The 144,179-nt window shown below is 29.6% G+C and overlaps 11 protein-coding genes, 1 long non-coding RNA gene and 2 pseudogenes across 24 annotated transcripts in view; 5 read left to right on the top strand and 9 right to left on the bottom strand.

The window, feature by feature from the left end:
* Positions 1-313, bottom strand: part of LOC149877750 (uncharacterized) — a 2,734-nt gene extending 2,421 nt beyond the window's left edge. Inside the window, exon 1 of the mRNA XM_090073488.1 lies at positions 1-313. This exon is cut by the window's left edge and continues 140 nt beyond it. Within this exon, the coding sequence (XP_089929614.1) occupies positions 1-218 (218 nt within the window). The 5' untranslated portion in view covers positions 219-313.
* The window catches only part of LOC149877743 (uncharacterized), a 392,865-nt gene extending 349,534 nt beyond the window's left edge, over positions 1-43,331 (top strand). Inside the window, exons 4-9 of the mRNA XM_090073507.1 lie at positions 40,679-41,334; positions 41,946-42,109; positions 42,185-42,249; positions 42,563-42,660; positions 42,816-42,910; positions 42,999-43,331. Coding sequence (XP_089929633.1) covers positions 42,035-42,109; positions 42,185-42,249; positions 42,563-42,660; positions 42,816-42,910; positions 42,999-43,028 — 363 coding nt within the window. The 5' untranslated portion in view covers positions 40,679-41,334; positions 41,946-42,034 and the 3' untranslated portion in view covers positions 43,029-43,331. The remainder of the gene's footprint in view (positions 1-40,678; positions 41,335-41,945; positions 42,110-42,184; positions 42,250-42,562; positions 42,661-42,815; positions 42,911-42,998) is intronic.
* Positions 2,444-8,421, bottom strand: LOC149877748 (uncharacterized). 3 transcript variants are annotated; one of them, XM_090073995.1, is made up of 6 exons: positions 7,970-8,421; positions 7,154-7,533; positions 4,146-4,391; positions 3,804-3,989; positions 3,168-3,458; positions 2,444-2,743 (listed from the first exon to the last, which is right to left on the bottom strand). In XM_090073995.1, the coding sequence occupies exons 1-6, from the start codon at positions 8,046-8,048 to the stop codon at positions 2,459-2,461; spliced, it is 1,467 nt and encodes a 488-aa protein (XP_089930121.1). In that variant the 5' UTR covers positions 8,049-8,421; the 3' UTR covers positions 2,444-2,458. The 3 variants fall into 3 exon arrangements, with proteins under 3 accessions (XP_089930121.1, XP_089930122.1, XP_089930123.1); XM_090073996.1 differs by having other exon boundaries at positions 3,804-3,971; XM_090073997.1 differs by lacking the exons at positions 7,154-7,533; positions 7,970-8,421 and having other exon boundaries at positions 3,804-3,954; positions 4,146-4,228.
* Positions 4,400-6,527, bottom strand: LOC149877749 (uncharacterized). The gene has a single exon (XM_090073994.1). The coding sequence runs from the start codon at positions 6,510-6,512 to the stop codon at positions 5,007-5,009; it is 1,506 nt and encodes a 501-aa protein (XP_089930120.1). The 5' UTR covers positions 6,513-6,527; the 3' UTR covers positions 4,400-5,006.
* LOC149877747 (uncharacterized) lies at positions 11,625-12,571 on the bottom strand (annotated as a pseudogene).
* Positions 15,032-24,592, bottom strand: LOC149877746 (uncharacterized). Its single transcript, XM_090073602.1, has 3 exons — positions 24,539-24,592; positions 22,308-22,494; positions 15,032-16,362 (listed from the first exon to the last, which is right to left on the bottom strand). Exons 2-3 carry the CDS (start codon positions 22,471-22,473, stop codon positions 15,032-15,034), a joined length of 1,497 nt encoding a protein of 498 aa, XP_089929728.1. The 5' UTR covers positions 22,474-22,494; positions 24,539-24,592.
* On the bottom strand, positions 25,411-35,020 carry LOC149877745 (uncharacterized). Of its 2 annotated transcripts, XM_090073949.1 has the most exons (4): positions 34,977-35,020; positions 31,370-31,553; positions 25,714-25,793; positions 25,411-25,628 (listed from the first exon to the last, which is right to left on the bottom strand). In XM_090073949.1, the coding sequence occupies exons 1-4, from the start codon at positions 35,007-35,009 to the stop codon at positions 25,458-25,460; spliced, it is 468 nt and encodes a 155-aa protein (XP_089930075.1). In that variant the 5' UTR covers positions 35,010-35,020; the 3' UTR covers positions 25,411-25,457. The 2 variants fall into 2 exon arrangements, with proteins under 2 accessions (XP_089930075.1, XP_089930074.1); XM_090073948.1 differs by lacking the exons at positions 25,411-25,628; positions 25,714-25,793 and adding an exon at positions 27,311-28,740.
* LOC149877744 (uncharacterized) lies at positions 35,951-36,268 on the top strand. Its single transcript, XM_090073600.1, has one exon. The coding sequence runs from the start codon at positions 35,951-35,953 to the stop codon at positions 36,266-36,268; it is 318 nt and encodes a 105-aa protein (XP_089929726.1).
* Positions 43,332-55,229: 11,898 nt separating the features above from the next.
* Positions 55,230-64,407, bottom strand: LOC149877742 (neuronal cell adhesion molecule-like). 6 transcript variants are annotated; one of them, XM_090073482.1, is made up of 17 exons: positions 64,316-64,407; positions 63,046-63,104; positions 60,597-60,732; positions 60,168-60,310; positions 59,758-60,021; positions 59,177-59,455; positions 58,620-58,994; positions 58,236-58,306; positions 57,386-57,611; positions 57,142-57,239; positions 56,869-57,064; positions 56,470-56,760; positions 56,257-56,385; positions 55,777-56,091; positions 55,630-55,703; positions 55,487-55,593; positions 55,230-55,373 (listed from the first exon to the last, which is right to left on the bottom strand). In XM_090073482.1, the coding sequence occupies exons 2-17, from the start codon at positions 63,101-63,103 to the stop codon at positions 55,355-55,357; spliced, it is 2,781 nt and encodes a 926-aa protein (XP_089929608.1). In that variant the 5' UTR covers position 63,104; positions 64,316-64,407; the 3' UTR covers positions 55,230-55,354. The 6 variants fall into 6 exon arrangements, with proteins under 6 accessions (XP_089929608.1, XP_089929607.1, XP_089929606.1 ...); XM_090073481.1 differs by having other exon boundaries at positions 55,487-55,703; XM_090073480.1 differs by having other exon boundaries at positions 55,230-55,593.
* Positions 64,408-75,395: 10,988 nt separating this feature from the next.
* LOC145182228 (uncharacterized) lies at positions 75,396-80,863 on the bottom strand (annotated as a pseudogene). The gene is made up of 12 exons (XR_016447766.1): positions 80,844-80,863; positions 80,559-80,629; positions 80,390-80,473; positions 80,188-80,310; positions 79,920-80,080; positions 79,707-79,814; positions 79,380-79,526; positions 78,527-78,740; positions 77,790-78,410; positions 77,481-77,656; positions 75,778-77,354; positions 75,396-75,535 (listed from the first exon to the last, which is right to left on the bottom strand). The product of XR_016447766.1 is annotated as an uncharacterized LOC145182228 (transcript).
* On the top strand, positions 80,842-84,023 carry LOC149877741 (uncharacterized). Its single transcript, XR_016447767.1, has 2 exons — positions 80,842-81,254; positions 83,498-84,023. It is a non-coding gene; the product is annotated as an uncharacterized LOC149877741 (long non-coding RNA).
* A 4,157-nt stretch (positions 84,024-88,180) lies between these two features.
* On the bottom strand, positions 88,181-95,195 carry LOC149877740 (uncharacterized). 2 transcript variants are annotated; one of them, XM_090073503.1, is made up of 7 exons: positions 94,714-95,190; positions 94,440-94,576; positions 92,555-92,648; positions 89,851-89,994; positions 89,589-89,745; positions 88,849-89,005; positions 88,181-88,753 (listed from the first exon to the last, which is right to left on the bottom strand). In XM_090073503.1, exons 1-7 carry the CDS (start codon positions 94,823-94,825, stop codon positions 88,700-88,702), a joined length of 855 nt encoding a protein of 284 aa, XP_089929629.1. In that variant the 5' UTR covers positions 94,826-95,190; the 3' UTR covers positions 88,181-88,699. The 2 variants fall into 2 exon arrangements, 1 of the variants encoding a protein (XP_089929629.1); XR_016447760.1 differs by lacking the exon at positions 88,181-88,753 and having other exon boundaries at positions 88,866-89,005; positions 89,882-89,994; positions 94,714-95,195.
* Positions 95,196-99,590: 4,395 nt separating this feature from the next.
* Positions 99,591-119,453, top strand: LOC149877739 (uncharacterized). Of its 3 annotated transcripts, XM_090073489.1 has the most exons (13): positions 99,591-99,685; positions 100,424-100,581; positions 107,946-108,045; positions 108,178-108,372; positions 108,662-108,867; positions 110,345-110,595; positions 113,061-113,299; positions 114,728-114,769; positions 116,637-116,758; positions 117,643-117,673; positions 117,811-117,924; positions 118,313-118,476; positions 119,107-119,453. In XM_090073489.1, coding segments are annotated over exons 1-13 (1,836 nt in total). In that variant the 5' UTR covers positions 99,591-99,684; the 3' UTR covers positions 119,320-119,453. The 3 variants fall into 3 exon arrangements, with proteins under 3 accessions (XP_089929615.1, XP_089929616.1, XP_089929617.1); XM_090073490.1 differs by lacking the exons at positions 99,591-99,685; positions 100,424-100,581 and adding an exon at positions 105,767-107,308; XM_090073491.1 differs by lacking the exons at positions 99,591-99,685; positions 100,424-100,581 and adding an exon at positions 105,802-107,308 and having other exon boundaries at positions 108,662-108,859.
* Positions 119,454-138,128: 18,675 nt separating this feature from the next.
* LOC149877738 (uncharacterized) lies at positions 138,129-139,271 on the top strand. The gene has a single exon (XM_090073502.1). The coding sequence runs from the start codon at positions 138,129-138,131 to the stop codon at positions 139,218-139,220; it is 1,092 nt and encodes a 363-aa protein (XP_089929628.1). The 3' UTR covers positions 139,221-139,271.
* Positions 139,272-144,179: the final 4,908 nt, after the last annotated feature.

Raw genomic sequence — 144,179 nt, 5'->3', positions numbered from 1 at the left:
CCATGTCCAGGGGTTAGAGAGTAAGAAAATATTTCCAGTTCTGAATCTATTATTTTAGATACCATTTTTAGATAAAATTTGTTACGGAAGTTGCTACTGCGCAAGCGTGAACTTAAGTTTTTGCTATACTTTTTTCTAATGCTGGGACTTATGCCCTTTTGAAAAAACTTGGTGATTTTAATATTGAAAGTAAAGTGGATAAATAATTTTCTATCCATGTTATTATAGTTAGATTTGTTCCATTTACACTATAGAATCCAAAAGTAAAAAAAACTCGATTTCAGCAAAAATGGACTTATATCCCTTTTGAAAAAACGCTCTTCAATTGCAAGCTATCTAACAACAATAAACAATCGTGCTACTATAACAGCATTTAATTAGTTACATATAATGACAAACTACAACATGAATTAAATGCTTCAAGGTCATCATTCATTTAAAAAAATGTTTATAATGATGGCTTTGAAGTAGCGCTGAAAAAAGTTGACAAAGGTTACTTAGTCTGGATGGCTGACCCTGTTGGAAGTAAAGCTAAAACTGCGAATGTAATACTGGAAGCTAACATGCGGAGATTTGCCTGAGCTGGTGAGAAAATGGCTCAGGATGGCTTGCTGAGTCGAGTCCGTAGATTTACGAATCGCAAAGTATCTGCCATTCAGTGGGCATAAATGTTTCCCAATACCAATTAGTATAAAAGTTGTCACAAATGTAAATAATGATGATATGTCAATTGTTTGAGTGTCTTATCAGATTAATAATATTTTTTAAAGGACCGCCAATAGAATTCTTTGCGGATCAAAAACCACTTAATGTTACTTTTAATGGGGCATAGGCAACCCGTTGCAAAACTTTTGTATGCAACATGGATTTGTCAACAAACGCTCGAACTATCTGTCTGTAATTCATCTGAAATTACGTAATGGTCTATATACCCTACTATTTCGTTCCTCTACATTGCAAAAAATACCATATTTAGCAGAATTCATCAGATAGCCGATAATGGATGTATCATTAATAGAGTTTATTTAGAAGTTTTCATGCATGATTTCAGAAGTTTTTATTAATGCTAAAAATGCTCAATTAAGTTGTAAAACTAACGAACAGCTTTAGATCGGCATCATTTTACTTCATCGGCCTGATGTCGGTCCGAAAAATAAAATAACTTGTGTACCATCGGAAAACATAATCGGCTTAATGTCTGCGAACATATCATAAAGTGACTTGTTCTGTGAACGTTTACAATGCGCAGGCGTAATGATACTGAGCGTGTCGCAAATTGTCCTAAAGACAATTGCCATAAAGTTTTTATAACCAATATTTTGAAATTTTCAGCTGAAGCAAACTTTAGACTTTAGTAAACTTAGTATTTGAGACTTGAGTTCTCAACCAAAGTTTATCTTTATAATAAATTGAAAGGCAAAATTTTTTTAACTGTTGAATTTATTTTGTAGACTTACTTTTTAATACCAAAAGCGAAATAAAGCTATTGCTAGAAATTTACAAAACGTGTATTTTGTTATATATATATGTATTATATTATATATATTTATTTAAATAAAAATTTGATTTTATACTAATATATTTATAAAATACATTCAAAATATAGACTAGAAAAAGATATTATATTTTACAATGAAATTAGAAGTTTGAGATTTCATTAAATACCAGTCTAACTACACACTAAAAAATTATGCTGTTATATTTAACAAAAATATAACAGCATTGGGACACGATATAACAGCATTAATGGCGTTATCTTGTATTGTTATGGTGTTATTATGCTGTTTTTTTTTCACTTATGTTGTTATATTTTTATAAATAACAGCAAAAATAACAGTAAAATGCTGTTATTTAAATATAAATAACAGCAAAATGCTGTTATATCGTTATCCAATGGCGTTATATTTGGTGTTATATTCAAAAACCAAGCTAACGGCATAATATGCCGTTATATATTTTTTTACACGTTTTGTCTTTATCCATGGATAAAAACAAAGCGTGTAAAAAAATTACTTGCAAGTAAGATAAAAAACTAATCATTAATACATTATCTATATATAATATAATTAATAGCAGTTATTTGATCTATTAAACAATATGAGTTCTTTCAATGCAATTATTACTAGTAAGGCATAATATATATCTTATAAAATGTTTTTAATATATCCAATGACATTTTGATATAATTGTAAAAAAGACACCATAAATATTCCTTGTAAAAATAATTTTAGATCAATGAACTTCTAATAAATCTGTTTATTTTAAGTAACCGCTTAAACCAAGGATTAGGTGTCATATTTTTAATGACGTGTCAATTATCAAAAATTTATAAAATCAGTTTATTATTTTTGTAATTTCAAAAAAAAGCTTTATATCCCTTAATCGTTAGGCATAAAAAAGTTAAATATAAAATGAAATATTTTATAAAAAATTTAAAGAATTACTTAATTAAAAAAAGTTAACTGTTTATATATGTAATATAAGAGTAAGTCTTTTTTTCGAAACATTCATTTAGTAACATTTCTTGGAAAAGGCCCATTAGTTGTGAAAAAGAAGACGGATAAGAGAGGTCTAACAAGTAGTAAATGCAAACAATAACGCATAAAACTTCTTTAATCGTCCGTATATCTGTGTTGATCATTTCGCATCCTGATCTACTACGAACGCCATATTGTGTTGCGTTATAAAGCACTTGCGGACCATACTTTGCAGGTATCTTCAACTCATCGAGCAGATCGTCAGACTTAATGAAATATATTCAAACTTTAACTATAAAAATTTCTACAAATATAATTTAATAGGTATTTTCCAAATAGTTTAAAAGATTTCGTTGTAACAGATTAAAATTTATAAAATCTTTTCTTATAACACCAGATTTCATTTTAATTTTTTCAGCTACTATTTCATGAATTTTATACTTTCAGCTTTTAATCTATTTTTGCATTTTAATTAAGGTATTGTATAATTATTTTAATTTCTTTTATAATAAGTTTATACTGAAATGAAATAAATATTTATGCAAATATTATTCCCAAATAAATATTTGTAATAAACAAATAAATTCTACATTAAGTAGATTATTTAACACAAAAATAATGTAGACATTTTCATAAATTCATTATTTGAAATCATTAAACAGAATTCATAAAATATTTCATTTTACTTACTTCAGATTTCTTAAACAAGACATCCTTTGCTTTTTTTGAACCTATTTTACATTGTAAATCAAGCAAACTTTCAAGGTGATTCGAAGATCCTGCAAATGCTTTATTAACAAAAATTGTACATGCTTCTTCAATAAAACTATACTGTGGGTAAAGGCGCTTAAACTCAGCAATTATTAAACATGGAGCCAGTGACAATCGAAGCGGGAGTTTTTCATATATTTTTGGTTTAAAAAGATTTCTATTCAAAATTGCAAGAACATTGATAGATGGTTTTGTTTTTGTTATTTCATTCTAAAAAATATAAAAATAAAAATATTGTAAATTCAAAAATAAGCAATGGTGCACATAATCAATTAACCAACCAAAAATTGTTTATCATAAAATCGTTTAAAATAACATGATATGGCGCATGGTGCTAAGGTGGGTATAACACATGTTATAAAATTACTTGATATATTATACATTAAACAATTTTTTAAAGTATTTTTGATTGTGAAAAAGTATTAATTAGTAAAAAAAACTATATAATAGTTACTAATTATATAATATTTACTAATTCAGTAAAATATTTCAAGTATTGATTATCATATTGCTGTTCCAATTAAGTTAGCATAATAAATAAATTAAAAATATAACCTCAACTTCAAGAAGAAGCTGATCTTCTGAAAGTACTGGTTCAGCTGTGGATATTGAATCCATAATATATGGAGACTTTTTAGGTTTTGAAACCTGTTGAAATTGTCTAATTGCTTTTCCATTTGGATGACTTTTAGACCAACGTTGTTGCCTAATTATGTTTGATACCTGGGTTAGAAGTGAATCCTAGGAGAATTTATTTTTCAAAACTATATCATTTAAGGGTACATAAACAAATACTTATTTCATACAACAGCAAAAAAACATGTATGTGTCATAAACACACCTAAAAAAATATAGCAGTGCCATGAGATTGTAAATAATTTTTAAAACAATTCTTACCCAGTGTTCCAAGCAGTTTGGAAAATTAAAACGAAGTGTTGACTTAAGTTTAGAAAAAAACTCTCTCCGAACCCATGCATCATTGTCTGAAGGAAGGGCAACATGACAATACTGAAGAATGCTACTTTTTAACTCCTTTTTCAAAATATCATTTGTTGAGACATTGTTTAAGAAGTTCAAAGATGATGTACTAAAAAAAGTCCTCAGGTGAGCAACTTCATCTGAATCAAAAGGAACTGTTGAAATCTGAAAAAACATTAACACAATAAAATGTTTGACATAATAAATATTACAGCAAAGTGTGTGATATATTAGCTAAATCATAGTGGGGCGATTGTTTAAATGGTTTTTGAGACTTAGAATTTAGGGTGTTTCATGGTGGCATATTAAAAATCAGAGCTTATTATAAGCAACATACATTAAATAATATTACATTGTTTACAATAAGGTTTAGATAAATTTTTTAATATAAATTTTATATAATTTGTAATTAAATGTCACAACTATTTATATTGTGTATAAAAGAATCATGTTAGAAAATGTTCATATCTTTTTAAGAACATTATTTGTGATTTTTATTGCAACATATTTATTGTGTTGTTGTGTCATGTCAAAATGCCAACATTTATGAAAGTTTAATAGCCAAAAAATAAAATAAAATGCAAGAGTTATACAATAGATTTCAGTATTTCAAACCAAATTTTCTGAACATACAAAAAAGGATATAATATATGTTAAAATCTGAATTTCCTTTGAATCTTTATTCAAACAATATTTTCACATTTTAAATGTGTTTCTGCTGTAAAAATAAAAAATATAATAAAATTAACAAATTTTTATTATGTACTTTAAAATATAAACTTATAAACATATATTAAAAAAACTTAGATTTGGCACTGCTAAAGGAAAAATACTGATTCTGCCATTCACAGAACTTGAAGAATTAGAATATTGTATGACGCACCAAGGAAATATCAAAGTATCTGGATAAATAAGAACTTGTTCAGAAGATTCACAACATATCAAATATGCTGAGTGCGCTTGTACTATAAGTTTAGAGCATTTAAAAGCACGCTTGTCATTTTCTGATGATATTGAAAGGATTTTGTAGAATATCAACTTTTCTTCATGTAGGCATGAAATGATATCATTAATCTTGTAAATTATGCCATTTACTTTAGCAGAAATAATAGAGCCTTTTTTGAACTTCAACTCGTCCACTTGTCCATATACATCACCACGTCTTTCTCCAGCTGCATTAAAAAAATTGCTTGAGGTATTAACAACCATCATTTTACATGCTGAAAAGGGAATGTTCTTGAAATTAAAGTGTCGAAAATTCTTCACAACCTGATGTTTTCTTTCATAAGCCATACACATATGTTCCCGTAGAGCCCCAAACCGTTCAGCTTGAGCAGGGTAGTGAATAAGAAAGTGTAACTTCGGAATGAATTTATCAGGATACAAATACAAAAATAAGCAATGATGATCTTGAATTAACGCTTTTAAATCAGATAAAAAAAGGGGGGTAACAACAGGAGACAAGCACAGCTGAAGCACCTGAATAATTTTTGACAAACAAATGAAATGAACATCTGTTTGACCCATGCGTTCTAAGACAAAAAATGATATCACACGAGAAAGGGTCAATGTTTGGCCACTGCCAAAACTACCATGAATCTTTATTGAGGAATGAATCATATTAGGCTTTTCAATACCATTACCATAGCTAAACCGCTGCAGCCAATCATTTATTTCTTGCAAAGTAAAAAAATTGTTCTGAATGGCGTACAACAAAAATAACTCTAACTGAAGTGGAATGAGACCTTCTAACAAATCATGCATAGGATCAAATAAAAGCTGTTTTGTCACATCAAATCCTGGAATGTTTGACAGTATACTTTTTGAAACAACGCCGTAGTATTTGGACCATTTTAACTTATCAGCTTTGCTTAAACCAGAGTTTAGTTCATTTAAACGTATCATATGTTCAGGAGCATTGCGAATACTGCATTCTTCATGGTTAGAAAAATCTTTCATTTGTTGTCTGGTTGAGTTACAACTTCTGCAACAACGCAATGTCTTTTCACTAAAACCTTCTTTAAAACCTCCAATTGCATTTGCAGAAAGAGAGTCTCCTGAGAAGTATACTACTTCAACTGTAATTTTTTTGGGAACACCCTTAACTTTAATTACCATTCCATTTTTCAGCTGGCTTATCGAAGAAATAAAATCACTGAAAAGATTACTGTAAAAATTTTTATCTTTTACCCATTTAGTTAAAGTAAAAATTAACGGAAAGATAGTAGACATTCTACCGCGATACAATGAAGGGATATTTAAAATTTGAAAGTAAAATACAAACATTTTTTGCTTTTTACGCGCCTTTCCTAAAGATTTGTTATTCCAAGGTCATCACAATATATTCCAATTTTCATGTGGTTTGTGTCCCCATTCACTGCTGTAAAGTTACTAATTTCTTGAGATTGTAATAGGAAAGACAATATTTCAATGAAAGGAATAAAACAACCTTGGTTATTCAGAGCAATCACTTTTGCGGTTGGAATCTGTAAATAATTCTTGTAATACTTTTCCCGTAAATATTGTGTTGACAGTTTATCACAAGTTGCTTTTAAAGCCTCTATGTCAACATTCAATACAGAAAGCATTTCCTTTAAATTACTGAAAATTATGTTTAAAACATTTTGAGCACATCTGTGCTTTCCTTGTAAATGTAATGCCAAAGCTCCTAAATAACCTTCGTTAATTTTTGTAGTACCAATTTCAACCACAAACTCGTTTTCTACTTCATTTTCAGTAGTACAGGTATTGACCTGGTTAATGGAACATTTTTTGGAATGTTTCAGGAATCCTGAAAGACTTTTAAAATTTGACAAACAAATTTCACAAAAAACGGCTGCTTGGTTGCCATGCAGTTTTAAGTGATGAAGCATAAAACTATAAGTTGTAGTTTTACAATAACAAACAGAACAGTTATAGTTTATTACCTTTCGTGGTGTCGGGGGTGTTTTCAGATCTGATGAAGATAGTTGTCTCACTGGAGGCTGAACAACATTTACACTACATTCTTCAGCCATATATTGTTTTTCAGAAATCAGATTTATATTCTTTGATGGTACCACAAAATCTACATAATCATTTAAAATGGATGAAAATTGGCATAATGGTGATGATTGAGCTGTGTCAGTTTTATTTAAATTAGATAAAAGACCAACTTGTTGAGTGTTGGAAATATCAACAAGTTGTGGAGCTTGAATCGTAAGCTCTAAATTTTGTTCATTGAGAAGAGCAGCAAAACTACTAGCAGTTACTTTACAACCGTTCCACTTGATTTCTTCAATCATGGGCAAATTAAAGGTTTCACGAGCTAAAACATAAAATAGTGTAAATATAACTTGATATTATTGAAAATTGTCTTTTACATATCTACTAATTCAAATTATCATACTAAAAAAGGAGTGACAAATTTTTTGGTGCTATAATTTTATTTTAACAGTTTGAAAAAAGTAACAAAGTATTTTTAGATTTTGATTTGAGATGATACTACGATTAGGACATTTGACTTTATAATAACATGTTAACATGTTATTATAAAAGCAAGTAAAGTTTCCTAGTGCTACTATAAAATTATTTCGAATCAAAATTTAACATAACATATAATATAAAATTAGCATGTTATTTAGTTATATTAAGATGCATGAGCATTTTCTAATGATAATTTTCAATTTAAATTAAAAATCGTTAATGATACGGTGAATTAAAATGATAAAATTTTTAGTCTAAATAAAATAAAATATACCTACCAGATGCACAAAATTCTAAAAAATTACTGGCAATAACTATTTCAGCATTTTCTTTAAAATTAACTTTAATTGCTATCATTTTTATTTACTTTTTACTTTTATCAGCTCGTGCTAACGCTTTAGAAACTAATTTGGCAGTTTCAAAACATCTTATTTAAATATGCCAAAATGTGGCAGCATTGCAGTGATATTTTGCTGATATATTTGCTGTCACGTGTGTGACATTAAATATAACAGCAAGTATAAATGCAAAACTATCAGTAAAAATAACAGCAAAAATCTTTAAATATAACACCATAACATAACAGCATAATATAACAGCAAATATAACACCATTATAACGCCAAAATTGTTTGGTCTCCAATTATATCTTTGGATCCGTGAATATAACAGCATTAATAACGGCATTATAGAATCTGCGTACATAAATGCTGTTATAATGCCGTTAGTTTTTTTAGTGTGTACTGTAAAACTCCCGTGAAATCTAAGCGTTCTTGGTTTATGCCTGGATCGTGACGAATACGTGTCTATAAGGATTTTAATTCCGAAAGTGAGACTAGATGTGCCGACTTCGATACCTCATATGAAAAGTTTCTGTCTATTATCGACGTTTGTTACTAAAGCTTTTAAAGTGTTTGGTGAACTGCAAACATTTAATGGTATCTTTAAGTTGTATTCTAATCGTAATTTTTTTTCTGATGCTCTTCAGTGAACTTATGTTTTGTTTATTCAGGGATATCTTCATAATTAATTGAGATTTTTTACTTTTAATACTAATTAACCGATTCACTTTCCATTTACAATCAATCAAAATATTGAAAATAGTAATGCACCAACAAAAAGTAATAACCTAAATAAGATACACATACTAAAAGTGGAACTTTACAAAAATATGTAAGTAACATCAATGAAACAAATTTTTAATAGAGATCAAATATGGGTTAAATAGTTATTATAATGCATTTACATATACATGCACATATACGCATATACACAGGTAGAAATGATGGAATGACTTTAAAAATAAATTTTAGCCCTTTGAATAAAATTTATTTTTAGGGTGTACAGAATTGTGTTCCAAGAAAGGATACACGGGTTCGTAATAGAATTTATTCCATGTTTGATTTTCTGTTTTGGTGTATATTAAAAAAATGGATTAATTTTTTGTCGCTGTTCTCAGTTTAATAAGACATGATTTTTTTGTAAAGTTATTATTCTTCTTGAAATATAATTGTTTCTCCAGAAAAAGTGAAAATAATACTGAGTTTTAAAAGAAAAAAGACTTCTCATTTGGAAAAAATAAGTTTTATTATCAGTAAATGATAATTAATTTGACTATTTTTTACAACATGACGTAAAACTTTTTCATATGTCATCAAAAAAATTACATTTTTTCATTTTCTCGTCTAAATAAAATGTTCTTAAAAGTATCACTGGAAAAATTATAACAAAGTGTTTATTTTATACAGAGTAAAATTAAGAAAATTCATTGTTCACATACAAAAGGATCAATGGATTGACTAGACAAATAAATATTTTTGTGGGATTTCCTTTGTTTATTTAAACTGTACTTTATTTTTTGAAAGCTTTGAGACATGTTGTTAACCTATTTCGTCATGCTGACACCAGAATAGCATACCATGCAGTTTTTAAAAACTTGCACAGCTCTTTTTTACTGTGTGGAAGAAAAATTGCTGTAAAACCTCCAACACAAAAGGTAAGGTTTATATACACAGTTAAAAGGAGGTGTATGGACTAAGGGAGAAAAAAAAGTAGAAGATTTCTCCATATGCAAAGAGCTTTATCAACAGAAATTGGTTGTTTTATTAAAAATATACAAGGAAGTCACGGAAAGATCACTATTGATAGCAAATTTAGCAGACTAATGTGGAACATGGTATCAGTAGAATTGTGTTCTAACAAAAAGTATAGGAGCATAGTGTAGAAGACTTTCCTTACAGAAACATTCCTTATGTTATTATTATAGTGTTTTTAGTTCATTTAATGTTTCTTCAATTTTGGTAAGAAAAAAGTTCAGTTAACTATTACAGCCTTAGCAAGTAACATTGCTAGGTTCATTTGTGAAATTTAAAGTTTTCAGATGTGCACCTTTGTTGGTTTAGTCCTAACTACAAAAGTGCATGGTGAGCATAATCAGTTTTATGATTATCGTAATCTTTGACTAACTACCATTATAGCATTTAAAACAATACTGAATAAAAGCTCTTCTAAATTATAGCCTCATAAACCTTCTTGGGTGGTACTCCTTAAGCGACAGGTTTTGAGATAATGGCAAGTGAAATTTTACAATATTAGGAAGATGGCCTCATATGGATTTAATGAATTCAGAAAATCTACTAAAATATCAACTGAAACAAGTCAAGTTAACCCCTATTGTAGCCTTGATGATAGCTCAAAATTTTATTATCATAATACTAAAGGGTTGTTCCTTGTCAAATCATTCAGACCATAACACACTTTTGGCTCAATATTGATCTTTGTTTTTAATCCATAATAATAATAAATTGCAAATGTAAAAAAAAAGAAAAGCAACAAGGTCTTGAGATAATGGCAAGTGAAATTTTACAAAATTTTACAAAATTTTATAAGAATAGGAAGATACGTGACAATGGGAAAAGTCAACAGAGCAACTTCTAACAAGAAATAAATGTTAATCTTTGAACACTATTAGTAAAAAATAAAGATTTTAGTTGATTAAAGTTATAAATTTTAATTCATGAAAAAAAAAAGTTAAATAACAAAAGCAACATTTTACCATAAAAAAGTATTCTTGAATTATTGGAAATAATCTTGGACTCTAACTATATTAAATTTTAGCAGCTTGAAACAAAACTATATCAGAAACATAAAAAGCATTAAAGTATAAGAGCAATATCTTCTAATATTGGTCTGATCATTATATTTCAATCTATGGCCTGTGGGGCACCATTTCTGATTTTGTTGGTTTTTACACATCATCTACATTATGTAAATAGGTTGAATGGTAAAAACAGATAACTTTAAAGCCTTGTAACTTTTTTATAACTTTCAACAAGTGACTTATTTTTTCTAGAACTGTTTTCTGGATATTTCTGTCTTAAAAATAGTAATTTTTGTTAACATGTATCATATTAAAAAAATACTATAATCTCCTCAACTTTGGAAAAATGCTAAAAAATGGCAAAATGAAGTTAACCGTAGTATTTTTCTGTTCATCTACAAGTCCTTACATGTTAGCTTTCTTATTAGCTGCTATTGTCTACAACAAATAGGCAAAATATATGCAGTTTGTTACATTTTAGAAATCAAATATATCTAAAACTATAAAGTCTACTCCACTAAAAAGTCCCATTTTCAGCCATTTTGGGATAGCTCGTAAATTTTTCTAACACTTTGTATCGATCTAATACTAACAGCAAACAATACCATTAGACCTAACTATATCAAAATGTAAACATTAACTTGTCATGTTCACAACAAAAATGGAAGCATTTTTTGATAACCAATTTTGAATTATCAGGGTTGTATAATGTTATTGGAAATCAGTGTTTTACAAAATTTTATATAGTTGCTGTAAAAGCCTATTCTAGCGCAGCATTGCTGTTTATGTCAAAAACAAAATTACCTTTTTTTTTCAAAATTTTTGTATATTCCCTTAACAAGGATAATACGTAATAATGTAGATGATAACTGATAACAAAACAAAAAATTGTTTCATAAGATAAGAGTAAAACCCTCTTGAGCTCAGGCTCATGAAATTTGGCAGTAATGCCACTAACTGTATACCAATGCAAAAATATTGTTATTGGATAAGTAAAATAATTGCCAGATTTTTGTAAACAGCTATCACAAACCGTGTCACCTTTAAGATCAGTTTTCTTTCCAGGAAAGAATTCACCAAAATAATTCAGTAATGCCCAATCATCAATAATGATAACAGTGTTCATTAGTTGTTTTTTTTGTATTAATGGAAGTATCTTCCAGTATGTGAAAAATGGTAAATATACTGCTCATTGATGTTACATGAGCTTATAAACACTATGATTAAGGTGAGAAATAATGATATGAACAAGTTCTTTTGATAGCAGGAAAATTCTCAAATTGTTTACCAAGTACTAAATGTGTAATAGTAACGGTTTCAGAAATGAATAGAAATCTGAAAAAGTTTAACATGAATCGTAACTCTTTTTCCAAATATGAATTTAGTAAGGTCTTGTTTTAACATCTTTTTCTATAAACCTTACAAATTTCTATAAAATTTACAATTTTCTTTAAAAAAAAAATTTATAGCAAAACACACAATATTATAACTTTTAAATTGGAATTGACTTTTTATAACTAAACATAATTCATAATAATAACTCACTTTTATTCTTTTTGAGTAAAAGTCCATTACAAGAAATCATTGTTTGAAAAAAACCCATAACCCCAATGTAGATATATTTTGACAATCAAAGGCTACATACCAGATGTTTTTAAATTTTTCTTTAGAAACTAAAAACACGTCTCTCAGCATCAAAGTTTGATTTCCAATTTTGAAGGGATAGTTATAAATAACTCTTTTCACTGTACCACCTATTCCATCGCATGCACTTTTTTCATGTCCTTAAAAAATGCCTATCTGCTTTTAGTCCACAGTCTTTTTACATGAAATCACAGTTTTTTTAAATTAAAAAATACAATTTAAAAAAAGCATACCTATTAAGGTAATGATTATCAACTTTCACTCAAATTTTAAAAACATTTATGCATGGGCTGTAAACAGTTTGGTTATAATTTAAAAAGCGCTTTTATCCAAAATTGGAACAACGCATGCGCGGAAGATAAAACTTGTCAATGGTGGTTATTTATAAAGCTTATATTGACTATTAGTTTATTTTCCTCTGAAATTAAACTTCTAAATAGGGCAACGTTTTCTTTATCAACTGGAGGAAACCCGTTTGTTATAACTGTTGGATATTCTGCTAAAATAAGTATCTTTGGAACCCGTTGGTTGTAAATGTCACAAAAGGACAACACTTGATATTAACCGTTTCGCGGCGGTATAGAAATTGCATTAAGTGGATATCTAGCTTATCTTTACTGGAGATTTAAAAGTTATAAACAATTCTGTGGTTTACAACCTAAATTTTTCTTGTAAATCATAACAAATATTATTCAAGCTAAAAAAATTCCGTTATTCACTCATTATATAAACTAGCGCGATGTACTAAACTTTGTTTGATTTTTTTCAGTTGAGTTCTTTTTTTCATGTTTACTATCTTTTAATAAATAGACTGTGCTCAATCGTAAATTTAGTAAACTTTAGCACGCTTATTCTTAAGCATGCAGCAGTTAAGATTAGGTCAACAAAGAAATAAAGAATATGTGAAATGATATCCACTGCTTATATATAGACGCTTATTTAGTTTGTTCTTGTAAAGTGTCCATACTAAGTCATTTCATATGGCATTATACAAATAATTGCAGACACAATACTGCCAGGGTGCTTGCTGTTTGTTGATCGTAATAAAGATCAACAGGGACTATTCATACAAATTTGAAGAAATGAAGAGCGTTAATAGATTGTCTAAAAAAACCTGTACATTGATTATTTGGGTTATTCATTTTGGATATTTTCGGCTCTTCAACATATTGATCGAATAAAAAAGCATCTTTCTTTGGTTTTTTAAAAGACGCCCCTTAGCTTATTTTTGGGCTAATAACATTTCATTTTCGACGATATAAAATGGTTGCTGTTCTTGAAGAAAATGTCCTTTGCTGATGCTGTTGGGATTCAAGGAGCATTAGGGCAATATGCTTTAGAAATGTTAAAAAATGAATTCTGATTGAATTTAAAATAGGGGAACACTTTCTTTATCAACTGGTGGACATCCGTTGGTTGTAACAAATGGATGTCCTGCTAAAACAAGTATCCTAACAGGTTATAAAACCAACAGAAGGACAAGTTTTAACGTTTTGCGCAGCGGCACAGGAAGTCGTACAAGAACAAATTAAAACTTTCTTTATGAACTGTTTCATACACTTGTTTAATATGCTTTTACACAGATGGTTGTGTAAGTAATGTTTAGTTTCTTGTTTTGATAGGAATGACTGACACTTTTGATCAAAACGATGGTTACTTCTTAAATGTGTATTTTCCACAGAGGCTTTTTTTTGGTAGAAGTGCTTCAAGGAACGAACAGAAGAATAACTCAAGGAAATACGCATGGCTTATGTCAATTATTTTGAGAACGATTAAAGCTGATGCATGGTGATTTTTGGACAAACTAATTTTGTTAAAGCAACATTAGATTGGCTTCCTTGTTCATTTACAACAATTTGCCATTTAACCCTCTTTTAGTTTTATTTGATTTTAATTTTATTGCATCAAGTTACATTTTACTTAATTTGCAATTAAATTTAATGTGATTAAATTACATTTAGGTTTAATTCATGTTTTATAGTAAGTGTTAGAAGTGACAGTAATAATTAAACTATTGTAAAGGAGCATGAAAAAAAGTGACATTTATTATTTAATTATTGAGTGGGTTTTGTTAAATGTGCCATTTGAAGCCTAATTATTGTTATTATTGTTAATGGTTAGTTTATTGGTGAGTGCTCTTCACAGACCTCTTTTTTATTACATATTCTGTTGGTGGAGCAGCTTAGACACTCTTGTTTTTTGTACCAGTTTAAATACACAGTCTCTCCAAAGGATCAATTTTCAATCCTCGAGATTTTACAATAAGATTATAACAGAAATATTGCACAAAAAATTTGTTAAACATTACAATTGATTGAAAAATAATCAGCAAATCTTATTTTACAAATAAAAAAAATTATTTATACAAAATTGCTTACGTTTGCAAAAGAATTCATGCACCTGATATTTCTTTAAAGTTTTTTAACTTTAACGCACTCACAAACGTTTACTTAACATTTAAAGTTATCTGTAAACTTTGCATAATAAAATCAATTTATGTAATATGTTCAAAAAATATTGACAAACCAAATCTTTTTATGAAAATTTTTGGTGATAATGTGATAATAAGTCATTTCAACACTCTTACCAGTTGTTAATTAAAGAAAAAGATAGCACATATAACAAGTCTCTTCACAGAGTTTTTGTGATATATTATCAACTAAAGTTTCAGCTCTATTACATTCCAAGAATTCCATTTTACACTGCCTAGTTAATAAAAGAACTTTTTTCTGGTTTTTGGGCAAAAATCCAATCCAGATTAAAATTTCAAGGTAAAAGTCTTTTAGTTCCATCTCCTGATCTTCTTTACCAAGATACACTTCCAGTATGACTTTATTTTCATTCTTGCATAAGGTTATTGCAGGTTGTAAGATATAACCTTTGTACATTATCCACTTATTAGATATCCAGTTCTTCTTATCTTTGTTTAACTCGATTGTTAGATTGTGCTGATGATACACTGGTTTCTCATGACCTTTAACACTCGTAATCAGAGGCCCTCTTGCATCTGTGATAAAATCAAACGATATCTTAGTTCCAGTTTCTGGAAACCCTTTCAATGATTCCTCCTTACTTCTAAAAGGGTTAATAGTTTTTAAACATTTCCAAATGCTTTTATGAATATCAGGCTGTAATTTTGTTTTAGTTTTTAGTGATCTGTTCAATCTCCTGCATAATTGATTATTACGCTTTGAAGAAAAAGGATATGCAATTGCCTTAACATACCAGTTTAAAAAACCAGACCACTTGCCCAAGATAGGATTAGTATGAGACAGGCCAGTTGTTAGAAACGGTACATCCATATGTTCATACCGACATTCAGCAAGTAGTGCTTCGATATTTTGTTCTGTTTGTCTACTTTCATCGGCTTCTAACCAGTTCAATACAAACGTCATCACACTATTTTCATGATAAGCAAACCCATCGTTAGACTTCAGTAGCATTAACAAGCTTGAGAAGTGAAGCTTGTTTGGTAATTCATCAAATGCAACGCATTCTAGTGGGGTAAATAACTTGGTAAGGTATTGGCTGCAACAACTAACAAATAAGTTTTTTGATAGAACATATCCGAGAGAACTTTTAAAGAAAGTTAAGCGATCTAACACTGAATTGCATTCTTCGATTGTTGCAACGCTTACATATTCAACCATTGCAGATCCTTGTTTAAGAAGTGTATCACACATATATCGATCACCAATTTCTAAAACTTTAAGTAGTTTAGATAAACCAATATTGTTTAGTGAACCAAAGTCGTAAAAGGAATGAATAAGCAACTCCACATATTCGCTTTCACCGGGATTAACATTTAAAATAATTTCATTTTCATTTTTCTCGTTCAATAGTTTTGCAAAGAATTTACTGTTTAAGCACAATACCAACTTGTGAACTGGAAATGAAACTTGCTTATTGCAGCTATAAAACTTGTTACCTAAATGAAAATTTAAAAAGTTATATAAGTATATGTATATATATATACATATATATATATATATATTCAGTGTGTAGCAGTTCGTTGACTTTTTTATGACAATATGACGTTCTAGCATATTTTTTTTAATTTTATTTTATTGATTTTTTGTTCTTTAGTATTTTTTATTACAATTTAGTATCAGAAAACAATAAAAGTAAAGCAAAACACTGATTTTTATAGTAATCTTTTTTTAAACTCTGAATAAAACAACAACTACTCAACAATTTGAATGTAACTGTTGTTCTCAGAAGCTGTGCCTTCCTCTTTTTCTCCCTGATGTTATCATAAAACGTGGCTTCAACTGAAGTATTCACACAGTTTTTATGTTTCTTAATGTCATTAGCTCTAGCAGTTTTTACAGAAAAGTTCATGTTGCGTTTTTAGGTCGTAGATTAAAATATTGTTTGCTATTTCAGCAGCCTTTGTATCAGCTGTAAATCTCTCACAGAAATGTTAATAATAAAATGTTAATAATAAAATCTCTCACATCTAAATGTTAGAGAGAAAAGAAGTCCAATTTGATATTGAACTCAAATTTAAATTGAAATGATAAAACCAGTATTTTGCATTTCTCCTGTAGATCAGAGTTTATTCTATATAAACGAGCGATGCATATTAGACTTTGTACCATTAATGAGAGACCCACTGTCTTTTTTTTTGCCTCTACTTTTTTATGCCTCCAAATTCTTGATCATATTGCATTTAGCTTTGTCCTTGAAATTGACAGTTGACAGACTGTCATTTTCATGGATTGTCATTGTCAAAAAAGGATTTAACGTAATATAAAGTCCTGATATTAACAATCTTAATGATTAGGATAACTATGAAATGGTTTTGATTAAAGTAAATATTTGTTACGGTCCATTCTAGAACTTTCTAGATACAACAGAACATTCGAGAATCTTCCATAGAACCCTCTAGATATATAATAACGTTCCAGAATGTTCTGTATCTTTCTAGGAACTTTCTATTTTACTATAAATATTAAGTTTGTGATATTATTGTATTGTATTGGTATTACTGAATCAAAAATAAAAGCTTTACTGAAATCGAAATTTTCTTTGGATCTGTTAAGAAACATAACAGATTTTTGGCGACGAAGATCTCTCTATTTTCTAAAAACTACTCATGGAAGAAAAACACGGTGCTACTCTGGTAGCGATATTGGCAGAAATGCAGAAGCTGCAAGAAGCTAGTCAACGACAACTAGCCGAACAACAGCGACAAATCAAAGAGCAACAAGACGCCATTGTCAAACTGCTTGAAGCCAATGAATCAAAGGTCACTCAAGATTTTGCTGCTTTTGATTCAACAGCTGAATTATGGGTCGACTATCAGGAAAGATTCGAAACATTCGCTAAAGCTCGGGGTATAACAAGAAATAACAAAGCTGCTTATTTTCTCAGTTGTCAAACTCCAGTCATCTACAAACAGTTGTGCAATCTTGCAAGCCAACAAGAGACTCCTTTGACAGTCAACCATCTTTCGTATGATCAAATTGCTCAATTCATGAAAGAACAATACAATCCAACCAAATTCCATGTTCGTGAAAGATTCAAATTTTGGTCAAGCATTGGTCGAAATCAAGGTGAATCTATTCCACAACTGGTTGCTCGAATTCGACAATTGGCTGCAACATGCGACTTTGCTAACATCACAAATCCACTGGATGAAGCTCTTCGAACACATTTTATCTGCTCTATTAAAAATGAAGCAGTGCTCAAAGCTCTTTTCAAGTGCAAAAATGAAGATCTAACTTTCGCCAAGGCGGTAGAAATAGCAACCGAAACCGAGGAGGCCGCCAAGGTAGCCAAGGAAACTGCCGTTGGTCCCTCAAAGTCTCCGATGTCTCTCCCAATCAATAAGTTGGGGCAACATAAATCGGAATCCAAATCCTCAGCTCCTCGACAAAACAAATCTCAGACTGAGTCAACCGCTTGTAGAAGTTGTGGCAAATCGACCCATGAACGCAAAAATTGCCGTTTCAAGGACGCCGAATGTAATTTTTGTGGTAAAAATGGTCACATTGAAGCAGTTTGTTTCAAGAAAAAAGCTGAATCCCGAAAGACGGTCAAGCCTATATTCATTTATGGACAGACTAAAGCACTTCGCCAAGTCAACCAAATCAATGTTGATGATGAAATTACACAAAATCTCCAAATCAATGGGCATTCGATAAGATTCGAACTCGATACTGGAGCTCCCGCCAATTTCATCACCCATACTTTATGGCAAAGTTTGGGTAAACCACATCTTCAATCGTCGGATTTACAATTCGAGTCAGCAAGCAAGCATCAACTTCCGATACTAGGGAAAGTTGAATTATCAGTTAAAGCTCCAACAACCTGTTGCAAGATCTGGTTCCACGTAACTTCTGTTCCTGGACTAAATCTTATTGGCCGATCGGGTATTCGACTACTTGATCTTTCAGTTGATGAAAAGATTAAGAAATCATCCAAGAGTACTGTTGCTAAGGTCTTTGAGCATCTCAAACCTGACACAGATCTCCAACAAAGGTGCAGAATTCTATGTTCTGAGTTTCCAGACCTGTTTAAACCAGAATTGGGTTGTTTGAAAGACTTTGAACTTGAAATAAAATTCAAGCCTGACTACAAGCCTATCTTCTGCCGTCCAAGACCTGTACCTTTCGCTATTCAAGAAGATCTGGTTGACGCTTACGAAGCTGGTATCAAACATGGTGTTTGGAAACGTACTCAATTCAACGACGAAGGTACACCTGTGGTTCCTATTCAAAAGACCGCGCTTCCGGGACAAACAAAACGAAAGATTCGAATTTGTGGCGACTATTCAGTCTCCATTAATACTCAGCTAGAACCTCATCGCTACCCAATGCCGTTGCCAGAAGACCTGTTGCGTAAACTGCGTGGCGGTTATGGATACACAAAAATTGACCTGGCTGACGCTTATAATCAAATTCGTTTGGGTCCAATTTCTCAGAGACGACTGGCTCTCAGTACACATACTGGTGTACTTCTTCAGCTACGTCTTCCATTTGGAATCACTTCAGCACCGGGGTACTTTCAAGAGACAATGGATAAATTAACAAGTGATCTACCTGGTGTAGCTGTCTATCTCGATGATATTCTCGTCAGTGGCAACAACGCAGCCGATCACATTTCCAACTTGCGTGGTCTTCTACAACGACTAAGCAAAAACGGACTACGCTGTCGTCTAGAAAAATGTATTTTCGCTAGTCCTTCGATCGAATATCTTGGTCATATAATATCTTCGGAAGGTGTTGCTAAAGGTAACAAAGTTGATGCTGTTTTGGCTATGCCAGTTCCTAAGGACGTTAATACGCTGCGATCTTTTCTTGGTCAAGTACAGTTTTACGGCAAATTTCTTCCTCCAAATTTGTCTATGACATTAGACCCGCTCTATCGTCTAATTAAGAAAGATGTGCCATGGCAGTGGACATCCGAACAACAGTCAGCTTTTGAAGCTGTGAAACAGTTGTTATCATCTGATTCAGTTCTTACTCACTTCGATCCTTCGAAACCGTTAGGAATGGCAACAGACGCTTCAGAAGTTGGTATTGGTGCCATATTGTTTCATCGATTAGCAGATGGCTCTGAACGTCCAATTGCAAATGTATCGAAGATTTTGACTGATTGTCAACGTCGCTACAGTCAAATTCACAAAGAAGCATTGGCAATAATTTTTGGCCTAAAAAAGTTTCATCAATTTTTTTTTGGTCGTCGTTTTACCATCGTCACTGATCACAAACCACTACTGGCTCTATTTGGTCCAACAAAGGCTACTCCAGCTATGGCAGCAAATAGACTGGCTCGATGGGCTTTAATTCTTAGCCAATACAATTATGAAATCGAGTTTCGTAAGACAGCTGAACACGGCAACGCTGACGCGCTCAGTCGATTACCGGTTGACCATGATCGCATTTTCGATGGGGAGGAAAGTAGTGAAGAAAATTTAATGATTTGTGCGGTGAAAACCGTTAGTCGTCAAATCAATATGCATGATCCGAATATCTTGGTCCGCGAGTCGAGCAAAGATCCTGTCATCGCTGCAGTTATTCGCAATGTTCGAGATGGTTGGGTCGAATCCGACAATAATGACGAGATACGGGAATTCCAAAAACTTTCCGAAGCTCTCTCAGTTTCAGGCAAATGCTTGTTCTATGGTCCACGTGTTGTCGTCCCCAAAACTCTTCAAGATCAAGTCTTGAAGATACTGCACCTAGGTCATTTCGGCATTCAACGAATGAAACAACTCGCACGATCTGCCGTATATTGGCCAGGCATTGATTCAGCTATCACTAATCTAGCACACCAGTGTACTACCTGTGCGGAAAATCAGAACCTTCCATCAAAACCAGCAGTCCATCCATGGATGCTACCAGAACGCCCTTGGAGTCGTCTACATCTTGATCATGCAATCAATTTCATGGGTACTAATTGGCTTATCATGATTGATGCTCTATCTAAATATCCATGTATTCATCCTACGTCTTCTATTAGTGCCAAATCTACCATTGATTTACTGGAAGAAGATTTTGCACACTTCGGTTATCCACATGCTCTAGTTACCGATAACTATTCCTCATTCACTTCTCAGGAATTTCTAGAATGGTGTAATAGTCGAGGTATTGTCCTGCTCAAAGGTGCTCCATATCACCCCGCCACAAATGGTGCTGCCGAACGACTAGTTCAAACTTTCAAAAAAGCCATGAAGAAATCAAACCTACCTCCTAAGAATGCTCTTCAGGAATTTCTCATGGTCTACCGCCGAACTCCTTTAGCAAATGGATCGTCCCCTAGCGAATTACTCAATGGCAGACAAATTCGGGCGCAAATCGATCTGCTTTTGCCATCCCCTGTTCATTTACAACAATCAAAGCAATCTATGGACTCTTCCAAAGTTGTAAAGTATTCAGTGGGAGACTTGGTTTATGCCAGATATTTTAGCTCAAGTAATGATTACAACTCAAAATGGATTACGGCTATTGTCACTGAAGTATGCGGTCCTCGATCTGTCATAGTGAAGACAGAGCCTGATGGTCTAGTCTGGCATCGTCATATTGAACAACTCAGGCATCGCTACAACTCCGGGGAGGTGGAGGAGTCAATAATAGTACAGCCCGATTTGTTGTCGTGTGAGCCGACTGGTCAAGATAAAAAACAAGTCAAAACAAGACGATCTAGTAGATGCCTATCAAAGAATAATCAAAACACTTGCTCTCCGTAAAACCAAGCTGGCGAGGAGATGTTACGGTCCATTCTAGAACTTTCTAGATACAACAGAACATTCAAGAATCTTCCATAGAACCCTCTAGATATATAATAACGTTCCAGAATGTTCTGTATCTTTCTAGGAACTTTCTATTTTACTATAAATATTAAGTTTGTGATATTATTGTATTGTATTGGTATTACTGAATCAAAAATAAAAGCACCTCATCTCCGTCTGTCATTGTTTTAGGTTAAGAAAATAAAACTAGGTGACCATATTGAACAAAGGCATTGGATTAGTTAAGTTAGGAACTTATAGTACCGAAGCACAGGGCAAAATTACCTTTTGCTCGCAAACTGTTATTTCTATTTAATTGTTTGATTAGAAAAGGGACTTAGGTACATAATTAAGCTTCGATAATCTTACAGCACATACAGCTTAACGTAAAGAAAAGTTGCAAAGACCGTTTGGTTTGATATTGACAAAATGGAGGCTTAAGTAATTTTAGCTTTTAAGGTCTTTGTTTAGATCTCCATTTTCTAAAGTGGGAACTGAGTTTCAAACAACCTTTAATGGCCATCTCTTTTTAACTGCTCAACTAGGTTTTTAATCTATTAGTTTGATAATGTTAAATTGATATTTGTATGTTTTACTTTAATGAGAGAAAAAGTAGAAAAACTAGAAATGGTTACCATTAAATTCACTTTCATTAAGTTTATCCGTTTCGTCTGCTGTGCCCTCGATAATACGCAGCGTTATGTCGCTTAAAAAATTGTTCTTGTAAATGTTGCTTAGGGACTTAATAAACTCTCTCCTCATTCCATTATTTTTACGAACTGTTTTGGTACCACACTCCATTTATTTACTTCTTGGTTTTAACTAAAACAAAAAACACTAACATCATTTTAAAATATTTCTAAATATTTTAGTTGCATTCGCTTCTAACAAAAGCCATGATACTTCATTTTCATATTCAGAAACTTATCCCATATTATTCAAAATTATATATTCAGAATGAATAGTAAAATGAAAGATAGAGGAACTTCTAGTATTAATATTTGTTTAGGTATGAGACTTGCATACTATTTGTTTAGCACTATTAGTTGCATTTGCTTTCAAAATTTCTTCAGCTTTTATAATAATTCAATATTTTTGACGTAACTTTTTTTTTGAGGCAACTTTTAAATAGTGAATGTTTCCAAAAAAGTTTCAAGTACGTTTGTGAAATTGTGTTGCTATTTTTTTTTTATTAGTATTATTCTTTTTGTTATTTCATTGATTTTTGTTATTATTATTATTATTATTTATTTTATCATTATTATTATTATTCTTATTATTATTATTCTTATTATTATTATTATTATTATTATTATTATTATTATTATTATTATTATTATTATTATTATTATTATTATTATTATTATTATTATTTTTATTATTATTATTATTATTATTATCATTATTATTATTATTATTATTATTATTATTATCATTCTTATTATTATTATTATTATTACTATTATTATTATTATTATTATTATTGTTATTATTATTATTAGTATTATTATTATTATTATTATTATTATTATTATTATTATTATTATTATTATTATTATTATTATTTTTATTATTATTATTATTATTATTATTATTATTGTTATTATTATTATTATTATTATTATTATCATTATTATTATTATTATTATTATTATTATTATTATCATTATTATTATTATTATTATTATTATTATTATTATTATTATTATTATTATTATTATTATTATTATTATTATTATTATTATTATTATTATTATTATTATTATTATTATTATTATTGTTATTATTATTCATATTAGTTATTCTTTTGTGTTATTATTTTTATTGTTTTGTTATTATTTTTGCTATTGTTGTTGTTGGTGTTGTTGTTGATGTTATTTTCATTATTATTATTAATGTAATTTTTTACTATTGTTTTTATTATTCGCATTATTTTTTATTACTTTAATTATTATTGTTATTATTGTTATTGTTATTTTTATTATTTTTCTTAATATAACTTTTTAATATTTTCATCATTTATGCTAATTTTTAATTTTTCTTAATAATGTCATTATTATTTGTTACTATTAATGTTATTATTTTTGTCATTTTTTTTCTTTGTTTATATTTTTAATCTTTTTGTTGTTTTATTAATTTTTATTCTTATTAATTTTTTTGTTATTATTTTTATTATCATTGTTTATTTTATTACTATTATCATGATTATTATCATTTTTCTTTATTACTAAAATTTTTTTTTTAATTTAATATTTTGATTTTTATAGTTTTTGTAATTGTTTTTGGTTATATGACTTTTAAATAGTTAACTTTTTTATATTATTCTTTTTATTATTATTTTCATTTTTCTTATTTTTTTTTGTTACTATTATTTTTACAACATTCATCTGTATTTTTTTTTTTTTTATTGTTTCTCTCATTATTATTGTTTTTATTATGGTTATCATTTGTAATTTTATTGTTGTTGTTATTATTACTATTATTCTATATTTTTTATTTTTATTGTTATTACTTATGTTGTTGTTCTTATTATCGTTATTGTTCTTATTACTATTGTTACTATTATTATTTTTCTCACTATTACTATTATTATTGTTATTTTTTTAATCATTATTACTAATATTGTTATTATTAATATTATTTTACGTTTTTTTTATTACTAGTTTGATAATTTTTGCTGTTATTAATGCTAACGCCTTTTATGATAAGTTAGTGGATTTTTTATTTTAATCTTCGGATTAAGAGAGCACCCAAAAACATAAGAATTAGGCAAAAATGGTATAATAATTTTTTAGCGCAATGAAATCATAAAATAATTATAAAAAGGATTTTCACAAGTTTGAAAATCAGAAAAAAGTTTACTCACTTTTCCCTCTTCTCTTTCCTCCTCTTTCGCTTCGTTTTATTTAAGAATCCTGAAAGAAGATGGAAAACATTTTGTTTTAAATAATTCTAGGAATTTATATAATTTATATAGCAAAATTGATTGGCTGATATGAAAAAGTTAAAATTTAATTCCATGACAAAATCTTACTATATGTGAATATTAAGTGAATTTATGATCTAAATAAATAATGCGAATATCTATTCGAGGAGATGATTCTTAGAAATCGATTATTATTAATGAATTCCTTATTTTTTTCGCTTTTAACTCTTTAATTAATAAAACCAATTGTAAATATTGCATTTGTAGTGAAATGAAAGATGGTTTTAGTTTAAGTTTACAAATTTTTAAAATCATCTGCTTAGCACGTAAAAAAGGCAACAAGAGTCTTGTACAATTATTTACAATTCGTTAATTACATTTTCTGGTAAATACACGGTAAAATAAAAAGATGCGTCAAAAAACCAAAATCGGTTTTTCAGACTGAAGCCAGATTGAAACCTTTTTCGGTTTTTTAAAAAACCGTAATAAACCGGTTTTTCAAAAATCCGAAATATTTCGTTTTTCAAAAAACTCAAATCGGTTTTTTGAAAAACCAATATTTTTTTTGTTTAGTCGGAATTTCAACAAACCAATATTTGCTTTTTAATAAACCCAACTACCGGTTAACATATATCCCATTTATAAAGAATGTTGAATGTTAAGAAAAACAAAATCTAAATGCTGAAAATATTCTGGAAAAAGATCATTACAATTTTTGCAATTACAGTTGTCAATTTTGTACAATACATGTACAATCAATTTTTACAATTACTTTGAAATTTGTTTAGCAGTTTTTCAAAGTTTAACTTTATTAGAAATAACATGGTGTTCGATAAAATTTAGTGTTTGTTCCAACGGCTTAGGATAAGCAATATCGAATAAAAGAAATTGCTGCCATAACCATACTGACGCCACAAGAAAAATCTGGGATGTCTTTCGCAACAAGTATTTTATCAACAAAAAGATCTATTGATATTGGTCTTAGAACTGGGCCTCTAATCCGGAGAATAGGAGTGAGACAAGCCGGATCCTAAATCAAAGTAAAACATCAAGTTGTAATTAAATTATAATGAACAAAATATTTTCACTAGTCATACTTATGACAAGACCCTTACCGCGTCAAAGACATATAAAAGACTTCTCTCCTCTGAGAACAGATGAACAACCATAGTAGCCCTTAAATTCTTCGAGATGCCTAAAAATATACCATCTTAATACCAACTTACCATATAATATACCATCTTTCAGAGTGATTTAGCAGATAAGATATGCACAGAAAAATAGGAGTTCCATCATCTTGAACTAATTGAAAAACTTTAAAAAAAGCTCACGGCGAATGCAACAATTGGTTTTTTGAAAAACCGCGACACATTTAATACTTGCGCATAAAGCCGATTGTATTTTTAAAAAACCAAAAAACAGGTTTTGGTTTTTTAAAAAACGAATGAGTTTTTCAAAAAACCAATGAAAAACCGATTCGTTTTACAGTGTAGTTACAACCAACGTAGAAGTATTGAAAGGCTATACCATAAGTATTTAATCGGTTCCCAGAATCCGCTTTAATGACAAAGACTATATTTAGAAAATCTTTTGGGAAATTATGCAAAACAAATGGTCACACTAATTCACTTATGATTTCCATGCATAAAAGCTATTGAATACATTATGAACCACATAAAGAAGGAGACGTAACGCAGTGACTACATGCAGCCTATTTCAGCCCCTTTAAAAAGTCGTCGCTCAAACGGTTTTAAATAAACACGTTAAATTAATTGGCTATAAGTAACATTCAATTTTTAAATAAGTTTTTACGCATTTTAGCAGCGGGGTATATTAAAGGCTAATGCAAAGATAGGCTTAAAAACGAGTTTGAAATCTATAAATAATCTGATGTTGTTTATACATCGGTATCAACATCGGTATATAACCTAACTTCAATAACAAGTCCAAGTAAATATTCGTAATGAGATTGAGTCGGATTTCAGTAAATACCTGAATAGGAAGAAGCTAATACCATCTGTTACTATCCCTTGAGCTCTCTCAATATTTTTACCGAATATTTATTGATTTGAAGCAGCAATTACAATGGCAGCCTCATTTACTGTTTGTGCATTAAAGCGGCCAGGGTACTTGTCAACAGGCACTTTGTCAGTTCTAATTATGAGTTAGTGATTATCAGTAGGCATCATGTCAACCTTGAACAAGCCCATACATGGATTGAGTGTTTCGATGAGAAATTCAACGGTTTTGATGGGAAATTTAAAAAACTTTTAACTTTTAAGAAAGTTCAAAAATCTTTAATTTTATATACTAAAATGGGACATTTTATCTGTTTGTTTAAACATTTCCTTTCTTTTTAAAGATATTTGGTCCTACAGGATGGTTCACTGACTTAGGGATGTTTATGGTCAGGGAAGGGTGTCACCAATTAATTCAGTGATTGAAGTTACCCTTAGGTGCAAAATTTCGGCAAACTTGATCAATCCCCACAGAGGTGCTGCACTTCACTTCGCCTCCTCGCCAGGGACAAGGAAAGGTTGGAGGGGCCTGGAACTTGGTTTCATAAGCACCCTAAATATGGAGCCCGAGTTGGTCCAAACCTGGCCTAAAACATTTTCTGGCAAAAACTAGACCTATGTGCAAAATTTTAGTGAAGATTGGATCAAAAACTTGGATTTGTATAAAGAACAAACCCACATACACATACAAACTTTGAGCTTTGTAAATTAGATGTTCAATAAAAATCAACAAACCAAATTTTTTTAAAATAATAGTTATGATATATAATAATTTAATTATAAGTAACTCATTTTCAACATCTAATATTGTTGTTAGTTAATAATTAAAATTAAGAAAGCATTCATAACAAGAATAGCAGAGTTCTTTTAATTTGTCATCAATTGAAATTTCAGCCCTGTTAGATTCCAAGAATACCATTTTACGGTGCGAAACGGAAGCAGGATTTTTCTGGTTTTCGGCCAAATGTCCAAACTGGAAGGTAATTTCAAGGGTAAAGTTTTTTAGCTCCCTCTCCTGATCTTCTTTACCAAGATACATTTCCAGCATGACATTATTTTTATTCTTGCCAAAGAAAATTGCAGGCTGTAAGATATAACCTTTGTACATTATCCACCTATCAGATGTCCATTTTTTCTTCGCTTCGTTAAACTCCATTTTTAAATCATACTTATGAAACTCTGTTTTTACATTACCTTCATAGCAAAGAACATCAGTTTTGATAGCGGTATTCTTTAAGACAATATTTTGAGCAAAAAGTCCAGGTGAAAAACATGGTGTTGTCGATATTTTACTAAAAGGATCTGATTGGATTTTATTTTCAGTTTTTAAAGATCTGTTCAATCTCTTGCAAGATTGATTAAAAAGTATTGTAGAAGAAGGATATGTAATTGCCTCGATAAACCAGCTTAAGAAACCAGACCACTTGCATAAGATAGGATTAGTATGAGATAAGACAGTTTTTAGAAACTGTACTTCCATGTGTTCATATCGACATTCAGCCAGCAGAGCTTCGATGTTTTGTTCTGTTTGTCTACTTTCATCGGCTTCTAGCCAATTCAGTACAAACGTCATCACACTATTTTCATGAAAAGCAAAACCAGCATTAGACTTCAATAGCATTAGCAGGCTTGAGAAGTGAAGCTTGTTTTGTAATTCACCAAATGCAACAAATTCTAGCGGGGTAAATGTTCTGGTGAGGAATTGGCTGCAGCAATTGTCGAAAAAATCTTCTTTTAGAACATGACTAAGAGAACTTTCGTAGAAATTTAAACGATCCAAAACTGAATTGCATTCATCAACTGTTTCAACGCTTTCATGATTAATCATTAAGGATCCTTGTTTAAGAAGCGCATCACACATATATCGATCACCATATTCTAAAACTTTAAGTAGTTTAAAAAGACCAATATTGTTTAGCAAATCAAAGTCGTAAAAGGAATGAATGAGCAACTCCACATATTTACTATCACCAGGGTTTACTCTCAAAGTGATTTCTTTTTCATTTTTTTCTTTCATAGAAGTGTCATGAAGAAGTTTTTCAAAGAATTTACTGTTTAGGCACAATACCAACTTGTGAACTGGAAAACAAACTTCGTCATTGCATCGTCTCTCAATGTTGTTATCTAATTGAAATTGAAGTGTGTTTCATATATATGTATGTGTCATATATAAAATATATATATATATATATATATATATATATATATATATATATATATATATATATATATATATATATATATATATATATATATATATATAATTATTGGGTGTGTAGCAGTTAATTGGTTTTTCTGTTGCAGAATGAGGTTCTTTCATTTTATTTTTTTTTATTTTCTTTTTGTTAATTTTTTATTTGATTACATATATATATAAAAAAATGTTAAATATGAAAACTATTACTTTTTTTTAAATTTTGAATACAAATTTAAAAAAACAACAACTATTCAACAGCTTCAGTATCACTGCTATTCTCAGAAGCTGTGTTATTTTCCCTTATGTAACCATACTATTTGGCTTCAGCTGAAGTATTTACAAAATTTATATGTTCCCCTATGTCTTAAACTTTCCAGTGTTTGCGGATAGAAAGTTGGTATAGATAATATGATGGTTAGATGATAAACAGATTTTTCTCCTATTTAAATGTTTGCATTAAATATGAACAGTTTGTCAAACAGATGTCATTCTTCCCTGAATTTATAAGTTTCAGATATGGGTTTTAAGAGGAGGCAAAATGCTTTTTTTGAGTCAAGAACATTAACAACAAGAGTCCTATCATCCATCATGTTGTTTTTAGATAACATCAACAGGGCTTGCTCCTACAGGATGGTTCACTGACTTAGGGATGTTTGTGGTCAGGGAAGGGTGAAATTAAAAAGGGATCTGTCTCCTCAATGAGAGATCTGTCTTTTATTTGTTCTCCCGCTGCGTGGGGGAGAACAATTCTTTTTTTTTTTTTTTTCGCTTCTGCTTTACAATTACCTCCATTGTCTGGATCACATGGCACTTTTCTATTTATATTTACATATACTATTATATTTTCATTATATTTAGCCAATTTGATTTCATTTCCATTCATTTTGATGGTTTTAGCCTTTTTTTTTTATGCTTTAGGTTTATTTTCATCAATGTTAATGTTTTTTCTGTCGACCATTGTTTTAAGTTTAGAAAATAAAACGAGCTCACAAAATTGAGCAAAGTAATGGGGTTTGCAAATGTTATATTTTTTTACACAAAACACTGGACTTAACTTCTTTTTGTTCAACGAAAGTTGGTGTTATTGTTTTTTGGTTTGCTAAGAAAGCGAGTTTATGTAGAAAATCAAACCAAACAGCCATTGCTACTTTTCCGATTAAGCTGCGTGTTAAGTCAAAATGTTAAACTATATTTTGACTGAACACGCAGCTTAATCGGAAAAGTAGCAATGGCTGTTTGGTTTGATTTTGTCACAAAGGTGATTTGAGTACTGCCTTCAATTATAATTTCATTTCAGTAGAATTGAATTTTAAGCAAAAATTATTGACAATCATCTGCTAATTGCTAACTGCTCAACTATAGCGGTGGTTACCGATTAACGATTAATCGATTAAAAAAACTTTATCGTTAATCGATTAATTTCCAAACTATTAATCGAATAATTTTAAAAATCGTTTTAAGCGTTTTAATTTTTAAAATCGTTTTAAAAATCAAAAAAATTTGGCGTTTTTTGACAAAAACTTTTATCTTGTACCGCTGTGAAATGTAAACAAATAATATGCAGTAAAATCTCTAAAATTCGAATCTCCATAATTCCAAAACCTCCGTAATTCGATTAAATGTAAAGTCACCGTGAAATGCGCTTAAGAAGAGTCAACATTCTGTAATTCGAAAATCTTTCTAATTCTATCTTTTATTTTTCCCATAAAATTCGAATTAGAGAGATTGTACAGTATTTTTAGTGCGGTAGTACAAATAGCCTGGTCGAAAGAATTCGGATTGAATTTGATCATTGATATCTTCGGATGTATCACTGATGGTGCTTCAATTATGAAGAAAATGGGATGAGAAATGGAGATTATTCACCAACTTTGCCATTGCCATGGGATTCATCTTGCAGTATGTGATATTCTTTATAAGAAAAAAAGTTCAGCAATGGAAACAACTCAAGAAGAACTAATCAATAATAAGGATGATGAAAATGAAAAGCTGAATCTGATCCTGATTATGATAGTGACAATGAAGAATGCTGGATTGAAGAAAATAATAGTTTTGTTGATGAGGGAACCCAGTTTAATTAGGACTATGGTATTCTTATATCAAAGGTTCGTAAAACAGTCAAGATGTTTAAAAAATCACCACCTAAAAATGATATTTTTCAAAACATTTGTAAAGCTGATTTAGGAAAAGAGCTTAAGCTTATTCTTATATTAAAACAGGATGGAATTCTGAAATTAGTTTAAATTATGATACTAATAATAAATTATGTTTTTTAAGATTATATCTGACGAAAAAAAGAGAAATAAAACCTTAATGAGTAGCAATATACTTTTTGTAACTCATAAAAACTCATTTTTAAGAATTAATCGAAAATTAATCGATTAATTTAGCTAAAATTAATCGTTAATTGCTTAATTCAAAATACCGACATACTTACCACCTCTACTCAACTAGGTTTTTAAGTTAGTAGTTATAATATGTTAAATTAATATTTGAATGTTTAACTTTATTGATGTAAAAAGTAAAAAAACTAAAAATAGTAACTACAAGATTTACCTTCATTATGTTTATCTGTTTCGTCTGCTGTGTCCTCAATAATACGCAGCGTTAAGTCGCTTAAAAACTCTTTCTTGTAAATGTTGGTGAGGGACTCAATAAAGTTATTCTTTATATTGGAATGTTTAAGAACTATATCACTACTCTGTTTTTGACCAGTTTGTAACAAACTCATTTTTTGATCCTATGAAAGAAATAGCTCATTCATGGTTTGCGTGTTATGTAATGAACGAATTGTAATAGTTTTTTAATCTTCGAATAGTTAAACTTTTTATAAGAAACTAGTTAAATGCTACTTGGTTTTAAATGGGATGAGAAACATTAATGCTAGTTTAAATTTTTTCAAACAATTTATTTGCTTTTTGCTTGTAATAAATATCGTGCAACTTCATTTTGATATACAGAAACTGACATCCAAAGTTATTTTATCAAAAAGGTGAAGAATAAAATGACATTTAGTATTAATATTTATAAGGTATGAAACTTATTTGAAAGCAAATACAACACAATTAGTTGTATTTGCTTTCAAAAACTCTGCAGCTTTTGTAACAATTCAATTATTTCTTATTATTATTTTTTTTTTTTTTTGACGCAACTTTTACTTAGTGACACAAATTCGTTTGTGAAAATGAGAAAAACAATTACACATGCAAAACAAATGTTATAAAATTTACTGCAAATACAAATCAAAATACTCAGAATTTAGTTGCAAAACAAGACGTTAGAATCATGGTTTGTCAGTGATGGAGACTTAGGAATTGAAAAGTTCATCAAACAAGATCAGAACATTGTTTCATCCTCATCATCATAAACGAAACGTTGGCAACCTTTAAAACCATTTTGTGATCTAACTAAAAAAGAAAAATGCTGTACCATTGATAATAAAGTTGTTGATGAAAAATTGGTTCTTTAAGCCATTGATCCTTTAGTTCATTAAAGAGAGAAAGGAGATAATTCTTGCTAAAAAATATGATGTAGAGAAAGAAAGGAGCGAATTAATATCAATCAAAGTTGAACTTTTGACAGCAAGTTCATACTTAATGGGGTCGATTTTGTACTAAGTGTGATAGATGAAAAGGTTCTCACCTACATTACTGGAAACTTGTCAATGCAGTTTGTCTGGGACTAGAAATTTGCAATCTGTAGTGCAACAGGAAACATGATAAATGGTACACAAACATTTTAAGAAGAAATTTTAAATAAGTAAAAAAACATCGAACCTATGATGCTAGAAATCAATCAAGAGTAGATCACTTACAGTATGACTTTTTTCATTCTATGAATGAATCAGGTGCGCCGGTCAGTTCTATTTGGATGCAAAAAAGTCAAAAGAAAAAAGTGGTTTTGGGTAATTCTGACACTCGGAAAAGTTTTATGGTATTCAAAAATATGTAAATTGTTAAATAACCATACCAGTAATGATTCTCCTTTAGAGGAACTTATGGAAGATGTTAATAAAATTGATGAATTCTTTGTTGGTGATTTGAAATAGACTAATGTATCGGCAATTATCTAATTAATATCATTATCTATTCTTATATTTTGTAAATTTTCCATTTATATTTATATTTGTACTATTTAAACAAACATTTTTCAAAGTTACATAATAAAAGTGTTTAAACATAAAAAAATATTTTATATCAGTATTTTTACAGTGTTGTCTATGAGAAAACAAGTTTTATCATTTCTGTTATAAAGTTCAAATTGTCTTCAAGGTTTTTTCTTTGAAATCACAGTCTTAGCTGTTGTTGTTTTCATGATGTTATCATGTCTTTTAATCAACGAAAGGTGAAGCCCTTATTAACAGTGGTTACTGAATTATTGAATAAAAAGTAGTTGAACAACAGTAGTGGACATTTTAAGAATGCTCATTAACAACATATAACAATTATATCAATCACAAAACACTCCAAAAGTTGTGAAAAACTTATGAAAATATTTTTGTTCTAGTTTTAGACAAAGAATATGTTAAAACACATGCATGTTTTTGTCAATTTTATTATTCAAAATCAATACATTTGCCATTTTCAAATGAAACAGCAACTCCAATGTTTGAAGCGTAATCATATATTTGGCTTAACACATCAAACCCACATACAATGCCTATAGATGTTTCACTTCTTGAGATTATTAGCAGCATTTTTCATGCTTTGGTTAACTAGATTTTGATAACTATGTACTATTACTGTAATTGTTCTTGTTGTTGTCATTATTATTATCATGATTACATTTATCTTTTTTTTTATCATTATAATTATCATTTTTATTACTATTGTTATTATTGTTATAATTGTTACTGTTAATTATTATTATTATTATCATTATTTTCATTGATAATATTAATAGTTTTAGTATTAATATTATTTATGTTTACTGTTGTTGTTGTTACTGTTATAATTGTTATTATTACTTTTATCATTATTATCAAAATTTTTAATTGTTAATTTTTTTGTTAACATTTTTGTTATTGTTATTATTATTTGTATTACTATTGTTATTTATATTGTTATTATTATTATTATTATTATATTATTATAATTATTATAATAATGATAATAATAATAATAATAATAATAATAATAATAATAATTATTATTATTATTATTATTATTATTATTATTATTATTATTATTATTATTATTATTATTATTATTATTATTATTATTATTATTATTATTATTATTATTATTATTATTATTATTATTATTATTATTATTATTATTGTTATTATTATTATTATTATTATTATTATTATTATTATTATTATTATTATTATTATTATTATTATTATTATTATTATTATTATTATTATCATTATTATTATTATTATTATTATTATTATTATCATTATTATTATTATTATTATTATTAATATTATTATTATTATTATTATTATTATTATTATTATTATTATTATTATTATTATTATTATTATTATTATTATTATTATTATTATTGTTATTATTATTATTATTATTATTATTATTATTATTATTATTATTATTATTATTATTATTATTATTATTATTATTATTATTATTATCATTATTATTATTATTATTATTATTATTATTATCATTATTATTATTACTATTATTATTATTATTATCATTATTATTATTATTATTATTATTATTATTATTATTATTATTATTATTATTATTATTATTATTATTATTATTATTATTATTATTATTATTATTATTATTATTATTATTATTATTATCATTATTATTATTATTATTATTATTATTATTATCATTATTATTATTACTATTATTATTATTATTATCATTATTATTATTATTATTATTATTATTATTATTATCATTATTATTATTACTATTATTATTATTATTATTATTATTATTATTATTATTATTATTATTATTATTATTATTATTATTATTATTATTATTATTATCATTATTATTATTATTATTATTATTATTATTATTATTATTATTATTATTATTATTATTATTATTATTATTATTATTGATAATAGGAACATCATTTCTATGGTTTTTATTATTATTTTTACTTTTGTTGTTATTATTATTATTAGAATTTTGCAAGTTTGAAGTTCAAACAAACGTTTACTCACTTGACCTTTCTTTTTGACCTCTTTCCTCTTCATTCGCTTCGTTTTATTTGAAAATCTTAAGAAAAGATGGGAAATATTTCCTTCTAGATAATTCTCGGAATTGCATATATAAAGCAAATTCGATTGGACGACATGAAAGTGTTAAAAATTCTTAGAAATCTATTATCACTAGTAAAGCTGTTATTTTTTCGAATTAAAGTCTTAACATTGTTGTAAATATTGCATGTGCATACAAAAGTGTATTAGTTAAAGATTAACCAGCTTGTGAATTTACTTTATCGTGAAACAAAGACCAAGCATGTCCCACCAGGCAAAAGACGTCTATAGATCATCTAAAACTACTCTAACTTGCATCTTTCGTAGATGCGTATATTTTAGACGTATATTATTCATCGAAAAAAGGTCTAATTTCAGTGATTCTATATTTTTCCAATTGTAGACGCATATTAGATGTATAAACGAGATTAAAACATAGATATCTCTTTTCGGTTACATATACACTGCCGCTCATGGAAGTTAGGACAAAAAATATTTTTTCAAAAGAACAATATTAAAATGTAATAGCGTTATAAAATTATTAACTTATATTAGTAAAATTTATGTTTATATAAAAATAAAAAAAAAGTTAAATAAAATTTGCATAAAAAAATTTTAAATTAAGTTATTATAATGTAAATACATTAAAATAACATAAATTGTACACGCATGTAAAAGTCAGTAAAAAAGTAAAAAAATTTTAAATTAATAAACAAAGAACCCAGAAACATATTAAATTCACGTATGAACCTGTATTTTACATTATCGATTCATTTCTTTTAAGCTTGTCATTTAACAAGTATTTCTATTGTTTACTGTGTTTTTATATGCAGATATTTTGTGTATTTTGTGTTAGTGTTTTAAAAATTTTAAGTGCAGAAGTTCAAAGGTATAATTAATTTTTTTTTTTAGTGTAAATTCAAAATATTGAAAAAAATATGCCTAAAGGTAAGCCAATAAGTGTAGAAAAAAGGGTAGCAATACTCAATTTGCTTCAAGAAGACTATATAGTTAGAAAAATAGCTGAAAAATTAAATCTGAGTAAATCAACAGTTAGCTATACATTTCGTCGATATCGAGAATCTGGAAGTTTGGAAGACAGAAATCGTCCAGGTCCTTCTCGCATAACAACAAAAACTGATGACTGTCGTATAAAAGTTATCAGTAAACGTAATCGAATGTTAACTGCTCCACAAATAACAGCTATTTTCAACTGTGATCTAGAAAAAAAAGTTTCTGTCAGTACAATCAAATGAAGTTTGCAAAAAGCTAATTTGCGTGGCCGTGTTGCTATCCGAAAACCATATCTACGAAAATGTAATCGACAGAAGAGATTCCATTTGGGCACAGTTCCACAAAAATCGGACGATGGATGAATGGAAACAAGTATTCTGGACCGATGAGTCAAAATTTGAAGTTTTCGGAAATAAGCGAAGAGTTTACGTCAGAAGATCTGTCGAAGAAAAAATGCTAACTCAATGTCTGGTTCTAACAGTAAAACATGGTGAAGGCTCTATAGTTTGTGGTTGTTTCTCTCTGGATGGAGTAAGAAATTTGCGTAAAATCGATGGTATAATGAGAAAAGAACATTATAGAGATATCCTGGAAACAAGTGCGAACCCTTCGGGACTTCGATTAATCGGAGATAATTTTATTCTGATGCATGATAATGACCCTAAACATAGTGCATTGTTATGTAGAAATTATTTAGAATCAAAAAAGCTGAAAATGTATTACGTGTAATGACCTGGCCTCCCCAAAGCCCAGACCTCAACCCCATTGAGTTACTATGGGATGAACTGGATAGAAAAATTAGAACTGTATGTCCAACATCAAAATCTCATTTATGGAACATTATAGAACAGGAATGGATTAATATTCAGAAAGAAACAATTAGAAAATTAATTGAAAGAATGCCGAGATTAGTTAAAGCAGTTATTAAATCAAAGGGTGGTTTTTTGAGGAAAAGAAAATTTAATTATTATAATGGTTTTTGTAAATTTTTATTACATAAAACTGACTAATAATATATTTTTTATTTAAAATGTATAAAAAATGTAATCTTTATTAATACAAATCAAAAATTCTATAACCTAATTACATACTAATATTGCTTTTTTGAAAAAATCTCCATCGTCCTAACTTCCGTGAGCGGCAGTGTAGATGCATTTAAAATGTCTTCTATAGATCAGTTGAAGAGAAAGAAGAAATTTTGACTAAAGACAGTCGATTTTACAGAACGATTATTATAAATGACCGCCATCACAGAAACGTGCACGGCGGAAACTTGTTTTTAGCAATGATATATTATATATACTTGATGTCTAACTTTGATCCGAAAAGTGAAGCCGTGGCAGCCATCTCTAATTCGGGCAAAAACATGCATTTCGATGGCTCCGCGCAAAATCGGACTATCTGCAATCTCCGCGGAAAACAAATTTGGCATATCTGCAATCTCCGCGTAAAACAAAATTGGACTATCTGCATTTTTGCCAGATACATTTTTGGACTATCTGCGTTTTTCGGGTGCATAATATTTTGGTGGTGTTTCTTTAAATATTTGAAGTTTATATATATATAGCATATGTAACAAAACATTGTTATGCTACATACTAATTGCTAAATTCATCATACATACTTTGTCAATTTTATTTAGCCTTGTTGTTGTGACTAATAAGTTTAGATCAAATTAAATTCTTGTTATGTTATGTTGCAATGTTGCTAAGTGGTCTTTATACACAAGATCTGCATATAAATATATACAGGATGTCTGCGAAATCAGGGAAATGCCAGGGAATTCGGATATCTTCAAAAAAATCAGGGGATTATCAGAGAAATTAGGTTAAATTTTAAAAAAATCAGGAAAGATGAGTCTTTATCAAACTTATATAACTTAAATAAGTTGTATATAGTTCACGTAATCTAAAAGTTTATTTGGCAGATAGTTTTATGAACTTCTCTTGATATATTTAATGTGGGTTGTATTATTGTTTATATTTTTGCAGTTGAAGAGCATTTTTCTAAACAAGAAATAGGTAAATATCAGGGAAAAGCTAGGGAAATCCAACTTATAATATTGGCAGACACCCTGTGTATATATATATATATATATATACATATATATATATATATATATATATATATATATATATATATATATATATATATATATATATATATACACATATCACAATAATTTTGTGTATATATAAATATATGTATGTATATATATATATATATATATATATATATATATATATATATATATATATATATATATATATATATATACTATACGTGTATATATAAATATATGTATGTATAGATATATGTTATATATATATATACATACATATATTTATATATTCACATATATATACACACACGCATTTATAAATATGTATATATATACATATATATATATATATATATATATATATATATATATATATATATATATATATAATATATATATATATATATATATATATATATATATATATATATATATATATATATATATATATATATATATATTGTAACCTAGATCGTAACTAACAAAATTATTGTAATTAACCTATTTTTGTTCATTAAGCAATCAAACTATGTGGAGTTTTCTTTGTTGTCTACTTAAAACCATTCTTTTTTGGAGATGCCACTTAACTGAACACAAACTAGTTAGAAACTCATGCATGAGTATTAAACGTTATGGTTTCCAACTTTTCTTAAACTTGGTTTATCAATAATTAGGATCAAAATCAAACTGAACCTTAGGTTCAGTTGGATTTGAGCTCTTAACCATTAAACATTGGTTTAATCAGATGTCACCTCAACTGCAGTGATGATCAAACAATTTTGGTCCAATTATATTTGATAATTTTTACATATCCAAGACTTTGGGATGTAATGATATATAAAAAAGGGTTGTAATTTTTTTACTATGATAGTAATAACTAATACAATCAAAAATAGCTGTATTTTTTCTATAAAAGAATAATTACAAAATAACAAAAAACTGCTGTTTTAAATAAACATATCCTTAACTTGCACATTGATCTGAATATCAGGCTTTTATTACTTTTACAGTATACCCAATATAATAAATTATCACATTTGTAATAGACAATATTAATTACTTGAATTTAAATTATAGTCACATTTAGGTAATTTTTAACTTTAGAAATTATAATTTAACATACAAACACAACTTATCTAAAAACATCTATAATTTTGTAGTCCTAACATATTTTTAAGATCTAACATATTTTATTTGACGATAGCAATAATACACTTGAATTAATTAATTTTGTAAGCTAAACAAACCAACTTGTTATTTTCACATTTAACCAAAATATGACTGACTGCTATATGCTATATAGTATACCTATATAATATAGATAACACAGTAACACTACTTTCTTTTTTTTCTGTTGAAAATAGACAAACTTGAAAAACACCAAACAATGTTTCGAATAAGCCTCGTAAAACTGTAAAACGTTTTCTTAATCCAGCAGCATTTTAATTTCAAATTAAATTTGAATACATAAAATTGGTTTTGCGATCAGCTACACTTTGATCAATTCATGATGTGTATACGCTTACTAAGTTCAGACTTGAGATTAAAGTAGATGCAGACTGTTCTTATTTTAGCTGCTAAAATGATGTTCTAAAAATATTGTAAATTTTTCATTTGCATTAACATACCATATGTCATATAACTATTTAAAATAATTACTTCTAAACAAAATCAAATGTGGCAAGTGAAACTTTGTGTTAAAACTTAAACAGGTTTATATCTCAGGAATAGATGGAAAATAATGCAATTACTGTCTTCTTATTAACAACTTATTTCATGAGATCTGCCATTTGTAGTGAAATCACATTTTGACAAGGCGCATAATTTCATGCAATAAAACCTTGAACGCCCGGAGAATACAGATAGTTCAAAAATAAAGCTGGCGGAAAATGCAGATAGTCCAATTTTGTTTTACGCGGAGATTGCAGATATGCCAATTTTGTTTTTGGCGGAGATTGCAGATAGTCCGATTTTGCGCGGAGCCATCGATTTTTAACTTTTATTTCGCACGTCGGATATAGCTTTTGCCCTTATTGCAAATGGCGGATTCAATTGTAAACAAAAAAAGCGGCTTCACTTTTCGTCTAATAAAATCCCGCAAGTTAGACATCTAGTATATATAATATATCATTGGTTTTTAGAAAGGAATAAAAATTTATACGTAGCTAAGTTTATACTAACCTATGAAGAACATAAATCATAATGATAATAATTTTGAATGAGTTTTAAATAAATAAATTACATGCTATTACAAATTACTTGCTAATATAACGACGTAATATTTTCATGGTTTCAGTGCATAACATTTTACTAAAATCACTTCATGATCTGAAAGATAAGAATGTTATTCTTAAGTTGATATTTTTACTTGTAGATTAAAATGTAATTTTAATATAAATGTGTGTTTTTATAAAAATATATGGTGTTTTTAATAACGCCAAAAACTGCTTTAGTGGTTGGTTGTGCACATAACGTTTCCATTGAGAAAAATAGTTAAAAACAACAGTGAGAGGAAGGAGTTTTTAGAAGTTTGACTGATGTGGTTTATTTGCCTTTTTTTTTGTCTTGAAATAAAAATATTTTTATCTAGATACAATTATGCCCTTTACGAAAAGTTCATACCAACAGTGACGTCGCAGATTCAAAAGGAATACAAGAAATTACTAGAATCCTCATTTGTATCTTTAGACATTATACTTAATGTTGGAATCTTAGGAGGAGATAGTATGAGAATGAAAGGAAATTTGAGGAATATTCTAACTATGTTTATTTGTTTTCTGACTATGAATACTCTGATAACCATGAGCTTAATGAGTATGAACATAGCTCAACTTTGAAGAAAAGTTTGTCTGGATGTTTTAGCATTTGACCAGGTTTAAGTATTGTATAATAGTTAAACAAATCTCTTTGATAGCCAAACTTTTTACAGGAGGAAAGATCAAGAATTGCTCTTAAGCCACACTCTAAGAAAAGTAAGAGGAAGTTATCAATAATTGTATGTAATAAAGCAGAGTAGTATGTGACTTTTTAGTTTTTTATCTGTCAAAGTAAGGTTCTCTTTTGCACCTGAATTTTTATTTTCATTTTAGCCTTTTTAACTGATAATTTGCATGTATTAAGTTTTTTTGTAAATATAATATTGCAAAGTAGTTTATTTACAGTCCAGACTGTTTTTATTTGGATTCCAGTCTGCATCTTTTGCCGCTGTGATTGATTCTTTGCAAGAAGTTACCACTGATATAAAAAGTAAGTTTTTTAAAAATGTTATGCCAACTACTGGGAGTGAATAAAATAACAAATGATGTTTTTTGGGGATTTGATTTTATTCATTCCTTTCTTTTGCATTTGTATAATGTTGGTGGTCAGTGATGTATCTAGAGGTTATTTAGGGACACAGGTAAAAAGAATTTCAGCTTATATTTTGAGGACCTTTTTTTTTTTAAAAAAAAAAAACAGTCAGCGCACAGCTGTATGGATATTTGTAAAAAAATCATTTTCCCAAAAAACAATATTTGCAGAAAAAAAAGGTCCTTAATTTCTGAATTTGAGAATCAGTGCCCAAATACATTGAATGCTGTCAGAACAGTCTACATTATCCTCTAAATAGAACTTATATATGAATTATATTTATTTTAACTAATTTAATCTGGAGTTATGGCAGAATATTTTGGGTACCCAAACCGGTATACCAGTGTCAAAATCAGCCTGGATATGTCACTAGGGGGTATGTACCCAAACATTGTTAGGATCAATTAATAAACAACTAATAGGATATTTTTGCTATTTGGTTTCATGAGCTAAATAATTACTTTGAGGTAACTACTGACCTTTATTCACAAATACACAATTATTTATAGAGGTGGAACATCTTATTCTCAAAGAGCTGGCTGAAATAAAACTTATTTTAAAGAAGCTTGTTGAAGTAAAGTTTCATGCAACTGGGGTGATGTTGCTAGAATCAGTTGACCAATTGGTAGCATCTAAAAATAATCAAAAGGACAAATCAGAATATAATAACTTGGTATGATCTAATTATCTTGTTTTTATCTGGGTTATTTGAAGGTTCAGGATTAACTCTATATGTTGTATATTTTAGCTTGATAGTTTGAAAATAGTTGGTGGCAGAAAGCCAAGAGAGCATGTTTTCATGATCATAAGAAGGTAAATGACAATTCCAATCTTATTTCAGTTAATCAGAAATTTAATTAAATAGCAGTAAAAAACAAATAATTTTGACCATTTGACTAATAATTACTTTTAACTTGAAAAAAATAAAATTTCTGAGTAATTTACTGTAGGTATTTAAACTAGTATCTACATGCAAAAGTAATTTTGTTCGATGTTTAAATTTAATGGTTACAAAATTTTACAATTTATAGTTCATTCAAATAGTTTATTTCATGTATTCAAATTTGTCATTTCATTTACATATTCAAATATATATATATCAGTTTATTGTAAAAATATCTATCAGGTCATTTTCCAATCAGCTACAATCTAAATTAAATCAAAAAGGTGATGGGGAAAAAATAAGTCTTGAAAACCTTGTAAATATCTGGAGTGTTTTACAAGGTATAGTTTTAATGTGTATATAACTGCTCTTTGAATTAAAAATGTACTCTTTAGCTCATTTTTGTGCCATACTAGTATTTTTGTCTCAATCACCTTTCTTTATCTATACCAAAGTAAATTATGTTGAATATTTTAAAATTTTTTCGTTTTGACAGATTCCTGTGAATACAATGTTGAATCAATAAAAGATCTAGAAAAATGTTTTTGCAAAATGCTTCTGCTCGCAATCAGAAAAAAAAATACTTTACAGGTAAATTGGTGATACATAATTGTTAAAATCAATAAAATTATATTTTCAAATTAACTATTATTATTATTATATATTATATCTTCTTCAGATAATTGAAAATGAAGAGGTTAATAAATAGAAAAAAACAGCTTAATAAGGTTACTTTGTACCAGAAAGACGTGTTATATCTCATATCTTTGATGTTTTTATGAAATTTGGCAACAAGTCGAGTGAAAGTTTATATATGTTTCATGTAAACAGATTTTTTTAATCATTCTACATGTCTTTTAAAGCATTAGTGCATTTTTTTACATGCTATTATATTATATTTTAGATACCGATGCCGAGGAACAGCGAGTTGGCGGACTCAGTAAAGAATTATAGTTTTCTTATTGTAAACATTTGTTTTATAATCTTGGTAAATAAATTTCAACAACTTGCACCTAATTGTTTCTTTACTTGTGTAATTTTTTAAAGACTTTTTAATCTTAACTCAGTCGGCAAAAGATATCTAAACTGCATCTAATATGCATCTGAAAACTAGTCTAAAAGATGTCTGAAATCACGTCGTGAATGAACGCTAAATAGATGTCTATCTTATAGATGTCTTTTAGATGCATTTTATTTGATAAAAGTGCATCTTTTAGATGCATAAAAGATGTGCAATATACGTCTACTTGATTAATTTTTTTATCGAATAAAATGCATCTAAAAGATGTCTATAAGATAGACGTCTATTTAGCGTTCATTCACGACGTGATTTCAGACATCTTTTAGACCAGTTCTTAGATGCATTTTAGACATCTTTTTGCCTGCTGGGGTATAACTAAAAGAGTGTGTCGAGCCTCTGTTTCCATTTATAAAGAAATCGAAGTGCGATGTTATTTTCATCCAAATATTGTTTGTTATAAGTTTGATAAATATTTTTGTGTTCATGGTATTGTAAAAAGACTATTTATAGTTTTTGTTTAACTTCGAACATTACCCAATTAGACTTTGACCTTGCTTTATTTGGTTCTCGAATCAAATTATACCGCATTAAAACATAATCATCGATAAACATTTGGGATCACCGCACAGTGAATCGTCTAATACAAGTTAGCTGGACAAAATGAATCGTCTAATACAAGTTAGCTGCATTTTCTTCACCAATTCGATTGTTCTGGTCATGAATGGTTGAAATGAATAATACTTTGTTGTTTTATTGATTTATTACTTAGGGTTTAATATCTTAGGGTCAGATGTTATTAAGAACATATTCAGCAAATCTATATTTGTAGAAATACATGAATTTTTCCTAGTATGATGCTCTCGAAATCTTCTGCAATCTTTATTTCGTGCTTCTTGAGATTCTTCTGAGAGCTGGCCAATTGGAAGAATACACGACTTAATAACTTCAATGCTGTGCATTAAAATTTTGTTTACTGTAACAGGCATGTAATACCATGAATACAAATCTAAATATAAAATTCTAGTTTCAGAACAAAGTTTTTCAGATTTGACGCAATTTATTTCATGGCCAGAAGATAGCTTTCTTAATAAAATACTACATTTTTTAATTAGTTCGGCGTCTAATCCTGTAATCTCTCCGCTCTTTTCTGGATTTAGAAACAACCTGCGAGCTGTGTTCCCATCATTTGTATTGCCATTTTGAGGTTTTGGTTTGTCTACAATAAGTCCCATTTGTTTTTTAAACTTTTGTTTGATTTCTTCCGAACGTTGTTTGATACGACACTTATCCTCATTGCTTCTAGCTTACCACTTTTTTATGTCCGAGCGGTAGCTAATGTGTAGCAAGCATTCAAAGGTACGGATCCAAGCATGCAAGATAGATTTGCTTCTAGCTTGCCACTTTTTTATGTCCGAGCGGTAGCTAATGTGTAGCAAGCATTCAAAGGTACGGATCCAAGCATGCAAGATAGAAAAACCAAAACTGTAATTTTCTTTTTTATCAACTATGTCTTTTAATTCACCATTCATCATTTTAGGAGTTGGACCACAAATATAACATTTTTGTGTTGAACGCGTGTCAGTTAAAGCATTGCATACTTTTGCGTCTGTAATCGTAAGTAACAGATTGTGTTTTACAATAAATTTAAATTCACCAACAGTACAGTGTTGGAAGAAGTTCAGATATTTCTTTCAAAACTTTGTTAGTTTCTGTTATAGTAAATTCATGTGTTTCTTTTGGAAAGATGAATTTAATTGGTCGGCTATAAAGTGTTGATGATGGCCGGGGATTTTGCCAAATAATATCATGACAATCATCACTCAATGTCAATGGTACAAATGCAAATACAAACAGAAAATCATGATTAGCATCGAAGCTCTGAAATCTTTGTTTGTTGGTACTATAGCCAGAACTTCCGTCATATTCCCATTTGTTTATTAATGTAAGTGTTTTTGTGTTGTTATTAACCGTTCAGTTGCTTTATTCAATATGGCTTGAAGCTTAATTTCAGCCAGGATGTATGTGGATAAAATTAGTTACATGTTTTTAAAATTAAAATACGAAAAATAAATTACAACTTTTATAAAGTGTTTTTAAAGTCTACAGAACACTGGTTATGCCACTTATTTGAATTAAATTTTCAATAAAATACAAAGTACATACCCTCTAAAGTAAAATTCATTGCAACAGTCGTAATTATTATTCACAATAAGTTTTCTATAAACTATTCCTTCACTGCAAAATTGCAACAAATTTGACAACAAAAATACATTTTTCTTTAAGTGTAGCTAAAGCGGTAACAATTCAATACTTAAAAACACGTGCACGAAATAATACTTGGAATTTTTCTCTAGGGAGTGTTCAGAAATATCATGGGATTATCTACTAATTTATTTCTTGAAATGACTTTTTTCCACCTAGCTTGTATTAGATGATTCACTGTGCACCGGTTACATTCACGTCATACTAACTTTACGGTATACTTTACCGTATACTTGGCATACTAAAAATTAGTATTCAGATTCGTATACCTGTTTACTTTAATTTGTGAAATATTTACGGACTGAATTGATAGTTTGATAACTATATTATCTTAATGAATTAAATTACAGGACCATGTCTATTATTTGACGAGTAAAATGATGTTTTGTCATTTATGAGTAAAATGGTTGCTATTGTCATTGCCGGTGACCAGACAAACTCGAGAGAAGTTGTTCTTAAGAAATGAGATGATTATCTTCTGAGAATCGATCAGAATCAATGACTACCTGGAAATTCCATTGCAGTGTGCCGGGTTTTTCAACTGTTAGATAAAAAACATTACTGTATTAATCAGAAATGCATTTGAGTTATGTAATCATGATTTTAGGAACTAAACCACACTGTGGTAAATCAATTTTATTTGTTTAAAACCAAATATACCAAATATAAAACTTTACTATTTATAGCTCTTAAATTTTTTTTTTTTTTTTTTTTTTTTTTTTTTTTTTTACAATTTAAAATATGAAGCTCAAAGTTTTTTTTATGTGTGTTGTATTCTTTATGCAAAATCACAGTTTTAATCGGATCATTACTAAGTTTTGAACAGACCCCATATTTTCCCAGGGGAAGGTCATAATCTGTTTTTCGTCCCATATTTTTGGCTCAAGGGGTACTTTACTTACTAGGGTCACCCTGATTTATTTACATAAAGTACCCCGAGGAGTCAGAAATTAACCAAGTTACCAAGTTTACCAAAAGTTGCTCACCACGGTTTGTTTGTATAACAAAATTCTCACGGTATTGTGCTCACATCCTATGATGCTGTAACTTTACTCTGATTGTACTCTAATTTATTACACAGGGTAACCCAAGGAGGCTATATCTCACAAAATCTCTTAAGCATAAGTTGTTACCAGTGACAATTATTGTGACTGCTCCATAAAATCTTTTTAAGTATTATATGGAGATTTTCTTTTTTATCCCAGGTAACACCGTGTACTGACCAGCTAAAGCTTCATAAAACTTAATTCTTATCCAATGTTCATCAATTTCAAACTTTTTTTAAAATTCGGTGCATAATATCTTTTGCAAAGTTAAGCTGTATTTGACTTAATAATAAATTATCATCTTGTAATTTTCATCTCGTATTATCATCTTCATCATTTTCTTTTTTTATTTGTAAGGTAATATATAGTGATTATCAAATAATTGTTTCTCAAATAAACATAACATTTAACAACTTTTCTGGTTCCATATTTGTTCAGCTTAAGATTTAAAGAAAAATGTGAGAAAGAGAAAATTGAAGTTTCTTTATATATCTAGTTTCTTTTCGATATCTATTTAATGGTAATCAATCAAGAAACTTAAAGAGAAAAGAAAAGTAATACTTGTATTTACGGTTTGTTCCGTTCGGGACGCACTCACGTAAAAATTTTGATATGAACATCACTACTTGAAGGTCAACTTGAGTGTAAGCAAACTTAACAAACAGTTCTCTTGTATGAGAATGCGCTAAATGGAGCAATTGTATAAACTAGCCTAATTCTTAAAGCATTAAACTTAGACTTTCGCAAAAGTCAAAAGCAATTCCTGGAGTTATTCTCTTCCTCGTTCCTTGAAACACTTCTAATTAAAATAAGCCTCGATAGAAATATACGTTTAACAAATGATCTTTTTTTGGTCTAAAATGGCAGGCAACATTATTAAAATAAGAAATCAAACAGTTCATACACAGCCATCTGCATTTATCAGTATAAAGGCGTATGAAATAAGTTTGTATGAAACAATTCATTAGGATAGTCTTAGTTTGTTCTGGTACCAAACCACTGCGCGAAACAGTCGACATGAAGGTCATCCTTCTGTTCTTTTTACAACCTGTAAGGTCACTTGTTTTAGCAGAATATCTAACTGTAACAACTAACGGGTGTCTTTTAGTTAATAAAGAAAATGTTCGGCTATTATAAAAGGAATCAACATTTTTTTTACTTTTTAATATACCTGAAGCGATTTGTTTAGCTTGAATACTTCCTAGTTCCCTACAGAAGCAGCAAAGGGCGCTTCCTTAAAGAACAGGAGCCAATTATACATTTTTTTTTACTAAAACTAAAATATTTTAAGTCCAAGTTGAAGGATAATTTGTTTTATTTAATATCATCTTTTGAAAGAACTTAAGAAGTTTTACACTCGTTTTTTGAAAATTAACTTTTTTTAAAACTCATTCTCCAAATCCACTTTTTAATTCATTTATCACTTTTTTTTAGGGCTCAATCACCCAATTAATTAGTGTACTGGTATTTTTAGCGTTGCATGAATAATTCCTGTGGATCTGTGTTATAATCAACAAACTGCAAGCGCCTTAACAGTATTTTAAACTGGTTTTTCTGGAGAATGTCAATGATTAAACAATAAATACTTTGAATCTGCAATTTTATAACACCAATATGTATCTGTACCCCACTTCATTTATGACACTCAGACACTCTCCTCCTTTGTATAATGTTTGCAACTGCAGCCTTAATGTGAACGTTTCTATAAATGTATAAGAAACAAAATGCAGCAGTAGTAATTTCTACTATGGTAAAGATTAAATAAGACCTCCAAGAAAATATTTACAGAATGTCGTACTAAATGTTAAAATATTAACTTTAAAATAACCACAAAAAAAATTTTTATAAAAAGAGCATTGATTTACTGTAAATAAATATAATATAAGTAGGACATGTTTTGATGCTTAGGCACGTATTTTGAACGGCCAATTCATTTAAGCCTTGCATCATATGTAAATTTAAAGTACTTATAAAAAGGTCCTCGAAGTCAATTTGTGAGTGAGCCGACGATAACTCTTAATTTAAGGTCGAAAAATGTTGAATAACAAACAGTAATATATTAATTACCGAAACTGATTGCTTTTTACATTTACCTAGAAGCATTACATGTCACCATATCAATCTCTCTATTGAGAATGTTAGCAAAACAAAGCATTTCTTTTTTAAAAAACTTTTCAAAAAATTCACTTCTGTTAAAACAAATAAGGTAAAATTATCAAACAAAACACTTGAAGATAAGTTTATGCGTAATTTAATAAGGGAGTGTATGGAGGTAGGAGCTAAATTTGACTTAAAAGACAATTGTAAGAAAATTAAAAAAAGATTACGAACTAAAATTGTAAATTGTAAGATTTTACAAAATCTTCATCTTCAATAAGATGAAAAATCTACTATAAAAAAAAAACATAAAAAGTCATGTATAAGATGAAATAAAAAGTACTTAAGCCAAAATTAAAAGTAAAATAAAAATTCCTCTAAAACTTTAACTTCAGAGAAAAATAAACTGATATTTAGACTTAATACACTGCAATCAACAAGTTTAAATCTCTACTCGTGCGTTGTTCCGATTTATCTTCTGCGCATGCGTTGTTCCGATATCGGATGTAAAATGAAAACGCTTTTAAAAATATCCTAAACGTGCTTTGTTGAAAGTGTGACATCGTCTTCATTTTTAAAGCATTTTAAAATCAAAGAGAAACAATAGTCTACAATATCATATTCTAAATAAACTTCAGACTGATTCTTAAAGTCTGTTCTTGCAACAAGTGCAAGAGCGCTTCCGTATGTTTTTCCAAACACGTTATTACTTTTCTTTTTTTTTGAAATATTGTACGTAGAAAGAAGGTCTTTGTTTTTTTCACTAATAGCTCTGGAAATATCCTCATAAAAAAAACTTACTGAAATATCATTGGCCAAAGGACCGAGCTGGAAACGTTTGCTTTTAAACCCGTCATAAACTATGGTTTGTTCACCTCTTTCCACCGTAAACTTGTAATACTAAATAGCATTGGAATGCAAAGAAGGAAAGTCGTCACAAATGAAGATGACGTCGCCTTTCTTTATATCTTTTCCTTTTTTTAGGAAAATTTTCAAGTTGTCATTCTCAATTCCTGACATATGAACTTGGTATTGGAATAATAAAATATACTTAGAAACAAAGCAAGCTTGTTTATAAAAAATGTCTCACATTTATTAAGGGACTTAATTGTGAATATTTAAAAACCGAAAAAAAAATTAACGAAAATGCAAAGAAATTATAGCAACCTAAAAACAAAAAGTGAGCAAAATAAAGTTTTGAATTGACAAGTTATACAGAAAATGGTTTTGATTATCCCATTCATTTTTAACGCATTTTGAAATCATATTTTCTAAGACCCTGTTGGTAATAATGCTAAAACATATAAAAGTATACAAAACAAAACAAACTACAAGCCTTTTTCATAATCAAATTACGTTAATATCTTTAGATTTTGTTTTTCAAACTTGTCTAAAGATTTAATTTTTACAGGAAACTCAATACCAGTCATTAATTTTATTCTTATGGTTTTTAAGACTGGTATCAATTTGTTAATTATTTTGATCTTTAGGATATTTCGCTCTCAATACAGACCATCTCTATTCAAGTTTGAAAAATTCTCAATAATGCTCAAAAATTCTCAATAATGAGTCATAGTATCATGCAGCTCCTTTAAAAATGTAGCTTTTAAAATTTCAGTTTTAAACATAGTTAGTTCATTGTTTTTGTTTTTTTTGGCGGGATAAATAGAAGCACGTAACAGTGGTGTATTGGGATCAGAATGAAATTCAGCATCCGCTTTTACAAAGTAAAATTTACCTTACCTGCTTTTTTTATTACACATTTTAAACTATCTTCACCTTCAATTTTGAGTACCAACATCGTTAAATAAAAACATTTGCAAAGTTTTTCAGAACAGAGTTTTCTTTTTTGATTGGAAATATTCTTGAAAGCTTTTGTTTATTTTGCTTTTTTTATATTTTTTTAAATCTTTAACGAGCTGTTTTTTGTATGCCATGGTTAATATCTCTTCTCTTTGTATTTTCTTATCAACATCATCGAACCACCTATCTTAATGAAGAACATTTGATTTGTTCGATGTTTGATCTCATTTCTTTTTGTCTTTAATACTTCAGGTTTGAGGTGAGTGATAGTGATACATCAAGTTTACCATCAAATACAATTAAATCATTCTCGACTTGTTACATTATATATATATATATATATATATATATATATATATATATATATATATATATATATATATATATATATATATATATATATATATATATATATATATATATATATAGTTATGTTATATATTATATTATATATATAGTTTTATATATAGTTTTATATTATAATATAGCTTAGGCTTCTTTAACTTTTGTTTACCAGTTAGACCTGTTAGACCAGTTAGACATCGATCTTCTGTCGTATCTCGTAATTCTTTTATCGTTAGCATTTTATCGACACTTACGTGTTTTTGATCTAGTTGATCTTTTTGAAGAAAATGGGTTGTTAGCGCTTATAGCGTCATTGTGAGGAGAACTACAACCATCATCTATTTAATTAACTCACCTTTTCTTAGTTTTGGATAACCAGTTATACCAGTTATATACTATATACCAGTTATATAGTATATAACAGTTATATACTATATAACAGTTATATAGTATATAACTATATAACCAGTTATACAGTAGTTAGATAACCAGCCTAAGCTCTTCGCAACACTTCGAAATTCTTTTACCGTTGGCATTTTCATTAAATACATTTATTTGTTACACTTTCAATAAATATATTTATTTGTTAAAGAACTTTTAAAAATCATTTGCAAAATGTTTTTGAAATTTTCAAATCACTTATGCTTTTGCGTTAGAGAAATTTTCATTTGATGTGTAAAATGAAATTTTTAAGCACTGTCAATCCTAATTGCATATTTGTAATTCTATACTCAAACGATATCGTTCTAAGTCCTTTAACTATTAGTTGAGAAGTTTTGTACAAGCGAGGAAAACTAAATTCTTCACCAGTTTCAATAAGCACGATTTCTGATTTTTTCTTGCTTCGCTCAACAATTGATAAGATTGTTTGACTTTCTTTAAGAACTGATTTTATAGATTTTTTATGTTGGATTCTTTTGAAGTTCACCTTTTGTGTCTTGCAAGTCTAACAAACTTTTATCTCTGAGTAGGCCTATAATTTTTTATTTAAATGTGACCAACATTTGATCTTGTTATCTCTGAATATTTCTTTCCACTCTTCTAGCTTTACTACTTTAGAGCGGATTTCTAGGAAAAAGATGCGCTTAAAAGTTTTTATTTGTTTGAGTCTGTCAAAAATCCTATTGTTTCTTATTTATTTCAGGAAAAGTACTGAAAGACCTTAGTACCAATTAAAGGGTTTAACTTGAGTATTACAAAGGAATAGGGTCTGGTAAAGTTGACAAGTGGAATGCTTTCTGAATTGTCCCCCTCAATCATCCAAGGTGGTTAACTCTTGTTATTCGCATTATCTGTTTGTGTACAAGAGACAATTAATCAAACCAGTCTTTAAAAAAATCTAGCCGGCTTTATGGCTCAGGTTTATGCTCCAGCATACTTTGAAATGAAGATATCATCTAACTCTTCTTTTCTTCTTTCTTCTGCTATCTTCTGCTATCTTTCAAAAATGTTCTCCTATTTAGTAATGTGATGAGAAACATTAAAAACGACAAATTTTCCCAAAGACCTGAAAACATTTATGCAATTATCAAGTAGAATAAAAAGAAAGATGAAAGTGTTCATGGCCATAACCACCGAGGAGGTCAGGGTGGACAATCCCCCCTCAAAAAGATTTTTTAAAAAAAACGTTTTCTTAAAAGATTCTAGAATATATCAAAAGTATATACCAATATAAAATACATAATAACTATTAATAAATAATACATAATAATACATAATACAAAAAAATACATAATAGTTATTAATAACTAAAAACACTAATATGTACTAATACAACATAAATATATACAAATCGATGTATGTGCATAAGTTAAGTAAACCATATTATAATAAAATTCTTATAAACGTGTGATCAAAATTATGTGAAGACAACCAGTGAATAGACTTTATAATGATGTCACAATGACGTTATTAAGTTTTTCTTGGTGTCATTTGACATAATTTGTTAATTTTAATATATATTTTTTCGTTGTATATAGCATTAACACCTACTCTTTGGTGCCTAATAGACGTCCTCCCCCCCCCCCCCCCGCTAATTAAATTTTTCAAAAATTTTCCACCCAGGACATTCTTATTCCAACCCCCCCGGCTATTAAATTTTAGAAAAAATTCCATCCAAGATAATTTTTTATAAAAATTTTCTTTTTTAAAAAAAAAGAACGTTCTATTTTCTTCTTTCTATCGTTACGTCATTATTCTTTAAAAAGAAATTTTCTTTTTTCTATCGTCACGTCATATCATTTACAGTACTTATTTACTTGTATACGTTGTAATATCAGAGTGTAAGAACGAAATGGCGACTAAAAAAATAATTTTTAAAAGGACAGAAAGAAGCCAATATAGTAACGTAGAAAAAATGGAGCTTGGAAAAGTTGTGGAAAAGTTCAAAGAATAGTACAATGCCGAAGTGATAAAAAACAAAGGAAAGACGAAATACGATGCAAAAGGAAAACGACACGTGCCAAAAAACCGACAACTGGATATGTTGCAAAGTCTGTCCGATTCTTTTATACTGATTTGGTCGATGCAAAAGGTGACGACCCTGAATTCGTAAAAGCAGTTAAACTTGCATCCCGTTCATACAACGACCTAGAGCGTTTGCAAGATCCTTCCTCTTGTCCACCGAAAAAATCGCGAGGAGCTGGTGCTGGTCGTAAAGTGAAGGTCCCAGAAGTTAGAGTAGCATTATTCCACTGGTTCGTAGACGTGAGAGAATCGTTGAAGGGACGTTTGCCGCAACGTTTGTTCAAGCTGAAAGCACAGCAACTTTATGGCGAATGGCTCATTCAAAACTCAGTTCTTGAACAAGAGAAACTCAAACTTAGTAATAAATGGATTAAATCCTGGGAAAATGAATACGGAGTCAGCTTAAGGAAGCCAAACAAACGCTATTCAATCAAGAAAGAAGATCTTCTGATAAGACTTCGTGATTATCTCCAAAATGTCTGGGCAGTTCGAAAGTTCTTTATCGAGAAATATGGGGTTGATCCTCCTATTATAAATGGGGACCAAATGTACCTCTACAGAAATGAAAGTTCACAGGAGAAGACAATATCGTTTAAAGGTGAAGAAACATCTGTTAAGGAAAATCATAATCTTTCCATACATTATAAATGAAAAAGCTTGAAGTAGTTTGTGTTCAAATACAAAGAAATGATTTAAAATAATACAAAAGTATAGAAAGGTTATATAAAAAAAGTATATAAATGATGTAGAAAAATGATAGGAAAAAAAGATATAAAAATGATTTTAAAAAAATGTAAAATTACAGAAAAAAAGAATATAAAAAAAAATAAATTTGTAGTGAATTGATATAAAAGAATATTCGAATAGGAATTTGTGATTTAGACTCTTTAGCTTTTGTATTCGATGACATTTGAGCAATTGGTTTGCAAAGTCTGGGTGTGAAGAATTTCTTTCTTATCTGCCTAAGTACCTCTTGAAATTGAAATAAAGAGCTTCAAAGTTAGAATCCAAAATCTTGCCAAAAAATGCTGAAAAAATCCTCAGACACTTTGAGAGTGTAAATGAAACCAAGAACTTGCATAGTTTTCTCTTTCAGAGAGTTCTTACAATTTCTAAACCTCCCTGAAGCTTCGTTCCCATTGAAATGATCAAACATAGTTGCATGTCATTCCAATTGCAGTGATTACTTAGTATGAGTTGTTGTCTTTGTGGAGTAACCCATTTGATGGTGTTCTCCAAAAAGTATCTTTCTAATGGCATAATTAAATTTTTTAAATCACGTATCACTTTCTTGAAATATGCTAAAAGGTTTGAACTTTGTGGTATGTGTTCATTTATAAGTAACATCGAAATAATCCTAATATGTATATTAATATAATATTTTAGATTTTCTTTAAAAAAAAAAAAAAAAGGGTTAAAAAAGTTGTCATTATTTTGTGCAGATTTCAGAGTTAATTAACTTTCTTAAAGCAACAGCGGCTAACACTGGTTTGTGAAATATCCACTAAGTTTCTGCCCAGCTTACACACATTTTAGAAAACTTGGCTGTTAAGTTTGTACCGTGTTCTGCGTACATAGGAGTTTAATTTTTTAATCAAAACAAGATTTTTCATTTGAATTTTAAAATTACTTGTCACGGACTCCTATTGATGTATAAAAGTGAAGATACAGATCACACGAAAACAGTGATGAAAGTTTAAAAAGCAACGAGCTTTGTGTGTTAATTGGCACTCTCAATTATAATTAATTTTAATTTATCAGTTTAGTAATTGAAGATCGAAGGGGAAAAAAGTCGCATCTTTAAAATTTGACTATTTTACGGTGGAATTTAATAGAAAAAGAAGAAAAAAAAAAAAAAAACTACTTCGGATACAGAACCAAAACTTGTATTTAAATCATGAGTTGAACAAATCCATCTCAATCATCTGAAAGTTTTTGGGTAAACCTGTCACACCTTCACTTGCCAAATTCAAAATAGATATCGTCAATGATCCATTAAACACTAGATTCGTTTCTAAATGTACAAGTGCAACATACCAACAAAGAACGTAACTAAAAGTATTGTTTCACTCAATTCCCCTCCTCGTTGCAAGTTGAGAAAAGTAAAAATCAATCATATAATCATACTCAGAGGGCTGAGTCCTAAAGTCAGGACTCAAATCCTTAAGTTGAGTAGGAGATTCGCTGAGCTGTTCGTTAAGCTGTTCGCTCGGATGTTCGCTGAGCTGTTCGCTGAGCTGTTCGCTTGGATGTTCGCTGAGCTGTTCGCTTGGATGTTCGCTGAGCTGTTCACTTGGATGTTCGCTTTGCTGTTCTCTTTGCTGTTCGCCTTCTTCCACACGAACTGAGATATACAAGATAATTTAGTTGCATAAATACTTAGTCTTAGTACTAATCTCAAAAAGTGAATTGCATACCTGAGCATGGGGTGATGATGCATTTAATAATCCAGTTGGTGACAAAATGATGAATAAATAAAAATAAAATTGCAGCACATGTTATAGCGGATAACGATAGTTGGAGAAAGTGATAATCACTTTCTATAAGAAAACATGCTTTAGAAGATTTCTTTGGATTATGCGGACAACCTATTGTATAATTACTCTTGATGCTTTCCCCGATTATATTTACTCCGACTGTGTAAATCCTATATCTTGTGCTCTTCAGAAAATTTAACAAAACCCAGGGGTGCTCAGGATACTTTGCTGATTTATTAAGTAATTCCTTACTACCTGTAAAAAAAAAAAAAAAAAAAAAAAAAAAAAAAAATTAAACAGGTTAACTTAAACAATATCAATTATAAATTAACACATACAAAATGCTGTTTTTACATACAACTAACCCAACTGATATTTTGCAGACAGAAAATAACATTAAATCATAAATACAATTATTACCTGCTTGTTGGTAGTAAACAAAATATTGGCTGGGGAGGTCACCGCTATAATTTTTTGGAAGACTAAATGTGACATTTAGAACTGTTTCGCTTAACGAGACTACTTTAGGTGCAGCTGGTTGACCTGGTGCTATAAATTTATTAAAAGTTAGCCATTTAGTAATTTTGGTAGAATCGATAAAATTGTATATGTAACAAAGTAGATGAGGCTTACCTCCAGGCAATCCAACACAAACACTTTTGATAACCCAGGGTTTCCCTTTGCCAGATAGAGTTCTCATCGCTACCTCAATTGTGTAGTTAGTTGACCCCTTTAAGTCTGTTATGTAGACCTCACTCGACATAGCACTTAGTGTGATTGCTTTCTTAGAGGAAGAATTACCATGCTGGTAGTATTGCACAATATAAGAAAATAGAAATTCATTTTTCATAAGTGTTACTGGCTTCCATGTCAGATAGACAACAGCTCCAAAAATTCTTACTGTTCCATGTGGCATATCAACATCTATACAAAAAAATTACTAAAACTCTTAAGAACATGCAGTATTTTTTTCAGCCAGATAATTGTAATTTACAGCTCAATTAGACTTTTAAAAAAAAAAAAACCATTAACCTGATGGTTTATCCAATGTTCTAATATGGATATATCCACTTAAAGGGCCAGGTACGTTTCCATTTAACATACTTATTGCAATTTTGTAATTGGTTGCTGGCATCAAACCACATACAGTTGCACTGCTAACCGCTAATACAGTGTAAAAATTTTCTTCTAAACTGCTACCATTTCTAGACAACTTTTCACAGAATACCTAATTTAAAACAGAATTAATATTACATCAATAATATTATTAAATAAAAAGCTTTATTATAATAATTAAAAACTCACCCTGTAGTTTGATACAGATGGTATATTATCCCATAGCAAATCAACACAAGAGTGTGACACTGAATGCTCTCGAAAGTTACTGACAGCTACAAAGGGAGCTTTTTAAAAACATAAAACAAATGATTATAGTTAGCTTGCAAAATAAGCAACTTAAAAAATTTGTTGATGATAAAATTTAAGTATAACTAAAACTTTATCATACATAAAAATTCTGTGTATATTTGTAATAACAGTCAATAACTACCTTGTCCTCTCAAGGTGATATTGAGCTCTACTGTTTCTGGGTTTCTACCATAGTCATTGGCTGCAAAAACTTTCACACTATATTCATTACCAATGCTGCTATGAGGTATTTCAACCTCAGTAATGTTTCCATTAACCTTGATTTGATTGTCTATAGCTTCACCATATTTTGTATAGTTTATTACTAACAAAAAACCAGGCCCAGGTTGGTCCAAGGGATCCAACTTCTGAAATGAAAATAATGTAGATTAATAATTACATGGGAAATTTGCTAATAATAGATTGATGTTAAATAAAAATTTGTTCGAGGTGATAATAAAGAAGCACTTTACAAAAACAAAATATTTCTTCGAGTGCACAAAATATAGGATGTTGCCTGCAAATCTGTAAGGTATTAGCTTTTCAAGTTAATTCCCAGCCAGGTATTTAACTGAAAAATCTCATCCAGTACACCAATCATGAGCTTGAGAGATGTGCACATAGTAAAAGTTGCTTCTTTATTTTCATGTTTATCATATCTAAGACTACATAAGAAACTCAATAGTGAGCACACCCCACCATATAACCTTAATTTAGAACTAAACTCAAACACTTAAAAGCTAGCAAATCATTCTTCTAGCCACTAGTTTATCAATAGGTCTAAAAAATACTATAAAGTATCAAAATTGCCTATTAAATCACTACTTAACCAATTGGATCCTAAAAGCTGAAGATTTTGTTTCATAGTGTCTATTATTACAACATGATTTATTTTTTAATATGTAAACTAGTGTGACAATCTCTTTTCAGTTTCTTTATTCCAAATGTATAAAACAATTAACACATAAACATTAATTTAAAAAATAGCATACATCCCACTTGATCTTTAAACGTCCTTCTGATGTGGTGACTGGTCTTAGGTTTTGAGGATTTATTAAGGGAACTTTGAAGGAAAAAAAAAAAAAGTGAAATATAAAGTATAAAACACTAAAGAAACTTGGACAATCTTTTTTATTCTAACTACTCATGATTTCTATAAGTTATTCATAATTACCATTACAATTGACTACATGCAAATATAAATAGGCAGAATATATTTTTGGATATTTGGAGGTTACTTTCTCAAACTTAGATGTTATTTGGCTTTAGTTGGCAAAGTTAGAAAAAAATATTTTATAATATAATTCCAGCGTTTCTTAGATGTCGAGCATTATAACAACTATCTCTTAAAGCAGTTTAGAAAAAAAAGTACTTACAACCTGGCGGTGTAATACATATTTCACTAATAACATTCCCAGGACTACTTGCAATTATCTGATTATAAATATCATAAACTTGAGTGCTCACACGAAACACTAAGTGTGCAGAACGAGGTAGTTGCTTAAAATCCAACTCCACAGAGCTTTCAGAACATTCTCTAACAACTATTTTGTAAAAATTCCACACATCAGAATACTCTGGAGCATACTCTATATCATGCTCTGAAACATGCTCTGCAACATACCCTGTGGCATACTCTGCAGCATACTCTACAACAAACTGAGTTTTGGCTGAACTTTCCATAGATTTCCATGAGAGAAATGCATTTGCAGACTCACAGCTGCCACTTAAATTTAAGTCAGTGGGTGGAGCTAAAAGGTATTGAGTTATCAAATTAAGGTTTGCTAAAACAGACCTAAAAAAGATTTGAGTCTGTTATATGAAAGTGATTGATTAGAGGAAACTGTTGTGAGATTTTTGAAAATTTTAAGTGCTTGACAGTAAACATATAGATCACTATATAAACTAAAACTAAAGCAGACAGATAACTTACATATTATTTCAACAGCATCTGTAGAAATAATTTTGTTGCCATCCATACCAAAGACTTTGCAAAGATAGGTTTCTCCATCCATCTCTAAGATTTCTTCCAAATGTAAAATTTGACTAGGTTCAATCACTTGTCTTTTTGAATGTGTGTGATTTTGGCTGTCACGATACCATTCAAAAACTTCAGCCAGAGAGGGCTTATATATAGCATCACAAAGAAGTTGTGCTAGTGGAGTAAGCTCTTTGAAGATCCGATTCTTAGGATATTTGATGCTGAGTTTATCTATAAAAACATTAACTTTCAATCAATCAAATTGAAATTAAAATTTACTTAATAAAAACATATACCACAAAATTTTTTGCTCTCATTCTATCAGTTGACTGAATATTGATCTAAACCTTCACTTATAAATAGCAGAAAATCACAAAAAGATAATTCAAAAATTATTCATTAAAAAGATCTATTTCTAAAATTTTTCCAAATGTGTGAGGTTGATACGAAGGAAAACATTTTGTATGCAACAAAATCATTTTTAAGGATTGCTAGATGAATATGCTTAGAAAGACTAATAAGATAAACAATACCAATATCTATGACTACTTCTGATGCATTTTCTTTGATATCTAAGGGAGTACACTTGTTTTGTCTGACTTTTTTTTCTTGGCTTTCATTAGTTTTCAAATTTCCATTTTGGTGCACTACCAATCTACCTTCAGCTTTAGTAAGAGCATACTTAAAATACTTTTGAACAACTTTGGGATCAGGATGACCAAAAAGGCTGCAAAAGGTGGGTGAGTCTGGAAGAGTCTTTGAAAGGAGCACATGTTGAGATTTTTCTGGTATATTTGCTGGTAAAAAGTAAGTCCAATTAGTTTTTAATACTATAACTGCTTTTAATGACAAAAAAATATTGCTTTACTGTAAAATAAAAACACCAATTTAAATTTGTGTTTTTCAAATTTACTTTAATAAAGGGGAAAAAATACAACCATACCTTCAACATTAACAAAACCTGTTGATACATTTGCCCAAACACCTTTCTGAATATCATTCATTGTAACACACATGTAAAGGCCTGAGTGATTGAACTTTGCTAAGCTAACAGTCAAGTTACCACCATTTATTGTGAAATCACCACTAAATATAAAGAAGTTAAATTTTTATTTTAAACTTAAAAAGTAATTATATTAACAGTCTTCATAAAGCATCTGAACTAATTTTATAATTATCAACATAGTTCAAAAATTGTCAACATAGTTAACTTGCATAAAAAAACTAAACCTAGAATTTAATCTATTATAAAAAATTGTTGACAATGTTTTACATGTTATTTAAGCTATATAAATACATTCCACTTAAATATAGTTACATGTTATTAGAGCAATTTACTCTTTTTTAAGATGTTAAGAAAAAAAAACATTACTTTGTAGATATAAGAGTGTCATTGAGATACCAATCATAATAAGGAGCAGGGATTTCATTTGCAACACAGCTTAGTGTAAATGAGGTGTTGTAAGTCACAATACATGTCTCCAACTCTTTTATAAAGTGAGTACAACCTGAAAAATAACTTCAAAATAAGTTAAGCTGAAAAAAGACTTTTTATTAGTTGTTAATAAGTGTTACATTAAAATGTACTAGCAAAAGACTTTATGCTAAATTTGTTAATTGGTCAATTATATACAGTCAAAGAAAACCATACATGGATTTTAAGGGAGTCAATCATTTTACAGAAGAGAATTAAACTTACAAAGTAGTTAATACACTGAAAGCTATACTTCAAAACCATAGAAAAAATAAGGTCTATAGAAAAAATACAAAAACGCCATTAGTTGATGCCTATGAATATCTACAACCAGATTCTATGAAATAAAAATCTTCAAAGACCAGTGCTCCAAATAGTCTTGGAAGAGACTAAAGAGACTTGCACCCCTGACTCTTCAACTAAGTGCTGCATGATGTAGGAATAATCAAAACAGTTGTGAGAAGCGATTTTTAAATAAGACAGTGTAAACAGTGGCAAATTCTGAAAATTACTTAAAAACTAATTTTATCTAACACATAACTTGACCCTAAAAATGTGATTGGAACCATGAAGCAATAGGGTAAAATTAGAAGCATAAAGCCAAATTAGTCTGAAAATTGATCTGAAATAAACACAATAATTCAAAACTCCCCAGAACCCTATGGAACATTTCTAAGATTATCTGGACTAGCAAATTAAGACAGTCAGTCAAAAAGGGAAAAGTTATTTTTTAAAAGGAGTGGTTTAAAATCCATTACATAGAAAATTTGGCTCTGATGTTTGAAAGCTGAAGGACATCTGAAATGATTATCAAAAAATGAAACGTGAACTGTATTAAGTATTTGTTTGCATTTCATACAGCATACTTTTACAATAAATTTAGAAAGTTCAAAACTGTTAGATAAGCAATGAGCAGCACCATACTATAGATATTAAACTAAAAGAAAAATTTAGTGTTAAAAATTAGAATATCACATTTCTATAAGTTCTACAATTTTAGAAACAAAACTTAATATTAAATTTAATGCATGGTACATTTTGTGACTGACAATAAATTTCTTTATTGGTGATAGAAGTTGGAATGTCTTTTTACTGGAAAATTATTTAGCTCAATAGTTTATCTAAAATAGTATAAGATTAAAATGGTATAAAACTTAAAATGGTTAATTGAAATACTAAAAACATAAAAAAAAAAAAAAAAATTACCCAAACTACTTAAGGCATGTAAGAATGTTAACAGCCTCAGTTAGCATTTAGGATTTGACACAACATGAGAGGGAATGAGAATATGATAGCAGTGCACAGCATGTTGACCAGATACAACACCATGTAGAATTTTGGTCATCGGCCCCAACGCTCTTTATTTTTTGTTGTAGTTGTTTTTGTTATGTAAATGTTTATTTACAGCTTCTCGTTTAAATAAAGCGAATGCTCATCAGACAGAATAATCGGCACTTAACTTTCTGTATTAATATTTTAGGTAAAAGTGAATATTCCTAATCTCGGATTGTTTTTAGCGCGTTCGTTAAAGCGCATGTCTGCTGTAGATGAATTTGCTATTAAAATTATTTTAACAATCCGAAAAACAAAAGTGCCAGTAGCCGAACAAACTTCCAAATAAAAACCAATTAAATATTTTAAACTTAAACACAGTTTGTAAAATCTTGAATTTTTTGTTAAACCGATGTTAAGATATGAAATAACTCTAGTTTAAAAGTGTATGGGGCAATTACTTTCCATTAAAGCAACTAAATTGAAGAGTAAATGAAAAAATAACGCTAACGAATAGACATCGCTAAGTCATTTTTCAGCACAAAAGACCGCGAGTCCCAGCATCCATAAATGTCCAGAGTAGAGTGACTTAATCAAAATACCATTTTCAATAGCAGAATTATCTTTGATCTGAACTTTTTTAAAACGTAAAGAAAGTTTTATCTACCGATTTTTTTTTAAAGATAGAAGCAATTCAGTCATTTGAAAACAGATAATATTTTCTTTTTTAACTTTTCTGAAAAACTTTCCGGAGAGTTAAAGTTTTTATATCCAAGAATAGGTCAACAGAACGAGTATCGCGCGATTGCCAAAACTTAGTTGTCACTTCACGTTAGGAAATAGCTAATAAATTAAGGGTTAATAAAAATAGCAATACTACTTTTAGTAAACTTAAAAACTGTTTATAACTGATATTTTATTTTAAAATCGTTTAGACACGCAAAATGTTTTCATTTGTAATATTTATGACTAATCTAATTATTGCACATAAAACTTCTTTTTTTATATATAAAAAAAATAAAAAATAAAAAAAAAAATGCTATGCAAGAATTCTAAACAAACATTTGATACATACATGGAGAACTGTTTAAAAACATGCCAACGGTAAACCATAAAATAGATTGATACAACATTCTAAAAATAGAAAAGAAAAGCGTGGTGAAAAAGCTAAAACAGTAATTAACATTGTTTTCGTTTAGTACTTAATGAAAAAATATAACATTATAAATAAGAATAATCGCACCTGATTTGTGATTAAATACATTAATTCTGTAAAATTAAAAGTGGGTGTGGTATTTTATGGAATAACTTTAGATTTATAAATTGAGAACTGTTTAAATTAGTTTACATTGAATGCAATCGTTACACCACCAGCGCGTGACTAAAACGTTACAGCGGAAAGAAGACTTTCATTGTAACGGTGCAGTCTGCATGAGAAGCGCGAAGTCGTTTGTCAGTAGCAATCAAATTTAAACGTTCAGTACCTTAGGTAGGTTGGAAATGCAAATTCAGAAAGTAGAATAGCACTAACTTAGAGCTCTTTAAATCAAATTAACATAGGTTAGTGCTCTGGGAATGTAGCAATTTTAGCAAATTAAAAAGACTCGCCATTTCATTCACTGTTCACTTAGAAATCTATTACTGTTTTTATACCAGCTCCCAAATGCACAAGCGCATATCCAGCATCTGCACTAACAATTATTCACAAAAGTAATTGCTGACTCTACAGTAGGATAGAGTAAAATCTGAAATTCTTACTCGATCTTGCTGTCTATTCTTTTACAAACACAATAAATGAAAAGTTTAACGAAGAATCATCTCAATTAAACTTTACAATTAGAAAAGGCAGCAAATTTTATACATTTGCACTTGGAGTACAGTGTATTTGAATTTAGATCGCTTAACAGATCAATACCTCGGTAAGTTAACAAACGAGTAACGATTCAAAAAATTTTGAAATCTTTTCGCGTAAACGAAAAAAGAAATCAATTTAGAAAAATTAGCTCCGATAAAAAAAAAAAAAAAAAAAAAAAAAAACTAAGATTTGAAAATGTAACAGAAAATATACCAGAAATTCTCTAAAACTTGCGTCATTAAAATTATTCTAGTTACAATGATTATTTTCAGATTGTATGCCTACAAAAAATTGAGCTCGTGTTTTTGGATCACGCACATTATGGTATTCGAAACAAACTAAACGAGCGCCAGTTTAAAAATTCGCCTCTATCTTAAATTATCTTAAATTATCTTAAATACAATAAATTATGAGAAATAAAAACATAACTATTAAGAAGAAATTGTACAACTAAGATGATCCCGCAAAACAATTAATTAGAAACACTTACGTAGGATCGTGTGACTGAGCGCCACGTAGAAACTACCAGGAATGATCAAACGTAAATAATGAGCTGGTATAAATTCAAAAAAAAAAAAAAACTGGAACAGTGCAATTTGATTGGTAGTATTCTCGCTTTAAATGTGATTGGCTTGCTATTTTTAGAAAGGTTAAGGTAACCACGCGGTCGAAAATTAGCATCGCTCTTCCCAATTCTTCAGTAAAACTAAAAGAGCGGAGCGAAGTAAAGGTACACTCTAACCCTCTGCAATCCGTTGGTGACTATGTCAACATGATAAATTCCTTTGTAACTCGGTTAGCGACTATTGGTCTCCAGACACAAAAAAAAAATTCACTCTCTGGGTTTAGAATGGATCTGGATGTGGGGAGCTTTCACGAATTTTAGAAACTTTACAAGAAAGTATTTTTTTCTTTATAAACGTTCAATGAAAAAAGAGCTGAAAATAAGTTTACATCATTTTTCTATATCTTTCGGCTTCAGTTTGTATTTTGTATTAATCTAAGTTTTGTATTAAAAAATTGCTTTTTGTTTCGTACATCCAGATTCTGCATATATAAAAATTGAAAAGGATTGTTCTAAAGAAGATAATTTTAATGCTCTTGTTCTATACTTTTCTCGATCCTATGTCTCGATCCCTATCCTATCGATTCCTATTTAATATTAAGAAAAATATTTATATTAAGAAAAACGAACACTGTGAATATAGGAATTCGAAAGTCCGCTCACGTTTATTCGCAAAGATCAATTATGATCTTGATTTCAAATCTCGCAATTTAACAGGTACCGCATTGCAACACTTAACTAAATTTAGAATCGTATCAGTAACCGTACAATGGACACCCGTTTTTAAATATGTCAGTGTAGTTTTTTTTTATGTTAGAAATTTTTTTTTAATCGTTTGTTTTATTTAAATTAACGAATTAAACATTTCGAAAGAACACTCTCAAACGTCCAAATATAAGTATGGGCAGCTCTCTATTTTATTTATAAGTTTAATAGTTTGTTTTCATTGTGCATAATGAAATCATTGCCTATTCCCTTGTGTATTGTTATTAAATAGGGAGCTTGGGTTTGAGTGACCTGTATTATTCAAAATCAAATTCATTGAGGAGAGAGGTCCAATTAAATAACTTAGCGTTTGTGAAATCAAATGGTGTGTATAACGCCATTTGGATTCTTAGTGTAAGTGCAAATATCATGAGGACTATGAAAAAATGCCACAAATTTGGTCGTAGATAATTTTTGATAAATTTAAAACAAAAACTAACGAATTTACCAGAAACGGGACAAAGCTGAGGGAAAGTTGGTCACTGTAGCTTTCAAACCTACCGAATTGTCCTACGAATAAAATGAAATGTGTCATACGACTGTTTTTCTACTTGAACAAGTTTAATTTTAAAACTTTAATGAAAATTTGATAAATTACCAATACAGTTTGCTAACGCTAAATATTTCGTCACCAATAAAACATTAAAGTCCTCTATTAAAGTTACCTGCTTATGACGTCAACATTTTTTCTATAATAATACAGCCCACTCCCGAGCGTTGAGTATCAATAATCTTAACTATTTGTATATCGAACTGCGGTAGTTTTTCTCGTTGGGTTCAAAAGTCAGGTTTAGTTAACTAAAAATTAGAAAATGAAAAACGGCTGAGGAATAATCTTGCTAAGTAATCAATTTTTTAAGTTGGGTCGCAACTGTTCATCACTGGCTTATTTCATTGAAAGTTTTCACGTAAACTCTAATTTTAAAAACGATTTAGAACCAATAGTATTGTCTCTCGTAAGAGATAAAGTGCAGGTTGCCTTTGGCAATTATGCTTTATTTTGTGTTCAAATCAAAACTCAAGCATAAATTTAAAATCTATTTTTTTTTTTTTATTTGTGTTCAAATTAAAAGTAAAGCATGTGTTTGGAAATTTATTTCAGAAATGCTTAAATTAAAATAATACTTGGTACACTACATAGAAAAAAGTTCAATGCCAGATCTTAGAGATTTTTGTTGTCCCGGTAAAACGATTTTGATTGGAAATTTTGGTTTTGAAAAAGTTTCAAAATTCACTGTTATTTTCCATAAAAATAAGCCGCCTCATTAAAACGCTCGGATACACTCGCATTGTTGATTTCGCAACAATGTGCAAAAACTTTTTCAATGAAATTTCTTTCAAACAATGAATTTTAATATTACTTCCATTTATGTACATATTACTTCCATTTATGTACATATTAACATCACTTCCATTTAAGTACATAGCGTCTCAATGAAACTAAAGACGTTTTGTCACAAAGTTAAAAATTGAAACTTTGAATTGACTTTGCGGTTAACCCTAAAGTTCGTATTTCTAAAAACTTTTTAATTACATTCAAAACAGCTTAAATGAAAAATAAGATCTTATCATTTTCAGTTTTATTTACTTTTAAATTTAATATGAAGTTTAAAATTTAATTGTTAAAAATTAGGAAATTAGACTTCGAGTCGAGTGTTGTTTTTTGCAAAGAATGGGAAACTAAAATTCTCTTTCTCATGCTTTATCACTAGATTGCGATCCACCAGAAGTTTTCCAAACCACAAATATGACTCTTTCTGCATAAAGCGTTTCCTATTGATCTAAAAGAAGCCGTTTAGCAATTCTAAAGTTTTCCAGTCACATCTGTTGACAGTTAACATTCGAATAGATTTTCTTTTGTTATTTTACATTGAATAGATTTCCTAAAACAGATATTGTGAGACATTTAGCATGCATTTTTAAGTCTAACTTTTTTGTACCCAGGGAAAAGTGTGTTGTATTCTTTTATGATATACAACAGTTACCTCCCTACAAAGAATGCTTTCAAAAAAAAAAAAGTGCATTCTTTGGCTTAAAGCTTATTTAAAATATCATAAAATAGAAACTAAAGAAGATATTGAATTAATTTTCTTTTTTTTTTTTTTAAGAGAGAAAAATTTTTGTTAAACAAATCTTGCATCAAGGATGACATACTAAACCATACAATTATATATATATATATATATATATATATATATATATATATATATATATATATATATATATATATATATATATATATATATATATATATATATATATATATTCAAAACATGTCACTATAAAAAACGTTATCAAACATAATAACAAAAATTATCATTCAAAATCTGCGATACATTAAAATCGGCGCAACAAAAATAAATATAAAACAAGTATTTTTAACATCCTCCTCGTGCTTTTTTGCATTTATTTAACAAGATTGAAATTTCAGTTGGAATTCTTCTCCAAATGATATCTAATTCTTGCTTTAGGCTATTTATGGATCTTATTCGCATCTTGACTAATTCTTTATCCGTCCAAATCCAAGTAGATTCGATTGGATTCAAATTTTGGTGATCTTCAGGGCAAAAAAAATGTTTTTCACAGTTTCCGTTGAATATGTCGGTAAGTTCACGATAACTCAACCTTGGATTGGCTCTTACTTGACGAAACATAAGACTACATTTGCGCATCGCAGTTTTTTTGTTTTTTTTTAACCTTCCGAATCCCGTTGACGTTATGCCACCTGTCTTTCAAATGTTATAAGGGTATTTCTGACGCAATTCTTTGAAATTTTTAATTATCTTGTTATTTCTCTGTTACTGATCATTGATTCATCCTTCATACCTATTATTTGCCACTTTGTAGTTTCGCTTACTGCTTTTCGACCCATTTCTGTGTATTTTAACTTTTAGATCTTATCAAAATATTTAAAAAGGTTTTAAATGTAACAAAACCGGTCGTCAAATGTAATCGTCATAAGCAACTTTATGCAACCTTTTATAGGAAATTTTTATACTAACATTTAAGTTAACAAAAGTATTACGAATAACAGTTGGGTTGAGAAGAAACTAGAACGGAAACGGAAAAAGAAATCCATTAAAAGATTTGTGCGCTTTTTACATGTTTACAACATTTTCCGGAATGTTTTTTGTATTCCTCTGATAAAACTAAATTAAGAGAAAAAGTAACCTAAAGTAAAGTTGCAATTGACAAGTTTTTGGTAGAGAATTAGTTTTCCTTTGGCGCAAAGAACAAAAAATTTAATCTTTAGAAAATATGGCTTACTGTTTTACGCTTGAAAAAAAAAAGTGAATGAAATAATAATATAATAGCACGTATATGTGTGTGTGTATGTGTGTGTGTGTGTGTGTGTGTGTGTGTGTGTGTGTGTGTGTGTGTGTGTGTGTGTGTGTGTGTGTGTGTGTGTGTGTGTGTGTGTGTGTGTGTGTGTGTGTATAAATATTTATAGTAAATAAAATTTGTTTACAAATAAATTCCTATTTATGGTGACTAAAGTATATAATTCGGAGCGTGACATGTGAAAGCAAAGCATCTGCACATGAGGGTTTGGAAGAAGGATGTTTGGCCTCCTTCGTACTAAAACCCCTTTTTTTTTAATTTTCTTATTTCAGAGTTCGTTTCATTTAAAAAGCGAAAAAAAAATTAAAGCCGCGTGACCTTATTGACGGACTCGAATAATGTAGTAAATTTTGATCAGCGGCGCTTACAAATTTTGTGTGCTTACACGTTTAAGAATAGATAGAGGAGGAAACTCGCCTAAAATATAAGGTACCTCACACACTCCATATCGAGGATTTTCATGTCTTCTAGAAACTACTTGTGAGAAAGATGGAATTATCGTATACTTTTTACCGGACTTTTACATTATCTTTACATTATCATATTACTACGAAATAGTCCGGTTTACTTTGGAAAATTCTGAAAGACGACTTTTCAAATCATATTAACTGGGGAAGATTGAACGAAAACGGAACGAATTTTTTCAAGGCTAGCTAGTGTATTTTTTAAAATCAAAGATAGAAAAAAATGTTACTTGATAGCAATTACATTCTGAAAACAATTCTGCTTAGTTTTTTGTTAATTTACATCAGATTTTTAGCCATAAATTTAAATTTTGGGTATGAACTTTCTAAACAAAAACTTTTTTAAACATTTTTAATTGTAAATATAAAATTTATGAACCTTTTTACTTCCTTAAAGGGCTTTTAAAGTTTTACAAGATCAAATAATTCAACAATTAATATTATGAAGTTAAAATTACGCTTATTTTTTTTCTTATTTAATGATTAACTCGCAATTAACTAGTTCTCAATAAAAAAAATGAGAACTTTTCTGTAATTGTCAAGCGACGATCTCTTTTTGCATTTATAGTAATTGCTTTTAGAATCTAGATGTGTGCGACTTAAAAATTTTGGCTTAATTCGGTCAACAGGAATTATGAGACGTTTAGTACAACCATAGTTGGAAACAGTAATTCTTTAACAAAAACTTAAAATCAGGTTTTTTTCAACTTTTAAACCAAATACTTTGGTTCGACAGCGCTAAATTTTAATTAGAAATGCAAACATATATTAATATCTCAGTTTTCTTTTTTATCATGTAAATTTTTTTTTTTTTAATTTTTTTGTTAATTTTAAATAATGTTATGATTTAATCATAACATTATTTAAATGTTATAATTAAATTAGTTAAACATGATATTCGTAAAAAAATTTGTAAAAGTAAAGGAGAAGTTTTGTTTAATTATGCATTACAATTTTCCAGAGGTGGGCACTTCCGATAAAAGTTCCGATATTCCGATATTCTGCTAGCATCGGACTAAGAAAAAAATATCGGATTATCGGATTAATATATGTACCGGACTTCGACTATCATTCTGGCAATATTAGATATCCGATATTCCGATAACTATCGGACTAAGCAAAAAGTATCGGACTAAAAAAACAACCATCGGACTTCGACTATCGGAGAGTCAAAATTTTTAGTTTCCGTCTTCCTAATTTTTATATATGAAATAATAATTTTTTTTTTTTTTATTAAGTGCAAATTCAAATTCACGATCCCGCATATCTCCTCTGTTCCACCAACCACTCCTGTTTTGTTTTTGATTGTTGCTCCTCCCCTTTCCGACGGGGGAGGGGGGGGCACAGTATTCTCTATTTCAACTGCTGGAACAAGCCAAAGAATCCATCAGCACTGTTAGATTGTTATTTCAACAGCTCCATAAAATGAATTTCGGGTAAGATCTTGATCCTTCTTACCCTTAGAGTCCCAAAATATATTGACCTTAGTTGCCTAAGTTATTAGTTGTGCCACGAAGAGGCTATATAATATAGATTTACTAAAGTAAATTCGAGAAACGAAATACTTCCTATCACAAAATTGTAGCAACCGAAACCGGTGTTATTGACCCCTAGTTTCAGTTTTGCAACTAAGCAATATTTTTTAAGTATTAATAAATCATTAATTATCTAAAAAACAATCGTTGATGGGTTTTATACTTTTTTAAAAAAGGTTTATGTAAATAATTACAACTATCATACCAAGTTGAAATGGACAAATATTTAACATTTACGTCAAGTCAAACATCTAGTGCTATAAGCCGCAGTGATGTCAAGCCGATCTGATTATGAAATGGCAAGAGGAGTGATGAAGAGGAGATGATAATGCCTGTGCAAGCTGGTGAAACAAAAAATAAAAAAAAGTTTTTAAATATTTTTTAAGATATCGGGCAAGCGTAATATCGATTATTGGACGGGCAAATTAGGAAAACCATCGAACTATTGATAGCGGATTAGTAACTCCAACTATCGAACTATCGGATATATGTCGGGCTAAAAAAAAATAGCGGTTGCCCAGCTCTACTATTTTCTGATATGCACGATAGTCAATTTTCAACTAATCTCTACAGAATGCTATAAGGTTTATGATATAACTGTATGGTAGACACTTATTGGTTTTTAATTTTTCATAGATGTGAATTTTTATTAGTGTTGTTACGACTTTGAAATTATTCGACTGTCGACTAAATCGATTAATATATTTTTCAAAGTCGACTAAAATCGGCTAATATATTTTTTAAATCGACTAAAGCCGACTTAAAGTCGATTAAAATCTAAATATTTGAATAAAAGTTTTTACTATTACACACCTTAATGTTGCTTAACTATTTATTTTTTAGATGATATGAAACAAATAGAACTTTAAGAGAGTAAACAAAAAAACTAGGTGGTACGTAATACTGTTATAATAACACATGCTGTTGCTGCATCAAAAGTATTTTCTTTGTTCGATTTTAATTCATTTAATCTTATTAAATGAATTAAAATCAAATAAACAAAATAAAACGAAAATTATAATCACAAAGTAAAGAAAAAAAAACACATTTTATATCATTTTTCACAACATATAAAGCAAAAAATTAACAAAAAATTTAATAAATCAAAAACAATGGCGTAGATAGGTTGAGGCAACGGGGCGGCTTAATTTTTTTGGGGTGGTAGATTTATAAAACATTTTCACATCCTTAACTGAATACCATAACACATTACTTAACATTTTGTTTTAAAAAGCATCAACTGGTTCTGTAATGAGAAAAAGGAAGCATAAATGAAGTGGTGGTACACACAGTAAGCTTATAGTTAAATTTTTGTGATACAGCAAATTAAGTGCAATGTTCAGATATTTTGGTTGAGTTAAAAAAGCCGCTGAATGGTATTCTTACATGTGGCTCAATCTTTAAAAATAACTTATCTAAACAAGATAAACTACTTACAAAGATATCTCGTTACTAATTGGTCAGCATCATAACAATATTAAAGATGAACAAAATTAAATCAAGAGAAAAAATAGAAATAATTACCCGACTAAATCGACTTTTAGTCGATTAGTAAAAAACTTATAGTCGATTAAATCGACTATTCGATTTTTCAGAGTCGACCAATTTCAACTCTCGACTATTTGTTGTTATCAACTTCAAGAAAATCGACTTTTAGTCGATTTTCTTGAAGTTGATAACAACACTAATTTTTATATAAACATAAGATTAAGTTAAACAAAGCTTTATTTATGTTTTGCAGATTTTTCAAAATTTAAACACTTTGTTAAAAACTTGTACAACTTTGAAAAAATTTGTACAATTTGCCCGAATTTTGTACAACTGCTGTATGAATTGTTTACTGAGCTTTGTTATTCAACTCTGTTACTCTGTTATTCAACCTCGTTCAAGTCACAAGCCCCTAATAACCGAACACAACATCGAAGAAACACTTCCCTCAAATTTAACACCCCCTTCACCATATCAAAATAAATATCAAAATAAAGAGAAAAGAAATTTCACATGGTTGAAATAAGAAGAGAACAATTGATGAACAAGAATTAATCAAGATAGGGGAAAAAAATTATAACTTCAATTAAGTTAATTTCAACAAAGTATAATATTTACTTATGAATAACACGAGCCATTGCTTAGAGCAGTTTTTTGTTAGGGTAAGGTTGCTAATATTGTACCGATGCCTATATTGTACTTTTAACATAACTCGTTATTTTTACAACCCACAAGAAATTTTTTAATTTATTTTTTATCTTTGCTGAATGAAATTAAGCTCTTGTTGGTTTGTTATTGGAAATTTCTTATTTTAGGTTTTTATGGCTAAGCGTATTTCACTAAAAAAAGCAGAAGATATAATTTGTTCAGTGTATTTATGTTAAAGCATAATTTACCTAAATTCAAAATAAATACCTAGAATTTAAAATATCTTATTTTTAGTTGTCAAATTTTTTAACTAACTGAATGTCAGATTAGTTGCGTAAATTGTACCTCAAGGCATATCCTTAATTGTACCGACGCAACCATTCTGACCGCTAAAAATGCGTGTAAAGTTTAACAAATTCCTTTTGAGATTCCAATTAGAGAAATATCCATACTTACAAAACGAACTTCACCACTTAAACAAAAAAAATAAAAGTTTCAGTATTACTCTTGTATTGACAAGCAGTCCTTAAAAAGATGCACTCCCTAGTTCAGTTTTACCAATATGTCAAGGCTGGTGTCATGTTGACTGTGCAGGTGTTAATCAAAAACAGACACAATATATCTGAAACTTTTTCCAAAAAAAATGTTTTTATGTATTTTATTTTACAATATTTAGTGTGGTTGTTTTTAAAACAGATATAGTATATATTGTTTTACATTATTTAGTATAACTATCTTTAGTATCTACCTTCCTCCACTATTTTAATCTTAGCTTACCCATTGGTAAAATATTTCCAATTGCTGATTTTATAAAAACCATTCCTTTTAATCAGTTCTTTAAATCCCTTAAGTCTAAAATCATAAAATATGTGCAAAGCTGTAAAGTAATTGAAATCAAGAAAGTGGTACAATATTGGATAGCAATGGTACAATTTAGGATCTGGTTTCCTTAATTGTACTCTTAGCGCTATTTTTTTAGTTTGATTTTTCGAGACTTTTTAAATTTTGAGCTTTTTAAACATGTTTACAACAAACAGTCCCTAAATTATGAAATCCAATTGAAAATCCAGGTTTCTACTCAGTAGATTGCCTACATTTTTTAATTTTGTCTTAGGGGGTACAATGTTGGCAACCTTACCCTATATGAAGCTGATATTTTTTATGATATTTTTTTATTTATCCAATAACTTTTCACACTTTTCAAGTGTTACGTTTTTCGAAGTTTCATCATTACTTTTTTAGTTTTATCATCATCATCATCAGATATTCTTTTGAAATTAAGCCCAAAGCTGCCTACCATACAATTATATAATAAACCTTCTAGCATACTGAGAGAGTAATTTAGGATTGAAACCTGCATAAGAGAAACAGTTAACAGAACAAATCATTAAAACTTGAATCTTATTAGCTGTTCAAATATTTTCTGAAAATCACTAAGAAAAAACAAGTAGCGCCCAACCTGTTTTGGAAATCGCAAAATTGGCGTTTATGCCAGAGAATTAACAATTTTAATTACACATGCTTAGAGGGATTTTGAGGCTTATATTTATTATTTGTTTGTATTGCACCGGAGCTTTTAATTCAGATTATGCCGTCCACACCCTTATTGTAATTCTAAAATATAAGTTTTATATTTGATGGCATATCGCACGTACATTGTAGCTATTATTTGCAAACCTCTAATTTTAAACAGTTTAAAGTTCATTTTATTGATTATTCATAGAAAACTATAAATATTTTTATGCTTCCAGGCACTGCACATTTTTAAATAATTGTCAAAGTAATCTTAGCATTATAGTTGGAGTTCATTTTTGTGTTGCAATTTTCATAATGGCCGCCTAAATTATGCGGTAAGCAAAAGAAAGTATCACTCAGAATACGATCAAAGTCCGCACTCAAATTATACTAATTATGCGTAAGCTGTTATTTTAAAATTATGCGAATTGTTGAATATCAATAAATAGGCACGGGGGGCAATCACGCAGTTGGAAACGACCCCGCTATGTGAAATTGATGTTAGAAATGACCCTACTATTGTACGACTGAAGTTTACTCATTCGCCCTGTCCATAAAAACGGCACAATAATAGGAACGTAATTGATGCTTTGAAATCTCTTCGTTATCAACTTGGTGATATCTAGATTCATGACGGTACAAATTTTACAGGAGCAGCTGTTTATACATCACGGACATGTCTGGTTATTGCGAAATCCATTTCTAGTTTGAATTTGGATATTTCTCTGGTTGCGTGGTAAAACGTGTTAATTGAGACCAATAAGACTTGTAAGCAACTCCAAGCAAAATAATCAACCGAATTAAACCGGAACTATTATAAAAAAGAAAAAAAAAACACAACAAAAGCAACCTTTAGGCTGTGTGTGTTCACATTGCCTAACTAACGGATCATACGGAATAAACACATTAGACCGTTCACCGTGCAACTATGTTATAAAAGCTTATGCCTTGTTGTAGCGGGTGATTAAGATCCAAAAGGTATCATATATGTTTTTTGAAACTATGTTTAAACACTGTTTTGTCTTTTTCAAATGCTGCTTCAAACACCTTGTTATCTTGTCACATGATATCCAGCCATGAGATTTTTCTAAGAAAAAAAAAAAAAAAAATATTAACTTAAATATTGTAGACTCTAAACTTTTAAAGTATAATTACAATTTCACAATTTTAATGACGCTGAATTTAATTACTCAAATTACAAACTACTTTAAACTAAATAAAAAAGGTTTTTAAATATTAAAGAACTATTCAAGTTAAAATACTACATTGTAAAGTAATTGTGCATCGGCAACAATACCATTCAACATTCTCACATTCCAAAATATATTGAGGTATACGTTCACAATCACAATGAAACTAACGTTCACATTTTCCACATTGCACCATGTCTAAATAGATTAATACTTTGTGTACAAATAAAATCTGAACAGAAGTAGCACAATAATATATATATATATATATATATATATATATATATATATATATATATATATATATATATATATATATATATATATATATATATATATATATATATATAGAGAGAGAGAGAGAGAGAGAGAGAGAGAGAGAGAGAGAGAGAGAAAGAGAGATTGAAAAGCTGAAACAAAATTTTATTACTACTTCACTTACTTATCTTTGATAAATTTATCTGAAGCCATCCAAATTTACCGACATATGCAATAAAGAGTAAACTTAAATTCTTTTTCTTTACAAAACGTTGCCAATTTTTCAGTCTTTGGAAAATCATTTAACTGGTTTTCCACAATACTTTGAAGTAAATGGTTTCTCATTTCATTGCTTTCAAATGAAACATAGCACGGATTTGAGCCAGTAGAAGCAATATGCTGTGCAAATGCCAATGCAAACAAACCACAATCTACATTATTTGTTTGTTGTTGCACTGGTAAAACTCGTACTGTCAAGTTATCTTTGGCACACTGCATTATTGTACAAATTTGCCTGACAACATAATTTTTCACTTTTCCTTTAAACATGCTGTCTAAAAGACATACCTCACCTTCAGAACAGCCAAAAGTGCTAATTGTCAGCCAATGTAAATCACCATCATGTAATATCTGTACAAATGATTCCTTTACCACACAAAATGACAAATTTTGGCCCAAAACTGGATCCTGCAGACCAGAAACACCAGTTATCATTTTTTGCACTGAGTTGATAACAGTGTCTGACAACATGAGGTCGGTTGTAATATCTTTAATATCATCAGAGGAAAGATTTTTCTTAAGAAACATAGTCAATTTTTTTGCTGAATGTTCATTACCATTATCAGAAAGAACTATCACCTGGTCAGCAATAAACATTTCCTTGTTTACCGGCTCTTCAACAATTTCTTTTTCAAATATGCCTGCTAAGTAACTCTCTTCAGTTATAAATACTTTAGAAGCAATGATTGTTTTTTCTTCCCAAGTTCCAACACAGTTGTTTGAACTTTTACTGGTTTCCGAACAGGAATTGAAATGTGCTTATTTTTATTTTTTGATTTAATATCTGTTTTAGTAACCGGAATCCCAGATTCTCTAGCTCTTCCTTTATTCAGTTTGTCTATGAGAGAAGAAAGAGTTTTGTGTAACAACAATTTCATCAGAGTTTGCCTCGAATTCAAAAGATAGATTTCTTATAGTATTAAGTATCTCCCTAACATCAAAACCAGAATAAATGTGAGTATATTGTTGAGCTTCTACAATAGTCTCTTCTTCTTTTAAAGGCAAAAATGACTCTTTTAGAGGTGAAAATGACTCCATAGAAGGTAACAAGGAGTTTGAAAAAGTAAAAAGGGTTTTTTCTTGCATTATATCATAGTTATCTGCATCCAAATTCAAGAATGGAGAATTTATATAAAGTTTTGATAATGCATCCCATGACCAAGTAGGATACTTCCGGAATACAGTAAAGAAGTGTTTGCTTGGGGAGCCTGTTAACATCCAATCATAACAAGTACATTTTGGCATAGTGTTCTCATTACCAAAGTACACAAAGTATTTGTTAGATGACTCAATAGTACTAGATACAGCAAAGATACTTTCTTTTATCATTATAACACTGTTTAAATCCATGTGATCAGCAGTTGATCTTCGCAATAAGCAATGCTTTACAAAACTACAAGGACGATTAAAAAGATATTTTGGCACACAGCACCCATATCTTCTGTACTGTGCATCCATTTTAAAGTTGGCATCAGTGTAGCTAAATTGAATTGATAAAACACAATAAGTAATAGTTTTATAATAACATCATTACTATGAACAATTTACAAATTGATATTAGTCCCATCAAACATTAATTCAATAATTTTATTTTATTTTAACTTACCTTTCTAGCTTATCAGTGAAGAATTCTTCAATCAATAAAGCTAACATGCCTGTCAATGAGGAGTTGTTATATTTCTTTAAATAGGAATATTTAAACAATTTATTTTGTATTTCCACACCATTATTTGTGTTGCAATAAATTAAAAAACGATTTTTTCTGTACCATGAGATCCACGTCTAAATTAAAAATAAAGCAATTCTACTTTCACAAGCCTTGCCTTAAAATAATGCAAACTCAACCAAATAGTTGTAACAAGTATTGGTCTCAAATAAAAGTCTAATTATTCAAAGTCATCCTTTTCTGAAATACCTTTTTTATAGGAATCCAATAAGTTTCAAGATAATGTTTTAATTTTGAAAAACCCTCTTGACATCAGAATTCAGAGAGTTCCAACCTTTTCATGGCATCTACTTCCTCTTCAAAAGACCTTGACCAGGCAATGGATCTCAACATTCTTAAAATATGATTTTTTCTGCTACAACAACCATTTGTTGTTTTTTAATCCAACAATCCCATGCCTGTTCTCTATGAAAATCGCAGATGAATACTTCACATCCTAATAAAATAACAAAATGTTATTAACAAGTAATTAGAACTTACGTTGCATGAAATATAATATAAATATATGAGATATATAGAGATAAAATAAAGACACACCAATAAAAACAGATTCCAAAGCATGTATCTCCTTGTTTTTACCACTAAAAAAAACAATGGCAATGAATATCGAGTAGTTTTGTATGTTGCATCTAAAAACACCATTTCATTACCATATCTATGTAGAAGTTTTTTTTGCCAATCAGCTTGATATACAAACAAAAGCTCATCACTTCTATGACTACTTTTTGATGAAAATGTATTTTCACAGAAGCATCAACCTTCCACTCGCTTATTTTGTTTTCTAAACAATCTTGATCAATGCTTGAGAATCTTTAAAGTTAATGAATTATATATAATAATTAATAATTAAAATTATTCAATGATTATACTAATCACCGAATAATTTTATAGATTAAACCAAAACTCAAAATTAAAAAAATTATTACCTGAGCTTTTGACTTTCAATACCTATGTGTGAATGACATTATTTCTTGGGTAGAATCTCTGTTGTTAGAAGGAGGTAAATCCTTTTTTCCAAACATATCACTCAGTAATTTTTAAAAGTCTCTTCATCTTGCGAACATTTGAAACACCTTGTTTTACAAATTCAGAAATGTTTGCTGACAATCGATGATAAATTTTTTGAGAGAGAAGTTCACTCTGAAGTTTTAAACAACACATGTAACTAATCTACATTACTACAACTATGTTTGTTACCATTAATGGTGTACTCAAACATACATGTAACAAAAAATTAAAACTATGTGCATGCAAAAAATAAAAATAAAAACCAATACATGTGTAGAAATAAGCCTTACCATAAAAATTTGAATATATATATTCATATGAGTTGTAAGAAACACATTTTAAAAAATCAAATTTTATATCAAATTCAATTTTCTGTTTTGGAAATTTTTTCCAGACATGTCTGAACAAATGTTGTACTCTATATAAATTATTTTTATGGTGCTGTTTTCTCATATTTTTCACATTTTCATGTAAAAAAATATTTTTGCTCCCCCTCTGAGTATATTTTATCCTACTTAAAGTTTTTAAAAATAACATTTCTTTTCTACATCCTTTACATCACAGATAAAATTTTCTGCATTGTTGAATAATTATTTATTGTAAAAATAATTTTGGCCAAATTCTCACTTATTCTGGATCACATTGCTGTATCTATAATTTTAGTAGTTATGAATAAAGAAGACTATAACTTTAAAATAATTACTCAAATTTTATTTATTTAACAAAAATCAATACAGTCTGCAATGTTCTACTAAAGCACAAAATAATTACCTTTCCAAGGGGATGATTTCTGTGACACATTAGGCAGTCGATTTCCACTTTAATTTTATTAGAATATACTGGAGAATTTTGTTTTATCGAAGAATTTTTAACATCTTTTGACACAAGACTCTTGTAATATTTTCTTAGATTGACAACCTGAAAAAAAATGACAGAATTGATCAGACTTTTTAAGTGAACAATTTTTATAACAAAAAAATAAATAAATATCATACAAAAATAACAAAAATTATAAAAAATCATACAAAAATAATTTTTAAAAATTTCATACAAAAAGTGTAATTGGAAAAGTAAACTTAACAAATATCATTAAAATACCTTTAAATTAGTAAAATATATAATCTCTTTCATGTTAACTTTAGCTGGACATTCAAATTTCTTAGTGTCTTGAATCACATATTCGGATTTATACCAATGATCAAGCTTCTGTAATAAAAAATAAAGACATTTACTTTTTTATTATTTAATATCTTTAAAGATTTTTAAATGAAATTCCAAATTTTCACAATTAAAATTAAATTTGCTTGTTACTTTTTGATTTTCTTTTGCTTCAATATACTTTTGCTTAGCATTATAATTCCGATCAAATCCATGATGACAGTCAAACCTTTTTACTGACAAAACAATGTAAGGAGTATTACAAAATTCTGGGGATGTTTCCCATAATACCTTATGCTTGCGGGAAAATATATCTAAAAATGAAACAATATATATATATAGATAACAAAAATACATATTACAACTTTAATGAGGTAACTCTGAACAATCATTTAGTTGTCATTGTTTCAATATTTTTTACCTGTACTACCAAATTCTTTTGGAGTTGAGAAAGCAGCAAACCGAACAGTATTGTATATCTCATAGTTATGAAGACATTGATTAGCTTCCTCAACCAAATTACATATGTAGGTATCAATTTTATCTGAAATGTGAAGATCTAATTATTTCAAAATAAATGGAAAAAGGTTGTAGAGCAAAAAATATCTAAAAATCATGCAAACTTGAAACTTTTGTAGGGTCATTAACAGATAGAACACAGCGCTCAGCTTCTTTAACAATATTATAAATACAAGTCGTTTCGCTATCTGAAAATTTAATTTACATAGTTTAGTGACTTTTTAGATTAACAAAAATTAAAAATTCAGGTAAGTGATAAGTTTAACAAAACACCTTGCAAACTTAAAACATCTTCTGCCTCACCATTTGGTATGTCTATGTCATCACAATCTGAAATATCTGAACTAATAACATAATAGTAAAATTTGATTACAATAAATCATTTGTTGATTTTCTTTTCATTTAAACTTTTCTTAATCTAGAATTTACTTCATTTGTTAAATGAAACAATTTTTTTTTTAATTCAAAAAAATTGAATATTAACTTATATTTTCTAGATTGATAAAAATTTAAAAATATCGAAACTATAAAAATTTAGACATTTAAATTAACATATGCCTTGTCATTTCCATTTCCATTTCAAAATTTCTTTTTTTTGGCATCAAAACCTTTTGTTTTCTCTTAGCTAAGAAGCCTTAAAAAATATTTTAAATTAAAGCGCGTTTTGAAAAATTAAAAATTAAAATTGAATATTTCCCATAACTTAGAAATAATTATTTACGCATAATTATGTATTGCGAGTTAGTAGACTTTGATCGTATTCTGAGTGATACTTTCTTGCGCTTACCTAAATTATGCTGAGTAAACATTTCGGCCGAAATTTGTGGTCCGAAAGTTTAAAAAGAGCATTGTTAAGACTTTGGCCGAAGGTTCGGCCGATGTCTTAACAGTGCCTTTCCTAAACAACTGTAGAAATTTAATCAAACAATCAAGAAACCTCCACTGCGGCTTCCACTATATTACTACCAGGTATATTATAATCTTTCAATATAAAGTCGTGAGAAATGGCTGTTGTAATAAATTTCCGAGATAATTTCTTAAATTAACAAACAAACTGGTTTAGCTGCATTTTTTATTATCAAACTTTTAAATAAGTCAGTATAACTTTTAAAACTTGTAAAATTTTCTTCAAATCATTGGTTAACTTCCGTAATATTTACAAAAAGTCATTTTAAAATTAAACAGTAACTATATCGCAAATGATAATAAAATTAAGGATTTTAAACTTATCAACGATAGATAAGAAGGTATGAAGTTTTCTGTTTCTAAAGTTGTAATTATATTTATTTTTATATAATTACATTTACAATAAAGAATAACTAATCTAATAATTTATTTTTATTATAAGGCTTTGTAAGTTTGTTAAATAGCCATTAACACTTTAACTAATTCAGCAGGTTTTCTCACATTTCTGCACAAAGATTTGGCTCTTAGTCGAAATAAAAATTCCAAAACTCTGAAAATCTTTCAGGTAACATGGTTTTCCTTATGTTTTCTTGACAATAAGTTTCCATTTAAGTTTTGTTGCTTTGACGTAAGTTTTTTTTTTTTTTTAAAAAAAGTGGTCCCACAGGTTTTATGTAATGATATAGTCAATGCTGAAAACAAGATGAGAGATGAAATGTGAATCAAATAGTTTGCTAGAATTATATCTAGAACTTATATCTCAATAAGAGTTTATTTATTTACTTTTAAGTATATTTATGATATTAAATGATTTATATTATATTTTGATATTAGTATATTAACTTTATATAAAGTCAATTTTATTACAAAGCAATCTTAATGTGATTATATATTTAGTTTTAATTTTCCACTTGTTATTATAGTCTTTTTTTAAATGTTATTTCATATGCATACTTTATTTTTAAATTAATTTTCTTGAACAAGAATCAAATCAGAACTGTTGGTTTCTGTCAAGCTCATGGTTTTTGTTGTTTAAAGGTTTCTTTGAGTTTTTTGGTATATTAAGAAAAGTATATTGCTCAGCAAAATAAAAAGTTATAATAAAACACCATACAAATAAGCCATAAAAAAAGATTGTCGGAATGGTCCTATTTTAAGCCATATGCTTGTGGAAATAATTTAGGCTTAAAAATGTCCAAGAGCAATATAATAAATTTTGGAAACCTTATGATATCTAGTTTATGTCAAAAATTAGTTTTGAAAATGTAATGTGAAAAAATAAGGTATGTTATGTGATTATTTTCCCTGAACTAATTGAAGATGAATTAATTAAATTCAGACAATTTTAATTTTGTAAATTAAGTATTAATGAAGTAAATTAAATTTTCAGAATGCTAAAATGATAATTTTTTTTTTGAATTGCATTCACTGATGATAGAAGTTTAAACTTGCTACAATTAACATTTTTTTTAAAAACAGTTCAGTTATTTACTGCATAAATCAAAAATGACATATAAATCAAAAGTGACATATAAATCATATATAAGTACATATATAACTACAACACTCAAATAAAAATCAGGGATCTAACTAGAAATGTTTGTTTTTATCTTCCTTGAAGAAAGTGTGCTGGTAAAGCTATGTTAACCTTTTTTACAAATGGTCACTTTATTTTGTTTTTTCCAAAACAATTTGAAGTTAAAACAAACAGATTCAGACCAAAGGGTCAAGTGTTAATACAGGTACATGTACTTAACCTCTGAAAAAATTTAATGTTCAAAGAATATAAACGCATCTAAAGAGAAACAGTTTTGAAAAAATCTTTTAGAACATTTTTTTAAAAAATTTAGAACATTGTCTAGCTTCACATGTCCACCATTGAGCTTTGGCCTTTTTCCAGATGTGAAATGTTTCCTACCTGTGAGTAGGCCTGGCCATCTATACAAAATCAGAAAATTTTGTTGCAACTAATTTGATGATTTATGAATTCATCTTTTTTGGTGTTTTCAGCATTGGTTTTCTTAGAAGTTGCTTTGGTTTAAGTTTTCAATTTCTTTTTTTGATTTTATTAGGTTTTATTTTAGTTTTTGTCATCAACTTATTTTGACAAAATTTTTATTTTGGATCATTTATATTTTATATATACTTTAAGTAATATATTTTATATTGATCTTTAAATAAAAATGAACAGCAATAATAACAATAAACTCATTTTACAAGTATTTTATAAATATTTTACATATATTTTTTATTTCTATATTTCACATATTTTTGGAATGATCAAAAGGTTCCTGTGTTTCTTACAGATTTTCAACTCTTCATTGCTAATTTAAGTTTGTTCTTGGAACTCAATCCATGACTTGATCAAGTCGTCATGGGTGTATTTGGTATCTTCGCGTTAAAGAAATCAAACTGTTTTTTGATACAAAAGGTACACTGATGTTTATCCACAGCTTTTCAATCTTGTAATTCGGACTCCATCCATCGATCTTCAATGGATGATTTAAACTGACTTCACGAAAGTTGGTCGAACATATAATGAGAAGATTTTTCAACCTGATTCCTGCGTCAATGAATTTCTCCTTGAAATATTTTATTATTCCTTCGTACAATCAACCATTATCGTTAATTGATCTTTTCAAATATTTTGTTATCGACGTCTGCTTTTCAAAGAAGCATTATTTACATTTACAAATTTTTTTTTGTTTTATTATTGATAATTTTTTTAGACAAGGGATCCAGGGATCTCTTGTTTAACAAGTATAAAATATAGATACTTTTTTATACCAAAGAAAGTAAAATTATATAGAGAAGAAAAGAAATTAAATAAAATTTTTTTTTTTTTTGTGAATTTTTATTTAACTAACCCACGAATTAAAATATTTGTTAAATCATCCAATCACAAGGCTTAATTTAAAACAAAAAAATCAGCGGTTAATTTAATATATCAGTGAACTTCATATTTTAATGAACAACAGTTAGGTAAATGAAATTAAATGGTTCGTTTTTGAAGACAAATAGTTTGCCTTCTCTTTAAGAATTTAATGTGAAAGCGTTAAAGAGACTGAATACAGATGATTATGTACCACTTTCCATTGAGAGTCGCAATGCCATTATAAGTAAAAGCCCGTAATAATAAAATAGATCCTACATCATTTGGACCGGTTAAGCATTAACCCTTTGGCACTTGGGATGACAAATACGTCATTATTATAAAGGTTCAAATGAGTATTTGCAAATAATTATTTGAACCTACTTGTCATTATTTTGTATATTTTGTGAAAAAAATATTTCAATAAAACGAGCTTAGGGTTTGCAAATCATCAAATTCGGTATTTAATCATGGGAGAGTCGATAATATTAAGAACAAGAAAGAAAAGCGGATTAAAGCTTTCAAAAGGACACGTAAACCAAAGTTCTTTTGTCTACGTGTCTTTTATTGTTTCATTATGTCCTTTTGTTTATGTCTTTTATTGTGCCTTTTTTTTCTATTGATAATCCCTACATTGACTACTCGTACGAAAAGAAAAAAAATTTATCAAAAAAAAGGGTTGTGTTTTGTACTTGGACAGAAAGCTTAAGTAGGTCCTCATCAAATCGGATTAGCTGATCTAAAAGAACACAAAATTAAAGATTTAAAGATAACATTTTAAACTAAATTTTTAATTGCTTTTTACTTGTTAAGTAAAAAAAATCGAACTTCGATGTAAAGATAAAGTTGTTTTAATCCAAATATATTTGAGTTTTTCATTTTGAAATTCACAAAATGTCATTAGACTTAAGAAAAACTAAGGATATTTTTGACAAAATTGTTTTTATTCTACTACTAACAACTACTTCCTGAGTTTGAATTGTATTGTAGGGGAGACCGGGGCTATATGCGCATGCACATAGAAAATATAGCGATTTTTGTGTTTTTTTACTAATTTTGTAATTTTGTAACTATATTAATTTTTCAATTTTAAAAAAGCAATAGCATTAGCTACAAGTAAACTCGAATAGATTTAGGTATTGTATGGTTCACTCTAACCAGTCACATTTTGTGTTTCTCAATATTTCGCGTTTTTGAGGGTTATAAGCCATTTTGTGAGCAAAAAGCTTTTGGGGTTAGTTGGTACAATGATCGCGGGACTAGTAAGCAACATGTGCCAACTTACAACTTTTCGCATTAGCCGTAAATTCACTTAAGCTATATAACACTACAGATCTACAGACATGCGAAATTTAAAAAAAAAAGTAGACAGGCCTGTAAATTCTAAAAGTGTTACAAAAAATGTTGTTTATGCTATTTTTATAGAGGGAAAGTCTATTCGATTGACTTAAGAGTAATAAAAGTTAATGTCAAAAAATATTGTTGGATAAAAATCATCAAGACTTTTCATAAAACAGATGCGTTTGAAAGATATGCTTAATGTTGCTAAACTTGTCTCTTTATATGGTGTGCCAATTTACCCTGAGAGTATAGACAACTTACCCCAGGTAGGAGTAAGTTGGCACATATTTTTTTCTTTTTTGGAGGCCCTTTTTGGGCCACCAATTATTTTTTTTATAATGTCTGACACTTGAACATGCTTACCAAATATTTTTTTTTTTAAGTGCAATTTGATATCCTCAAAAAAGTTCTGTAGCCAACTAGCCCCTGTTTCCCCTACTCGTGTTTACAAATAGCAATTAAAGAAATTAATGCTTGTTTCTAGTACTTACAGTACTTTCTGAAATGTTTAAGAAAATTAGTTCATCTATAGTTAAAGCAAAAGAAATACGAAGAAACGCAGCAAACAACAAAGAATCAGGAAAAATGGTTCTAATTTCAACAGCAAAACAAAGGAACTTATTTAGCAACGAAAATTTATTGTTAAACGATGATACTGAACATTATCAAATTTTTTTTTTTACTGAATAAATTTCAGGATCAGATTAAGAGGGATAAAAGAACTATTAGAAAAAAAATGTAATAAAAAAGTGATAAAAAAAAAAAGTATGATAATAAAAGAAGTAGGGATAAAAATAAGTATTACTAATAAAAGAAACAACTGCTACTGCAACTGCAGCAGGGGCTGATGCAGAGATAGTTAATTAGGATACTACTAAATGAGTTGACCATAAAAACTCATGAAAAGGAATTCGAATTCTGGACTAATTTAATTGATTTTGTTTTTGTTTTTTTATGGTTAATATTTAAAAAAATGCTGTTAATAGCTTAAGGTTCGTCAAAAATAAACTATTATGTATAAAAATATACAAAAATAAAAGACGAATCTTACACAATATGCCGAGAACTCGGTGGCAGGTATCTTTTCCAATTCACACAAAAAAATATTCAAAAACATATGAACCTTGCTGAAAGAATTGCTCAGAATATATTTGAATAATTTATCCACTGGTTAATTTTATGGTTACAAAATAGTCTCTGCCATTAGAAATGGAAGCATAAAAAAGAAACCCTGTAACCTGTTTAAGTCTTCAATCAATTGATTCCCCTTGAGAAAGCCAATTTGGAATGCTCATAGGCTGAAATTTAATCTCTTTCACTTCATCGGTTCTCATATTACAGGTAAAAACAGGCTTTTTAGACTTAATCCAGAGAATGTTCAGCAAATACAAAGTTAGCGACTTAACCCTTTCGAGACGGTTTTTTTTTTAAGAAAGTACGAGTACGTTTTTTTTGTGCTTTTATAATTTTTTTAGTCAATAGAACCTAATCTATTGGAAAAGTGCAACTAAAAAATAAAGGGGTTAGCGAGGATGGCGGTACATATATGTACCAGCAGTCTTCTCTAGTGGTTCATATGTGTACCATCAGTATCATATAAATATTGTTCTTGAAAAAAGCTGAATTCTTTATTGTTATATAATAAAGCATTTTTGCTCAATAAATATTGTATATTTTGAGCATAACATAACTAATTGACATAAACAAAAATGAAATTACATGGATATTACAAAATATTTTATGCAAGATAGGCTGCAAAACGTTTTGAACATAATGGAAGGTCATATTCCAGACAAATTGCTTTTGTCCGTTTTTGTGTTTGGCTTTCCGCACATCTTCTGCATCTACGTCTTGGTGTTCCTTCCACAGGAAGATGTGGAGATTTTCCTGTCGCACTTTTTTCATAGATGGTCTCCCTCTCGACAATGAACGTTGTACAGCTGCAGTTTTTCTTCCCTCATTTATAATTTCCTCTGCCAGGGGAACCAAAAATTGTTTCAAAGGAATATTGTCATTTGTGGCCTCCTTACGTTTTATCCAAGCATTTACAGGGGACATCATAAGTAAGCGATAAAACACTTTCTTCCACCATTTGTTCGATTTACGATCCAGTTCATAAAGTCCACCGCTCCCATAAGTTCGAGATAAAACGCAATCATCTCTGGGCAAGGAGCACTACATTTTGAGCCGTCTTTCAAAGTTTTCATCACTTCTGTAAGCTCAGCTTTATGACAATTACTCAACATAAGGACTTCTTTTGTGTCTTCCCATTTTACAAATAACAGTCCACCTTTACTGCACTGAAACACACATTCGCCTCTTTTCAGCTTTTTATTGATTTTAAGTAAATATATATATTTTCTTGTTGCACGTTCCTAAAGTGTCATCAACAAATAAAAATACATGCATTTCAAGCGAATTTCACTCAAAGAGGGCGTCTAGATCAGCTATGTAATTTAGTGGTTAAATTTTGTGCCCTGGAATCTTAGAAGAATAGAGAAAATGAGCCTCACATCAACCAATTATCTTTTAGAGATCTTTTATCAATAGATTGATCTGGTGTTAAATATTTCAACGACTGATAAACATCTAATAAACCCCCCCCCCCCCAGGTTTTAGATAATATGCTACGATTTCTCCCTTCTTTTAAACCTGAACATGCGTAAAATTCTATTAGACGAGTCGGTAGTAATCGTTTCAAAAACAGGGTGTTTTTTAAAAGATTGTTTCATCAAGAAGGGAGTGTTAAGGATATCGCATCAAAAAAGAATAAAAATTTTTCATAAGAAACCAAAGTTATAAAAATACTTTTTCTCAACAAAAAAAAAATACAACAAAATATGAACGCAGAAAAAATCAAATCCAAATGAACCAGAAAATTTTAAAACGAGATTCACTCAGTTAAAAGTCATAGTTAAAAGTAACATCAATAATTCTAAAACGAGAATCACTCTAGTTTTAAAAGTAACATCAATAATTCTAAAGTCCACTTATCAAAATATTTCGGTAAAGCACTGTGATGGTTCGTTATAATCCTGTAAAAATAAATTCAGCAAATAAGACCATAAAAAAAAAGATTTGCTAATAGAACATTAATACGCACTCCTGCAATCCTGATGCAAAACAAGCATGAAGGCTTATGAAATGTTTGAACCCATTCTAAAGTACTTGCAAGTATTCTTTTAATAAACCTTTTATACGATTTATATATTTTCTTGAACACTATCATTCGTTAGTATATCTTGGAATGTCACAATCAAACTCGCAGCTGAAAGTAATTATGAAACCACAGCCTTCAAACGGAAAATTGACTTTTGCCTTTTATCTCCAGGGAATTCCGCATTGCAATCTTTAAAAAATTGTTCCAAAAAAAGTAAAATGCATTCAAAAATAAAAAAAACAAATGTAAAAATCTCTTGAAAACCTTTTTAAAAAAATCTGAACCTTTTTAGCATGATTAAGAAGTTTTTCAGAACGAATTTTCTCTTTGTTTTTTCTTTTACTGTGTCTTGAGTTCTTTGAGTATTCATGGCTATGTTCAAAGGAGCTCATCTTTAGCATCTGATCATAATCAATATCAGCTGAACGAGTTGAACCTGTTCTACATAAAAATATAAATTAACGTTTATTTCTTCAAGTCATAATTTAAATGATAGATAAAATTAAATCAAATTTTGCAGGGGATAAAAAAGGACAAGAACACCCAAGGTGTGTTCTTGGTTTTTTATCCCTCGCAAAACAATCAGCATTCTGACTATAACTACCAAAACATAAAAAGCAAGTAGGCAGTTTTATCAGAAAAAATGATTTATAAAAAATGATTTATTTTTATGTTTTAGATCCTTTCTTTCTTTTCTTTTACCAGACATTTTTTTCCCAAAAGTTCCTACCCTCCCCCTCTCCCTCCCCCTCACTAAAAAAAAAGTCTACACTACTACACAAATGATTTGTAATTTTTTAGAACCTGCATTTGCATACAGTGTAAACTGCTTAGCATTCAAATGGTTATGTGAATAAACCTGAAAGATTTTATTCATATTAACCTTTTAAGAAAAACTGTTTTTTGTCTTTTTTTTACAAAACTTGAGGGTTTCATACTTCACATTACACGAACTATATAGTTGTCTGTTGTAAGGCATATGTCTGTGGTGAATATGGCACAAATAGTACTACATGTTTCTTACGATTTCAAAAATGCTGCATTTTCTCTCTTTGACTTGCAAAATAATTTTGTGCCAAACAGTTTAAGCAACAACAGGAGAGTTAAAAAAGGAACAAGCAACAAAACAACAACAACCATAACATTTGTAGCATCTCTTTTAACAGAAGATGAAAGAATCCCTGAATTAAAAAGAATTAAAATAAATTATTAAATAATTAACAAAATTATTAAAAAATTTCAAAGTATTAGACACAACATTTACATATCCACAAGTTAAAGACCACCTGTCACATTTTGCAAACATATTTTTCTCACATTTATGTCTGCTTCTACGCTCGTTTTCTTTATCAGATTTACAACTTCAAAATTGTAAGTAACATCTGCAATGCCAGTTACAAGGCCGGTGCAAACAAATTTTATAGTTACATCTAAAAATAAACAAGATTTTTATTAAATAGTCTGTTTCAATTGATCTGAATGGAGATATCATTTTTGAAATAATAGAAATATTATTTTTTTTGTGACTTTTTTTCTTTCTTGTTTCAAGCAAGTTAGCCATAATAAAAATGTTTTCAGAATTCTTTTTGGAACAATAATTCTTTTAGTTCTCAATTTCAAAAAACAAAAAGCAAAAAACAAAAAGGGTTGATTATAGCTAAACTATATGCCAACATCTGTTTGACTTGATAAAATTAATTCGCTGTTAGTAAAGTTTTATAAAAAAGAATTGTATAAAACTTAAAGTTTTAGATTATTTACTAATATATTATAATTTATTGTAAACTAATTTAGAGTGTAAGAATTAATAACTTCTGTTTTCCATGCCAAACCAACCAAATTTTAGATCTTCAGGATTTTGATATATCCTCTAAAATCTCATTCAAAATCATTAAAAACATCTACACTCAGAGGAAAAACAAAAGGTTGCATGCATAATTAAATGGTAAAGAACTTGAAAAATTTAAAATCACATCAATGTTCCCTCAGAAAAAATGTGGAATGAAACAAATAGAATCTAAAAGAAAAGTAAAAACTTTGACAAAATTATAAACTTGATTAAAAAAAAAAAAATTCAGAGCTCTAACAGATGAACTATTGTTTAACTTCTCCCACTTTTCACCCCCCAAGTTGGTCAATCTTAGAAGTTCAAAATCACTTTGCAGTTAAAAAATATCAGACAAAAGAAAGCAGTTAAAGAATATCAGACAAAGAAAGCCGGACAGCTTTTTCATGAAAAATGATTGTTAGCTATTTCTCCATTATATCATGGTAAAGTTTTTCCTAAAGATGTAGAAGATTCTGTTAAAAAGTTTTACAACTCAAAGAATTTTTGGTCAAACTATGGCTAAAAACAAAGGTTATGTAAGCATAGGAAAGAATACCCATAAACAGAAATAATACTTTTGTATAATTTAAAGAAGCTATAAATGTTGTATAAAGACAGCAATCTAGACATTCAAATAAGCGACTCAAAATATGGTTTACTTAGACCAAAGTGGTGCATTTTGGCCAGGTGCTGGTTGCACACATTTTGTTTGTGTTTGTTTATCCACAAAATGCAAAATTGCTAGTTGACACATTAAATATTTGTGAAATCTTAAATTTGAAAGACTGTGAGCTCAGTGGAAAATGAAGAATGCATGCTTGCTCAGTTTCATGCTTGCAAAGTTAGCTAATTGTGCTGGTAAAGAACCAGTAACAACATACTTGTATAACTTTTAGAATATATAAACATGACTTTGAGATAAACTACAAGCAATAGCAAACAGATTGTGCAACACTATTGAATTTGTCAGCAGATATTCCAACTTTCATTAAACTTTTATTATCTGACTGTGTATGCATATGAATTTTGTTCTAATGTCATTGGCTAATGCTTGTTGGCTAAAGTCATTAACAGTTGTTTTTGTTTTTTTGTTTTCAACGATTTGCCCTGTGTTTATTTACAAATTTTTAAGTTTAAACTATTGTTTAAGATTGTTAGAGAAATTCATGTCTTCAATTTATCCTTTAGTATATTATATAATGGAGATTAATAGTATATAATAGAGATATCTATCTGGTGTAACTTTGAAAAGCTACAAGATCATTCTTTTATTGCCTACTCCCAGTACCTTAATCAACTAAAAAAGAGTTTGGATTCATCGAGGATTTTAATTATTAGTGACTTAGCTGAAAATTATGCTTTCATAGTCCAGGATGAAATACAAAGTCATCACCGGAACACCCAACAATGTTCTTTACATTCCATTATTGATATACTATAAAGACGCAGATATACATCTCAGTGTTTTATATCAAATGAAATAACAGACAATGTAACCTTTTGTTTACAAAATATTTCTACTAATCATACCCACATTAAAAAAAAAATTTCCCAATCTGCCTAAAATACATTTATTTACTGATGATTGAGGACAGTAAAAAAAATGTAAAAGCTTTTAGAATATATGCCAACTAGAGAACAAATTTAGTCTTAAAGATGAATGAAACTTAATTGCCATGTCCCACGAAAAGTCACTGGGCAATGGGATAAGTGATACTGTAAAAAGAAAGTTTAAAATAACCATACCAAAACCAAATACTCACATCAGAAGCCATGTTTAAATTTTGTATTGAGAATATCAAACGTGTTAACTTCAATTACATAAAAGAATCAGAACTACAAGGTACAATGCTATAACAACTCTACCACCTACATGTAGCTTTCATCAGTTAACATATTTAGGTCATGATAGGGGGTTTACACCTTTGGCATATTTCAAAATATTTCTCATGAATGTTTTTTGATAAGTTTATAAACAACAAAAAAATTTAAACCATTAAAAAAATAAAATTCTGTGGATGGTTTTAAAACATAATAAGTCTATAGTACAACGTACAAAATTTGAAAACAAGTAATGTTTATTAGTCTTATCTAATCAGAGATTCATAAGTTAACAACAAAATACTAAAATATGGACAAAATACACAATTTATTTGACCCACCATGCAAATCTGTGTCATAGTTGTCTATTACTTCTGAAGGATCTTTCAAGATGGCATGATTTGAAGAAGTTAATTTATGAGATATTCGGTACTTCTAAACAAAACAAAAAAATTACAGTCTTTTCTTGAAAGTAAATTCTAAGACTAAAGCACATAGATCACTTGTATGTTTAAGCAGGAAGTTTAACAGAAACAATTTGCTTATGTGCTTTAGTACAACTTTACAAAAGTAAGATATATTGCAATAATAATAGCAATATTTGATAAGTAGTAGTAGAAGTAGTAGTAGTAGAAGTAGTAGTAGTAGTAGTAGTAGAAGTAGTAGTAGTAGTAGTAGTAGTAGTAGTAATAGTAGTAGTAGTAATAGTAATAATAATAATATTAAAAATAGAATTTTTGAGCTTATAATTATTAGCTATCATTATTCCATTATGTTGAAATTGAAATAGTCAAAATATTCCTATTATATAAGAATTTTCTTATTCTTTCAATTTTGACTGTGAGGAATTTAAATTTTGTGTGGTTAAATGTTGGTAAAATTTACATGAATTAAAAAAAAGAGATTGTAACTAATACCAAAAAAATATTTTTAGCACTGAAGAACTTTTGACAAACAAAAAAAGTATCAAGCTTTAAACTCTTCAGTTTTAAGAGTTTTGTAAAGACAGATTATGAATGGAAAAGAAGGCTAATCACCTCTTATTTATTCCCAACTAAAGCATGTGAAACATATACGAAAATTTATCAAACAAGAGGGCCAAAGAAGGGAGATCTTTGCTGATGCTCTGACCCTGATGATGATGATGATGATGATGATGATGATGATGATGATGATGATGATGATGATGATGATGGTGATGACAATTATAATGATAATAATTAGTAATAATAATTACAATCCAAATACTAGTTTATGGTTGTACAAAGAGTATAGAACTGCATCAATAGGTTTGGTACAAAGTTCTAAACAGTGATGATCTCATTTGGTACAAAGTCTGCTGTACCAATACAATGTTGCACTGCTTCCTTTTTTAGGAGGGAGGTTTGATAGCATTATTAGACAGTAAATAGAATTAGGGATAAAAACAAACAATGAAATCACTAATCAACATTTCTATCTTCAGCTTTGTGTTCTGGTGGAAAAACTAAAGTTAATTGGAGAGAAGCTGCAAACCATATGAATCTAGCATTATGAACAACACCAGAATATCTATAGGTAGAGACAGTTTGACTACAGATGGGAAAACCAACCTTTTCAAGAAAAAACAGCCTTACTCTTTTCTAATGAAGCCAGCTCAGTACAGTTTGATTATAAGTAGGATAAATAAGAAATTCAAAAAATTGAATCAGAAAGACAAGAATGATGGTCTTTTTTGATGTTTCAAACTACAAAAATTGGTTGTAAGCTATCTGTTGTAGAATTTTTTTTATCAACTTCTTCTGAAACTGTTACTCTTCTTTAAAATCTGAATTTAAAATAACGCACTGTAAAATGGACAATTATAATCCTATGATTTTTGTTAGCAACATGAGTAATAACTGTTTGATTCAACTGCATTTCTTTTTCAGATTCAAAATACTGGATTGATACTTTTGGAAAACAAAAAGCACTTGTTTTTACTCATATATGTATAAATATGTATTTATAAGAAAAAAAAAAAAAAAAGAAATTAAAAATATTTTATTTACCCCCTATATTCTTGAAATTAACCATTGGTTTTCGAGTTCATTTTTTCTAAAAGGGGGAAGCATTGAGTGATCTTGTTGAGCTTAAAATTTTGGGAATGATTTTTTAGATATTTGCTTTTAGGGAGGTAGATGAATATATATAGACTCACACAATACACACAGATGAAATATGTTTAACTATTAGAATAGCTCTCACCTTAGAATTAGTTCTTTTAAGACGAATTTGCGTGACATTAGGAGCAAGTGGCAAAAAAATGTTGCTGAAGACATTTTTAAACAGCGGTGCTATATAGCCATTATTCACCAAAAAGACAGAGCCATCAAGGGTGATACCTGAAATACCAAACTTGATCAAAATTTATTTATGTATCTTAAAAACGAATTACTTTTGACAGGACATCTATGTAAGAAACACATAAAGAGATCTATTTCTAATTCTTCCTCTAACAGTTTCAAAAAAATTGACTAACCTAGATCTTCTTTTAAGCTTCTTTTGTCGATAAAAAAATCAAAATCCAAAGCGACAAATTTGAAAAATGATATAATTATCAAAAATAGCGAGAGTAATGTTCGAGTTATCATACCACGCAACAGCGTTCTGCAAACAAAATAATAATTATAGGACAAACTACTTTCTACCTGAGCTCAGCAAATGCACTGACTTGCATGATTATCGGCATGCTTCCAAAGATGGCTTCATTCAAAATTCAAGTTTTTTAAAATTTCGTGAGGATATTTTTTTTAATAAAATAGTTAGTGAGAAAAATACAAAAGGAAAGATTAAATCTCAATATCAAGTTATTATTCAACGTTTTTTAAAAAAGTTTGGCTCAGTTATTTCTATATTAATCTTTTATAAAAGTTAATACAAAAATGTGGTTGTTATGTATTTTTCCCATTTGTCTTAAAAAATGGAAAGTGACATGTTGGTTTCCAAATGTTTAAAACTTCGTTTATCTGATTGTATTTTTAAGTTCTTTATCTTTTAATGCCTTAATTATATATATATATATATATATATATATATATATATATATATATATATATATATATATATATATATATATATATATATATATATTTATAAAGCACGGCTCACTCTATTGTGAGTCTCACAACTGTTCAACATAAAGGGCTCTAAATACTTCTGTCCCGTTAATGTTCCTTATAAATAAAAATATTTATCTAAGCATGCATTTTTAGGGAAAAATCTTTTTTTTTTAGAAATCCTACAAGAAACTTTACAGGAGTTTAGGGATATGATTCACATCCGAGATCAAAGTCAAAGGTTTTAGGATCAAGACCAAAGGATACTAATAGTTGTATGTTGAACAGCACATGCGGCTACTACATTTTCAACACGTGTGAAATGCAATACCCTCATAAAGGGTAATGTGCATATTTAACATTGATATAAAATGGAAATATCAGAAGAATTTTTTTTAACAATGATGATTTTTTAATGTAATTATGAAAGACAGTTTTGTCTTGATGATATGTTTTGAGCAAAAATCAAAAAGCATTTTTTAAGCATATTAAAATTTTTGATTTTCAAAAACTACACAATCTGCAATATATGAATTTTTAATTCTTCGTCAGTAAGCATCCAAACTTTGACTTAAAAAAAAAGAATCTTTCATAAATGGAAGTCGTCCATTAAGCACATCAAGCAATTTGCGACCATTTTTGACCCCTTCCACCCTCCCCTTCAAATAGGTCATAATATTACCAACCCTCCTAAAAGCACGTCATGTATTTTAAACCCCTCCCCCTCCCATAACAAATTTCATTTAAGATAAATAGATGACATTTTTAAGATGAAATTTAACAATTTAAGTTGTACTTCAGTTGTATTACAATATATAAAAAACTTAAGTATACTTCTGCGTTAAATATAAACGTAATGTCTAGCTGTATCTTTTACTTCGTATCTGTCCATGGTCAACCTGAAATGTTCATCGAGCGTATATATTTCTAATCAATCGTTGTTGTGAATGAAGTCTTGCAAACTGTTTAGAAGCAATTAGTGTGTACACTGGTATAATGGCTTTATGGGATCTTTGGTTGAGTTATAGGAAAAATGACGGATTTGCAATTGTAAACTATGGATAAAAAGAGTTGATATTGTAAACAACTTATTTGTAGTCAAATGGAAATATAATGATAATAGTTAGTAAAGTGGTACATTCATTGGTGTCTCTGGGAAACCTGCAATAATTTTTCACAACGTAGACAAACAACCAAACAATTCCTCACCTGCACGTTAGATGCAAAGTACATGCAACAAATCTTGCATTAGCGATTCTGAAGAATAGATTGTACGGATGGGCAGAAGAAATCGTAGAGTAGGACCTTATCACTCAGGTGTGAGATAATACCATCAAAATTTATAGCTTTCCAACAAAAGGAGCTTGTGATTTTTGTGGTGCGATGCGTTTGAAAGTCTACCTTTCGGCAACTATGAAAGGAATTGGTGGTAGTAGAAAAAGATTAGATGTGACAATAAAATATGATCCTCTCGGCCATTTACAACGTCTACGATTTTAGCAGTTGACGGTTTGAAGAAAGTATTGACTTAAAAATATTGACTTGATTGAGTGGAGGATTTAGTTTGGAAGAATTTTTTTCTTGATCCCATAGAACTTTTCTCTTATTAACATCTTATGCCTCAGACTTTGCATGTCAATAAGTTTTGACATATCCGTCAAATAACTTTTTGTGCTAATTGCCTTTATCAAAGTTGACAAATTCTCATGAGAATGTTAAATGTTTAAGAATTCCTTGCGCAAACATTCTCATAATACTTCTTGTAATGTCAAAATCGGAATACTGTCGGGACTTAATCGTAATGCATGTAATCGTTGCGCATGGCATGTAATCGTAATCGTTGCGCATGATTTAGAATTTTAAGATTTGAGTACTAATACTACATTGTAACAAAATAATATTTTTAATACCGCATTAAATTAAAAAACAACAACAACAACAACAAAACAAATTGCAAAAGACGAATTTATTCAATGAAATTGAAGCGCAGAATATTTAAATCTGCCAAACAATAACTTACTGCACAGCACACAATTCAATGTTCCAAAATCAGGAACATTTCTGCAGATTAATGCAAAAACTATTAAAATACAATTAGAAAATTGATAATCCGATTACGTGTGGTTGCGATTGTAACGAATTTTTTACTGAGTGTTCAACATAATCACAAGTTGCGTTAGGATTAGATGAAATTATAAACGTTTCGTAAAAATGAAAACTTTTAATTTTCTATTTAAATCTTGTTTAAATTTAATTAAATTTGCATTCAGTTGTTTATTTTATGAATTATTATTTTTTTAAACAGTTATTTTTGGTTTTGACCGTCCATGAAAAGGAAGAATACACTCTTAAAACGGTTCTTCTACCAAACAAAAGTATTTTTCAAAATTACAAAATTAAGTATTAAGGTCATTTTTAGAACCTTAATACTTAATTTTGTGATGATTATATCATTTATAAATTGTATCACATCATAATTTCGTGAGGATATTTTTTTAAATAAAATAGTTAGTGAGAAAAATACAAAAGGAAAGATTAAATCTCAATATCAAGTTATTATTCAACGTTTTTTAAAAAAGTTTGGCTCAGTTATTTCTATATTAATCTTTTATAAAAGTTAATACAAAAATGTGGTTGTTATGTATTTTTCCCATTTGTCTTAAAAAATGGATAAATATCAGACTCGTAGGTGCACCTACGAGTCTGATATTGTCCATGAGCAATAATAAAAGCCTGGATGAGATTATTTATGCGGATTGATTGGGCACATCAGTGGAAAATGCGATACGATTTATAAGTTACAAAGTTTCTCTTTTGAGTTAAAATAAGAAGATCAACTTATATTCCGTGCACCTACGAGTCTGATATTATCCATGAGCAATAGCTAAACAAACATGAAAAGAATCCACGGTGTGTTCTTGTACTTTGGGTTTGAACGTCGCTTTTTTGTATAAAGTAAGCCTCCGTAGTAATTAGGTAACTTAAAACAAGAGTTTAAAAACAGTTTTTAAAATACCATAGTATCCTATATTATGAACTTAGGTGCTAACTCACATAGAAAACTACAGTCCTTCACTTTGAACTTCGAAAAACCCTTTATCAAAGACTAATTTTCCTCTAAACAGTTTTTTTAGTTATCATTATTTTCTAAACAGTTATTTTAGTTATCACAATTTTAATTTCTCTAACATTAAATAGCGTTAACTTAAACCAAACTGAAAGTTGTGCAAAATTAAAATAATATGGAGTTTTGTATTATTTCTCTTGACTTAAACTATTTTATTGGGTTCAAAGTATCAGAGTTCTTCCAATCTTTGGTAGCCAAATGTTACAGTCTTCTCCTATTTCACACTTTATTTTTTTGAATATCTGTTTAAAGCTTTCAACAGCTAAAAGATTTGATTGGTTTTGACTTTTGTGCCAATCAGTTCATTCTCCCCTGCCCTGTAATTTTAGAAATCTGATTCAAAAACAATTGTCTTTGATTTTCTGTATAATGTATTTCTATAAAAACTAAAATGTCGTAAAAGTGTAATTCTTAGATGAAGATGAAACGAATTTGTAATGAAGATGAGGCGATAATTTGCATGCCTACAAACTATTGTTTCATTTTCTGAATAACTCATGAGTTAGGCAGTGCATAAATAAAATGCCCTGCATATTCACGAACTGTGCAACCCATCATACAATTCACCAAGTCGGCAGAAAACTGCGAAGTGGCACAACTCATGTGTACAAATTTATAATTTTTTTAACAAGGTCATGTTGACCAATTTTCTACATTTGCATATAATAATTAAGTACTAACTAATAAAAATTTACAAATGAAAATTTAACAGCTTTGAGTAGGTAGACTCTCTCCCTTAATTAGTTAATTTTCGTAATTAAGTCAAGCTCAAGAGTTGGAAAATTCGCTCAAACCTTAAGGTAGATTAAAAAGAATTAGCAACCAAGGTCACAAACTTTTTAAGACTTTTATTTGATAAAGTTTGATTGATTTGAAGAGTACCATGGTAATGTCGACCTTGGTAACGCTTATATCTTTAACACTAGTAAAAGTTGTTTTAAAGAATTTCTATAATTAAGTTCATTTTACTTCAAAACTTTGTAAAATTTGGTTTTAGAGATTAATAATTTTAGCCCCATCAACACAAGTAGATTTAAACAAAATGGCAAAAGTTTAGAAAAAAGGTTAGAAATTTTGGTTTGATTTTGATACCAGTTTCTAAGAAACTAGTCATGAATCTGAGGAATCATGCACAAATTTGTTTCGGAGTTAGTTTCTAACTATACTTTGTGTATTTATACTCAAGCAGTTCTCGTTAAGTTAAATTAAATCCTTCATCGGTTTTTTTATTTTGAATTTGCAGCCCAGCTGGAGCAAATACAAGTCAAGTAAGTATAAATATAAGCTTTATTAAAAAAACAAAAAAAAAACAGCTTCTTCAAGTGTCAATATTAGTTTAGCTATTTAAGAATTATTTTTTTTTTCATCGATGTGTATCTATGTTTTCATCTTTGTACGTGTAAAGGCCGTTTTTTTTTTTATTTTTAGCAATATATATGTACAGGGTCGTTTTTTTTTATTGTATCCCTCCCTCTCTGAACAACTCGGTGAAGCACTAAACTTTGTTTCCTCAGATTTTTCTCTAAGACAATATTTTCCCTTCGGATTCACTTTTTTGAGTACTATATGTCCTAATGTTTAAAACAATTTTCTAGAATCATCTTGCATTAATTTATAAAAAAAATTAGTTTTTGTAGTTTTTTTTTTAAAAAAAAGAAAATCTACTTATCTTTTACAAAAACTGAATAAAATTTATAGTTCAAGTTTTTAACAATTACAAGCATTTTAATTTTGGAATTTAATTTTTAGAACCTTAATACTTAATTTTGTGATGATTATATCATTTATAAATTGTATCACACCATTTAAAATTTAAAAATAAGTTCCTTTTTCAAATTCATTCAAAACCCGTTCATCAATCCATGCATTAAAATTTAATGCTGCAATTTTTGTAAGGCACTAGAACACTATTTATTATATTTACACTATTATTTATTGTGAGAAATAAATATTTATTGTGAGATCTTCGTGAAACTTATTAAAAACTTATAATTATCTATTTTCAGTGAAAATGAATTTGTTCAATGCGTTTGTCATATTGGTTGGATATATTGGCCAAGTTGTAATAGCAGATCCTGATCTAAGTCAAATCTTTGAAGAAGGTGTAAAGGAAATAAACAACTTGAAACAGTTACCAGGCGATATTGATCAACCAATTGAAATGGTAAATTTGTTGCTATTTTCAGTTGTTGCTATTTTTAGTTGTTTGAAATTTGTTGCTATTTTAGTTGCTGCGTACGTTTTGCTTAAATACTATAAGTAGCCAATTTTTTGCCAGGATCCTTAAAGTATTTTTTTATTTAAATGTTAAGCAACTTTTTTTCTAAATCGCGAACGTAACGTTTCGAAATTATTTCATGCAAATGTACAATACCAGATGAATAAAAAAATCATACTCAAATGACCACAGCTTGTCACCAAATATACAAATTTGCACAAAATTCCATAATAGTTAAATAACAAGATATTATGGTCACACACAAAAATAAGTAAAAGTAGGGATGTCCCGCATAGGATATCCGGCTAGATATCCGCGCCGAATTGGCATATTATCCGGTATCCGGCCGAATAATAGAACTATCCGGTTGATTATACCAGATGTTTCATGTATATCAATTTTAAGAAAAAAAAACTCAGTTTAACTATTGTTGCAGTCTTAAAGAAACACAGCTTAAACCTTGAAGCGAGGATCAGTAATGGTGAATAAAACATATCTTTCATTTGTAATATCCAGATTATCATGAGAAAAGAATCTCTTACTTAAAGGTGCTAAATGTTGTTTTGTTGTTTGAACTGTATTGTTTTTTGGTCAATTTTTGGTAAAAATTTTTGTAGAAAACTCATATTCGGAACTACTGTTGACAAACTACAAACTTCAAAACTCATAAACCTAGTAAGTTAATAAAAAGGCTTCAAAGTTTGTAGTAGATTTTCAATGAATTTCCAATCATTTGATGTGAATGTTGGCCGCTCATTATGATCAGCTAAAAATTTTGAAGTGCTTTTTTAAGTTCTGAGGTCGTTCTAACATTAAGTATGCGCAATTCCAACAAGTGGGGACATTTTGCGCTAAAAGAAGTGGTGCTTCATTTTGTTGGTGCTGCAATAACTTAAATTCTGATGAATGAAATAAATGGCCTGCTATTCTGCATGCTTTAACTAACAAATCTATCATTAATATTTGGGATAAAACTGCGTCCTTAATCACAGGCTGCAATAAAAGAATTGTGCAACGGACTGACATTGTTTGAACAAGGTTACTGCCTAGAGGCATATTAGCAGCACCATCTTTAAGTAAATTAAGTCATTTTGTTGAGTTAATTTCCAAGCTTTCAAACATTGATTAATTTTCCAGCTGTATTTATTCCTGTGTGAGATTCTTGAAAATGTGAAGCATAGAGAACAGCATGCTTGCGCTCTAGAAATGTTTCATGAGACAAGTAACAAGTCCAAATATCTGAATTGAAACTTATGTACTGTGATTTTGTAATTTCATTAAACACTTTTTTTCTTTATATCGTCATACAATTGAGGAAGTGCTTTCTCTGAAAAAAATGTCTGCTTGGGTTTAGGTATCTAGGCTGTAAATGAGCCATTAAACCAATAAATCTATCATCTTCAGTAATACTGAATGGTTGTTTAACTAAAGCAATCATCGTAGCTATTTTTATATGAATTTGCTTTGTCTTTTCATCATTAACATCCCATACCTTTTTTGATAGAATGCTTTCTTTGATAGACATTTGTTTTTTCATTTCACACATTTTCTTTACAATTGGCATGCTTTTCAACGTTCTTCTAGTGTTGAAGAAGTTAAAGAATCGATATTATTTTTTCTTTCCTCTTCATACAAATTAAAATGAAATTTTTTGGCGTGATTGTGCAGTGGAGTTGTGGAAAACGATTAGTGACCAGATTTATTAGATCCCCTGCTTATTTGCTTTCCACATGAAATACAAATTGGTGTCAATTCAGAAGGATCATTTATTTTAAAAAGCTTCCAAACAAAACTTTCCATTTTTAGAATGTTCAGCGTGGTGATATTTTATGATATTTTGCTTAATAAATTACCTATTCAATAGGTAATTTATTAAACCAAACGTACAATAGGTACTATTACAGGTTTTGTAAATGAAAACATCACTCGTTGATATAAATATCTAAAAATTATCCGACTAGATATCCGGGTGGATTATTTTAAATTACCGGTTTCCAGTGTCCGGCTAGATTTTTAAAAAAGTTAACATGGATAGCCCTAAACAAAAATTAGAAACACCGCTTTTTTTAAAATCTCTAAAAAATATCTCCAATGTCATATATCTCTCAACGATAAAACCACTACCATTTTAAATAAAGTCAATAATTTTCAGCGCTGCATAAAACCTAACCTAACTTTAACCATGCAACAGTTTGGTAAATTTTGAACTAAAAAAACATCAAATCAAAAAAAAGTTGGGAACAGCTGTGTTCCAAATAATAATTGTTAGTTTGAAAATATTCAGAAATGTATTATCTTGTTTTTGACAAAAAGTATTATTTTCTATATTTTAAGAGACACGGGACTAAGCCTTAAACAAAAAATAATTTTATTTTACAGACTTTTTCATCTTAAAACTTCAGACTTTTTCATTTTCAAATGGATTTTTTAAATAACGGGTACTTATATATATATTTTTTTGCACAATATCATTTCGAAATGATATTCGAAATAATTGCATTAAATTTATTCGAAGTAAATGCAATCAAAAAATGGGACTTGCAATTAAAGAATATTTTCAAAAAAATGAAAAATGACAACTTTTACTAAATTTTAGGATGATAAGGAAGATTCAGATGTTTCTTGACCGCAGATTCTCCACTTGACCTCATTATTTGTTTATAATGTCTGGTTGATTTAAAATAGTCTTCAAGTTTTCTTTTGTCATCGGCTTTGGCTTAAAGACGTCTATTATGTTTGTGCACCTGAAAATGAAATTGTAGCGCTGAGTTTCTTCTATATTGGTAGTTGGTTGTGGTGCTTATTAACGTTGGAGCTACAATTTCTTTCTTTAGGAAATACATACTTCATTTACTTTATATACTTTTCTTTAAGAACCAATTTTACCCCTCTGTCTCCCTGTTATCTCAGCTCCCTTTCAACCTTCTTCCTGGGCCCGTCAAAAGATTTGAACTTTGCCGGTTTTGCTACATCATTAGGTTTATTATTGACCTCGTCTTGGGAATTTTTAGCGTTTCAATGCTTGTTAGCCTTACGAACTTTTGATGCATCTAAATAACTATAAACTCCATCACAGGTACTAACAACAGTCTAGCTTCACATCTTCTTATATATTACATATTTGACTGCCTTTGATGAAAACTCAGAAAGCGTTGTGGCTGGTTTAAGTTCAGTTAAAGTCGAATACAGATTGGAGGATTTAATAACATATTTCTACTGCCAGGGAAGGGTCCTACACCAATTGTTATTGGAGTAGGGGCACAATGGAACAGAAATTTTTCATTTAAAATTTTGTAAAAGTTTAAAAAGATGTTTTTCATATTTGTTCGCACATGACTGCGACATAAGACTAACTTGTAAAGGATGAGAAAATAAACTCCTGATTTTTGAGAAAATGCCTCTTATTCGCTTCGGCCCTTGATCCACAGTACCCCTTGGTTATAACTTTTTCAAAAACAAACTATGACAGCTTTGCGGAGTGCAGAAGATTTTGATATCCAAACTGCAAATGACTAGTTCAGCTGGTTAAAACTAAGGGTCTGCGTATCATTTCATTTCCATATCGTTATCATTCCGATATGACATCGAAAAAAAAAATCATCGGAATGACGAAAGTTCCGGTACATACCGAGATTCGAATTAACTACAGTACCGTTAAAATTTTTATAACGATATTACATCGTATTCATTCCGATGACACTTTTTTTCCGATATCATATCGGTATGATAACGATATAGAAATGAAACGATACGCAGACCTTTAGTTAAAACAACGGTATTGACGGTAGGAGCACCCCACTCGAACTTACACGGCAACCGAACTTGAAATTGAGAAAATTGGAGTTACTTACTATATTCTTTAATAAATTTGTTGTCGATTTTCTTGAACCTTTGGAGACTGACTGTTACTTTTCAGCAATTAAGATATTCTGAAGCGTAATTAAAGAAAAAAATGTCATTTGGAAGTGGGAGAAAAAAAGGATGTGAGTGGGTGAAAGTTTGATAAGAACACAGTTAAACGAGATGATTGTAAACTGAAGATTAGTAATAAAGTGGAGGGTGTTCGTGCACACAGTGGCGGATCAAGGGGGGCTAGGGGGGGGGCTATAGCCCCGGGCCCCACAATTTTAGGGGCCCCGATTCAAAGTAAATAATTTTTTATTAACTCTGAAAATTAAATCTTTTACTAACTTAAAAGAGCCAAAGTTAAGTTTACTAAATTGTCTGAAAACAAAAGCACAAAAATAAAATAACTGTCAACAAAAACGCTGCATTATATATATTTTTTTCCGGTCTTTGATAACGAAGGAGCGCAACTACTTCTACAAAAAAAACTTAGCTCGTTTATTGAAAAAGACTATTCGGATAAGAACAAAAGAAAGGTAATTAAAAAATTGAGCAACGGTGAAAACCAAGTTGATTCTTTAAGCGTATCCGACAAGTTTCGAGTGAATACATTTTTTGTCATTATTGACAAACCTGTGACACAATTAACTATAAGAAGTGATGGTTACAACCATGTAAATAAGTTATTTGGATTTCTATCGAAGCTGTTAACTATTAGTACCATGGAATTGCAAATTAGCGCGAAAAAAATTGTAGACGTCTACTCAAATGATTTAGAAGATAGTTTCATATTTGAAATAGAACAATTTGTCACATTATTAAAGTTGCAGCCTCCGAGGTTTTTTTTCGCATAAAAAAGATAAATCTGAGACTGAAAACACATTGATTCCTCTGCATGTTTTAAATTGGATTATTGAAACCGATATTATTGATGTATTTCCAAATGTTTATATAGCATATTGCTTGTTTCTAACTATTCCCATAACAAATTGCGAGGCTGAGAGATCATTCTCTACTCTTAAAAGAGTTAAGAACATGCACCGATCAACAATGGTCCATAGTCGTTTAAGTAATATAGCAAGATTAACTATTGAGTCAAAATTATTAGAAACTTTGGATTTCAGCGATGTGATTGCAGATTTTGCGAGGAAGAAAAGCAGAAAAAAATCACTCAACTTAATTCAATAAAATAAATATAAAATTTGTATATAAATAAATAGTGATAGCGTTTTCAAGAAAGTCTTTGTTTTACTCATTTTTGTCGTTGTTAGTGGAACGGGGCCTCCTACTTTTAAATAGCCCCGGGCCCCGAAAAGTCTTAATCCGCCACTGCGTGCACATCTAGAAAAATGCACGAAAAGGAAGGGTAGAAAATATGAACAAGAAGATAATGTTGAAAGCTCAATGAATAGTAGTACTGTTGCTTCTAATGCTTCAGATATGTCGAAGGCATTGGTTTATGACTGTTTAATTTCCACTCCAACTCAAGCAGCTAAGCTCAAAGCTTCGAGTCTTAATAATTTTTTTGTCAGAACATCTACCTAGCAAAAAGATTCTTTAGATAAGTAGATTGCTGGCCTTTTCTTTGGCTCAAACCTATCATTTATATAAGTTGAGGGGACAGAGTTTCAAAAGCTTTGCTCACTTCTACAGCCAGGATATGTTCCAGCAAATCGCAATAAACTAGGAGAAGAGCTGCAGGATGATGTGTAAAATGATCTCTCAATTGAGGTCTGTAAAGAACTAGAGAGAATAACCACACTGATTTTCTGCCGAGATGGCTAGTCAAAGCATTCAGAATAATCCCATTATTCCCCACTCAGTTCCTAATGGAAAAAATAGTTAATTTCACAACATCGTTGCTTCTGAAGCAGAGAAAAGAACTGCAGATTATTGCATCACAGTATTCAATTAAGCAATTGTAGAGATAAAAACACATTACAGAAAAAATGTCTTTGCTATCTGCACAGATGATGAGGCCAAGATGGTGAATATTATATAAAGAGAGTAATCTAAAAGTTTTGATGTATGTGTGCATATATGACACAAATGCAGTGCTCATTATATGAGTTTGCTGGAAAAAGATATTGATAACACTGTCATCTTAAAGCAAATTGCAGAAATTCAAAAGCATTTTAGAAATGTTCATCTTGCCCATGGACTGTTAAAGGAGAAAAGAGAGGGCACACCACATTTACCCAATGAGACAGTTTGGAACAAACAAGTGCATGTTAAGAGGCTTACAAGTGGAACTATAGCACTTATTATTTGGAGGAGAGGGGAGAGAGAGAAAGGGTGAAGAGGGGGAACATGAAAAAAATACCCGCAAATATTGGGCAGTTAACTGATAACATTTGATTATATATGGAGAAGCTAGCAATCTTCTTGAACAAATGAAGATATTTGGGCGCTACCTCTCTTTCTCCCCCCTCCCCCTTAATTTTATGATTGATTATGATATAGAATTTTATGCTGATTAAGAATCGTATAAGAGCATAGGTCTCAACAGAATGGAAAGTGCTCTAAAATGAAGTTGAAAGTATGATAAATTGCTAATATTCGCCATCTTGAGTAAACTTTACGGTTGATTTTTTTCTCTAAAGCAAAATATTCCCAGCCTGGTTTTTATTACAGAAAAATGTCAAGAAGACTCTTGTTTGATGCTGTTCACATCTGAATGACAGATACCACTACCTTGATAAGTAGATGGCATTAATAGATCCATTACACAAAAACTCAGATGAGGAGTGGCTGGTGGAAAGAGACCCAAACTTCATTAGTTTACTTTATAAGCTAACTCTCAAGGACCAGGAAATGTTCCCTAAAGGTATGTTCTTGTGTTCTCTCCAGACAAGTCTTACCCCATCTCAATGATGGACAGTTATTAAAAAGAAATAAGTTTGTGTCTCCGAGTTTAGTAAATTTTTTGCATCTCTGCACTCCTAACCAGCTACTTCAACCTTCATTGAGAGGTAATTCTCAACATTTGGGCAAATATTAGGTAACAGTTGGGTTCAGATAAGGCAATAGAGCTGTTAAAGATCTACAAAGCTCTCCATAACCCTGATGATTAGGCAAACAATTTTGAAAATAAAAAAATACAAATAAGTGAATAAATTGGCAAATAGCTAACAAATAAACCATAGTAAAATCTGAATTAAATGAACTCTGCCTAAAAAATGGATATCTGTAAAACAAAAGTATTAGCATGTTTTTAGTTCACCTAGGAGAGAAAAGTGAGTTTTCAAAAACTTTGAAAATGTGACTCACATTTTGAGATATTTTTTAGAAAGTAATGCATAAATGCTTTTTAACAAAAATGAATGTATTTTGTAGGAAAGCAATGGCTGGCAATGCTGTAATACACTTTATACTCTATAACTTGAATTATTTAAAAACTTTATGTCCAATTGGATTACTTAGCTTAAATCGGAAAATAACTATGTTGTTGCAACCTTTTTTAGGATGACTCTTCAGCACTGATGTCTGACACTGATATAATGATAGATGAACTCAACAAAGCATATGGTAGTAAAAGTTCTGAAAAAATGAAACAGATGATTGGTAACGTAACTATTTAATAAATTATATCAACTCATTCAGAGGCATATAGTGTTTTTTAGAAGAAAGGTTTATACTTTTGAAAAGTAATACAAAATTTAGATTTTTTAAGCATGTAATAATGTACACTTACAGGTTTGGTTAAACAAGTCAAAAATGGTCTAACTGATATTAAAACTGGAATTAACAGTCAAAAATGGCTCAAAATTGTGAATGTTGGCTTAAGTGTCTTATCTTTTCTGGCAAAGAATACTGGTGATGCTGGTATTTTTTTTAAAGCAATACATTCTGCTCTTACAATTGGCTTAAGTTTTTTTGGAATAAAAAAAGGTTTGTTTTATTGCATTTATGGTAAAAATCTATACTGAAATATTTAACTAGCTTCAAAATATCAAGAATTTCTACTATCAACATTAATATAAAAAATTAAATCTCATAGTTATCTCAAAAAAAAGTTAAGACTTATAAACATTTTGTTTTTGGGTCAAATTTCTTTAAATGTGAAATAATGGCCCAAATGTTTTTTTAAGCAACTAAATATTACTATATAAGAGGTGAAAGGTTGTGAAGCATATTCTAAAAAGTGATTACTAATCTGATTGTTGTTTTTTTCTTGAAGAAAAATCGCAATCAACACTCATATTGGAGGGTTTTCACCAAGCTCTTTTACAACAAAAATTTGATGACAGAGCAAAAAAAACTTTAGAATATCTACAGGGGATTATGGAAACTAATCGGAAAATTGAAGTTCTTATAAAAGCTGAAAGTGATTTAAACACGATTAAAAAGATTGTGAAGAGTAGCATTGATGATAAAAGTTCAGTGGTAATTTATTGTTAGTAAAGAGATTTTTTAATAAATTATGTAAAGTCAAGTTACTTTAAAGTTCCAAACAAGAAGACAACACATATACAAAGCCTAATAAACCATTTCAAACATGGTCAATCTTCTTCATTATTGTATATGTATTATTCACCAGATAAACTGAAGATTTATCCAGATGTTGGTATGACTATATAAACATACCTTTGTATTGATTGTTACATATAATTTATAACATTTACAAGGACTAACAAAAAAAAAAAAAAAAAAAAAAATCAAATTGATATGTAAAAATTGCATAATTTAAAATCTTTTAATATCAGGAATATGTATCAAGTTTTTACATATGGAAAGTTTTCTTTTTTTGATTGTTCTACTTTTTTTTAAAAAAAAGTTAGAAAAGTCAGTTTTATCTCCAATATCTTAACTTTATTATTATTGGAATTAAGCAAATACTGTAAGGGCTTATTGATTAGGTGTTCAGTTATGATTAGATTTTTGATGACTTTATTCTAATTATGTATCACTAAAAAAGAAAAAAAACATTTTAGATCATTTAGTTAAATAAAAAAATCTTCACTAGTTTAATGCTTATCAAACTTCCTTAAATGATTACACTGCATAACAAAATCAAACTTTTTCACTGTTCTTGGGTTTAAATTTTGTTTTCTTATTTCCTTATACCTTACATTTTGTAATTTATCTGTTTTATAGAAGGCTCATGATATACAAGCAGTGTTCAATAAGCTTTGAGAAAGGTTTAGAACTGTAAACATTCTTCAGACGCATTTAGAATGTTCCTCAGTTTTCTCGGATTTTCAGGAGTCTTTTAGAGCTTTCTTGAATTTTTTTGGAACTGTCCTGTTGCATTCATATAGGTATAAAATTACAAGTATTTTAAACCAACATTTCATTGTTTTAATTGCTGAGTAGTGATTCACTAATTAATGGTTGCATAGGAATAACAAGTTAGATGACATCAAGAGGTTGCTTGCAACCAGCAGATGCATTTTGCTATGTCTGTGCATACAGCAAAAGGCATCTGCATCTGCTCATTTTTTCCAAGAGAAGAATGAAGAATTACTCTGTGTTAGGCTTATAAAGCATATTTCAACATGCTTGTCAGTTGTAAGAGAAGCCCTGGACACTTCATTTCATCGTGGAATTTTCAAATAACTCTTGAAGATTTCTAGTTCAATGTTGTTGTAGATATCAGTGTATTATTTTGTTAAATTTTAATGATTTAACACAAATTAATAAAGTTGGGATTAAAGCAACCTTTACAATTTTTAATGTTTAACTAATGATATCTCTAATGCTGATAGGCTGGTATAGAGGAGAAAAAGTTTATCATTTCAAGAACTTGGCTATAAAGAAAAAAAAGACATTATTGTGCTTCATTAAAATAAAGTTTTTTTTAGCTTGTTTTTTAATTAGCTTTAAATTTTTTTCTTTTAACTTAATCTTGTTCCATTTCTAGGTCATCTTGACTGGTTTACAATTCGATATTCAAGAAGTTTGTAAAACTAGCAATTGTGCGCAATGTCTTTTTCAAATTCAAGAATATTTAGTTCTATCAGTTCAAAAGCAAATGTTTATCCTTCAAATCATTGGGCTGTATGAAAGTCTTTCTAAAAGCTCACTTGAGTCTAATATGTTGATACCTATTGTTCAGCAGATGGTGCAGAATGATGAACTAATGATAGATTATTTACTAAAACCAATGATAAGGTGAGCAGTCAATAAATTGATTTTTATTATTAGTCTGCTTGAGTTTCCTCCATAATTAAAACAATAAGTTCAAAAAAAATGTAGTTCACCCAATATTCATTGATTGCTTGAAATTATTGAAACATGAAATTATGACCAAGCTTTCGTTTGCACTATTAAAAAAAAGCATGATATAAAAGCTTGAGTCAGATATTTTAGAACAAACAAAGCAAAAGAATATAATACTGTTAAAAGAAAAAAGAAATTTTTCAGATTAAAATGTTTAGAAAGTTTCAGATAAAAATTCTACTCTGCCAAAATTATTTGTGATTTTTAATTTTTTGTTTTATTGTTTCAAAATAGAGATTAGAGGAAGAGACACAAAGAACACTTTATCTTTAAACCATGCTTAAATGCTATATGAATTTGCATATACATGTAAAGTGTTCACTAAAAACTAATTCAATGCTCACCAAATAAATTGCAATTAATTTAAACTATAAACAGTAATAGCAAACAAAATTTATCAAAACAGTGATAAAAACTCAATTGTGAAAAATAAATCAAGATAGTTAAGTTTGTCACTAACCTAAAGTTAAACTGTATGATTCACTTGTGTCTAATTGAAGAATGCAAACTAATTTTAACAAGAACATACAAGCTATTAATGAGGTACAAATCATCTAATAGTTAACAAGGAATTTGATTTATTATGCACTCCAGACACCAAAAAGCATAAACTCCTATTTATTCCAATTAATAAATTAGGATACACATCACAACACATTAATATTGTTTATTATCAAAGTATATAGTAAGCTCATATGAACATGATGAGTATTTACTCAGACCAAATTTATAAAGCACACTTTAAATTATAATAAATTAGTATTTGTATTAAGTATTTGTTTGAAAAGAAATCGGTAATCTAAAAAAAATCACAGCAAGCACCAGTTTAAAAAGAAATGCACCTTTGACTAGTGTCAGGCAAAATCAACATGTTTAACATACTTAAAAAATCATGATTGCATCCAAGACACTGCAAAAATCAGCTTTTTTTGCAGTGTCTTGGATGCAAGTGACTGTCTGATGTAGTGGTATATATGCAACATAAAGATTTAAAAAGGAAATAATGTACTCTACACTATGAAGTAGAGTGTTTAAAATCTTATGTTTAAAATGAAACTGACTTTTCATAATCTTAAATTTACATTCCAGAGAATCATGTATGAAAAACTCTGAAAACATTGAAAATGACAGGTGACATCCAATGTCATCCAGGATTGGGAAAGTAAAAAAAAACTATGTAGGGCAAGAACAGTCCTATATTTTGTCAAGAATCAACCTAAGGTTATGTTGTGAACTTACCAAAACAGTTATAAAGATTTTACTTGGGAGAAACATTAATGTTTAGGCAGGCAATAGAAATCTGATGCTAATGGTCAGAGATAGGCTCACAATAGTAAGGTAGTGTAAAGAGAGAAGTAACTGATGTAATAAATAGGAAAAGTGAAGTTTCTGTTAAAAGGTTTATATTTAAAAAATATAGTAATCACTGTCATGCCAAGGTTGCAAGCTGGTGTTAGGAGTGGTGGTATTTGGAGATGCTTTTATTTTAATGGAGTAGGTTTGTGTAATATCTATAAAGGTCAAATTAACTAACACACCTATATACAGGGTGAAATTAAAAAAAAACCTTTAAAAAACATACAAAATGTGCCACAAACGTTTGGTGCATCTGGTCTGGATCCAGTAAAACTGAATAAACACTGGAGTGCAAAAGATTTAGGCCTTATGGCAGAGGCCACATTTCAGGAGTCCAAACATGAAGAATTTCATTTTTCAAGGAATTAATGATGTTGTGATCATTGTACTGGTACCAAGTCCTACTGAAAAGTCCAGGAACACCCTTTAATCTTTTCCTTGAGCCAGAAGCTTGTAGGTGTATGTAAGTGACTGAAAGACTTTCCACAAAAACCAGAGGTGTTTTTGAACTGTGCATGTATTCACAAAATCCCTATTGTCTATTCTCAATAAAATAGACAGTAGGGATTTCTTGATCATTCATGAAGTCTCCTTTGCCTCCTCACTGCTCTGGTTATATATATATATATATATATATATATATATATATATATATATATATATATATATATATATATATATATATATATATATATATATTTATTAAGATTACATTACAATAAATGTCTTATTTTCAAAAAGCTTATCATAATTAAATTTTTTGTAAAAAAATAGTAAAGGAGTTGTGCCCTTTTGAACTCAGCATAAATGTTTAGTGATCATTTTTATTCATGTCATAAGGAGTTTAACATTGTAATTCCCATAGAAAATTACAAAAGTGTGAAAGAAAATACTCTATTTAGTATCTAAATTTATAATTCTTAAAATTTTGTCAAAGAAATTGCATCTTAAAATTTTTTTTAAACATGAGTTTTAATATACATTTTTCTTTTCCTTATCAGAAATTCTTTGACATGCGCAGTCCAGTACTACAGCTATCCTGGAGAATACCCATTCATTGATAACTACCTGAAATGGTTTTTGGAAAACTTAAATGATGATAAAGATAATAAATGGCATCTTGTTTTTGGCAAGGAGTATAATCTGAAAGACTATGGCACTTTATACTTAAAGAAATTACCATTTGGCGATGCTAAAAAATATACCTGGCTGAAAAAACTCAAATCATTGTTTATTCCTCGTAAGCTTTTCCAATCTCTTTTCAAGAATTATTTTTAATATTAATTTCAGTAAAGTTGATTTAATTGTTTGTTTTTTTTTCAAAAAACATTTGGTGTTGAAATTTTTAGTATTAATTATGTTTTATCTTAATGTTCTTTTTACTTTTTGTTAAATTTGAATATAGAAAGGATAAAAATTTAGTGTTATTTAGTTGAAATAGTTTGTTACTGCTCCTTTGCATTCAATAACTTGAAATATTCTTGTTGGCATACTTCCAAACAAATTTTCCATAACTCCAGTTTCCATTTTTCCTAACACTCAGATACAGTTACTTTCAGAGTATCTATGCTATGATGTTGTTTATTATTTTCATAAATTTGTCTCACAATGATGCCCACACATTTTCCACAGGATTCGGATCAGGACTTTAAGCTGACCACCAAATCAAATCAATCTTAGCTTTAAACCATGCTATCACATTTAGCTTGGGTGCCTCATTTATTTTAGTTCGAACAATAGTTATACTTCATGATTAGCCCATCTAATTGTCAGTCTACTAATATTGAGCGCTAATTCTGACTTAACTTGAGACAAAGATTTAGTTGATTTGATACCAATCTTGCAATTTGATATCTCTCTCAAACAGAGTTTCTTTTGCTTTGGTTTCTTTATATTTTTCCCATATTCTATAAGATTTTTCAAGAACTCTCTGATAAGATGCTCTGATCTATTGAGTCTCCTGGCAGTTTGCCAATTTAAGAGTTTTTGCATGTAAGGCTACATATTTGTCTTTTTCTCATTGGCTAGAGCATCTCCATGGGGGGTATTCAATCACTAAAAATCACTTAAACTGAAATTAAGTGTTGAAAACTTTGTTAAAACTTTTTTACTAAAACTATGTCTATGTGACTGTTTAATTTTACAAAAACAAATCCTGTTATTAGATTCTTAGTGTGCTTTCTATTCTTTCAATGAAGTTTTGACTAAGCACCCATTTTTTCAATATCAGATTTTTTTATATTAGTAATTAAGTTTTATTTTCATACTTCTATTTCTTTTCAGCAGTTTTCAAGTCCCCTTAACAGTTTCCAAATAAATTTTCCAAATAAATAAACTTTTAATGGGATTTTCATTCAATATTCAAAAATATTTTTTTATTGGAATATTATGATTTAAATGAAATTCAAGTTATCCATAAGAAAATCTTGCCAAGTAATGGGAAATATTAAATTTGAGAAACAAAAGGTCGAGTCAACTGATGTTTGAGCTCATGAGAAAAGTTTTATATAAATATTTAGAAACTTTAAAAGATTAGAATTTTGGTTAGACAAAAGTTAATCTATGATCCAAAGATAAATATGTTGATGAGTTTTGCTGTCCTTTTGCTATCTTTTTTTAACTTATCTGCATTTTTTTTTCTTTAAATAAAATTTTAATTTTGTTTTAGCTAAGCATGAGGTTAGCATAACAACTGAGGCTAAAGGAGAAGGTAAATTAGCTATATGTATATATATATATATATATATATATATATATATATATATATATATATATATATATATATATATATATATATATATATATATATATATATATATATATATATACTTTTATTTTGGCAAGACTTGTATTTTTCAATGTATAGTGGGTTGTTTTCTGGTTTTTAGATAGCACAACTTTCTTTTCAGATTCTGAAATCCAATCACTAACAATTTCATGATTAAAAATTCTAAAAGCAATACCAACTAGCCTAATATTTAGCAAATAGTTTATTTGAAAACTTGTAACAGATCCAAAACAATAATCAATGCTCAATAAATACCTTAAAAGAAAAAAGCTCTAAAATACCCTGAGAGCAAAAATCTCATCAGAAAATCAGTTAGAAGTTTTTACCAAAAAAAAAACAAAACACAGGTTAAAGAGGTTGTTTATAAATTAAACCATTGAATGAATGGAAAAGTTTTATCTTAGTGTCATCAGAATTCCGAATGGACAATTTTTGACAGTGCTATGAATGCATTTGTCAAAAAAAAACAAATTAGCCAAAAAGGTCAGCTACAAAAAATATTTCAAAAACAGCCATAAACATCAGAATTGAGGGAAAAGTATTTCACTTATAAACTGGTTACAATTACAAACCAGGTAAGTGTAAAAATAAAAAAATACATTTAATGACTTCTGGTCTCCAAAGTCTTCATTCCCATTTAAAAAAGTATTATTGTGAGAAAATACATGAGCTGGGTTTGAGTTAACCTTGAGCTTTATTCACACAGCATTCATCTGGTTTTATGCATTCTCAAACTTGTATAAGCAAGTTTGAATGGAAATCCACATTATGATAGCAATTTAAGTTGAAAGCTTTAAGGTTATAATTTCTTTTTACATTTACAAAAAAAAAAAAAAAAAATTCATGTATATTTTTTTTAAAAAAAAACAGCTCATTTATTATTAATTTTGATAACAACAAATTTGAACTACTCTGTTCTTTTTTACTGTATGTTATGTATGTTATTACAAATTTGATAAATCAGTTAATAAATGTACCACACAATTCTGTGGAGAAAACTCTGTGAGAAAAATGTTTATTTATGTTAATAATTATGAATCATTTCCAAAATACCAGTCAACTTAAAAACTCTTAAAATTTTTTCAACCTGTTTTTTTTTCATGGTTAACATATTTTGAATTTATGTTTTGTTACTACAACTAAACTAGGTAAGGCTAAATAACTACAATCATAAGATAATATGTCTTGGTTTATAACATTTAAAAACAGAAACTTGAAACAGTTTTTTTTTATGATGTATTTAAGTATGTCTTTTTATATTCTAAGTCCATTTGTGTAAGCAAACATGCTGTAACATTTGAAAACATAATCTTAAGAATTGGAGAAAATATCAAATTTTAGATTTTGCATAAAGTTATTCTTTTTCCAGCAATTGCAAAGTTCATTTTATTTAATGATTTCAGTTCCAGCAGTTTCCCTTGCTGTGAATCTGTGATTTTTTGAGTCAATGAAGTATTGCAAATGTTAATAAATTAGTAGCTCAAGATACGGGGGTCTCATATTTGGCCCATTTCTAGTTTTGGTAAATTGTACAACTCAAATTTGCTGTTTTACAGCTAAACAATTAAGAAAAGTGTACGAAATTAATTTTTCTTGTATACTTATCATTGTGGTACTAGATTGTAATGCATTCTATTTTTAGCTACTTAAATCTTTTAATTGTTCTTAATTATAAAGTTACAGTTCTTAATTAAATTATTATTTCTCTTAAGTAATGTTAAAAAAGTCCTATCTTTTTTTTAAGTTGTTTTAAACTGTTGAATGTTAAATATTTTTTATCTTTATTTAGTGTACTTGTTTAAAGGTCCAACAGTTGTTAACCTTAAATATAAATCCTATACAAAAATATTAACTACATATAAAAAAGAGCTTAACGGAGAATACATTCGAGGCTGCTTAGAATATTTTATGGTAAAAAAAAGTTTCATTTTTTCTTTTTTTCAAAAGCTTTGTTATTTGTAAAAAGTACTTCAACAGCTTTTATCTTTTCCAGTTATATTAATTTATATTAATTGCTGTATTTTTTATGTGCCATTAGCTGCATATAGATAAGATATAAATGATTTTAATACTATACATAGTATACTAATTTATGCTATATTATATATTACAATATATATTATATTAATTTAGTTGCTATTTTTTTTACGTGCCTTATAAATAATATTAATGATATGCATAATATACTGTAATATGTAATAATATATAATAGTGTATAATAATATACATAAGATATAAATAATATTGATCTCAATGTTTGTTTTTTTGTTTTTTTTTTCTTTCAAGAAAATATGGCATTCTATAAAAGGAATGAGAATTATCTTCTGCCTTAAAAGTAAAATACAAAATTTTCATTGATTTTATAAAAATAATTGTCATGTCTGAAAGAAGAATTCTGGTGTTTTTCTGAATGCAAATACTAATTTAGACTTAAGAGTAAAAAGTTATCATTAAATTGCTAACTAAAGCACTTAAAAAGCGTTTAAAAAAATGACTTTAGAATTTTGTATTAAACTTCTATGGTTATAATTTCTTTTTTTACAATTACATTTTTTCTCTTAAAAATTGATATTGTATAAAAAAAACAAAACAGTCAATTGTAGTGGCATAAGTTGTTTGTTTATCTGAAGCACTAATCAAGTATTATTTTTAAGTCTAATTTTTGACTGAGTTTGTAAACTTTCATTAATTTTCTCAACAATCGCACTGACAAAATTTAATTCCTTTTTCTGAACTTTTTAAAAAGAATTATTTGTAGTTCTTGTTTAAAGAGCCATTTATTCTTATTTTTTAAGGCTGGTCCTTGTATTCAAGTAGATCCTAAAGGTTCGTTTTCTGCATTTTTTTTTGGTAAATAAAATCTTTAAATCTGAATTTATTCTCAAAAAGATATCAAATTATAGTTTATAGTTTTTTTCCTATTTACCGAGGTAGTTATTTGCAAATAAATTTTTTTAATTAAGATACGGAAATGGATATAGCAAGACATTTCAAGCCAAGATCCCTGTATATTCCTCCTGGCATAAACCTAACAATAGAAGCACAATATAAAAAATTTATTAGTAAACCGGAGAAAAGTAAGTAATTCTTCATATATTACAATTTCTTAAGTTTTGGTTATTCAATATTAATACCGATTACAGATTTCAACTGCACTGCTCAATAAGGGATAAAATTTTATCGTTTTTATCGTATTTATCGTTCTACACCATTATCGTGAATGTGTAAAAATACGCTCCGGCATGTGATCTTTCCGCATACATTTCGTTGCATGTGACAATTTTTCATCCAACACTTGAATTCATCTGAATTATTTTAGAAGCATTGAAATCTGAAGAAGCATTGTTTTAGAAACAAGTTTTTTTCTCTCCACTTCAAAGTACGAAGAAGTTTCGTATTTAGACAGGCTGGTGTGTTTATGTAATTGAAGAACTTTTAATATACTTTTTTATTTTATTTTTTAAGGACTCTATGAAGGCATACACGGACCACTTACGATGGGATATATTTGTGAGAGAAACACGAAAATTTTATCCTTACAAAAAAATGAATTAGTCAATCAAGAAAATGAAATCAAGATATGTACCAAACAATATTTTCACGGATGGTGTGACTACATTGACAAAAATGTAATTAATTTTAATTCTTGCATCTGTTTTCATGAACAGCCAAAGCCTATTTACAGCAGGAACGATCAATTAAATCTTTTATTTTTTCAAATTTTTAAACAAATTGGAGTTTAATAAAAATCATATTTTTATTTCAAGTCAGAAATTGGTATAGGCCAACTTTGGAGATATTTTGTTCGGGCCCGTAAATAAGAGAGATTTTATCATTTCACACCATGAATATAAAACAAAATATAAAACAAAATAAAACAAAATAAAACAAAATAAAACAAATATGTTATTATCACAAAGTTTATAAAACGTTTTTGTGATTACGTTATTATTTTTAAACAGATAACCCAATTGCTACTAGCCATAAAGTTAGGTTCCAATTGTCGTATTTGAGTAAATTATTTGTGTAATTTACTTAATACGATAAAAATTTGAGTAATAAAAACGGTGGGTTTTAAAAGCAATATAAGTATCGATATGAATTTAGCATAAGCCAATCATACTGTTTCACAAATAACTTCAGCTATTAATTGCTTTAAATGTTAATCTATGTTTATTACATTTATTTTGTTTGATAGTTTGTTAATATTATATTATTATAATATTGTCCAACGATTGCTATTTTTATTTAAAACTTAGGTGGTTGGAACAAATAAAATTCATTCATGCGTGTGGAAAAAAATACAAAGCTACTATATTCCAGAATCCTTGAGATTAAAAGTGGAACTAGAAAATTCCTTAGTTCTAAATTTGTTTAAAACAAAAAAAGAAAAAGATCTACCCGGCGATAACGCAGAGGAAAAGGCTACAAGTCTTAAGGGCATCGTTGGAATTACAGTTGAAACATATTGATAAATGCTTAAAGAACTTTTATGTTTACTGGTCAAAAATCGGAAATCAGTTGTAATTTTGATTTCAGTTCATTAATTCAAACCACTCATAAAGTTCTTACACATTTTTATGTGTATTAAATTTACATAAATTTATTTGTAGTTGTTTTACTTATGCTTGTTTAAGTTTGCTTTTTCTCATCTGTCTTTATCTACAATCTATCTAAAATTTCCTACTGCGTCTGCGGTCGGCATCTCCTAGGTAAAGCACTTTTTGAGAGACCTCTCCAGTTTGTACAAGTGTTCTTATGGTGATGGGTGGAAGTGAATTCATAGCCTTCGTAATTTGTTTGTTCTGATTTGTTGGTCTGCTCGCATAAAATATCCGTAAAAAGTAAATAAACGTAATTTTTAAACTAAAGTTTTTATGCTTTTAAAATGCATATTCATGTTCTCTTGATCATCTTCGTTCTCAAGAAAAGGCTTGCCATTGATAAGTTTTTTTAATTTTTGTAAATCTTGATCTATGTGATCTATGCAATCTTTTGATTTAGAAGATTGGTGACAACCTTTTTAAAATGTTTTGTACGAAAATTTCACAAAAATCAACCTTTACTTCAGTAAGATTTAGTAACGGTAAAAAATGGCAGAAGTCCAACGCTCAAACGAGGCAAAAGATTTTATGACCAAGGTCAGGACTGAACTTCTGAGAAACATTCTACTAGAACAATTAGAACCTATTTCAAGGAAACTAATATATTTAAGGTCAAACCCAAGTATTGAAAAAAGTTCAGGTTGCAATTACAAAAAAATGGAAGATGTGTTAGAGCATCCCGCCATCGGAAATTGCGTAAATGCGTAAATTCCGATGTGAGAAATAGTTTATAAAGGTGACTCCGATATGATACGATGGTGAGGAACGGTATCACATCGGAGGTGCGATGTAGTCCGAGGCCGATGCGGAGAATTTTACGCACTCTCCGATATATTTCCAGATTTACGCATCATCGTACGATAATTTCGCGTAATTTCAAAATCGTATTTACAATGTAAACAAGTAATATTGTAATATTTCCGATGTATTTATCTATAATTACGAGGTTTTCGCAAAATTACAGGAAAATTTTGCAAACCACCACAAACTTTCGTAAAATATCAGAAAATAAAAAGATTAAATCTTTTTTTTTTTTACATTTTATTTACATTTCGCAAACCATCAAAAATCATTGTAAACACATCGGAATATTTTCTTTTTTCATTTAATTTATATATTATTACAAAAATTTATCAAATAATTGATTCAGATGATTAGTTTACACCACTGTGGCTGTCATATATTTCATCCGGTACATCTATTGTTTACTTGACGCATCATATACATGAAATGATGGATTTCTTCTTAATTGAGGGTTTAAAACTTTTAACTTTTTTCTGGCTGGTGGACATGAAGTAGTCTGAGTGTGAGGCCTTTTTTTAGCTTGTGTGAAAGTGGTTTTTTTTAACCCAAAACCTCCAGCTTAAGGTTCTTGTAATGATGCTCTTGGGGTTGATGGTAACTGTGTTTCAGCCTGAGTTTCAGTGGGTTCAGATATTTCAACTGGTGTAGGTGGAGCACCAGGCTCATCATTACAATTTTTGACCCAGTACTTGATACTTGCTTTGACCTGTGAATAATTCTCTTTAATAAAAACTAACATTTTTAGTGTTTCGTGTTTAATTCACTCCCGTTTGGCACCTATGATATTGCCACCAGTAGAAAACATCCTTTCTGATGAAGCTGATGTTACTGGTATACACAGATGGTCTCTTGCAACAGCTGACAGCAATTGAAATTCCTTTTCATGCTCCTTCCACCATTGTAAGGAATTCACATCATAACTTTGTGCTGGCAAGTCCATGTATTTAACTATATCAGTTTCCAGTGGGGGACATTTCAGCTTTGATTATAAAGTTTTCAACAATTCTTGCTCCTGAATAATGTCAAACAATTCATCAACTTCAGCTTTATCTAAGTTTCACTACTTTTCACTGTCATCTCGGCTTCACAGGCAGCATAGAATTCAAGTGTTGTTGGATGATTTTCCACCAAAAAGTTTTGTCGTTTTAACAATTTTTCTGTGTCTTTTGTGATAAGTTTGACACCAACACCTCTTTTAGATGGGCTGAAAAAGTTTCCATAGTTGTAATATTTATAGTTTATGCCTTTTTCTGGTAGGCGAGTTTCTAATTCTGATTGGAAATTTTTCAAAAGAGGAACAAGAACTGATGAAACCCAATGTCCTTTTTTCACTTCATTGGCACAATACTAATGCAAACACAGAACATCATGTTGAATTTTATCAATTGTTGTTTGTGTGTCGGATGCCCACATTTCACTGTTATGTTTGCACTTGGCAAAAAAAAGGTTCAATCGCCTCAATTAATTCAAATTCGTCTGGTGTTGGGATGAGTTCTGTGAGGATTGCATTGAGACTGTTTTCCTGAACATGTCTCAAACCAGGCCTAAGGGTTAAAATTGATTTCATCATCATTTGGTTTAAGTTCTATCTTGTAGCAGCAGGTTGGATTAATTTGTTTGCAACTATTCCTTCTTCAGGACATGCAAGTTTGATTTCCTGCCAATCAATTTTACTCTGATGTGTTCTTTGAGCCAGTTTCTTGCATTTGCTAATTACTTCATCAACCATTTGAGTGTTTTTTACAGCAGACTAGAAAAAAATTAAAATTTTTAAAAAAATTTTATTGAAAATACGATGGTTTTATTGTAATTCCGATATTTATTGGTAATTATAAATCCGATATGTAACTGTAAACCCAAAGTTTTTACTGTAAAAGCGATTAAAAAAGAAAAGAAATCTGATATTTTGCTGTAAAACAGATATTTAACTGTAACGTGGCTATTTTAATTGAAAATATTTACCTGTAAATAGAGGTTCTAGATGTGGTCCGCACAAAGCATGTTAATCAACAAGTCTTGGTTGCGTAGCAGCACTCTTCATGTTACTAGCACCATCTGTCACACACACTCTTTTAAGATTGTCCCCAGCAAGGATGGGGAATTTGTTAATCATATTGTCCAATCCTTGTGTTAGTTTGATACCAGTTTTTCTTCCAATAAAGTTCTGACAATCCAAAGTAAGCTCTTTCAACTCAAAATCCTTGTTACAATAATGGACTGTAAGGGATTCATAAGGATCATTGTTTCTGGCAGTCCAACCATCACTTGTGAAAGCAACATTTTTTAGGAGCATTTGTATCCCTGGAGATTCAACCATTTTTAAAGGAATGTTTGATAGGACAAATGAAAGCGTGAGAACTGCATCGAATTCTTGCTGATTATCACTATGTAAGGACCATTTTGGTGCATCAATATAATCTCCGATTTGACTTTGTGCTGGCGATTTTTTCTGAGATTCTGCTTTAGATTTTGGCTGAGACTTAGACGAAGATTGGGTCTTCTTCATGGGGGGAACCCCTTTCTTAGACCTGATATTTCTTTTTGTTTCCTTGCTTCCTCCTTATCAGCTTTCAGTATCAGGGCACAAGTTTTAGCCTCCATCTCAGCAAATTGTTTTGGATGCTGAGACCTGCAAAAAAATAAAAAATAAAAAAAAAAGGTTAAAGATTGGAAATTACAGTTATTTACAGATGGCGCTATAAATGCAATTTTTTACTGTAAAACGTGAATTACCCATAATTACAGTAAAATTTCGGTTTTACGGTTTGTTTTGGTAATTTTAATAAAATGAACTAAATATTCGCTTAGTTTAATACTGCACTTCTACAAAACTTCAGTCTACAACTATTGGCCTTCCTTCTTTAACCACAGCATATTTTAAAACTATAAGTTATTTACAGTGAAATCTCGTATTTACAGCGAAAACTCGTAATTACAGCTATAACTACATTTACGAAGTATCTGTTTCTTAACAAAATGATTCCAGTAGTGCTTCCATGGGTACATTTAAATGATTTTCTGATGCCTGGACACAGAATACATTTGGCATCATAATTCTTCCTCTTTCCACTCTTAGTGTCAATCCATTCAATAGAATCCTCATCAATGGTGAAGTAATCCCAATTGATTTGAACAACCATTGTAGTTTTTTCTCGCAACCAACAAATCAATAAATAGCAGTAGTCTTCTCTCTCCTAACTAAAACTCTCTTTTATAAATTTTCTCCTTCATTTATACTCTGTACTTTTCTTAAAATATCCTTCAAAAACCGGCATAAATAACTGCAAACACATGTTTACAATTCTTTGGTTTTCACTGGTAAAAACTATTAAAACTATTAAATCCACAACGTCATTAAATGTTCTAGAACTTACCGCAACGGAGTTACAACCATGCTGATTGATTGATTGATCAATCTAGATATTTCTTCCCTGCCCACCTTAAAAACATCAATAATAGACTCCGGACCATGCTCATATCGGCAATTATAACCATTCCTAGCGCAGGAACAGTATCTTATTTACTATAAAAGCCATTCTTAGAGCCAACCCGTTTTAAAAAAAATTCAACTCCTGGCCGAACATGGGAACATTTTACTACTCTTAGGCTGGAAGAATTATCTTTTCGAAAATGTTCAAAACGTATGGAGTTCAGACGGCATCAGGAAAAAACCCCCTGAGAAAAAATCCCCCTGAAAAAAATTCCGAAATAGTTTTTTTACATGATACGCTTTAGTATAGTATCATTTTATTATTGTATCAGCTTTTTTCCTGCTACCATTTTTACTGTTTAATTTTTAAAAATTTATTTTATTGCTTTTTTATTTTTGTTTTATCGACTGATTATATTTACGTAAGATTTCTTTCAAAAACAATTTACTTTTACATGTAAAAAGTAAATTACATTTCGATGTAAAGTATTTGTTTAGGTAAAATCTAAATTACTTTTTAAAGTAAATTATTTTCACATGACTTACTTTTAAATTGATTTACATAGACAAAGAAAAAGTAAATGACATTTTTTATGTTAATTACTTTTACTTGTAGTAATAAATTACTTTAACAAGTAAAAGTTACGCATTTTTAAAATTAACTTTATATAAGTATTTTTTACATGTAATATATTATTTTACTATGCTACTTTTTAAAAAAATGAATTACTTTTAAATGTAAATATATTTGATAATTTAATCTAAGTTATGTAAAGTAATATTTGTTTAAAAGTAACTTTTTAACATCAAAGTAAGTAAATGTGCTAGCCCTAGTAGGTTTGTAGAACCTAAATATAAAAGCTTTAATCAAATTACAGCTTTTACAGCCACGGTGGTTTAGTGATGGACATTTATTATGCGCATGCGTTACATTTTGCTCAAATGTTGGTAAACAATAATGTTCGCAAGTAAACAGAGAACAACCAATAAAATTGCCTAAACTTCAAATTAGATTTATTTGTAGATATTTCTAAATAGTCTATAAGAAATGATATCAAAACAAAACTTTAGGTTTGGTATGTGTCATCAAAGCTATCATTTAAATAATTTTACAAAGAGAATAGAAGTGGGACTAAAGTGAAATTTAGCTGTTTTTTGGCAAAGTTTAACCTGTGCTTACATTATAGTCTATATTCTAAAGTTTTTAATTTTTTAGTGGCTATCTTGATTTTTTTTTGAAAATATAAAAGTTTGTGAATCATTTAAAGGAAAAATCAAAAACCGGTTACTTTTTTTTGTGATAGTATAATGCTTTTAAAGATTGGTAAGTTTTCTTTTTATTTGAAAGGTTAAAAATACTGACAGAAATATTATGTAGGCTTTAATACTGCCATTTATTTTCTTTAAATCATTTTGCAGTATTTTATTGGAATTTTTTTAGAATCTACAATTTTTTCTTTTTCTTGGCTGAGATTTTTTTTGGTATTTTTTACAATTGGGTTGTTTTTTATGAAATGCTCATTCATTATGCTTTTTAATCTACGTAGTCCTTTCAACACAATGATTTAAAAAAACAAAGATAAAGATCAAATAACAAAAATGATTTTCTCTTTTTATTGCCTCAATATTAAATATTGTTGTATTAGTTTTGGCATTATGCTTTTCTACATTCGCTACTTGATAAAACATTTTGAAGGAATCACCTCCATAGTCACCTCCTATTTTGATATGGAATTCGTTGTCTTTAATCTTGTTGTATAACAATTTGTTGCTATTTCGACGAATCCGACAGACTTGAAGGGAATTAAATTTCTAATGTTTAAAACAATAGATTTTTAACGCGCAACTAGCATGGCTTGCAAAAACACAATAACATTGCACGTCCATCTTTTATACTTCCATGATTAAAGACATCTTAAACTGGTTGTTCCGACAGAAGTCTTATTAAGATGTGTTAAAGACGTCTTAAATTGGTTGTCAAAAGACGTCTTAATAAGGTGTGGAAAAGCCATCTTAAACACGTCTTTGACTAGTTGCAGACGTCTAGACGAATTGAAGATAAGTTACATACGTCTTAAAGTCGTCTTATGTTGGGTGGGCGTGTTCCCTGAGTCATCTGTGCTTCAATCATTAATAGAACTGGACAGAACTTTTTCTTGCGTTGTTGGGGATGTTGATTTTAAAATTGCAGTCAAATTCTTTTTTCTTTCTAGTTTCGTACAGGGATATAGAGTTCTTTGTCCCACTTGGGTGTAGCAATCTTGACAAATAAGTCCTTTTGCAGGTTTATTTGAAACATCTTTAGCGCCTTTATAAACAAGTTTTCCCGACACACATTCAATCATAGGGGCAAATACTTTTTCCATTTTTGATTTGCGCCCATTTCCAAAAAAAAAACATTCACATTTTCTCCCTCTATTAATTCTAGTATTTAGGTCTAAATTTTATAGCATATGTACGGCAACTGTAATAACCAAAATTACGTAACTAAATTTTAACTTAAATAAATTAAACATCAATATAGCTATAAATACCTTCATAACACGGCTGCATAGTGAAGTAAGGATCAAACCCTACAAACTTTTTTCTACATTTTGAGCAAAGCATGGTAAGAATAGCAGGGTTATCCGCTGAATAATCTTTCCAGAGTATAATTTTGATAAGGTTTGAGTAGCTATTTTTCTTTTTATTTAGATATAGATAAGTTTTTTCAGCATTATTTATTGGTCATTATTTATTTAAGGGCATGGGCATGATTTTGTAGGGTTCGAAACGAAACTTCAAAACCCCTCTAGAGTATGGTTCCTAAAAACATTATTCAGTTTTTGTTGTTGTTGTTGTATATCAAACTAGATCAAAATTCATCATCAGATTTCAAATTACATCAAAAAAGAAAATTTTCGCTTAAAAGTTAAGACCATTTAAAGTTATTTCAGTGGGTAATTGGAGGTAATTTTAAGCTTTGCATGTTTATAAATTTTAAACAAAAAGAGGTTTTTTGATGATATTTGAAATATGCCGATGAATTTTTAATCTAGCTTATGATAGAACAAGAAAAAAACTTTTTATGATTAAAGGAGACGTAGTTCTTGGAAGGGGTTGGATTTTTTGCAAGTCATCCTCATTCGACACCAGTATCAACATACTAGAAATTTGAGTATGCCTCATACCTCTTAGTTACCTATCTTGAGCAACAAAATTCCTGGGCACTCCCCTAAAATATGTGACTTTTCCCCAGGCCCCCACTAAAAAAAGTTTTTTTTTCCTTTTTTGTATGAGGAAATGTTTTTTGATGAAAATCAAAAAAAATATTTCTGGGAATGTGTTGCAAGGTCTTAGAGCATGTTCCTATGCACCATGATTTGACACAAAATGTTTCATAGAAAAGTTCCACCTGTAGAGCTATTTAGTTTTTAAAGGATTTAGAGTGTACAAAACATTTGAGCCTATAAAATTTCTATAAATTTTTCAATTTTCATGCAATGTATCGAGAAGACATGACACAGAAATATGTGTAAGGAAGTTTACAGAATTTCTACAGACTTAAAGAAGGACTTAAGTTGATATAGAGCTACTTAAGAAGTTATATAGCAATTTTGAGGAGGGAGAATTAATTTAACGATTAGACATGCACACAAAGACTTATTCATCCTGTAATGTAAATAAATAAGTAGGTGTAGCAACAAAAACAAGCAATAATAGACCACTGTAAAAGCTCAAAAGATAGAGTTAGGAAGGAATTGCGAACGAAAAAAGAAGAAAATCCATCAAAGTTTTGGATGAACAAAAACTTTTTGGATGACGTTTTGTGGGTGAACAAAAAAGAAAAGAAGAGGAAATTCTTGAAGATGTTTGTTAGAAAAGTGTGAGGGCGGCATTTTTTTCTATTAATAATTTATTTGTTAAGGTCTTGCTTGTGTTTGAAGATTAAGGGAAAAGTTTAGGTTTAGAGCTATGTGGATTTGGTATATGGAGCTTGGGAACAAGGTTGAGGTCTGGGGATTACTTTGTTAGGAATGGGCAAGGTTTAATCTAAAAGGGCTAAACTTATATTTGCCGTCCTCAGTATATTCTAAGATATAATAAAACTCAACAAATGTTCTATTAGTGTGTAATGGTTAGCACTCAATTTATAAACTTTTATATCGTACAAATAATATTCTCTTACTCTACTTGTAGTGTTCAATAATATTTTTTATCAATAACTCCTCTTTAGCTCTTCTAGCTTTAAACAACTATCTTTCTTCCTTTTTTCTTTATTAATAGCGGCGAAACTTCTGTTTGCTTCTCTGCAAACAACTTTTCTTCTACTTCTATTTATTTCTTTTACTCCTTTTGTTTTATCAACAATTTCAAATTCTTCAATAATAAAAACTCCCTTTCTCTAAAATTCTTCTTAAAAATCTTTCTTAAAAACTCTGACTTCTTCTCTTTTTCACTTATATAAGAAGAGTACCTTTTTTCCTCTTTCTTTTTCGTTTACTCAATCAGAAATCCTTCTCTTTCTTCTTGTTCATCGAGAAGTCCTCATCTTTTTTTCATTTATTTCAGAAGTCCTTCTCTCTCTCTCTCTCTCTCTCTCTCTCTCTCTCTCTCTCTCTCTCTCTCTCTCTCTCTCTCTCTCTCTCTCTCTCTTCTCCATTATTATTTGTTTCGTTGATATATCTACTTATAATTAAATTACTTGAGAGGTAAATAGGTCTCTGCGAGTACGTATTCTCTTAACCGCTGTTTGTTTTTTTTTCTTCATTACGTTTTATCGTGTAATCGTTTATTTATATGACAGGGTGAATAAGTCTCTGTATGTATGTCTTTTCTCTGTTTTTACATTTCTCCCTCCTCACAAAAGAGTGAACGGAAGTTTTGCCGTTTCTAGTAAAGAAAAAGAAGAAAGGTATTCTTTTAAAGAAGAGGAACAAAAGAGGAGTAATTTATAAAAAACGATTGTTCATATGCAGTATTAGGCACTACAAGGATAGTAAGGAAAAATATACATGTAACTTTATTAATGAAATAAATAAAATAGTGCTAACCGTTACAAATTAATAACAGACTATATTGAGAATTAGACAATTTATTGAGGACGGAAAACATAACCTTAACCTAGACCCTCAGGCTCAACCCCAACCTCCACATTCCTTCAATTTAACTCTCGAAACCATACCTCCTTAAAGCCTCTAAAATACTTTATCACAAAACCACTTTTCATACTACAAACAAATAAAACATTTAGAAAGACGCCCCCATACAACTCTATGAAATTTTCAGTATCTTCAGAAATTCTATAAAAAAATCTACAAACTATCAGTAGAATTTCTATTGCATTTTTATAGAATTTATATTGAAGATCTTTAAAAAGTCTCTAGAATCTCGGTAGGATTTCTAAAAAATTTCCCTTAAATGTTATTCTACAGCAATATATAAGATTGCTGGAAAGTTCTGTCCGTTTTAGGAATAAAACAAATTTTTTCTTAGCGTCAACAATCTTTGTTAAATGATGTAATTGCCATTATTATTAATGATTTCTAGCCAGCTTGAGATCTATTTGTATATCCCATTCTCAAAAAATGTTTTATCTTGTAATGGAAAAAATTAATAAAAACGGACAGAACCTTCCGGTAGATCTAATGTATTTATATATTTTTTCATGGAATATTCTATTGAAATTTAATAGCAATTAGTGTTGTTGATGTAAAACCCCGGTTTTAGGCCAGCTGTGATTGGGCCAGCGGTTAGAGGTTTCAGATCTGTTGAGCTAAGTCCAGCGGATAGAGATTAGAGCCAATGGCTAGACTTTTTAGGCCTGCTGAGGTAGGGTCAGTGGTTAGGGACTGAGACCAATGACTTGGCGAATCGACGGGTTTATCCACGGTCAGCGCACAGTGTTATTTGAACAGTCTAGAAGAAAAAATTTATTTTTTCAACTTATTTCAAAGTTTTTATTTGTTTTTTATTTTGATAGTAGATAGTCCATAGTATTTAAAAACCAAACCAGATTTTTTTAGTCACACAATGCAACTGCTAATTAATTCTTCTATTGTAGTATGCGCGAGTTTTTAAAGTCGTAAAACGTAGCTATGACAACAATAATTCAATACTTTTAGTTATTGTAAACCTTTCGCGTCTAAAACTTCATTTAAATTATTTTATTTCGAAATAAGAATTGTTATAATCGTCTCTTATGAAAATCTTTTTGCTAACTTGTAGAATTCTTTTACTAAGTGAGTAGTTTCTTGTCAAATCATAAAATCATTTTACAATTTCTGTGTAACTTTTAACATGCAATATTACCGACTATAAATGCATGAATATACATGTATGTAAATAAAACCTCATGTAACCTGTATGTAAATACATGTATGTAAATAAAACCTCATGTAACCTGTATGTAAATACATGTATGTAAATAAAACCTCATACCTTTGAGTTATTAAACCAAAAAAAAGATTCTGTGAATATTTGCGAGTTAGTTATATTTATTTTATTTTATAGAATGGCTCATTCGATTTCTTTTCTTCGATGGCTCTTTTTGATATATGCCTAAGTACCCCGAAAATTTTGAAGTTTGTTGCATTGATGAGATATGTTTTTAAAGAAATATGAGATGTTGGAAAGACTAAAGCCGCTTTAGATATCGGGAGCTCTTCCTTCCTTATTTTTTTTCTTGGATAATTAAAAATATTGTATTTACTGATCCTATATTTCAAAATGTACAACGCAGAAACGCATTCCCAGTAGAATGGCATAGCAAATCGGACCTGGCCGGCTAACAATATTTTTTAGCGTTTGAGGTCCTAAAGCTTAAAATTACAAGTTGCTAAGAGCTAAGAATGGCCACGGAAATGAAGCAAAGGAAGAAGTAAAAAGAGATTCAGCTTCGATTCTTAAAGAACTTTCGATTGCATCTCCGAATAAAAGTACAATTTCAAAAAAGACAGGGGAGTCATCGCTAAAGCAACCAGCATTATTGTCGGTGGAACAAGTGCTCGCACTAACACTGGATGCTAACCTCTCCAATCAAGAGTACCAAAGAGTTCGTGAGCAAGCTGGAAACTTAAATTGCAAGCTATAGTCCTCTTACCACTTAGTTAATGAATTCAAGCGGATATATTATCCTACCACAGCTATACAAGTGGAAGGTAAAGGGGAGCCGCCCATTATATGTGTAGCACCAAAAAGTATGCAAACGAGCGCGTGAACACAAAACTTCCGGTTGTCTTTCACAACCTGAGGGGTTATGACAAATGCCTCAATATGCAGGTCCTCGGAATAGATATGGAAAACGAGGAAATCAGCTGCATCCCCAAAACCATGGAGAAACATACGACCTTCTCTAATGGCCAGCTGACCTTCATCGGCTCACTACAGTTCCTGAATTCTTCTATCGTGTAATCTGGAGCTGGAGGATTTGAGAATCACGAGCAAAGGTCTGGCAGAAGCCGAGGCAAGTCTTCTGCGACGTAAGGGTGTCTATCCCTGTGAGTACGTTGACAACCTTGACCGGTTAGCTGAGAGTTGTCCACCACCCAAGGAGGCTTTCTAACTTTAAGCTGTCCAGGAGTGGAATAGAAGATGAAGACTATGCCCACGCGCATAATATCTGGAGAATCCTAGAATGTAAGAATATCTGCGACAACCATGACGCTTACCTGAAGACCGACGTAACGCTACTGGCAGACGTCTTCGAAAAATTCAGGAAGACATTGATGGACTGCTATTGTCTTGACCCGGTTCACTACTTCAGCTCCCCGGGGATGTCGTAGGACACTCAGCTGAAAAAACTTCTTTAAGAACGGTCTCCGTGGAGGTACCTAAAACGTTCGCCAAAGTGAGCAATCCAGGGTACTCCAGCTAAGGCGACTCAAAGCCAAAAAGCTACATGATCCTACCTAGTCGCTAATAACTTATATTGCAAGGCTATGATACAACCAGTGGCTGTCGGTGGCTTTCAGTAGGTACAGCCAGAGCTGGAAGAGGTCCTAGGAAAGGCTGACAAGGCTCCCGATGTCTATGTCCTTGAGGTGGACATTGAGTACTCCCAGGAGCTACGCGATAGCCATAACAACTATCCTCTGGTCTCAGAAGCCTTGGTAGTTCCAGAAATCTTAGAGTTTCCAGAAGCCTGACTCAGCGAGTATCACAAAAATCTGGCTGAGAGGTTTCAATGTGGATATAAGGGGTAGGTTAAGCTCGTCCCAAACCTTCGACGTAAGGAGCGGTATGTTGTACTCTATCTGAAGTATCGCAATTTGAAGTTGTATGAGTCGCTTGGGATGGTGGTGACAAAAATCCACAGAGCCATAAAATTCAGGCAAGAGCCCTGGATGGCGCAGTACATCCAGATGAACACGTACCTGAGGAAAAACGCCAGCTTTGACTTTTTTCCTCAGGTCCGTGTTCAAAATGTTGAGATAGATCAGCTATTCCTAAAACAAAATATTTGTAAAAAAAATCACCAAAAATTGAAAATAGACAACTTGTCAAGTGTTTTTTTAAATTTGGGACCTCTTTCGTAATGTGAGAGTACATCTCTCTTAAACAACATTACAGGTCAATAATAATTATGCTTTTCCTTTTGTTTTTGTAATTTTGCAATTGATGCATTCACAATCAGGCTTCGTGTTGGTCGTTTCTCAATAATTCATGAAAGCTCTTAGAGTTTTCTGTAAATGGAAACGACAGTTTTTACACATTCAATATGGAAATTGATAATCATCGAAGTCCAAAGTTGTTAGCGAATACTTTTTTATTCTACTTACAGAAAGAGTGTCAGTGCTAAGTCACTTTTTGACGTGCAAATAATCCATACAAAGTTTTGGCACTCAATGTGAGATTGTTCTGTATTTGATTATAGTTGTTAACAGAAGAAGACATCTAGGCCTAAATATCCTATAGGAGATATTTGTTTCAAAATGAACCAGAAAAAATAAAATATTTTATTACTTTACATGATTTTTTTTCAAAAATCGTCAAATGAAATATTTATACTTTTATTAAATATTAAAATGCAAATTTCTCTCACGGAAACTAATTCAGGATTTCAAAACTGGAATGATATTGCATCGGTATGTATTACTACCCCTCCAAGGGATTTTTTCAAGCGTTTTTATCAACGATTTACGCAACGATTTTTCATCAACGATTTACGCAAAAATTTTTGAACAGTGTTTTGTAAACTTAAAGAAAAGTTTTATTAAATCGAAGTTCAGAAAAAAACTGAGTCTCATTGTTGACTAACCTAAAGTAGGCTTTGGTAACAGCATGATAGAAATACTTCGAGAAACATATTTTAGAACTCTGCGATTTTCTTCGAAATGACAGGAGTTGATACAGAAGTTACAAAAGAATGTATTTTTTTAACAATTACGATTTTTGAATATGATTATGAAAGACAGTTTTGTCTTGATGTTTTGAGCTAAAGTCAAAAACATATTTTAAACGTATTTAAATTTTTAGTTTTCAAAAACTTCAAAATCTGCAATATGTAAATTTTTGATTCTTCGTCAGTAAAAATTCAAACTTTAAAAAAAGAATCTTAAAAAAAGAATCGTTCATAAATGGAAGTCGTCCAATAGACACATCAAGCAATTAGCGACCATTTTTGATCCCTTCCACCCTCTCCTTCAAATAGGTCGTAATAATTTTATAAACCCTCCTAAAAGCACGTTATGTTTTTTTAACCCCTCCCCCTCCCATAACAAATTTCATTTAAGATAAATTGATGACATTTTTAAGATGAAATTTAATGGCTGAATTTAATAATTTAAGTTGTACTTCAGTTGTATTAAAATATATAAAAAACTTAAGTATACTTCTGCGTTAAATGTAAACGTAATGTCTAGCTGTTTCTTTTACTTTGTATCTGTCCTAGGGTTTGTAATCCCGTGATATATTTAAAATCCCGGGATTTCGGGATTACATTTACCTATTCCCGGGATCCCGGGATTAATCCCGGGATTTTGAAACACCTGTTTTTGAAAGATTTTAACATATTATTTTAGAAAAATTTTAAGGAAATTAATAAGACATTTAAAGTATGTTTAGAAAAAACTATCAAATTACAAGGAAATTCTTTGGTTTGTTAATATTATACATACTTAATTATTAAATTATAAAGACTTCGTTGTTTTTGCAGATGTAATATACAAATGTAATTATTTTTGATTATTTTTAAAATATGTTTTGAGGAAGCAGAGCACATCCAAAGTTTCGTCGCCCAGACGACTTCTTATTTTTGTTGCAAAAAGTCCGGCCGCAGAAAAAGCACGCTCTGATTCCACACTGGTAGGCTTAATAGTCATTAAAAAATTATACGCTCTTTGCAAAAAATCACAACGTGTTCCACAATTTTCAAACAACACCATTTCCTTTTGAATTTTCATCGATAACGTCTCACATCGAGTTGGTATGCTGGGCAAATGTGCTTTTTTTTTATAGCTTTATTAAGCTTTATTATTTTTTATAGCTTTATTAAGCTTTATTATTTTTTATAGCTTTATTAAGTTCGTCTGTGATTCTTTTGCTGTTTTTAAGAGCAAAAGAAATAGATTCAGATGAAGAGTCAGAAGAATCAGAAGCAATTTCGAGTAGTGCCTCATTTGAAACAGAAAGTTCAACTTCTGATTCAGACTCATAAGCTGTTAATGATGTAGCTGGATTTGTAGCGTCTAGTCTTTCAAGTAACTCAACTATTAATTTGCGACATTTTATTGAAGTCGGAACTGTTACTAGCTCTATTTCAGATTCGGACTGAATGTTGGTTCTACCATTGTGCAGATACTGAAGGATCCCACTTGAATTGGTACGCCTTTGTTGCATTCGAGAGATGAATACAACTTTTGACTTATAACGTTGTTAGCATCTTTAGGTTTTAATAACATAAAAGTTATGGCAACATCGGCTGTAAACAAATTAGCATCCCGACGGCCTCAACTGTTGCTTTTACTGGGACTAGTGCATTAATGATAGCAGATACAGTTTTAATCTCAATCTTAGATAAAGCCAAAGATTCACCTTCCGGTAGACTTATGTCTATTAATGTCTTTTGTATACACTTTTTTAATAAATAGACGCGTTGAAGTATTGACAAAAGACTGTTCCATCTTGTCTTGCAGTCTTTAATTAGAGCTATTTGTTTCCAAAATTCAGCCGCAACATACTTCTGCAAGATATCTTTTTTTTTTTGGTGATCGTCTGAACATTACTATTACTTTTCGTACCTTTTTGATCACTGGGCCACAATTTAACTCAGTTACATCACATTGGTTTCCTCGATGCCAATCAGAGTTGTTATCTGTCCAATATGTCCAAGACAAATTTTCTGCCGACATAAAATATGTCCGAAATATTTTTCTGCCTACCAACTTTGACATAATTTTATGTCTAAAACATTTTCTGCCGACATAAAATATATCCGAAATATTTTTCTGCCTACCAACTATGACATAATTTTATGTCTAAAACATTTTCTGCCGACATAAAATATGTCCGAAATATTTTTCTGCGAACTTACTTTGACATAATTTTATGTCTGAGACATTTTCTGCCGACATAAAATATGTCCAAAATATTTTTCTGTCCACTTACTTTGACATAATTTTATGTCTAAAACATTTTCTGCCGACATAAAATATGTCCAAAATATTTTTCTGCCTACCAACTATGACAATTTTATGTCTAAAACATTTTCTGCCGACATAAAATATGTCCAAAATATTTTTCTGCCTACCAACTATGACATAATTTTATGTCTAAAACATTTTCTGCCGACATAAAATATTTCCGAAATATTTTTCTGCGAACTTACTTTGACATAATTTTATGTCTGAGACATTTTCTGTCGACATAAATTATGTCAGAAACATTTTTCTGTCCACATATTTTGACATAATTTTATGTCTAAAACATTTTCTGCCGACATAAAATATTTCCGAAATATTTTTCTGCGAACTTACTTTGACATAATTTTATGTCTGAGACATTTTCTGCCGACATAAAATATGTCCAAAATATTTTTCTGTCCACTTACTTTGACATAATTTTATGTCTAAAACATTTTCTGCCGACATAAAATATGTCCAAAATATTTTTCTGCCTACCAACTATGACATAATTTTATGTCTAAAACATTTTCTGCCGACATAAAATATTTCCGAAATATTTTTCTGCGAACTTACTTTGACATAATTTTATGTCTGAGACATTTTCTGTCGACATAAATTATGTCAGAAACATTTTTCTGTCCACATTTTGACATAATTTTATGTCTGAGACATTTTCTGTCGACATAAATTATGTCAGAAACATTTTTCTGTCCACATATTTTGACATAACTTTATATCTGAGACATTTTCTGTCGACATAAATTATGTCAGAAACATTTTTCTGTCCACATATTTTGACATAACTTTATATCTGAGACATTTTCTGCCGACATAAATTATGTCAGAAATATTTTCTATCCACATATTTTGACATAATTTCATGTCTGAGACATTTGCTGTTTCTTATTTTAGAAGAAAAAATCGTACAACTTTATTGCTCATTTCAGATTAATTTAACGAGTAAAGCAAAAGTTTCGATTTCCCCTTATTAGAATATAAAAACTTAGTCTCAAACTTAGTTTTTATTACTGAATGTGGTTTTTATTATATGGCGTCCTGTGCCACATTAGAAATTATGTTAAGTAGAAAGAAAAGTAGAACTTGTAAAGGATCGAACCATTTACAGCATAAATTCTGGCCAAAATTTATCTTTTAATTTAACCGAACCGTCAGAATCGTTTTTTAAAGAGTAGTGATCTTAACCGAAAATTTATTCCAAATAAAACAAATATCAATGATAATGTTTGGTTGTTAAAATTTTTTTTCTCTTACACGTTTTTTAAAGAGAAAATATCCCTTTTCAGATTGCAAATGATACAACTCAAACAAATTAACTGGCAATTAAATGCCTTAGAATCAAATATTTATGTGTCTGCTCTCCTCAATCAGACCACATGGCATTATAGGTTGCTAATATTTGGAAAATTGGCATTTTTTTTTTATCCAATGGTACTTTATGGCCATTTACCTTTATTTTGGCATTTTGACACAGAAAAATTTAAGTTCTCGAAAAAGTATTTATTTTGGAAAAAAAGTTGCAAATAATTTTTGCCCCTCAAGAATTTTTAAGGATAATAAAAAACAACTTTTGACTTCCGATCCGAAGATTAACTAGTTGATTTCATTGATGAAATTTGTTCAAAATAAAGTGACAGAATCATTTTGAAACAGCCGCGATATGAAAAAGGGCATTATTATGGCATTTTACATTCACGCTTCTGGCATTTCACATGTAAAAAATGTTGGCAACACTGAATTTAATTGTCCATTAAAACTACTAAAATATGACGACTTGGAATGCTCGCTTCTACGTTTGAGACATTAAAACGATTTTCCTAGCCGCATTAAAAAACGATTATTAATCTAATTATTCATTTTTCGCGGTTTAAACGATTGTCCTGTGGTATAAATAGACCTTGGAATAACTATTTTCTTGTCACTGTTTTTGTTTTCCTTAAGATTTAAAGACAAATATGGAGAATAATTTATTGCACAAACAAGTAAAAAGTCAATTTGAAATTAGTAAAGAAGGAGGAAAGTGTAAAATGTGCAAAAAATTTTACAAAGGCAAGTTAAGTAACCTCAAAGATCACCTTCTTCGAAAACACAAAGAAAAAGCTGGCGAAATTGACTTAGTTGAAACTACTTCGGCTACAAGGAATCGAAATAACGATGAGATTCAATTAATTAAACGAATCAAGCTGGATGTTGATGTAAATCAATTAATTAGAGAAATGATTAAGTTAATGATGAACCGTAACTTGTCTTTCGCGTCAGCTGATGAAATCGGACAATTGTCTTTAGTGAAAAATGCACTCAAAGAATTCAAAATTGTTATAAATCGTCACAGCATGAAACGCTACATTCAACTTGCGTGTGAAAATATTTTTTCGCTCATAAGAGAAGAAACTGAAAATGTTCTTGTCTCGTTGATGTTTGATAGTGCGTCGCGATATGGAAGAAACGTGTTTGGAGTTAGCTGTAGATATGTGAAGGACGGGCAAATAGCTGACAGAACCTTAGGCATACTTACTCAAGAAAGTCGACAGTTTGGCGAAATTTTAGCTGCTCAGTTAGAAAATGTAATTGGAAAAATTGGAAAATGTGCTAATGATATCTACGCAACTTGCACAGATCAAGGAAAGAACATGACGAAGGCTTCAAAAATTCTTCAAAATGCACAAGTTCAAATGAAAGTGATCCTTGAAATTTATGGTGACGAATTTATAGATTTCGAAGACGAGGAAATTGATATTGGCGCTTTAGAGAATGAAGAAGGGAATTATAGTGAAGCCCAAACTGTTTGTGTTGAAAAATAAGTTGGATCGTTCTGTTCAGCCATGTTTTGTGGCGCACATGTGTGTCAGCTAGCTGCTAAGGACGTAACATCAATGTTTGAAGATGCATTAAATAACATCAGAAAAGTTGCTATCGAATCCAAGAAAGTAGCATATATTCAAACATTTAAAAATCTAAAAAAACCTCGTGTAGACATTGAACCACGCTGGGATTCCACGTTTTTGATGATAGAAGATTTCCATACCAACGCAGAAGCATATCAAAGGCTAAGACACGACCAATTAAAATTAAATGATGCTTCATGGAGTTTAATAGATGAATATTTCGATGCATTTTTACCAATACATTCGGCTATGATGGATTTTCAATCCGCAAAATTATCAATTAGTGAATTCTACGTTCGATGGATTCAAATGAAAATAGGAATTGAGGACGTTCCAGCAGGTGATTTGGGATTAAAAATGCTACTGACCAACGCAATCAATACACGAGAACAAGTTTTTTTTAAATGTGAAGCATTTATTGCTGCTTTAGTTCTGGATCCTAGATTTTGCTTTACATCGGGTCATCAACTGTTTAATACAGAAATGTTGAATAGAGGAATTATACAGCTAATCAAAATTCATCAAAAACTTTGTACTCAACGAGAACAATCAAGTTTTTCATCAACAGAAGAATCCATACAATTAAATGCGTCATATTCCTCAAATACTTCTGAAGAGATGATTCCTATGAACTCAGAAGAAATTTATGCTGAAAAAGTACGCCGTTTCATTGAATATACTGGAGGAGGAACCAGACAAGATGTTGCTAATGCAGCTTTAGAGTCAGATCAAGATATTCGTCAATTAATTTTAAAATGGACTCTTAATGAACCGCGAGTGTCATTAGACGTTGAATTCAACATTCTTGCGTACTGGAAGAAAAACCAGAAAACAAAATGGAATCGGCTTTATGAAATCTCGCAAGTAGTTTACGGTGCAGCGTTCTCCAGCGTAAAAGTTGAACGTGATTTCTCTGGATTCGCTTTGGTTTATAGCCATCTACGTACTCGCATTTCAAATGATTTCTTAGACTCCATCATGGTGGTAAAAAATAATCTAGATTTGATTGATAAAATAAAATTTGTTTAAAAAACTAAACGTTTCACATTTTCTATTAGTCAATTTTTTATGGCGCCCCAGTGCAAGAATCGAGTTCTGAAAACCTTTTTAGAGTCGAAACAAAAAATTTTTTTATAACGTAATAAAGTTCTTTTAGATTTTGTGTTAGCAAAGTACTTGACAAAATTTTAGCACAAAAAGTCAAAGTTAATTTTGAGAATAGATTAAACGGCCGTGATATAAAAATCTACAACTGAATTGCATTTGGGTCAAAAGACTCCAGCATCAAGAGTTTTTTTAATGCGGCTAGGAAAATCGTTTTAATGTCTCAAACGTGGAAGCGAGCATTCCAAGTCGTCATATTTTAGTCGTTTTAATTGACAATTAAATTCAGTGTTGCCAACATTTTTTACATGTGAAATTCCAAAATCGTGAATGTAAAATGCCATAATAATGCCCTTTTTCATATCGCGGCTGTTTCAAAACGATTCTGTCACTTTATTTTGAACAAATTTCATCAATGAAATCAACTAGTTAATCTTTGGATCGGAAGTCAAAAGTTGTTTTTTATTATCCTTAAAAATTCTTGAGGAGCAAAAATTGATTTCATCTTTTTTTCCAAAATAAATACTTTTTCAAGAACTTAAATTTTTCTGTGTCAAAATGCCAAAATAAAGATAAAAGGCCACAAAATACAACTGGATAAAAAAAAAAGCCAATTTTCCAAATATTAGCAACCTGTAATGCCATGTGGATTGTTGAGGAGAGCAGACAAATATTTGATTCTAAGGCATTTAATTGCCATTTTAATGGCTTTTACAATCATTTACAATCTGAAAAGGGATGTTTTCTCTTTAGAAAAAATGTAAGAGAAAAAAAAAAATTTTAACAACCAAACATTATCATTGATGTTTGTTTTATTTGAAGTAAATTTTCGGTTAAGATCACAACTCTTCAAAAAACGATTCTGACGGTTCGATTAAATTAAAAGATAAACGTTGGCCAGATATTTTCTTACGGCTAAAATTGTATTCTAACCGCTGCTTTAAATTGTCGTTCGTCCTGTGGTTAATCTATTTTAACCTGAAACGCCGCGCTGGTGAAAAACTATATTTTTAAGGTTTGCTTCGACCATAAATTATTCGACCTATCATGGAACGGATATAAATATTCTGACAAAGAATTATTTTCTATTTTTATTATGTTGCAGACGATTAGATCGTAGAATTTATGCTGTAAATGGTTCGACCCTTTAAAAGTTCTACTTTCCTTTCTACTTAACATAATTTCTAGTGCGGCACAGGACGCCATATAATAAAAACCACATTCAATAATAAAAACTAAGTTTGAGACTAAGTTTTTACATTCTAACAAGGGGAAATCGAAACTTTTGTTTTACTCGTCAAATTAATCTAAAATGAGCAATAAAGTTGTACGATTTTTTCTTCTAAAATAAGAAACAGCAAATGTCTCAGACATGAAATTATGTCAAAATATGTGGATAGAAAATATTTCTGACATAATTTATGTCGGCAGAAAATGTCTCAGATATAAAGTTATGTCAAAATATGTGGACAGAAAAATGTTTCTGACATAATTTATGTCGGCAGAAAATGTCTCAGATATAAAGTTATGTCAAAATATGTGGACAGAAAAATGTTTCTGACATAATTTATGTCGACAGAAAATGTCTCAGATATAAAGTTATGTCAAAATATGTGGACAGAAAAATGTTTCTGACATAATTTATGTCGACAGAAAATGTCTCAGATATAAAGTTATGTCAAAATATGTGGACAGAAAAATGTTTCTGACATAATTTATGTCGACAGAAAATGTCTCAGACATAAAATTATGTCAAAATATGTGGACAGAAAAATGTTTCTGACATAATTTATGTCGACAGAAAATGTCTCAGACATAAAATTATGTCAAAATATGTGGACAGAAAAATGTTTCTGACATAATTTATGTCGACAGAAAATGTCTCAGACATAAAATTATGTCAAAGTAAGTTCGCAGAAAAATATTTCGGAAATATTTTATGTCGGCAGAAAATGTTTTAGACATAAAATTATGTCATAGTTGGTAGGCAGAAAAATATTTTGGACATATTTTATGTCGGCAGAAAATGTTTCAGACATAAAGTTATGTCAAAGTAAGTGGACAGAAAAATATTTCGGACATATTTTATATCGGCAGAAAATGTTTCAGACATAAAGTTATGTCAAAGTAAGAGGACAGAAAAATAATTCTGACATATTTTATGTCTATGTAAAATATGTCTAAAAATATGTCGACAGATCTGCCAGACATATTATGCCGTAACAACTCTGATGCCAATTATGACTAGCATCGAGATTAAACAATTTATCGTTGTCAGAAAAATCATCATCCTCGCAAGAGTTACTCTCTGAAAAATCGTCTTCTATATCTGATTGTTCGTCTTCGTCTTGCTGATCTATTTCTCTTTCTATATCCTGCTTTTGATATAGTACTTCAATAACGGCCAGTTGCACACCATGGGCAAAACATAACTGTTGATTTACAGGTTATATTCTCCCAACTTTTTTCATCACACTTGCTCCGTCAGTCATAATACCAACAATATCTTTTCTCAAATCAAGTCCATGTTGTGCAAGCTTTTGTTCTAATAGCTCAATACACTTATCTGCAGACATTGATCCCGTTATACGAAATAAGCCTAAGCTCCAGAACTGACAATTTCGTGCATGTAAATTAATATTTATGTAGCAACGGTTACGCAGTGATGTCCATTCATCAAAAGATAAAGAAAATCTTTCTCCTACACCGAATTCAGGTTTTTTTTTGCTAGCTATTTCAGTAATAAAAAACTCCTTATTTTTTTGCTGAAATCTACATCCATTTTACGCACAGTGTTGACTGTTGTGGGTAAACTTTTGAATCCTGTAGCTATAAGACCTGCACGTATATCACTAGAACGGCATATCACGTTGAACGAAATCCCATCAAGGGCTGTTAATCGTGAAAGCGTAGCAGGAAGTGATTTTTCTTCTCGCTTCAATATCGGAAAATAATTGGTTAACGTTTTGTTTTTTTTTATTGGTGGTTCATCTCGTGTGTTTACTGAAATAGTAGTTGGTGTGAGGTTAATTTTATGGATGGAAAGTAAGTGCGTATGGAGACCTTTCGTTGAACCACCTCCAGTTTTAAAATCTTTTTGCAGTCAGTAGACTTACACATTGCTGTTTGTCCTTTTTCTTCTCTCAAGAAATGTTTCCAAACAGCAAAATTACTTTTTTTGTCATATTCCATGCAAGAAGCCATTATAATTTTAGAAAATTTACTGTTCAAATAACCAGCAATTTTATTTTTTATTAAAACTTGTAATATAAAATAGTCACAAACAAATAATGTCTATTCGAGAAAAAAATTGTCAGAAACTTGAATAAATGTACAACTTTAATCCAATTACTCAAAAACATAACTGCAAAAATTTCGAAGTTGTTAAGTTCGAATTTGATTGCAATCGAACGAAAAAATTAATTCAGGAATTTTCAATACGAAAGTAGTCAAATCTTAAGCGAAGAAATTTTAATTTAAAAATGTTTAACTGAAAACGATTTCAAAAAAAATCCCGGGATTAAATGCTTAATCCCGGGATTTCGGGATTGTTAAAAACCGCGGAATCCCGGGATTCCCAACCCTAATCTGTCCATGGTAAGCTGAAATATTCATCCAGCGTATATATTTTCTAATCGTTCGTTGTTGTGAATGAAGTCACATTAAGCAATTTTCGACCATTTTTGACCCCTTCCCCCCTTCTACAATTATAATAGTAAAAAGTATATTCATTGGTGTCTCTGTTCCTCACATCGTAGATAAACAACCAAACAATTCCTCTCCAGCACGTTAGATGCAAAACACATGCAACAAATCTTGTATGAGCGATTCTGAAAAAGAGATTGCACAGATAGGCAGAGGAAATCGTAGGGCAGAATCTTTTAGATCAGATGTGAGTTAATACCATCAAAGCTTATATTTTACAGCGTTTGAATAAATGAATTTACACTTACATTACAAATTGCCTTTATAAAATTCGAAATAATTCTTATGTGAATGTTACGTATTTAAGAATTCCCTGCACAAACATTTTCATAACATTTGTTGTAAATGCCAGAGTCGGAATACCGCCGGCGCTTAATCGTAATGACATTTCTCGTTCCACATGATATGGAAATCCAAGATTTTAGTTCTAATGGTGTATGATAATGAAATTCGGCATTTCAAAATCAGGAATATTTCCACAGATTAATGTAAAAACTCTGAAAATGCAAAGAGAAAATTGGCAACACGATTACGTGTGATTACAATTATAATAAATTTTTATTGAATGTTTGATGTAATCGCAAATGGCTTTAGAATTAAATGAAATTATAAAAGTTTCGTAACTGTTTTATATTAAAAGAACATATATTAAAAGAACATATATTAAAATCGATGACTTATAAACCAAATTAAAACTCCTATTTCCCAAACCAAACCATTTAAAGGTTTTTTAAATTCGTAGCGAAAATTCACCAACAAACGTTGCTTGGTAATTTTTCCTTTTCTACTAGAAATTTTCCGTTTAGCAAAAAATTAGATAAAAAAAAAAAAAGTCAAAAGATAATTTTTTGCTTTTTGCTATCCATGAAAAGGAAGAATACACTCTAAAAATAGTTCTTCCACCAAACCAAAACATATTTGTTTTAACACTGTCTATTTGTGAAATATTTTGTATTCCATTTTGGATGGAAAGTGTTGAATTTTTTGTGAAATGCATTTACACTTACTTGCGACCGATGTCTAAGATTATTTTTCCTAGATATTGTGTATGTGCTCAACATCCTTGCTTATTTCAGCCTTGCTTATTTCAGCCGCCGATTTATCGCTGTGTTCAGTATTATAAAGTCGCACAGCATGAATCTTAGATCTATTAGTGAAACCAATGTATAGTAATCATAA

The sequence above is a fragment of the Hydra viridissima genome, unplaced genomic scaffold (assembly GCF_058129835.1).
Source record: "Hydra viridissima isolate aposymbiotic clone 2 unplaced genomic scaffold, HvirCarnegie_v1 scaffold_16, whole genome shotgun sequence".
Classification (NCBI taxonomy): domain Eukaryota; kingdom Metazoa; phylum Cnidaria; class Hydrozoa; order Anthoathecata; family Hydridae; genus Hydra; species Hydra viridissima.
The sequence above is the reverse complement of the archived record's forward strand: the minus strand, read 5'-3'. Positions and strand labels throughout refer to the sequence as shown.

Bases quoted from the DNA above. Each gene is read 5' to 3' on its own strand.
- LOC149877738 (XM_090073502.1), top strand. From the start codon at position 138,129: ATGTTTTGTGGCGCACATGTGTGTCAGCTAGCTGCTAAGGACGTAACA.
- LOC149877749 (XM_090073994.1), bottom strand. From the start codon at position 6,512: ATGTTTGTATTTTACTTTCAAATTTTAAATATCCCTTCATTGTATCGC.
- LOC149877739 (XM_090073489.1), top strand. The intron at 108,868-110,344 runs GTAATTTATTGT...TTCCATTTCTAG, and splicing joins TTGATGATAAAAGTTCAGTG to GTCATCTTGACTGGTTTACA. The intron at 117,674-117,810 runs GTTCGTTTTCTG...TTTTTAATTAAG, and splicing joins TATTCAAGTAGATCCTAAAG to ATACGGAAATGGATATAGCA.
- LOC149877746 (XM_090073602.1), bottom strand. From the start codon at position 22,473: ATGGAGTGTGGTACCAAAACAGTTCGTAAAAATAATGGAATGAGGAGA. The intron at 16,363-22,307 runs GTAACCATTTCT...ATTTTCATTTAG, and splicing joins TAATGAAAGTGAATTTAATG to GTAACAAGTTTTATAGCTGC.
- LOC149877745 (XM_090073948.1), bottom strand. From the start codon at position 35,009: ATGAAGAGGAAAGAGGTCAAAAAGAAAGGTCAA. The intron at 31,554-34,976 runs GTGAGTAAACGT...TTTCTTTCATAG, and splicing joins AGGTCAAAAAGAAAGGTCAA to GATCAAAAAATGAGTTTGTT. The intron at 28,741-31,369 runs GTAAATCTTGTA...AATTTCAATTAG, and splicing joins AACAGATAAACATAATGAAG to ATAACAACATTGAGAGACGA.
- LOC149877748 (XM_090073995.1), bottom strand. From the start codon at position 8,048: ATGATAGCAATTAAAGTTAATTTTAAAGAAAATGCTGAAATAGTTATT. The intron at 4,392-7,153 runs GTAATAAACTAT...ATGTTTTTTCAG, and splicing joins CACCCCCGACACCACGAAAG to ATTTCAACAGTTCCTTTTGA. The intron at 2,744-3,167 runs GTAAGTAAAATG...TATTTCATTAAG, and splicing joins TCTTGTTTAAGAAATCTGAA to TCTGACGATCTGCTCGATGA.
- LOC149877742 (XM_090073479.1), bottom strand. From the start codon at position 63,103: ATGTTGTATCAATCTATTTTATGGTTTACCGTTGGCATGTTTTTAAAC. The intron at 57,612-58,235 runs GTATGCTATTTT...TTTTCATTTCAG, and splicing joins GTTTAAAGATCAAGTGGGAT to AAGTTGGATCCCTTGGACCA. The intron at 57,240-57,385 runs GTAGTTATTGAC...GTTTTTAAAAAG, and splicing joins TATCACCTTGAGAGGACAAG to CTCCCTTTGTAGCTGTCAGT.
- LOC149877740 (XM_090073503.1), bottom strand. From the start codon at position 94,825: ATGATAACTCGAACATTACTCTCGCTATTTTTGATAATTATATCATTT. The intron at 92,649-94,439 runs GTGAGAGCTATT...TGTTTTGTTTAG, and splicing joins TTAAAAGAACTAATTCTAAG to AAGTACCGAATATCTCATAA. The intron at 88,754-88,848 runs GTTCAGATTTTT...AATTTTTTAAAG, and splicing joins TTCTTAATCATGCTAAAAAG to ATTGCAATGCGGAATTCCCT.
- LOC149877744 (XM_090073600.1), top strand. From the start codon at position 35,951: ATGCCTAAAGGTAAGCCAATAAGTGTAGAAAAAAGGGTAGCAATACTC.